The sequence below is a fragment of the Myotis nattereri genome, assembly GCF_964212035.1.
Source record: "Myotis nattereri genome assembly, chromosome: 6".
NCBI classification, from domain to species: Eukaryota; Metazoa; Chordata; class Mammalia; order Chiroptera; family Vespertilionidae; genus Myotis; species Myotis nattereri.
In genome coordinates this window covers 59,126,527-59,267,976 of record NC_138081.1, presented here as the reverse complement: position 1 = coordinate 59,267,976, position 141,450 = coordinate 59,126,527, and the positions used below count along the sequence as shown (strand labels likewise).

The following is a 141,450-nucleotide window of genomic DNA, read 5'->3' as shown; positions in this document are numbered from 1 at the left end:
TTGAAGCAGCAAATATAACTTTGAAGAGGGTGAGAATACCAGAAGTGGAAGATTGCTGTTCTTTTTGAGGAGAGCAAAGAAAACCAAAGCTTAAGGGGCCATTGATAAAAGTTGAGATTACTCCAAAAGGAATGTGACTGGTACCTAAAAAGATACATATCTTTTATATATCTTTTTTTTTTTTACTTTATAAAATGAGTATCTAACTAATTTATACTTTTACATTCATAAATAGTTGTATCTTTAGGTTTAAATATTTACTTCTGAAACATACAGAGCTAAGTTCTTCTGGAGCTCAAAGGGTTGTCATAAATGGATTCCAGCCAGGATACTGTGCTTGTGAATCCTGATGGGACAGGCCCACGCTATTTTATATGGTGAACTATAAGAAATATCTGGTGCATGGTATGTGGAAGGATGCAGGGAGTAACACTGGTTAGTAATCTACCCAAGGTGAAGCCCAAGGCAGGTTACAAAATTTCCTTTTGCTTAGAGTCCCAGAGCCCTTGAAGAAAGCTTTGGGGACTGACAGGTAGGTCCCTGTGATATTGACATTAGCACAAAGAGGGGAGATGAAATCCAGCCAACCTCTGTGGAGGAAGGAGGTGGGTATTAATGCATCAGGAAGGAAAACAATTCACCGCATAGCAAGAGAGAGATTCTAGTTGATCACCAGAAAAAAGGATATTATTTCAGTCCATTTATTTTTTCTGTTGTTCAGATTCAGTGACTATTACTTATCTGTTCTCCAGTTCACTGCTTCTATCCTGTCATCTCCACTCTACAATTTAGCACATCCAGTGATTTTTATTTTTATTTTTGGTTATTGTAGTTTTCAGTTTTCTATTTTCCATTTGGTTCTTCCTTAATTTCTGTTTATTTGCTGAGATTTTTATGTATTTCCTTCAGGGGAATTCATAATTGCTTGTTGAAGCATTTTTTATGATGGATACTTGAAAATCCTTGTCAGATAAGTCCATCTGATTCATCTTGGTGTTGGTGTCATTTCATTGCCTTTTTTCATTCAAGTTGTGATTTTCCCGGCTCTTAGTGTGACAGGTGATTTTGTTGTATCCTGGACAATTGGGCTGTTGTGTTAGGAAATTCTGGGGTCTGTTTAAATCTTCTGTTTTAGCAACAGTCACTCTGTTTATGTTTAGCATGCAGGTCCTGATCTACTTGTAGGCCATGGTTCCAATGACAATTATTTTTTATCTTTAAATTCTTTATTAGTTAAGGAATTATAAATGTGTCCTCATCCCCCCCCCCATTAATCCCCCATCCTCCCCCCCCCCCCCATGCGCTCATCCCCCTGTTGTCCATGTCCATTGGTTTGGCTTATATGCATGCATACAAGTCCTTTGGTTGATCTCTTCCCCTTACCCCCACCCTCCAATGACAATTTAATTTTCAGTCTTTGCAGTACTGTTTTGGTCTACTTTGTTCTTCTAGAGCCACTAGGGCTCCCACTGATCCCTGATGTTGAAACCTGTGCGGTCGAAAGGCATTTTCCTAGACCAAGCTTTTGTGCCTCTGTGTTGGAAAAGGAAGTCTGCTGACAAGCATGGAGAGTAGTCCCTCAGGGCCACTTGTCAGAGGAGCTTCTGCTCTGTTCCCCTTGCCAGTGCCCTTGGTCTGCCTGGAGTTTTTGGTAGGATTTCCATTTGCTCCAGAGGGAAAAGAGCCCGCCTGGTACATCTTCTGCGACTAGGTTTGGGTTTGGGAGACATGGGGTCTAGGATGCCTTCTGTTGCTGGGTAGGAAGGATCATAAGATACCCGGCGACTGTGTCATCCCTCTGGTCTTGGGTCCCTAGCCAATCTGCCTTTCCCTTTTCAGAGCCCTCCTATGGTTGCCTCTTTCACTATTTCCAGGGTTTATAGTTGTGCTTACCTAGCAGGAACAAGGAGAGACAAATCTGTGCATCTTGCCTAGACCAGAAGCCCACTAGAAAGGACATTTTTAAAGACAGGATTATCATTTAAATACTCTCTTGCCAATCGTTGAGTGGGACTTGGAACATTCATTGAACAGATATTATTGAACTTACTATGTGCCAGGAAGTGGCCTGGAAATAGGGAAATGAACAAGATAGATTTGGTGCCTGCCCTCAAAAAGGGGACTTTTCAGAGGCACGAGGAATCGTTTAGTAGTGTTATATTGTAGGCCGAAAGGGGATAAAAAAGAGAACAGTGTATCACATTTCTGTCTTTCATTGTGCGGTCAGCACAACAAAGATCAGGAACACATTGTGGCTGGAGATGCAAAGAAATGTGCCAACACAGGACAATAGTGAAAGCAGTAACCCAGAAAGCACTACCAAGGAACAGAACCCTAGAATGTTTACCAAAGAAGAGCATGAGCCACATGAGTTAGCTAAGGGAACGGACTTGGGAGTCCCAGTCCTGACAGTGGGTAGAGGCTCAAGCCAATTCTCCTCTCCTCCCAGGACCACATTGGACATACATATAGGGGATGTATAATTATCCCAAGGGTTGTTTGGACAATAACAGGATACATAAACATGACAACTGAAGCTGTGTTTCACATAACCAATAAGAATCAGGATTGGGACGAAAATATTATCTGTGATTTTGATTTATAGGACTAATTTATCTACAACACACTTTGCTACAGTGATGCTGAACCTGCAAAACAAACTTGAGGCAGCCATAAAGTAAGCAGTGAACTCAGAGTGGTGTAAGATGCTCAAATTCTTTAGACTTTGGTTTCTGCAGGGTTTCCCAAGGACTTGGAACACAGGCACCGCTACTTGGCTCAGCAGGCAACTTGGAAGAGGTTTGAATAAAAATTAGTGCATTGTGGGGAAATTGTCTGGTTCAAGTTATAATATCTGTGTATATGCATGAGGGCATCTATGATATAATCACCATCTCATAGAAATACGCAGGAGGTTGTTTCAAAGGTTTATGGCTGATGCCTATCATCTACTGAACTCGAATAGTTTCCATGCTAATTGGGAAAATCAGAGCATTTCTATAAATGCAAGAACACTTCTAGCATCCTCAAATATTTTAACATTTCTGAAGTGAGTCAATTCAATAAGAAGTTCTAGAGTCTAGGGATTTAATCTAGACCCTCTTTACTCCAGTATCTTTCCAATTTGATATTTAGATTATATTTAATATAATTTTCATTGCATTTCAATAAAATTTGTACCCTTCCTCAGTCTATGTACTTGTTCTAGTATATTTGTCTCCATTTGGAAAATTTTTTGTCTCTACTACTTCTTTAATTATAACTATCCGTTTTTTCTACAAAGGACTTATTTACATATAGCCATTCCACATTTAAATTGTCAATGTATTAAAATTTTATTTACTACAATATTAAGAATTAATTTTAAAAAACATTTTAATCTTAAAAATTACTGAAACGAAACAATCTTATTGAAAAAATACAACACAACAGAGCACATAATATAACAAGCCAAATTTTCAGAGTTAAAGAGTTCAATATATGCTTTTTCAAAGCATCAGCAAAGCTTTCCCCTACTTTAGGTCCTTTGTAGTGTTGTTGGAAATAAGTCAAGGTAATAACTTGCCCGCTATACTCCCATTTTGAAGATACAAGGCTGAAAGCATCAAGAGGCAGCAAGAAGAGCAAAGACCAAGTCTCTTGGAGCCCATTCTCCCAGTGCAGATGGTCATCTGTAGTAGACCGCATGGCCACTAGCTATCATTTAAAAACTCACTATTTTGACTCCTTAATCAGGGTGAGAGAGCTCTGGATGCTAAGAGAAAGGGGATTCTATATGAAGAACCAAATTTGCAGCAGAGGAACAAAAATGATTGGATGGAGAAAAAGATAAGTTGACCCTTTCAAACAGAGAAGAAGGAAGGAAGGGAAGGGAAGGGAATTTTAAAAATAAAATAAAATGATTAACAAACTATGGGATGTCACCTGATTTTTCACAAAATCATGTGATTCACTTTTAAAAAATAAGTCAACACCCAAGGACAGCCTACTGAATATGGCAGGTAAGTATTTTTTCATAATTTGACATAACTGGACAGTGGTGAGGATTTTTTAATATAAAACCCTAACACTGTGGCTACCTATACCAACAGGTTTGGTACCCAACCACTCCCATCACTAGGCATGGAGAGGACTGAATATGGAATAAAAAGCATTAAAATTAAACCTCCAGTTCATATTCTAAGGTAAGGATTCATATGGTCCCAAAATGAGTAAGAAAAGGCATTAAGACAATTCCACTGCACTATTTTTTTCTTTTTGACAATAAACACCCACATGGGACCTGTACAAAAATGCTGGAACAGAAACAGAATGGAATAAAGAATGTACATTATAGATGAAGAGCACACCTTGGAAAAACAAAAATTTACATAATTGTTTTGATTCTCAAGGAGATTAAAGAAAAAATGAACTCCATAATACAAGAAAAGACAATGTCAAATAACCCTAACTCTTTCTCTAACCTTCCATAAATCTTTACTGAAACAAATAAACAAAGCACTTTAATAATTTTTTCCTCATCTTCAAAAGATAAATAAAAATAAATGATCTAATTATGTAGGAAATAATAGTGATACACAATGAGCCCATTTAAACAAACTAAGCACAAATAACTGGTAATTATGGTTAGAGAGCAAAATAAATCTTATAATTATTGAAAGAGAATCTTAGTGTGTAATAATTTAACTATAGGATAAAATTCTCAGAGCATGCAAACAAAAATTTGAAGTTGAGGAAAATGAAAAACAATATTAGTACCTTATTTTACTTCTCTGTCATAGGGTATGCTCAGTAGACATGTTAATTTTGTGATGAGGTTTTACGGTGTTTTTATTTTTAAATAAGAATAAAGACATTGCCGAAACCGGTTTGGCTCAGTGGATAGAGCATCGGCTTGCGGACTGAAAGGTCCCAGGTTCAATTCCAGTCAAGGGCATGTGCCTTGGTTGCGGGCACATCCCCAGTGGGAGATGTGCAGGAGGCAGCTGATTGATGTTTCTCTCTCATCGATGTTTCTGACTATCTCCCTTCCTCTCTGTGGAAAATCAATAAAATATATTTTTTAAAAAAGAATAAAGACATTTGCATTTTCTTAAAACTAAGTTCTGATGGTGCAAGAAATGGGCTGTTAAATTAGCCTCATTATAGAACCTCAGCTATGGAAGAGATCTCTGAGGCTACCTATGAAAGTATCCAATGGCTGAAACCGGTTTGGCTCAGTGGATAGAGCGTCGGCCTGTGGACTGAAAGGTCCCAGGTTCGATTCCGGTCAAGGGCATGTACCTGGGTTGCGGGCACATCCCCAGTAGGGAATGTTCAGGAGGCAGCTGATCGATGTTTCTCTCTCATCGATGTTTCTAACTCTCTATCTCTCTCCCTTCCTCTCTGTAAAAAATCAATAAAATATATTTTTAAAAAAAGTATCCAATGATCTAACAAATTCTATTGTTTTATTTCAGACTCTGATCAAAATGATGCCATTCAGTTGAGCCACATGTGTACATTCCACCCTCAACACCAGACAGCTTAATAATGGTTTATTAAACAACTAAGTACACTTGCATTACTCTCAGTGAGAGGCTCAGTGGACACACCTTTGGGATGCTCTTTGCTCTTGGTGCATCTTTGTTTTGCTATTCAAAAGCAGCCTAAGAAGGATTTTTGTGTTGGGGTGAGGGGGAAGGAGAAAACTTTTGTATTTTATGCAGCCTGTCAGTGCATGGATTTTTTTTAAAAAATATATTTCATTGATTTTTTAAAGAGAGGAAGGGAGAGGGACAGAGTCAGAAACATCGATGAGAGAGAAGCATCGATCAGTTGCCTCCTGCACACCCCACACTGGGGATGTGCCCGCAACCAAGGCACATGCCCTTGACTGGAATCGAACCCGGGACTCTTCAGTCCCCAGGCCGACGCTCCATCCAGTGAGCTAAACCGGCCCGGGCAGTGCATGGATTTTTATGTGTTTTGTTGAATATACTTTAAAAGAGGAGCACTAGGGAATTTAATGATTCTGTGACATATAAATAAAAAGAGACATTAAAGAAGGTGTTGAGTAGGTAGCAAGAAAGTACATAGGAGGGTGCAAGTGGAGGACCACAACGTGAAGAACATCTTGTTTTCATGACCTGAAGAAAATTCCAAATACCTAGATGCAAAGTCTAGGTATTTGGTTCTTGAGATAATCCTTACATGTAGAATTTTTGTCCTGGTCCTGATTTGGCAAAGTGCCAGTTCATGGACCTCTAGGGCTTGTAAAATGGTCACTTAAAATGAGATTTTTATTCTTGTTATAAGACGTCATAATTACGTTTATTCTATTATTTTCTAAATATATTATTTTATATATTTGAATCAACCATTATATATCTTTTCTGATTCGTTTTGTCATAGATGATAACCTTAAAAATACAGAAAACTGACATCAGAGCCATTGGCAGGATTACAGTTCAGAAGTGCTGACATCTAGTGGCTGTTGCTCTTCTTTGATAAGTCTGAGCCAAGCAGTCTTTTCTGCAGGCTCTATCATAAGGGGTTTAAAAAGTACCGACTTCAAAACTTAAGGTAATTTTATTTCTCTTAATAAAACTCTATGCATTTCAAATACTATGGTTAATAAAAATTATTCTGAACCTTGAAATAAAACACAAATATTCACTTTTTTTCCTGCACGTATGCTATTTATAAGCATAGGGCTTTCCCATCAAAACATCCTGCTATATGCAATAATTTTCAAGAGGAGCAGGAAAGAAAGGTGAGAAATTCTAGGATACAGGAAAGGATTTTAAGTTTTCTTCAGAAAAGGCTCAAGAAAATTTATAGGAGTACAAAAATATGCAGCACTCAACTAAGTGAAATTCACAATATCCAATCCAAGATAACAGGAATGTAAAAAAGCAGGAAAATGGGAACTATAAGAAGAAAAATCAATAAATTCAAACCAATTTAGAACAGATACAGAGGTTATAACTAGCAGAAAAGGACAGTAAAAAATAGGTTAACTATATTATATGTGCTCAACATTTAAGTAGAAACATGGAAAATATTTTAAAAATCCACATAGAATTTCTAGAGATGAAAACTATAATGTCTGAAATGAAAAAAAAAATACTGGAATGGAATAACAGCTTATTAGACATTGCAGAAGAAAAGTTTGGTGAATTTGAATACATAGCAATAGAAGTCATCCACAATGAAACCCAAAGAGTAAAAAGAATTAACAACAAAAAAAGAAAATGAAACAAAAAAGTGAAAAGAGAATCAGTAAACTTTGAGAAACAACCCAAACATACATTAATAGGTGAGTGGCTAAACAAATTATGGTCTACTCATACAAGGGAATATACTCAGCAATACATAGGAATAAAGTATTGATATACACAACAACATGGATGAATCTCAATACAAGAGGCTTTTAAAGAAGTGAGATAACAAAAGGATACATACTGTATGATTCTACTTATTCAAAATTCTAAAAAATCCAAGTCAATCTATAGTGACTGAAAGCCGATCAGTAGTTGCCTGGGAGATAGAGTGAGGATGGGGACCAATGGGCAGGAGGAAAGATTACAAACTTTCTGGAGTGATGGATATGTTCACCTTTGTGATTTTGTTGATAGTTTCATGGGTGCATACAAATGTCAAAAGTTAGCAAATTGTTCTCACTCATTCATGGATAATAGAGACCATTATAAACTTTTGAACAATAATAGATACAGAGGCAGAGCTGCCTCAAACAGATTGTCAAACTGCAGCGGGAAGGCCGGGGAGGGTTGGGGAGCAGGAGGTAGGGGGGTAAGAGATCAACTAAAGGACTTGTATGCATGCATATAAGCATAACCAATGGACATAAGACACTGGGGGATAGGGGAGGCTAGGGGACTGTCTAGGGCGGGGGGATAAAATGGACACATATGTAATACTCTTTGTAATATTTTAAGCAATAAAAAAATTAGCAAATTGTACACTTTAAATATGTATTGTTTATTATATGTTAATTATACCTCAATTAGAAAAAAATTCTGACCCATGGTGGTAATTACTAGTAAATAAGATTTATTATTAAGAACACACACACACACACACACACACACACAAGGTAAGAGATAACTCAGAACTCATTTCCTAATTATTTTACTACATTTTATTATAATCTGTGTCCTTGAGGTTATTTACATCTATCACATCTGTCTGGTGGCAGTATTATATGACAGTGTGCTGTTTTGAATCCCTTCACAGTTCCACATTCACTGACATCATGCTGGTAGTTTGAAATAGGTCATGGTGGAATATTTACATCACAGAAATTGGCAAATATGTACTGTAAATCATGGCCACTCTCCCTGAACCACGACCTCCCCCCACTCCCCCAAGAGCCTTTATTAGCTGGTTGGAGAGACAGGTCTAAAACCAGGTGTTCTATTCCTAAATCCAGTGATCCTTTCCAACTCACCAGTATAACTAGAAGCCGCTCAGAGACACACTGGGGAAAGGGAGACTGAAGCAGAGAACAAAAGGACCCTTTGCAAGCATGTCACACTCGTAAGAGGCATGCGGCCCACAGGCTGAGAGTTTGACATGTTTGGGCCACTTCTCACCTTCCTTTCCAGCTCCTTTTCACCTGATGAAGGAACAGATCTGCTCTCCAAGAGCAGTGCTTGACAAAAAAAAAAAAAAAAAAAAAAGGAAAGAAAGAATGTATTATGGTAGAACTTCAGCGATCACTAGAAATGACTTTTTTTTTTTTTTTAGTGAGGGTTCTTCTCATCACCTCTCTATAACATATGAGTATGCTAACTGTATTTCTGCCCTAAATCAGGCATGTCATTTGAAGATCAAATTTATGCATTTCCATGGTTTATGAATATGATGAGAAGAATATTTGAAATCTGGATTTTACCAGAAAATCCACATAAGCTGAATTTGTCAGTCTTCGCCAGTCTGTGGCTACAGAGGGAGTCAAGTAAGTGATTGATCACATTTCAACATTTCTGTCTTCATCTATCACAGGACCCCCAACCTCCCTCTAAATTCCCAGGGCATGTTTTGTAAGGAAGCCCTTCCTTCAGTGCTCTGAACTTCTAGTCACCTGGTTAATGTGCTGCCTGAGAAGAGAAGCCCCTGAAAGTTATGCCTGCCCTTGCTGCCTTATCTGATAGAATGATGAATCTGTTGAGGGTGCCATTTCTCATTGCTTTCAGAGTTGCCAAATCTGGAGGTGCCGAAGCAGCTCTACATTTTCTGAAGCTATTGTTGGAGAAGTCAAGTCATGCTGTACTGTGAGAAGACATGTAGAGAATGCCCCTCTTTCTCGCTTATACCAAGCTGTGTCCCTTGGCTTCCAGAGTGCCATTTAAAGTGTCCCTTGTAATTCATCTCGTAACTTCTCTTTATAGAGGGTTCCAGTGGGAATTAATGGAGTTCAGCCACAGAGCATACTGTCTTCTCCATCTTTGGCTTCAGGTGAGTGGTTGGGGGAGTGTGAAGCTATGGGAGACGGCAGGGGAGAAAGGAAAAGAAGAATGTTAAAAGTCAGGCTCGACATATCTAAATGCTGGTGTTGATTCAGTAGGGGCCCACTACATCCAATCGTATGAGTAACCTCCCGTTTTCCCTATGGTGGTAAAAATGGTGTTTGTTATTTAAATTCTCTGACCTTATTCTCATCACAGAAATGTAATGTCTGGGCAGAACATATAAAGGTGGTGTTTGGATGCCTAAGGAAATTAAAAGATATTAAATCAGATCACATTGCCCAATACCTTAGCTTTCTTTCTTTTCTTTTTTAAATTTGACAAATGATCATTCTCATTCTATCACTATTTTTGTGGGATAAACATTGAAGAGTATGTATTTGAAAGGCAGGGAGAAGTACAAAATAAATCACCCTTTCCTTTTTTTTTTTTTTTTTTTAGATAACTTTAGCCTTAACCGAGGTATAGATACTTGCCTGTGAAACAAGTTTAATAAAAAGAGAAAAATGAGGCACTGAGGGTTAAATGTCTGAACTTCACAAAGTCCCTAAAGGCAGAAATGAACTAAGGATCTGTGTCTCTTGGCTCCTAAATCAGCAAACCCTCTGTGTTGGCTTCTTAACTTATCACCTTCTTTTATATCTTCAAATTATAAAGTGCAATCTGCTGCCTAGTGTTATGGAGAAATATCTTTGCGTTACACTTTGATATAGTGACAGCAGCCCATGCAGTGGCTGATGATTTTCACATTCAAAGCCTTTCTGTGACAGATATTAGGGAAATTAGGAAAGCCTTGCAGGATGGTAGAGAATCTTTTGATAAATCATAAACCTCTAGGAATGCAGTTTTGTTAGAGTGTGTGTTTATATCTCATTATTTTCCAGAGGCAGAAACCTGACAAATACATAGAAATTTAAAACTCTAGAGGCTTAACACCATACTTTAAATTCTAAAGCTACAGAAACGATTGAATTGATTTTGTTCAGGCAGGGGGTTTGTAGGGCTCCGTTCTAATATTAGATAAATCAGTTCACTCATCTCTAGCTGACCTATTTGTTCATCCATCCAAGTCATTACCCTAATCTCTCTATAGCTCCTGTGTTCTGAGGTAATTAGCACATATGGGATCCATTTGTAGCAGGCAGTGTCACCTCCTTGACAATAAGCTTAATCTAACTACATATATTTATGAAAAACTTCCTCCCCTAAGAGGAGCAACTGATTGACTAAATGGAAATGAGTAAGGCATACCTTGCAGTCATTGTCAGACAAGTGCAGAACCCTCTTCATGCCTGTGAGGAGTGCAAATCTGGTAGCTCTTATCTGTCCACACCAGGGTTACTGTAGAAAACTATTATCTCACTATCAGTAGCATGCGTTAGGTGCCTGTGGATTTGAATCAACTTGAATTGAATTCAGATAAAAGGGCAAGGACCTTATCTGGTTGCACTGTTGTATGGACCTGCTTGCCTGCTTCTGCACTTGAAAGTGCTGTTTCTAGACTTAAGTCTGAATGCCTTTCCATGTCGATTTTATTGTATCCCAGTCCTTCCCTTCGACCTCAGTTTGACTTTTCTTTTCCCTGAGAGTGATTCCTAGACATTTGTCTTTGGATTTGAAGACGTTTACCATGCCTCTGCTTAGGCTCTATGGATGGATGCTAGGTTGACCTCTGCAGTTGGCCTCTGAACAGCGTCTGTGTGTTTGCTCTAGCCATTTGCTACACAGTAACAGATGCCTTTCTGTAGGAGCAAACTATCCACAGTACGGGTGATAAGGGAATGTGAGGCCCCGCATATCGCTGTCCATGGTACTGAATCGCCATTGCTCTGAAACACCCTGTGGTGACACTTCACTTTGCTCTCCATACGAACTGATGGTCTTGGCCTCTGAGGTCCACTTGGCCATGCATTGGACAAGAACACTATTTTAAGTTTCAAGCATGTCCAGGGGGATGCTACGTGGGGGAACTAAAATAGTGAACTGGGCTTGCTTCAGCCACCTGCGTTTATTTTTGTTTGGCCGAAAGCTGCTTAAAAAACACACACAAAGGCCATAGATTGAAAGAAAATTTTAAGTGTGGATACAACTTTATACCTTTTTTTACAAATTATTTTTTCCTGATTCCCTCTATTTTACCCAACTCTTTAACTTTCCATCAATGCACTCTGATAGTTTCATATACATAATTATCATTGTAGTTCTTTGCATAAGATTTTTATATTTTTGAATTGTCACAGAGACAGAGAAAATCTTAGGGGATTTTGATTTTAAATAAGTTTGCCCCAGAGAGTTTTGGAACGCTGATAAATAATCCTGTAATTGATGGAAGGTGATTTTAAAGGTTAATTAAAGTTGTTGAGAAAGATGAATGGATTAGAATCCAGATATTTATAAACTCTATTTTAGATAAAGATGATTACAAAGAGGAAGAAGTTATATAAATAGAGAAAATAAAGTTTTCATTTCAGGTAAACAAGTTTGGCCATAGAATGAAACTGGGTTATGGATGCTTGGGGGTTCCTTATATATGGGGGTTGGCAAAGTAGGTTTACAGTTGTTTGTATGGAAAGTAATGCAATATTTAATAAATAATAATACAAGAATAAACTGCTTTATTTACTCACAGCTGAAAACCTACTTTCCTAACTCTTGTATAATCCCTCTTTGTGTCTGGAAAACTCCACAACAAAAAGTTTTAAAAGTTATTTTAAATAGTTAGAAACAAAATAAAAGGCTTGTGAATGAAATTACACTATTAAAATAATAAAATACCAGGTGCATATTAAAAATTACTTCTAGGCTTTTTTATGTAAACATGCTTATACTATATGTAAATGGGTCATAGTAACAGAGCTATAAAGGGCACAGGGAATTCTATCTAGCCTGACCAAATCCTACTCTACCAATTCACAAGTTTTGTGTCTTTTTGCATTATTTTTAAAATAGCAACATTAATACTTAATTCAAGTTGGGATTATATTTTTGCTAAACCCTTTAAAAAATATAGAGACATGTAAAGTATAAATTGCTACATGTGACCTTAACTTTTCTTCTTTCAATATAACGTCCCTCATCAGAGGTGACACCATTGTCATATTTTTAATGGGTATTATCCTTATAGACTTTAAAAAATGAATTAATATTGATGTGTAAATTTATAAACATATCGTTTTATTACACATATATACATTATCATATTGTATGTTTTTCTGCCAAATGAATGTTAAACTGAACTGTATTTGAGAAATTATAATAGTCATTAAATATAAGTTTACTCTTCCACTTAAGATACCTATTCATCTTAGGACTAAGTTTGTTGTCTCTTTATTCTAGTGAAAAGCTTCTGAGCCTTCCTGGTGTAGAAAATAAAAAAAGGTGAAATTTCAAAGATAAAAGAAGATATTTATGGCCTATTATTACCGCAGTCCAGGTAGGTATGATAATTTGTTGACCTGTGGCTCTAAAATACCTGGCAGTAGTGATTTAGAAATACTTCTCTAATTTTCCCAGATCTCTGGTATTGAGTGACAATTAGACTTCCAGTCATGGTGGAATCTGCTCTGGTCTTGTAATTACAGCCTCACATGCAGATTCTGACAACTTTGCTCTGGGTCATCCATGAATTGATAGCTGCCTGTAAGTTACTCTCTTTTATTTTTATTGAGCAGATGATTACTGCAATTATAGCATACTAGAGGCCCAATGCACCAAATTCGTGCAAGGGGCTTGGATCTTGCAGCCCCAGCTTCCTCTGGAAGGACATCTGGAAGGTTGTTCGGCTGTCCGGTCTAATTAGCATATTACACTTTTATTATTATAGATAAGGGATAGCAGGGATATAAACAATCATCTAATTTGCTTAACAAGGGTGATAGCAAAAACCCACCTCATGTTATAATGTTCAATATCTTAAAACATTACCTGCTTCCTTAAAACCCAGATTTGCCCCCTTGAATTAGCTGTTTTCTTCCTGCCCCCTTCCAGTATTTTTGAGATGTAATTGACACATAACATTGTTTAAATTTAAGGTATACAATGTGTTGATTTGATACATTTATAAATTGCAAAATGAATACCACTATAGTATTAGCCACCAACTCCATCAATCACATAGTTCCCACTTAAAAATGGTTAGGGTGGTAAATTTAAAAATATTACCTTTACATATGTTATTTTGCACATATTCAAGTATATCTACATAATAAATTCCAAGTTAAATTGCTAGGTCAAACACATATACATTTGAATTTTGATAGATACTGTCCAACTGTCCTCCAAGTGAGTTATACCAATCAACATTATCTTCAGCACTATAGGAAAGTTTCATTTAAACCTATTCCAATCAGTTTTTACACTTATCACTCCACTGAAATTGCACATATCAAGGACATTACATGACCTCTGTATTGCCAAATCCAAGAGTCAATTTTTAGTCTTCTTGGTTCCAATTCTCAGGAGCACCTTAAATACATTCCTCAGTTGGCTTCAGACCTACCAACTCTCACTGCTTTGCTAGATCCATCTACACTTTGCTATTTGTAAATGTTGTCATTCCCTAAGGGGTCTCATCCAGTTAATGGTTTTAATATTATCCATTGCTGATGAGATATGTAATGTAATGATATGAGAAATATAATATGTCTAGTCCTGACCTCTTTTCTCAATGCCAGACTTAATAGATCCAACCTTCTACTTGACATTTCCTCTTAGATGTCTAATAAGTATTTCCAACTTAAAAGACTCTTGATTCCTCCCTGCCCCAACCAGCTCTTCCTCCAGTGTCCTCCATATCAATAAATGGCAACTCCAATCACCCAGTAAATCAGGACAAAATCCTTAGCTCTAAATCTCAGACTCTTGACTGCTCTCTTTCTTTCAAACCTCTCATCCTATCCACCAGCAAATTCTCAAAAACCAGTATATCTCCCCATCTTCACTGAAACAATCCTGGTTTAATCTTCTACCATCCCTCTACAGAACCATTGCTATAACCTCCTAACCGACCTCTTACCTCGCACTTTTGTGCCTTCTACAGTTTGCTCTCTACTTAGTAGCTGGGGAAGTACTTTAAAAAAATATACATTGGATTACATCGTTTTATTGGCTTTAATTCATTTGGTGGCTCATCAAACTACAGCCTACCTACCCCAATATTTCTTTGACCTTATTTTTTAGTACTTCCCCCAAGCTCACTTTACTCAAATTAAATAGCTTTGTGCTATTCCTCTAACACCCCACGCTCGTTTTCACTTCATGACTTTTGTACTTGTGGTTCCTTCTTCCTTTCCCCCCAGCACTTTAAAATAACATATTTATTTAAATATTCATATTTTAAGTGTTCTCTACTTCAACATAAACCCATGAAGACCAAGATATTGCCTCTTTTGCTTACTGCTATATCCTCAATACCTAGAACAGCACCTGGAATGGAATAGATACACAACAAATATGTGTTCAGTGAATTAAAATGTGCATGCATGTCTTAACATGTTTTTTTCCATGTATTTTACCTCTTGCCCATCTCCACCACAGCTCTTACTTGTTATTTCTTATAGATGAGGACAGGGCTTTATATTTCTCAGTACCTCTTTGTGCATGAAACAGGGCTCTGTACTTGTTCCATCCGTTGAACACACGATGAAAGTGGGATTAGGAGAAACAGAGAAGTGTCAGAAGGACAAAAGGCTATTTCTTTTAGTTTTACACTCTGATGATAGCTTGCAAAATTGTGCAAAGCTAAAATCAACCCAATTGTAAAAAGATGTTCAGAATAGAATAGCTGTGCAGCTGCCCTCAGCCCAAGTGCCAGTCTAGTGGCACTTTTCTGAGCATCGTTGGCCATGTGGGTCTCTCAGAGAGAATCAAACTTCTTCCCACCCTCAATACTCCTGGAAACAATTTCTTTCAGAAATGAGGTGATCCGGGCAATATAATCCTCTAACAGGAAGCTCTTTTAGGCATCAGTGGGTCTAAGCACAGGAGTGTAGATGGTCCCCTCCCACCCCCACTATTCCTCAGCAGTCCAGTTTAGAATACCCACTTTCCCTTTTGTCTGCTGTCTGCCCCCATTCCCACCAAACTTCTCTCAACAATGACCCAGGAAGTGTAACTGGATCTAATATGTTGAAATTTAGAAAGAGAGAACAAAAAGCCTAAATTCTGTATAGATTATTTAGGAGGATGAAAATGAATCACTCCTCTCCAACTGAGTTAGTGCTCAGTTAAGAAAGTACCATTAAGCATCGAAGGTTTTCTACATTCTGCTTCTAAATCTGTATACAGTACTTGCATTCTCGGGTATCCATATTTTAGGTAATTGTACATTTCTAAAAAATAGATCCAACCATCTTTATTGTTTTGTGTTTGTGGGTTTATTTGTTTGTTTGCCCAGATTGCCATACCAAGTCAGACCCTGCCTTTGTGAATGCTATAGGCATACTCAGTCACAGATTTAATTTGAAGAACCAGTGCCCAAAATGTTGAAATGTAGGCGTTAAACTGGAACTGTGGGATTAAGTAGGAAGCAGCTTGCAAGAGCACAGAAGTCAATGGTTAATTCGGTAGAACTGAAATTGAATAAGGACTTTGGAGCTGAGATATGTGTGCAGGTACAATAAAGCGATAAGGAAACTGCTCCTCTCTTGATAACATGAAAGCTACCACCTCCAAGGCTCAAAGTAGGGAGGCTGACCAAGTATTCTTGACCCTTCCCCAAATGGCCAATTTGGGTTAAGAGAGGGTGAGGAGGCACCGTCTTCCATGGTGGCTATTGTGGAGGGTAGAAGGGAAAGTATCTCTGTTAGTTCAGGTTACCTTTTCCCTAAAAGCAACAAGTGCTAAGATATTCTATTAATAGAGAATTTCTGGGAGTATGGTAGTGCTAAAATGAGGAAGGATTCAAACAAAAGAAGCCAAAAATTTAACAGAACATTTTGGAAGAATAGATATAAAGGATGTGCCAAATAAGGATGTTATTTCCCAGGCAGACTTTAGGAGTTGAATAAGTCCACATTCTCTATATTAGCCAAATTAATTTGCATCTCTTGGCTCCTACATTTTGGGGAACTGTACCATAGCCCATGCACATGGCTCCTAAGAGAGCAGCCTATTTAAATAGTTTGACCCTGCACCCTGGACTAAGAATGGGCCATCAAGATAAGCTGTAAAATATGAGACCATGTTTCCCACCATGAAATACAGAATGGAATAAGTGAAATAATACTTACTTGTTGATACTGTAATTATCCCCACTTTGAAAATGATGAAAATGGAGGCTTCTAGGGGTTAAGGAAGTTTTTTCTTTTCTTTTTAAATCTGCCTGCTTTAAAAAAAAATATTTGTTTTTATTGATTTCAGAGAGGAAGAGAGAGAGAGAGAGAGAGAGAGAGAGAGAGAGAGAGAGAGAGAAAATGAGAGAGAGACCTAAATGATGAGAGAGAATCATTAATTGGCTGCCTCCTGCACACCCCACACCTGGGTTTGACTGGGATGTGCCCTGACTGGGAATCGAATCGAACCATGACCCTCTGGTTTATAGGTCGACCCTTAACCACTGAGCCACACCAGCTGGGCAAGGGAGTTTTTCAAGGCACAAGGTTAGTAGGAATGGACCCAGGAATTCTAATGCTGGTTTGTTTTCCTCTAAGACAAATCCTGGGTGCAGTAGGGCTTAATAAATATAGGCAATTATTAAAATAAGACTGAAAAGGTTGTTTGAGGACAGACCGTGTCAAGCTTTAAATAACATCCTTAGGAGTTTAGACTTTAAAGTATGAAGAATGCAGACAGCTGCATAGATTGTGAGGTGGGAAGTGAAATGTCTCAAGTTGTTTAGAACTTCAACAGAAACCATAGAGAGTTCTAATGGTGTCTCCCCTCTTGGGGTCCATGAACCATCCTGTTGTATTGATAAATTCTTTATGTAACAGAAGCTAGCTGAAGTCAAATTTCCATTGGTTGCAACTGAAAAAGTCTTGATTAATAAACCTGAGTTTGCTGACAAAGAAACTTGAAATCAGACCGTTTGAATGAATCCCAGTTTTCTGGTGTCAGTATTAGAACTAGAATGCCCATGTCTTCAATCCCTAGTCCTAAACCACTCTATCCTGGGAAATTTGACCTTTTACTTTTTCACTGCACTCATTGTCTTGAACAAAAGGTGAACAAATCAATTCACGGGTGGTTGACGGTGATTTTATGTAAATCAAACCCACACTGTTTTGATGTGGGAAACCAGGACTCAGATGAAAGATGCATTTATTAAATGTATTTAGCATAAGATCATCCCATACTCCAGACTCTGCCTTGATAAGACTCTCCGGACTCTAATGATTGGGGCTAGAGACACAGCATGTGCATATATGTAGAGAAAAACAAAATAATATGTGTTCATCAGTAAGCCCACTGCACCAAAGTGGACGAAAGACAGACTCCAATGTACACTGTGCTAAATTTGAATGTCTCAGACCTAGCTTTATGAGCAATAGATGACTTAATTTAAAATAATTGCCTTTCTCCATGAAAATTTGTTGAAAAGTTTTAACAATTTTTGAACAAGCTTTTCTCCCTTAAAAGAACTTACTCCTGACTACCATTACTTTTGGAGTCATTTTTAACTCTTACCCATCTAGAATCTAGATTCTGCATCCTGTCAATCCATAGTACTCACATCTATTATTTTTTCTTCACTCCCACCACAATACTGTGTTTTGTTTCCACTCACCTGGATAGTGACCTCGTCACGCATTTAGTTGTTGCCACTCTCTTGTTCTACCATTTCATTATGCTCCTCACTGCTTGTGGAACTGGCTTCAAGCTCCTAAGCAGGGATTCAAGGCTAACTGAAATCTGTCTAACACATGTTAGTTAGCCTTAATTATACAATCTATAGTAATAATAGAGGAATATTATTATTATTGTCCGGGACTCCATCACAGTAATGACCGAACAGCAGGCTGCATGGGGCAACAAGGCTGGCAGTATGGTTAGTGAGGGATGACCAAACAACTGAACAGCGGGCTGCATGGGGCAACCAGGCCGGCGGGAGGAGGGGGCAGTTAGGGGCAACCAGGCCAGCAGGGGGGCAGTTAGGGGCAACCAGGCCAGCAGGGGGGCAGTTGGGGGTGACCAGGTTGGCAGGAGGCAGTAAGGAGTGACTAGGCTGGTGGCGGGGGGCAGTTAGGGACAACCAGGCCAGCAGGAGTGGGGGGCAGCTGGGGGCGACCCGGTTGGTGGGGGGGCAGTTGGGGGCAACCAGGCCGGCAGGCAGGTGAGCAGTTAGGAGCCAGTGGTCCTGGATTGTGAGAGGGATGTCCAGCTGCCGGTTTAGGCCCTATCCTGGCAGTCGGACATCCCCCGAGGGGTACCAGATTAGAGAGGTGGCAGGATGGGCTGAGGGGGCCTCCTTACGCCCCCCCCCCCCCCTGCACGAATTTCATGTACTGGGCCTCTAGTTATTCATAAGCCTCAGCTAAATCAGCTATGAATGCGCAAATATCAACTGTTATTATTTGCTATTAATCAGTTGTCCTGCTTGTTTCTATTCACCATGTGTTAACTTGACCTCCTTTCATGCATGAAATTTTCCTTGATTCTATTTCCTCCCTACAATACAGTGATGACACTCTCCCTCATATCCCCAGGGTTTTTGGCACAACTTGAAGGACTTTCCACACCTTTCTATGTATTGCTAACATATTGGTACATGTCTTCACTTTCTTTCCTAAAGTTGAACTCCTTGAGAGTAAAAAAAGTCTTTTTTATTGTCCTTCTACCCTGCACCTTTTACATAAATATTTGTTTGCATTGAATTTGGGACTAAGTCAATGATGATAGAATGAACTCACCATTATCTTTTATCTAACCCAAGTTGAATGTTTAAAAAAGGCAGAATTTTACTGAAATGGGGAAAAAACCCTCCATTAATCCATGTGGGTGAATATGAACCTGGCTAACACTGCTTACAATTAAATGATAAGGGGGGTATTTTCTTTTCTTGGATATAACCAGTGCCAAAATGTAAGAGAGAAACAAAGAACTAGGACTTTCACAGCTTCTTCCTCAGAGAGGCAAAGTTTTTCCTGCAATGAATGGGCACAGGTATGTTGATAATGTATGTTGGTTGATCCAGAGGAAGAAAGTTTGTCTTACTTGCCCATCCAGGCTATGTAGGGGCAGATGGTGACTGGCACAGGTGTTCCTTGCTGTGCCATCCTAAATCAGTTCCAATCTGCAGCCACCAGTCACTCGTGCCAGTGGTGCAACAGGCTCAGTGTAGACTTCCTAACCAGCTGGTTCAGATGAGACCTAACCAACCAGTCTGGCAACAAGGTGGAGAGGTTACAGCTTCCAAGGAATGTCAAATGCTATGGGACAATCTGGGCCATGCCCAACCCATTGCAATCTGGTTTCAACTAGAAATGCTCCAACCTTTCTTGGCCTTCCAGTACCACTCATAAAGTCAAGTTGCCCACTGCTGGACAGAAGCTAGCACCTCAGTCCCTGTTATCACCACCACTACCTAGGCCAGTGGTTCTCAACCTTCCTAATGCCGCCACCCTTTAATACAGTTCCTCATGTTGTGGTGACCCCCAGTTTCATTGTTACAAATTGGACATAATTAAAGCATAGTGATTAATCACAAAAGCAATATGTAATTATATATGTGTTTTCCGATGGTCTTAGGCGACCCCTGTGAAAGGGTCGTTCCACTCCCAAAGGGGTCGCGACCCACAGGTTGAGAGCCGCTGACCTAGGCTGTTGCTTCAAATCGCTTCCAATGTCCTGTGCACACCAAGCCTAAAGTTTGTGTGCAGGGGCAGGAGTCCCCAATAGCCTCCAAGGTGGGCTTCACTCCCCATCCTGGTCATTGTTCGCCACAGGAGCAGAGGATGCTGGAAGAATGTTACAGAATGCTACTGCAGATTGTCATTTATAAATTCTGCCACATGATGTCTCTGAAATTGCTCTGCTCCAAGGTATATGAAGCTGCAGTACTACTATATTCTGCGTTTGCATTTCTTTGACATTATTATTCTTTAGACTCGACATAGGAAAATTGTATAATATTTCAACAGTTTATGTATTTGAAAAACAAATGTACCCAAACCGAGATGATGGTTTTTATTTTAAACAGGAAAGTGATAGAATTGAAGGTCAAGGCAGCGGCTCGCGTACAACTTTGGAGAAGCAGAGCAGCGGGCGCGGTGACACCCCGAAAGTCTCTCCAGGAAGTTGGGGCATGCCCAGGCACGGCATTGCTTTCCGCACACACCGCCCGGGTTTCTGCGGGGCCAGAGTGAGGAGTCACCCGCGCACCCAGCGTGGCTCCGCCCGGGTCGAGTCGCCCGGCTCGGAACTACGATTCCCAGAAGGCTGTGCGAGTCGAGGAGGGAAGGGCCGAGGCGGCCGGAAGAGCACTAGAGGCGACGGTGCTGGGTGTTCCCTCGGTGGTCTGTCCGGCTGCCCCCACGGTCCGGACGGAGAACGCGGCCCCGCGTAGTCCTCTCAGTCCCGGGCGCTGGCCGGGGCAAGCCGGCGCCTCCGCCCGCAGGACGGGGCGGGGCGGGATGTAGGGCGCGGGGCACGGAGGCCGCCGGAGCGGCAGGAGGAGCGCGGAGGGCGCCCCGAGGATGGAGAGAGCGATGGAGCAACTCAACCGCCTGACTCGCTCGCTGCGCCGCGCTCGCACCGTGGAGCTGCCCGACGGTGAGCGGGGCAGCGCGGCTGGGAGCGGGGGGCGGCCGGGGCGGGAGCGGGGGCGGAGCGCGGGCCTGGAGAGGTCGGTGGGAAACTCCCCGAAAGCTGACAAAACGCCCACGTTTGCTTTCTGAGCTGGGAGGGGCCGGACTGGGACCCCCGAGCGCCGGGCGCCCGCCGCGGCAGGTGGGGTTTGCGGGAAGCGCTGGGCTGTGCGGGTCCTACAGGTGGAGGAAGCAGAAGAGACCGGATCTCCAAGCGGATGGCGGGGACCCGGGTCCCAGAAACATTAGGCGGTGGTCATCTCACTGCCGCTGCCGGCTGGGGAGGCAGGGATGCTCCCCGGACAGTGCTGTTGACTTGAGGCTGCGAGGGCGGTTTGGCAGCCTTGACTGTTTGAAAGCGTGGAGCACTGTTGTATTTTGACAAAAGATAAATAAGGTGGCACATGCCAAACTTGTACTCTTAAAATACTCTATGTACTAGTAGACATATTTACACTTTTCTTTAATATGCCTTTCCGTTTTCATTCTTTTTTTTAAGTTTTTGTTTTTAATATATTTTATTGATTTTTTACAGAGAGGAAGGGAGAGGGGTAGAGAGTTAGAAACATCGATGAGTGAGAAACATCGATGCATCGATCAGCTGCCTCCTGCACACCTCCTACTGGGGATGTGCCCGCAACCAAGGTACATGCCCTTGATCAGAATCAACCTGGGACCCTTCAGTCCAAAGGCCCACGCTCTATCCACTGAGCCAGACCGGTTAGGGCCGTTTCATTTTTTATTCGTCACACATAGGTGGGGGCTGGGGAGCTTCTACAAAGAAATAAGGCGTGATCCCTGCAGTTTAGGAATTTTAGAGAGAGTGGAAGGGAGAGGGAGAAGAACGGGGAGGAGGAGAGGGAGGGAGAGGAGAGAGAGAGAGAGAGAGAGAGAGAGAGAGAGAGAGAAAGAAAGAAAAACATGGATGTGAAAGAGACACATCCATTGGTTGCCTCCCGTGAGGCCCGACCGGGGCCAGGGATCGAGCCTGTAAACCAGGTACGTGCCCTTGACCAGAATGGAACCCTGGACCCTTCATACTGTGGACTGATGCTCTATCCACGAGCAAAACTGGCGAGGGTGGTGTTAACGTTTTAAGGGCTAAATGGGAGTTGTCAGAGTTACTTCTTTGTAAATAACTCGCTGAAACTTACATAAGTATAATATGGCATCATTGATGTTTTCTTTTGGATCATGTTTGTGTGAATTTTTTTCTATAAAAGATATAAATGAAGATGTGAATAATTAAAAGTAATAAGTAAAAGTAAAATTTTAATACTGTTTCATAAAAGCTTCTAAAATATTTCCTTTTGGTATAATATTGGCAAGAAGCAAGCATGTATGTTTAATGTATTTAAACTTATTTAGCATATATAGCTTTAAAATCCATATATACTTACTAGAGGTCCGGTGCACGGAAATTCATGCACTAGCGGGGTGGGTGGCCTCAGCCCGGCCTGCGCCCTCTCACAGTCCTGGACACCTGAGGGGATGTCTGCTTGATTAGCCCTGCTCTCCAGGCCTAAGTCAGCAGTCAGACATCCCTCTCGAAGTCCAGGAGCCCTGGCTCCCTGCTTGCTGCTCCTTACCCTAGGTCCGTGGTCGGCAAACTGCGAGCCACATGCGGCTCTTTGGCCCCTTGAGTGTGGCTCTTCCACAGAATACCACTTGTGGACGCGCGTACAGTGCTATTGAAACTTTGTGGCCCATGCGCAGAAGTCGGTTTTTGACCTGGGCGAGTCTATTTTGAAGAAGTACTGTTGATATTTGGCTCTGTTGACCAATGAGTTTGCCGACCACTGCCCTAGGCTGGCTGCTCCTTAGCATTGCCTCGGAGGGTGGGAGAGGCCCCTGCCACCGCACTGCGTTCCCCCTGCTTCTGGCACTCTGCTTCTGGTTGAGCAGAGCTCCCCCTGTGGGAGCGCACTGACCACCAGGGGGCAGCTCCTGCATTGAGCATCCGCCCCCTGGTGGTCAGTGCATGCCATAGTGACCAGTGTTCTGCAGTCTGGTCGATTTGCATATTACCCTTTTAGTATAAGGGCTAGAGGCCCGTTGCACGAAAAGATTCGTGCAATAGGCCTTCCCTTCCCCTGGCTGCCGGCACCGGTTTTCCTCCGGCACCCGGGACCCAGGCCTTCGCTCTGGCCGGAGCTGCCTTCAGTCTTCGCTGCCCCGGCTGGAGCCGCCTTCAGTCTTTGCTCCACCGCTTCACACCTATGTATGCAAATTAACCGCCATCGTTGTTGGTGGTTAATTTGCATATCTCGCTGATTAGCCGATGGGAGGCGTAGCAAAAGTATGGTCAATTACCATGTTTGTCTCTTATTAGGTAGGATAAGTTTCCCCAAAGTACATGTAAGTATGATAAAGCATGAAGTCAATAAACACCTCTTTGGAACTAAAAGAAATTTTAGTTGTTAAAGCTACAGAAATTGTTAGGGCCGTAATTTTTCCCCTCAGATCTAGAAGCTAAGAAGTTTTGTGGTGATGTAGAGGGAATGAGCATTAGAGAGGATAAGAAATTATGTATTGCAAATTTTGCAATACCTGTGGTATTCTTCACTAACCTTAACTTTTTACCTCTTCTCCTCACTTTTTATGTGGAGTTAAGAAAATTTTAAGATAGTTTTAGGTATTACCCTTTGGATAAAGTCTGAGATAAATGAATTCTTTTCTGTTTTGTTTTGTTTTACTCAGATAATGAAACTGCTGTTTATACATTAATGCCAATGGTTATGGCTGATCAACACAGGTGAGTTCCTATTTTACAAATTTATACTTTTTGAGAGGTATAAATTTGTCTAAATGTCGTGTACTAGTATACACACATGTACGTATGCACATGTGCATGCACACACACAGTTTGTTCATAGATGTTGTCCTGGGACAAGTTATTTAACCTGTTATAATTTTCTTTATGTGAATTAAGAAAAAAGATTTTCTGAGATTCTATGGTAAGAGATTTTCTAAATGAATAGTCAGATATTAAGTCAGGTATTTGGTTGGTCATATAAGGTACAGTTATCTGACTGTGGAATGAGGTGTTTACACTTGCAGCAGACAGCTCTGCTATGGTTAGCCATTAGGTAATTTGGTGTAGTGAGAAGAAAGTGAAGGAAAACTATATTTTGAAACAAGTTTTTTGCTTTAAACCTCCTATCTGATATTATTAAAATGTGTTTTTTGTCTTTGATTTTCTTATTTGGACAGAATTAATATAGATGGGCTCAGGTTTCTGCAAGGGGAGCAGCCAGCCCTACTCTCTTTATTTCTCAGTATTCTAGGGGAGCCCGGCCAGTGTCACTCAGTGGTTCAGTGTTGACCTATAAACCAGGAGGTCACGGTTAGATTTGATCATGCCCTGGACTCCATCCCCAGTAGGGGGAATGCAGGGGGCAGCTGTTAGATGATTCTCCATCATTGATGTTTCTCTCTCCCTCTCCTTTCCTCTCTGAAATCAATAAAAACATATATATACACATATATATGTATATATATACATATATATGTACATATATATATATATATTCTGAAAAGGAAGTTCTGTTTCTTAAAAAAAACATTCTAAGGGGAGCTGAGGACTACTTGGATAGCCTCAGAGCAGATTACACAGAGTGCAGACAAGGAAACATTCAGCAATAGTTTATATGTCAGAGCAGATGGTTTTTGGATGCCATGCTACACTTAGAAAACAGTGCCCATTTTTTTGGTTTATGTGGGATAGAATTTTTAAAATATATTGATAAGAGTAACTAAAGAGCTATTAACTCTAGATCTTTGTTTTTTAAAACTTTTTAAAAACGTATCAACTCTTTTAATATTCTTTTGTGTAGATCTGTTTCCGAACTACTATCAAATTCAAAGTTTGATGTTAATTATGCATTTGGACGTGTGAAAAGAAGCTTGCTTCACATTGCAGCAAAGTAAGATTAAAGCTATTTTGAATTGAACTCTGGTCTAGAGTAATGATCAGTAGTAGCAGGATTTGAATCAGTGTTGACCCAGGGTAGTTATGGAGAGAAATGAGTACAGACATCTGAATGGTTCTTTATATGTTAAGGGCATAGTGTGCTACGCTTACATTCTTTACCTAAATATATTGTTATCCTCGGGATTGGACTCTAGTCTCACATCCACTGCCTTCGCTTGTTCCAGATCAAAGCAAAGTGTGTTAGGCACTGGGTTGTCTTTTTTAGAAATACCTTAGACTCTCATTCATCGAAATTTTTCTTTTATCCAACCAATGAGATTTTATATGCTAACTACACATGGTCATTGGCCTTATACAGAGGTGGGCAAAAACAGGTATTCAGTTGTGAGTACATGAAACAGAGTTTATTCTTGTGTTATTATTTATTAGTTATTGTATTATTTTCCATAGGAACAACTGTAAACCTACTTTTGCCCCATCCTGTATTTTAAAGTAGAGGATATTTATTATTTGTGACAGAAGTCATCTTTTAGGTTAATATGGACCTCAAAAATAATGTGTTTAAAGCTTTTTGTTCTTAATTAAGCTATATCAACTTGGCTGTGTTGAATGTATCTGATCTATTTTTAATATTGTTTTAGTTGTGGATCTGTGGAATGCTTGGTTCTGCTATTAAAGAAAGGAGCAAATCCTAACTATCAAGATATTTCAGGCTGTACACCACTTCATTTGGCAGCTAGAAATGGGTAAGTATTTTGTTTTCTTAAGTAGATTAAGTTGTATTATTTTTATTCAAGACACTCTACATTGATTTGATTTTTCCCCCCCGTTTTGGTCTTGGTAAGAGGGTCTTGGGTCATTATATCCAATTGTTAAATAACTATCATATTTAAATATTTATGAATTTGTTTACCGATATTTTTCTTCTTGAAAATATATTTGTTGAAGTTAATTTTTACTTGGTTTATAGCAGTGGTTCTCAACCTTCCTAATGCCGCAACCCTTTAATACAGTTCCCCATGTTGTGGTGACCCCCAATTTCATTGTTACAAATTGAACATAAAGCATAGTGATTAATCACAAAAACAATATGTAATTATATATGTGTTTTCTGATGGCCTTAGGCAACCCCCTGTGAAAGGGTCGTTCCACCCCCAAAGGAGTCGCGACCCACAGGTTGAGAACCGCTGGTTTATAGTGACATTTTATTTTCTGAAAGGAAAAATTTTTGCCTTTATTGTTTTGATATCCTTTTTCCTGCTAATCTCTTGTCACAATTTATTCCATGTTGTATTTTCCAAATTGCTTATTTAGTTAATTTTATTTATGGAATTAAATGCAGATTAAATGTTGTGGTTTTTTTTCCATTGATTTTAGAGCGAGAGAGGAAGGGAGCGAGAGACAGAGACACAGAGAGAGAAACAATGATTTTTTGTTCCACTTATTTATGCATCTATTGGTGGTTGTTTTTTTTTTATATATATATTTTATTGATTTTTTACAGAGAGGAAGAGAGAGAGAGAGAGTCAGAAACATCGATGAGAGAGAAACATCGATCAGCCGCCTCCTGCACATCCCCCACCGGGGATGTGCCCGCAACCCAGGTACATGCCCTTGACCGGAATCGAACCTGGGACCTTTCAGTCCGCAGGCCGACGCTCTATCCACTGAGCCAAACCGGTTTCGGCTATTGGTTGTTTCTTGTATGTACCCTGCCTGTAGATCAAACCTGCATCTTTGGCGTATCCAGTTGATGTTCTAACCAACTGAGCTACCTGGCCAGGGCCAGAGTAAATATTATTATATCCAGTTTATTCATAGTAACTATTTGAGAATGAGCTATACTAGATAGAGTAAGCTTTGTTTTTTATTTTATTTTTAAGGATGAAGTTTTTTTGTTTCTTCAAAATATTTTTATTGATTTTTAGAGAGAGTGGAAGGAAGAGGAAGAGAGAGAAAAATGTTGATGTAAGAGCCGCACATCGAACGTTGCCTCCTTCATGAGCCCAGTTCATGGGACCATGCCCAACGAACTGAGCACACTGGTCAGGGCATGGAGTAAGCTTTCTTGATTACTCCTGTCAGTGCCAAAACTGCTTTTCATTTTAGTTACAACAAAATGATTCTTTAATAAATAATGTGCTTGCTGGCCCTCTTTTAAATTTTTAATTAAATCAGCATTTTTCCATTATGAAAGTATTATTTCCAAAATGTGAATATAATTTTTGCCTTTTCCTGGTAACTCTGGTCATCATTATGAACATCATTATGTTATTGTGTATTGTTTTTAAATCCTACTATACTTTTTATGGGTTTCTCCCCTTTTTTGTAAAAAATTTTAGATGTCACATCTCTGTCTGCATCTACCACTATTTTTTACTTCTTAAAATTCTGTTGGACTGAGAAACCAGGCAAAAATGATAGGAATTATGTTCAAAATGAAAATAAGTAGTTTTTGATTGTGAGTTGGAGGACCTTATAAACATTTTTCTAATGCTATAAAACTTCTTTATGAAAGTATATTTCTATGTGTCTCTTCTTTTGTTTACTCTTGAAAATATTTTTGTTTTCTGTTTTGAACTGGGATTCTAGGTAGGGATATGGGGCTAAAATTGTCTACTGCATCAATCTGAGACAAATTTTTACATACAAGGATTAAAGTGAAACCCAAAGAACAAGAACTTCAGGGATGTCGAGGTTGGAGTGGAAAAGGCATGTAGTCCTTTGACTCTACCTGGTCTTCCCCATTTTCTGATTTGGAACATGAACTAGTTTAGGGAACAGCTTATTGTTTTTTTAATACTTGGCTACATTAGGTATGTTGTAGGAGGGCACCCCCTAAATCGTTGAGTAGATTATTTAATATTTACTTGCTGAATTAATCTCAGGTCTAGATACCTTATCCCTAGTTCTAGTAGGATAACAATAAAGGTCTGTGAAAAAGTTACATATAGGAAATATCTCAGTACTCTGTCTCAACAATTGTAAATGAAAGGACAGATTGGTGCACAGCAGGGCCAAAATTGTAGTAGGAAGACTTAGTCATTTAGGAGACTGTTACTTCCCCCCCCATCTTTGTTGAGGTATAATTGACAAAATAACAAGATATTTAAAGTATACATTGTAATGATTTGATATATCTCTACATTGTGAAAGAATTCCTTCCATCTAGTTAATTAACACATTCATTCACCATCATCTCACAACTCATAATTTATCTTTCTTTTTTGCGGAGGGGTGAGAACATTTAAGTTGGAGACCATTACATTTTTTAAAAAATATGTTTTTATTAATTTCAGAGAGGAAGGGAGATTGAGAGAGAGAGAGAGAGAGAAACATCAGTGATGAGAGAGAATCATCCATCAGCTTTCTCCTGCAAGCCCCCTTCTAGGTGTCAAGCCCGCAATCTGGGCATGTACCCTGACCGGGAATTGAACGGGTGACCTCTTGTTTCATGGGTTGACACTCAACCACTGAGCCACACTTGCTGGCGAGACCATTACATTTTTTAAAAAATATATTTTTATTGATTTTAGAAAGGGAAGAGGGATAGAGAGATAGAAACATCAGTGATGAGAGAGAATCATTGATCGGCTGCCTCCTGCACGCCCCCTAGTGGGGGTCAAGCCTGCAACCCGGGCATGTATCCTTGACCAGAATCGAACCCTGGACCCTTCAATCCGCAGGCTGATACTCTGTCCACTGAGCCAAACTAGCTAGGGTGAGATCATTACATTTTAAAGAGGAAGAAATATGAGAGATACTGCATTATTCATATGGCAGGTCAGTGAGGAGAAAAGGAATAAGAAGAGTTCATAACCCTGACATAACATTGATTTGGATGCCTTTCGTACTTAACTTTTTTTTTTATTATTTATTAAAAATTTCTCTATGACCTCTGCTTCAATCTATACAAATTTGAACTCATAAAGAAATTATAGCACCCTGGCTGGCTTGGTTCAGTGGATAGAGCGTCAGCCTGCGGACTGAGGGGTCCCGGGTTTGATTCCGGCTAAGGGCACATGTCTGGGTTGCAGGCTCCATCCCCAGTGGGGGGTGTGCAGGAGGCAGCCAATCAATGATTCTCTCTCATCATTGATGTTTCTATCTCTCGCTCCTTCTCCCTTCCTCTCTGAAATCAATAAAGAAATATATTTTTAAAAAAAGAAATTATAGCAAAAAGCTATGTCTGAAAACATAAGGAGCTGCAGGAATTAACAAGTACTCAGGTTGCTTAGCAAACATTCATTGAGCACCTCTTAAGTTGTACAATCGAACTGTGACTTCCTGGTTCATAGCTCGACACTCAGCTACTGAGTCAGGGCAGCTTGGTTCTTTTCTTATAAAAGATTTGTTCAGCCAATAAAATTTGTAGCTGTTGATTTGTAAGATTAATAATAATCTATAAAGTTTTATTGAGAATGACTAGCTATGCTTAGTATTGAGTTGATTAAAGAAATATGATATAATACATGGCATGAAGAAATTTATGATCTAATTGAGTAGTGATATATACACATGTATATTGTATGTACTAAATACTCTGTATGCCATATACTATCTATGTGAAGACTGTACTCATTTATTAATACTATATATACATAGTATAGTATATATCATATAGTACACATACACTGTTATGTATTTTTATGCATATAATTATTTATTCAACTAGATAATAAACTTTTATGCTATGGACTATATCATATTTCCTTAATCAAAGCATATATATATATATATATACACACACACACACACACACACACACACACACATATACACAACATATGAAATGGATATTATATATACACATATGTGTGTATCACTTTATTTCCAAAGCATGAATTTTCATTTTATTATTTAATGAAGGGGACATTGAGATGAATACTGAATAGTAACTAGTAATGAATCAGGCTAAGATGAATCATTGTGAGCAAAACAAAATGAGTAGGCAGTTCAAAAGGGGCAAAGGACTTGAATAGGCATTTCTCCAAAGATATACAGATGGCTACTAAGCACATGAAAAGGTACTCACTGTCACTAATCATTAGGGAAATGCAAAACAAAACTATAATGAGTTATCATCACACTTATTAGTATGACTATCAAAGAAAAACAACAAAACAAAGCAGAAAGTAACAAGTTCTGATGAGGATGTGGAGAAATTGGAACTCTGTCCACTGTTGGTGGGAATGTAAAATGGTACAGGTGCTCTGAAAAACATTTTGGTGGTTCCACAAAAAATTAGAAATACCATATAATCCAACAATCCCACTTCTGGATATATGTACCCAATAACATTGAAAGCAGGGTCTTGAAGAAATATTTCAGTACCCATGTTCATAGCTGTTCACAATAACTAAAATGTAAACAACCTAAATATGTATCCCTTGACAGATGAACAGATAAGGAAAATGTGGTATGTACATATTTTAGAATATTATTCAGTCTTAAAAAGGAAGGAAATTATGACATATGCTAAAACGTGGATAAATCTCGTGGACATTATGCTAAGTGAAATTAGGCCAGTCACAAAGAGACAAACACCTGTCTGATTCCATTTTTATGAGGGACTTATATAAGCCCAAATTTTTGAGACAGAAAGTACCATGGTGGTTGCGAGGGGAGAGGAGATGGGGAGTTATTGTTTAATGGATTTCAGTTTTCAAGATGAAAAGAGTTCTCAAGTTTTCAAGATGAAAAGAGGATGGTGATGGTTGCACAATATGAATGTACTTAATACCACTGAACTGTATACTTAAAAATGGTTAATATGCTATATTTTATGTTATGTGTATTTTACTACAATAAAAACGAAAAACAATGAAGTAGGGGGATGCATATACATGTATTTTATTAATTTTGTGCTTATGTTTTTATAATTCATGTTAGTATTAACTTTTAATATTTATAATCATGAATGTAGGATACAACATTGAGACATGCTTTTGCTATCTATATTCATTCCTCTTTCATTAGGCTTACGTTATACTAGAGGCCTGGTACACGAAATTCATGCACGGGGGGCGGGTGTCCTTCAGCCCAGCGCACCCTCTCCAATCTGGGACATCCCTCTCACAATCCAGGACTGTTGGCTCCCAACCACTTGCCTGCCTGCCTTCCTCATTGCCCCTAACCGCTTCTGCCTGCCAGCCTGATCACCCCCTAACCACTCCCCTGCCAGCCTGATAGATGCCTAACCGCTCCCTTGCCAGCCCAGTCGCCCTCAACTGCCCTCCCCTGCCGGCCCAGTTCCCCCCAACTTCCCTCCCCTGCCGGCCATCTTGTGGCTGTGGGCGCTGCCATCTTTGAGGGTGGGACAGTCAATTAGCATATTCCCTCCTTATTGGCTGTGTGTGCCACCGTCTTTGCAATGGTGTGAGGGTCAATTAGCATATACCCTCTTTATTAGAAAGGATTGCTAATGAAAATTACTATTTCAGATATTCAGTCAACACTAGAAATTTCTCAGCATTTTGAATGATGACTGTCCCAATGACATGAAAATCTTATTGTGCCTTTTATTTATCCTGTTATCTTTGAGTCATAAAAACAATTTTGTATATTATTTCAAATGTTATAGTGTTTATTTAAATATTGAAGATATGGATTGATACTTAAATATTAACTACACTCAACTAATGTTGAGTGTAGTTAATATTTTAGCATAATAATTGTTACTTGTTGGTATTTCTAGTATCAGTTATTTGTGACTTTCTTTCTTTTTAGGCAGAAGAAATGCATGAGTAAATTATTAGAATACAGTGCTGATGTCAACATTTGTAATAATGAAGGCCTTACAGCAGTAAGTGCTAAGAATTTCTTGAGATTTTTTAAATGCTTTTTAGAAATATCATTGAAGGTGATAGTAATGCAAAGTGCAGTACAAGTGTTTTTGCAAGTTACTTCTTTGTGATAATTAAGAAGATGCAGAATGATTTGAGATATAGTTCTCAGCTATATTTATTAAGAGAAGATATAGTCCACCATATTTCTTCTTTTTTCTCCTGTTTGAGTATATGCCTTTTCATTTGTTTTGAAGTCTTATTCCCCTAACTTTTGTCATCCATTTTCAATGACTTTCAGTGGCCCCTACTGGAGATTGAGCCTGAAACTTGGGCATGTGCCCTGACTAGAAATTGAACTATGACCTCCTGGTTCATAGGTTGATGCTTAACCATTGAGCCACATAGGCCAGGCGGTTGTTATACTTTGATCCACATAGATATTATAGAGAGATGGTATAGGATATTTGAAGAGATTGCTGAAATAAATTTTTATTTTTTTTAAATACATTCCATTGAGTCTCCACAGAGAGGAAAGGAGAGAGACAGAGAGCCAGAAACATCGATGAGAGAGAAACATCGACCAGCCGCCTCCTGCACACTCCCCACTGGGGACGTGCCCGCAACCAAGGCACACGCCCTTGACCGGAATCGAACCTAGGACCCTTCAGTCCGCAGGCCGACGCTCCATCCACTGAGCCAAACCGGCCTCGGCTGAAATAAAAAATTTTAATCAAATTCTCATTATTTAATGAAGCATTATTCATTTTATAAGTAGAGATAAAATAGAATTTTGTGATTATTGAGAAATTGTTTTAAAATCATGATAGAAGATGTTAAGTTTTACTTATTAAATTTTACCTCCCTATTTGTGAGGTGATAGAGATATTAACTAACTGGAAGGTGGGAATCCTTTTACAATGTATATGAAATCATCACACTGTATACTTTAAATATTTTATAATTTTATTTGTTAATTATATCTCAATAAAGCTTAATGATGTGCTAGGTATCACAGAGGGTTATAAAACTATCTGTCCTTAGAGCACTGTCTAATATAGGTAAGATAAGGTGTCCAATATTCCCATAATGTTTATCGCATTAGTTTTTATCTGCTAATTTCTTCCACTCCTAAACTTTAAAGGAAGTAGAGTAGGACATTTTTAAACATCAATTTTTTTTAAAAATATTTTTTATTAATTTCAGAGAAGAAGGGAGAGGGAGAGATAGAAATATCAATGATGAAAGAGAATCATTGAGCAGCTGCCTCCTGCAGGCCCCTTACTGGGGATTGAGCCCACAACCTGGGCATGTGCCCTGACCAGGAATTGAACCGGTGACCTCTTGGTTCCTGGGTTGATGCTCAACTGCTGAGCCACACCCGGCTGGGCTAAACATCAAATTTTAATCTAAAAACTATTCATGTGTTTATTTAAAGGGTCATTTGATTATACCAGGCTGTTATAGAAAAAGTCTCTATTCTTTTTCTGCCTGGGATCAACCTCGGTGCTCTCTCCTGTGGGTGTGGTATGTCTCCTTTTCTTGGATACTATTCTGGCTGCCAAGCATGTTCCTGCCTTGTCCCAGACCACCATGGTGGAATTAATTCAACAGTTGGGTTCATTGACCTCATTGGAAGCTGGGATGGTGGAAATGTGCTGCTACAGAATTGAGTACTTGTCCCCAAACATGCAGGGGAGTAAAGCCAAGCACTGCTGAGATGACGGAACCTTCAGTAGGGAGCCAAGAGCCCCAGGATTGTTTCTACAAAAGGAGACAGTCGTTGACTGCATGCTTTCTAGGTTGGTCAACCTCACAAAAGACTCATGTTTCTTCATTTGTTCTTTCAAAGGACAATACTTAACTATATGCTAGGCAGGCACTTTGCTGGTGTGGGGATAGAGTTGTGAATATTTCTGATTCAGACCTTGTCATCTCCAAACACGAAAGTCAGCAGGTGTTGGTGACGCATTGTAATGTCAACATAGGAGGAGAGCTATGGAAGAAATGGAGGGGGATCCATCCTTACCTAGGAGCATGTGAGCTGAGGCCAAGGGACAATTAAACAGTGGAGTGTTAAAAGTGGTGGCTAAAAGAGTGTTAAAAGAGTTCTAGCTCTGTGGAATAGATTGGTGAAGGCTTGGAAATGAAAGAGAGCATGATACATTAGAGCAGCCGTGGGCAAACTACGGCCCGCAGGCCGGATCCGGCCCGTTTGCAATGAATAAAACTAAAAAAAAAAAAAAAGACCGTACCCTTTTATGTAACGATGTTTACTTTGAATTTATATTAGTTCACACAAACACTCCATCCATGCTTTTGTTCCGGCCCTCTGATCCAGTTTAAGAACCCATTGTGGCCCTGGAGTCAAAAAGTTTGCCGACCCCTGCATTAGAGCAATGAGCTTAATGTGGTATTCAGATACCCCTGGAGCTTCATGAATACTTCCAAAGGCTTGTGGCATGTATGTTTAAGGATATCACTTTACAGATCTTCCGTTTCTGTGTTTCTATGTGCTCTTAAATGATCTGCTCAAGAGCATCCCCTGGTAGAGTGCCAGCCCTTTCCACTTTTACCTTAAAAATAATTCTCCCACCACTTGTTTTGAGTAGAATACATTTTATACTCACCCATCCTGTATATTGCCAAGATACATTGTCAAGGCTGGGGTGGGGCTAGGAGTAAACAAACAAAAAAAGCCAACTCAAAATATTGGTGTCTGCAAAGGCTCTATCATTCATCACTCTTAGGCTTTTTCCTGTCTTATATATGTATTGCTGTTACTGGTGAAGTATTTAGACTTGAGTTGCTTTATTCTGAATTCAGCACAATTACAAAAATGATGCAATAGTAGTCTTGGAATATTTGCTTGGTTTGTCATCAATACCATCCCACAACTACTATCAAAGAATTCATTGCCTCTAAGGCAGCGGTTCTCAACCTGTGGGTCACGACCCCTTTGGTGGTCGAACGACCCCTGTGGGGTCGCCTAAGACCATCCTGCATATCAGATATTTCATTACAATTCATAACAGTAACAACATGACAGTTATGAAGTAGCAACGAGAATAATTTTATGGTTGGGTCATAACATGAGGAACTGTATTTAAAGGGCCAGGAGGTTGAGAACCACTGCTCTAAGGTAAAGTTCAGTGAGAAGCAAAAGAACGCCAGTAGGAAATGCTGAAGTCAGTGGTGACTCTTTTCACCCAACTGGCAGTCATGGTGACTTTTTATCTATCTATTTTATTCATACTTATATCTATCTATATTTACCTATATTAGGAAGTGGAGGAAATGGGCAGTGACTGCTAATGGGTACAGGTTTTCTTTTTGGGGAAATGAAAGTATTCTAAAATTGATGGTGGTGGTGATCACACAACTCTGAATATACTACAAGTCTAGAGGTTGTTTACTTAAATAGGTGAATTGTATGGGATTATGCCTCAAGTAAATACACATATACCTTATGACACCCTTGTCCCCCCAAAATAAAACATTCTCTTGATCTTCAAACCTCCAAAATTCTCATTCCATAGTGAGCTCCTCTCAACTATTTTTAATGGATTTAAACATTTTGTTTTCCCTGTATCTGAATGACATGCTACTATTGCTACCTTTTGAATTTTTCAGTTTTAGGCTTCACTTAATTGATTTTCTGAACAATAAGATTATTGCTCTCTTTTTCAGGCTCCCTCCCATATCCCTTCATGTACAAGCACATTCCCTCAGACCCTTACAATAGAGTCACAATTTTTGTTATGTCATTTTTCAATGTTTTAGTTTTTGATTGTGTAAAACCTATTCATAGTTAGGTTAAGTTGTTTTCTATTGTTACTTTTCTGTTTTATAAAGCATTTCATTTTTCATGTAGTTAAAAATTGCATTTAAAAAATTGATGTAATTATAGATTCATATGCAGTTGTAAGATACAGAAAACCCCCCTGTATATTTTGCCCAGTTTCTCATTGATCACATTTTACAGAACCATAGTATAATATAATATCATGACCAGGGTATTGGCATGGGTACAGTCTTACTCATTTCCTGTTTTACTTGCTTACTTGTACCCAGTTTTACCTGTGTGTATGTATGTACATATATTAAGTTTTATACAGTTTTATTACCTGTGTAGATCCATGGGTCCACTACTGTAGTCAACATCCTGAACATTTCCAATTCCACAAAGATGCCTTGTGTTGCTCTTCTTTTCTAATCACACCTTTCTCCCCCTTAACTCCCATGCCTAACCCCTGGCAACCACTAATCTATTTTTCTTTTCTGAAATGTTGTTTCAAGAATATAGACATGGAATCATAATGTGTGGAACTTTTTGGGATTGGCTTTTGTATACTCATCATATTCCTTGGAGATTGATTTAGATTTTTGTGTGTATCAATAGTTTGTTCTTTTATATTACTGACTAGTATTCCTTGGTGTAGATATACCACTGTTTGTTTAATCATTCACCTCTTGAAGGACAACTGGGTCATTTCCTGTTTGGAGCTATTGCAAGTAATGCTGCCATAAGCATAAACATTAGTGTATAGGTTTTTGGGGTGAACATACATTTTCATTTCTCTGGAATAAATGCCCAGGAATGCAGTTGCTGGGTTGTATGGCATTTTCATGTTTAGTTTTCAAATGCACTGCCTTACTTTTCCAGAGTGACTGTATCGTTTACCACCCACCAGGAATCTAGTTTTTCAGCATCCTCACTAGCATTTGATATTGTTAATGTTTTTTTTTAAATTTTAACAATTATGATAGGTACTAGAGGCCCAGTGCATGAATTCGTGCACCAGTGGGGTCCCTTGGCCTGGCCTGCGGGATTGGGCCGAAACCGCCTCTCCAACATCCCCCAAGGGGTCCCAGATGGTGAGGGGGTACAGGCCAGGTGGAGGGACCCCACCGGTGCACGATTGGGGTTGGGGAGGGATGCGGGAGGTTGGCCAGCGGGGAGGGACCACAGAAGGGCTCCAGGGCGTGTCCGGCCCGCCTAGCTCAGTCCTGTTTGGCCGGACCCCAGCAGCAAGCTAACCTACCAGTTGGAGCATCTGCCCCCTGGTGGTCAGTGCACGTCATAGCAAGCAGTTGAGTGGCCTCAGCATATAATTAGCACATTATGCTTTGATTGGTTGAACGGCTGACTGAATGACCGGACATTTAACATATTAGGCTTTAATTATTTAGGACTAGAGGCCCAGTGCACAAAAATTTGTGCACTTGGGGGGAAGGGGGAGGGTTCCTCAGTTCGGCCTGTGCCGTCTCGCAGTCTGGGACCCCTCGGGAGATAACGACCTGCTGGCTTAGGCCTGCTCCCAGGTGGCAGAGGGCAGGCCCAATCCCTAGGTGCAGCCCCTGGTCGGGCTCAGAGCAGGGCTAATTGGGGAGTTGGGGCGCCGCCCCTGTCATGCACAGAGCAGGGTGGATCGGGAGGTTGCGATGCCACCCTCAGTCACGATCAGGGTAGGGCTGATTGGGGGGCTGGGGCACCGCCCCCTGTCACACTCAAGGCAGGGTCAATGGGGAGGTTGCGGTGCCACCCCCTGTCACGCACAGAGCAGGGCCAATCAAGGGGTTGGGGCTCCGTACCCTGTCACGCACAGAGCAGGGTCGATCAGGGGGTTGGGGAGCTCCCCCTTGTCACGTACAGAGCAGGGTCCATCAGGGGGTTGGGGAGCTCCCCCTGTCACGCACAGAGCAGGGCCAATTGGGGTTGGGGAGCTCCCCCCTATCACTCACAGAGTAGGGCTGATAGGGGAGTTGGGGCACCACCTCCTGTCACACACAGAGCAGGGCCGATCAGGGGGTTGGGGCGCCGCCCCCTGTCACACACAGAGCCGCAGGGCAATCAGGGAGTTTGGGCGCTGACCCCTGTCATGCTGATCCCGGTGCCGGGAGGGATCCCGGTGCCGGGAGGCCTCGCGGCTCCGCTGATCCTGGTGCTGGGAGGCATATTACCCTTTTACTATATAGGGTAGAGGCCTGGTGCATGGGTGGGGGCCGGCTGGTTTGCCCTGAAGGGTGTCCTGGATCAGGGTGGGGGTCCCCACTGGGGTGCCTGGCCAGCCTGGGTGAGGGGATGATGGCTGTTTGCAGCTGGTCACACACCCTTCAGGGTGGGGGTCCCCACTGGGGTGCCTGGCCAGTCTGGGTGAGGGGCTGAGGGCTGAAGCTCCCAACCGCTCCTTTTTTTCTTTTTTCTTTTTATTCTGGGCCAGCTTTAGCTCTGAGGCTCCAGCTCTTAGGCCTCCGCTGCTGAAAGCAGGTATCTGGTTTGTTTCGGTTCTATAATGAAACAATGTATAACTCCAGCTCTGAGATCCCAGCTCGCTGAAAGCAGGTTTCTGGAGTTTTGTTTAGCTTCTATATTTGTTACAATGTTTCAAACTGCAGGCTCAGAGGCCGGCAAGGCAGGTTTCCTCCGTTACTGAAGCAAGCAAGCCTCATGTTAGTTTCAAGCTGCCTGGCTGCTGGCCGCCATCTTGGCTGGCAGTTAATTTGCATATCGCCCTGATTAGCCAATAGGAAGGGTAGTGGTTGTATGTTAATTACCATATTTCTCTTTTATTAGATAGGACAATTATATCTCTTGTAGTTTTACTTTGCTTTTGCCTAATTGCTGATATTGTTGAACATCTTTTTTATATGCGTTTTTTACCATTTGTGCGTTTTTTACCATTTGTTCATCCTCTTATATGAAATGATAATTCATGTCATTTGTCCATTTTCTAATTGGATTTGTAAAAAATTATATTGATTGCTTTTTAGAGAGAGAGAGAGAGAGAGAGAGAGAGAGAGAGAGAGAGAGAGAGGAAGAAACAATGCTTTGTTGTTCTACTTAATTATACATTCATTGGTTGATTCTTGTATGTGCCCTCACCAGGAATAGAATACAAAACCTTGGAGTATGGAGTAGATGCTCTAACCAACTGAAGTAAAGAATATGGCACCCACTTTGTTAATTACTTTTTAATTTATGTTTGCTTCTGCGGAAGGAAAATTATTCAGTACCTTTTCTATAGAGAAAACCTATTCATAGAGTTCGGGATCATCTAAGAAGCAGACTATTTGGTGATCCTAAGACTAAACTTAATTACTTTGAACCATGAAGTGCTTGATTTTGAAATACATGGTGATGTAACCTATATCTTGATGCATATTTTTCCCCCTGTAAAAATATAGAAAAACATATATAGGCTTAAATTTTAATTTTAGTCTTTAGTGTGTATTATGCTCACAGTTGGGAAGTAATAGCATCTATCTGCTGTTTTTATGTGAAACACTCCTGCATAAATGCTAAGTAACTAACTGACTGCACAGATACACTGGCTGGCTGTGAATGGGCGGACAGAGCTACTCCATGACCTTGTACAGCACGTCAGTGACGTCGATGTTGAGGACGCAATGGGGCAGACAGCGCTGCATGTGGCCTGCCAGAATGGTCACAAGACGGTAAATTCAGCTGTGAGAACTTTAAGTTGCATGTGTTTACTTTTGAAAACTTTGAATCATGAAAAGTTTCTCACTGTGCATACATAATTGGAACCATGAAGCATCATAGCAAAATCTTGTTATAACATTTTCTGCATCATACAGACTTTTGGTTAATATATTTTATGTGGAAAAAGGAATAGAAAATAGTCCTTTAAAATCTGTTTACAATATTTATAATTTGGATTTTAACTTCATTTCTGATTCACAGATTTTTAAATAGCTGAATGTATTAAAAATTTAAATGTAGTATGTTCATATATAATTTTAACAATTATGTTTTGTTCTCAGTTTTACCAACTAAGTTTTTCATATTTTCTTTTATTTTTTATTACTCAGCCTCAATGATTGGGATTAGATATAAAGAAAGTCAATACTGACATTTCTTAAATCATTTAACTTGGGTTATCATATTTGTCTACTATCTCAGAATATGATGCAAGCACTAGAATGACAGTTGTTTTCTTTCAGACTTTAGGTTTCTAAAATCATGCATTTGTTTTATAGCAATAGTTTTCTGTTAATTCTATGTACAAACATTTGGCTTTTAAAATTCCTAATAGTTTTCTCTCATTAGGAGACTTTGCTGCCTTATATAAAGGTTGTTAGCTTACGATTATAAATGAATATTTGCTTTGCTATAATTTCCTGGTTACTTTCCTGTTGTTTCCTCCCCAACCCCCGCCACACACACACACACACACACACACACACACACACACACACACACACATGCATTTACTATTATTGACAATAGAATGTTGCTTATTTACTTGCTAACCGTAAAAATAACAACAAAGACCAACCCTATACAACTTTAAAGCTACAAAATTTGCTTGTTTATATTTATTTTTTTGTATATTCTTTGAGTCTTATCTTTTTGTGGGAGAATTCTTAGTGGAGTCATTGGTTTCCTTCTCTGCAAACACTTTTTTCCTAACCTGGTTCAGGATATAGGATCCTACGTTTTAGATGTTTTATGTATGACTTCAGTTCACAGAATATTTCACTTCTTTAAGATTGTGAGGCCAAGGTTGACATTGTCTTATTTAAGAGTTAGATAAAAGGAGGGATGTAGGATTCTTTTGATTACATGGAATTTTTCTGAACATCATTGTTCGTTTTTAATTTTTTTGTCTTTTATTATCTGAAAAGTAACCCAGTATTTTCAAGGAACATTTCTTCTCATTGTCTCAGAGTCCACACTATTAAATTTAAAAAAATATTTTGTATGATAAAAAATGATCTGAAATATTCTACTCTTGAGTGGCCTAGTGTCTGTCTGTCTGTCTCTCTCTCTCTCTCTCTCTCTCTCTCTCTCTCTCTCTCTCTGTTTTCTATACTGGACTGTACTTTATTTTTTTTGAAATTTATCTTTATAACAGGTAAGTGGAGTGTCATGTACTAAGATTGCAAATCCTACCTGTTGTTCAGGAACTTGTGTAGGAAAAAACTGGAATTCAGATTAGGAATGATCTACAAAATCTCATTTTAGCTTCCTTGAATCAGTGAAGAAGCAAGAATTGCATAGAAAATCTTATTTCAAAACGTGCATTACAGGCTGCATTAGAAATTTAGAATTGCCTTCTGAAGTTATTGAAAGGTAGGTAGTATAAGTATAATATATTCCATATGGTTTGAACTTAAAGCAGGTGTGGTAAAGTAAGGGAGAATTCCTCATAGCCAAATGCCTTTGAAGAATTATATTCTCAGAAGATTTATAGGGAGCCTGACTTTACTGTGGTGATGAGTTTTACAGGGTGAGATTTTGCAGATATAGTAGAGGAGGAAGTGTACAAAAAACCATGTTGACTGGTGGTTGATTGTATTAGTGAGTGAGATTCCATTCTGTCATAGTTGATCAATTGTAGTTATCTGGAAGGATCATATACAGATAATATTTAAAACTGTTTTTGGAATCATTGTATTCATCTTTAATCCTTCTTCAATTAGGGCAAGAAAGGATCTTGAAAAATTAGCGTACCTTCTAGCCTCCAGGCTGAATTGTATTTCTAAAAATCTGTGTTGACAGTTGTACTAATATTACCTGTGTCTCATAATTACTCATGTATTTCTGGTCTGTGTTCACAGTTCCATGGATAAGCATATCCTTTTATCTAGAGCTGAATATGATTTATTGGGTTATAAGATATGATAAGTTATTACTGGATAGGGATTATTGATTTTTTAAACTCTGTGTATCTTTCCATAAGTTGACTACTGAGTCTAAAATGCTTTGTCAGGTATCACAATTGGGACTTATTTTAGTGGCAAGTGAAAATGGCTTTTTTATTGTCTCAAAGTAGCCAGTTCTTACATCAAATCATTAACAGGTATTCAACACTGGTGTCCATGTAGATACAGGTTCAAGATTTCAGTTTATGTTTAAGCTGAAAAGCTTGCATATTGATTATGTATTTTTTATAAAATGAAATAGGAAACTTTAGAGGGGGAAAGAAACTCTATTTTAAAACATTTTTAAAAGCATATAATTTCTTTCAAATTATAGAAACAGCTATGACAAAGAAGTCCTCTGAAGTTTCAATCTAATCTCATTTTAGAGTAAATCTCAAAGGGGCATGATAAGATTTAACTGGCTGAGAGTGCTAAAGCTTTGTAGAATTTGTAATTGAAGACTACATTTTTGCTGTCAGGCTAAGAATTACTGATTTACATTACTTTTTTAAAGTTAAAAGATTTGGTATATTCATTTTTGTCATAACTAAGAAATCGAGTAATCTTTGCTATGATTTCAAATAGATGCATCAATTTCATTAGCAGTAAAGGTCTCATCATCCTCTTGTTGGAAAGAAGTGGTTTCGGCAGTTGAAGAGTACCTTCTGATCTTTTATTTGTCGTTGCAACATAACAGTACTAAATTTTAAACTACTTCTATTCCTGTTTATAAGTGATCAGGTCAAAGAAATGATCATAACAATTTCTGAATAATGCAATTATCTATAACTTTCCTTAGGTAAATTGTTTATTAGCTATATGATACTAAAATTATGGTTTGTTTTTTGATACTGATTTTGACATATCATTTCAGAGTTTGATTACTCAGCTGGCTTATTATATATAGTCTTTGGCAACTCTTTGTTCCCATGCCTTATGTAGCTCCTAAGGTATATTCTGTTTACTGATCACATCATTAAGAAAAGCATTGTGAACACGTTGGAAAACACTTAAGAGCACTAATAGTTTTGGTACTATTACTGTCATTATTAATATGGATGATGGGATTCTTCAAGCAAAGTATAGAGAGCACTATCTGGGTCCTTAATTGACTTAGCTTGTGCAAAAAGCTATTGTGTTTTTTGAGTTTTAATCTCATTGTTAGAAAGAGTAGTGAAGCCTCATATTATTCTACATGGTGTATAATTGACTCCAATTTATTTGGCCATAAGTTGAATGAATATTTTGGTAATTTTTTCTTTGTTATTAATTAAATTTATTAATGTGTTGAGTTGCCACAAATAGTTGCTTACTGATTTCTGGAATACTTTGGATTTAGAAACCCTAGAAAACTTTCAGATGGTTCATTCTCAATTTATATGTTAGAGTACACAGCAGGATTAGTTTATAAACGAATTTCAATTTATTTGTACAATAAATGTTACTTTTATCAGAATAAATTTTATATTTCTAAATTTATATAGCTGAGTCTGAAGCTTCACAAACTTAAAACAGTAGCTGAATCCTGCTTAGATTTAAGCTATTTTGACACAACTTTCTTAGGTCAGTTGTTAATTAGCTGTATGATACTAATTATGGGATTATAGACTATCTTTGATAGAACTGACTGCATTTTTTGCTGAAATTGTAGGCTTGTTAAGGAACAGTGCTCACCTATGTTCAGTCAGCTCTCTTTCTATCTTAAGCCAGCTCCCAAGCTTTTCATGCAGAGATTATAGACCACGCTTAATTGAAAGCTTTGCAAAAACATTAATTGGATCTGCCTTTAGGCATAAAGGTAGATACTCCAACATTTCTTTCTTTCTTTTTTTTTGTATTTTTAGGTTTAGAGTAATTTTTTTTATTTTAATGTTAGAATTCTACTTTATCACTTCTAGGCAATGTGAGTAAATAATAAAAAGTTCTCTTTACTCTGTTTTTTCTCACAGAACTGGATAATAATTGATTTTTTTCTAGATGTTACATAAGAGTTCAAAGTTTCTATAGTTTTATGTGAACAGATTTCTAGAGAAGATTTATATAAACCAGCCACTGATTAGTGAGTTGGCCGTTTTTCTTAGTGCTTAACTTATTTGTGCATTGCTATTAAGTCATTTCATCAGAATATTCTTCTAATGTTCAGAATTTTTAAAATGTAATTAAATTTATTGGAGTGACATTAGTTAATAATCACAATTCTTTTTAATAGAAGATAAAACAAAGATGCTTGCTTTTTTGTTGTTTGGTCTTTTAGCAAATGATAGTACCATAATAGATTTTACTTGTAGTTTTAATATTGAATATCTATTCCTTTTTATTTTGATTAGTGTTGTTTAGAGTGTTGACATTGATAAAGTAGAGCTGCTTTGGATTTCTTTGTAATTTATCAGTGTATTGGGCACAGGTGGTCTTTGTTAGTCACTGCCTTCAATTAAATGACTTTTGTGATTGACCCAAACATTAGCTTTAAACATTAGTTTTCAGCTCAGGATATTGTTTTATCACTTGAAAGGTCATGAATTCTGTTGAAAATGTGTTGTTTCTGCTTAAGAATTTCGTGAGACCATATGAAAATCCCCTTTCAGTGCTTTCCTTTCAGGGTTCTTTCCCAGCACTCTCTTATTCTGTGAGGAAGAAGACCCCTCCATAGTAGATTACCTAGGAATCAGAATAATTGTTTTTGTTTTTTAAGGGGAGGAGGGGGACTTAAAGTTTTGAATTACTTTAAAAGCATATTCTGGTGATCTAAATTAGTCACATAAAATGATTTCACTGTAGTGCTTAAAATGTGTTGTGATAACTTGAAAAATATAGGTATTCAGCTACAGTCACAAATATTTATGTCGATATACTTTTACGTGTTTACAGTTATTAAATTGTAAGCTGCTGAGCTTAATTTTTTGCAAGTAAATGAAAAGGCATAAAATTTTGAAAACAGAACTTACGAACATTGTAAATCACAATTATTTTTTTAATTAATGGCTTATATTCCGTTAAACAGACACAGTACAATTTTTTACAGAAATATTTGTGTATAAGGGTTTAGGAGTGAGAAATTTTTTTTTTTTAATATATTTTATTGATTTTTTTACAGAGAGGAAGGGAGAGAGAGATAGAGAGTTAGAAACATCGATGGGAGAGAAACATCGATCAGCCGCCTCCTGCACATCTCCTACTGGGGATGTGCCCGCAACCCAGGTACATGCCCTTGACCGGAATCGAACCTGGGACCCTTCAGTCCGCAGGCCGACGCTCTATCCACTGAGCCAAACCGGTTTCGGCAGGAGTGAGAAATTTTTTTTTTTTTAAATATATTTTATTGATTTTTAACAGAGAGGAAGGGAGAGAGAGAGAGAGAGTCAGAAACATTGATGAGAGAGAAACATCGATCAGTCGCCTCCTGCACATCCCCCACCGGGGATGCGCCCGCAACCCAGGTACATGCCCTTGACCGGAATCGAACCTGGGACCCTTCAGTCCGCAGGCCGACGCTCTATCCACTGAGCCAAACCGGTTTTGGCAGGAGTGAGAAATTTGATAAAATAAATTTAAATCTGTCATTTGAATTCTATTCATTTCTCTGGATAGGTTTTTATCACCATCTAGCAGAGTACATATTTTGTTTATTTCATTTGTCTCTTGGTCTTCCTTTTCCACTAGAATGCAAACTTCATAAAGGCAGAGATTTTTGTCCTTTTTATTCATTGCTTGTCACTCCAGCATCTAGAGTTGTACCTAGTACATAATAGACATTGAAATTTTTGTTGAAAGGTGGAATGTACTAGTCAAATGCAGTACCATTTTGACCTTTTTTTCCTGCCTTTTTCTTTCCATTTCTGAGTGTCACTTTTTTCTTTTGTACCTTTAAGTGAAATGAATATTTATAGTGCTGATTCTTATAAAAGATCATGTTTGATTTGTTTGTATTGCTGGACATCTTTGCTTTTGAGAATCCCTAGGGGTTTTAGTAGTTGAATCTATAATTTATTCTCTTTGATTATGTTTTTGCCTTATACTTCTATATAGCTTAAAATTTTTAAGTAGTAGTGTTTCTTCAAATGCTTTTATGTATTTATTTAATAAATAGTTTCATCTACCTGAGTTTTACTAGTTACGAAGTTATTTTATCCTTTGTGTATATAGACTGGAAAATTTTTTTTAAACTGTGATTTAGGTCCTGGCCATGGGCATTGCTCAGTGGTTAGAACATTGGCCCATGCACCGAAGGGTTTGAGGTTCAATTCCTGGTCTCAAGGGCACGTACCTGGATTGCAGCTTTGCCAGTTGATGTGTCTCTCTCACATCAATGTCTCTCTCTCTCTCTCTCTCTCTCTCTCTCTCTCTCTCTCTCTCTCTTTCTTCCCCCTATCCCCCTTTAACTCTCTCTAAAAAAACCAGTGGAAAAAATATCCTCGTATGAGGATTAACAAAAAAACAGTGATTTAGGGTCTTTGTGACTTTCTTGCTCCTTGTCCCATTAAGCCATTTAATTGATAATTGAATTCTGCATTAGACTTTCTTCTCCTATTTCAGAGCTTTTACAAAAAGAAATCTGTAAACTTTTAATCACAAATATTGATGACTTTTCACTCATTTCAGTGCTGCAAGGTGATTTTTTTTTATTCATTAAAGTTTCTTTTCTTTTTTTTCTTTATTCATTAAGGTATTACATATGTGTCCTTATGCCCCGATTGTGCCCCCCCTCAGCTCCCCCGCCCCCCCCCTCCCCCCGCTCATGTCTTCATCCCCTGGTGTCTGTGTCCATTGGTTAGACTTATATGCATGCATACAGGTCCTTTGGTTGATCTCTCCCCCTTACCCCCATGGCCCCCTACCTTTCCTCTGAGGTTTGATGGTCTTATCGATGCTTCTCTGACTCTGAATCTGTTTTTGTTCATCAGTTTATGTTGTTCATTATATTCCACAAATGAGTGAGATCATGTGGTATTTATCTTTCTCTGACTGGCTTATTTCACTTAGCATAATGCTCTCCAGTTCTATCCATGCTATTGCAAATGGTAAGATTTCCTTCTTTTTTACCGCAGTGTAGTATTCCATTGTGTAGATGTACCACAGTTTTTAATCCACTCATCTGCTGATGGGCACTTAGGCTGTTTCCAAATCTTAGCTATTGTAAATTGTGCTGCTATGAACATAACGGTACATATATCATTTCTGATTGGTGTTTCTGTTTTCTTGGAATACATTCCTAGAAGTGGGATTACTGGTTTTTCTACTTCTTCAATTGCCAGTGATAATTTCTTTCACACCATTAGCAATATTAGCACTCTTGATGGCCTCTTTATGTTTTAAAATTGTGCTAATCACCCATTTCACTAGCAACAGAAGCAAATAAGACAACACAAAAAAACAAAACCCCAAAAACCAAAATCCACAAAAATATTCATAGCATTATTTCCTGAGATGTTAGTGCTAAACTGACTCATACTTGTGCATTCTCTCCTTTGTAGCCTGAGAGAAGCTTTTCAACAACCAAGACACCCCCATCTCTCACCCCTTGAACAACTTGGTTGAGAACCAAATTGTTTAAGATGGGAGCCACTCGAAAACCCAGGTTTGACTAATGTTAGTCTAATGGCTAAGTTGTTAAGCTCTACAATATAAATAAAAATAGAGAAATATTATAAAAAGAATATGGTTTTAGCATCATTTAAAAAGTAAACACCAATAGATGGCTAGGCAGTTATCCAGTAGGGAATTATTAGGTCATCTATGATTAATGTAGCTTATGAAGATATGCCAAATTAGTTATAATATATTTAGTAATCTGAATTCAGAAAAATTAGAACTTCTGCTTTTTGGTAAATAGCATAATGGTTATGAACCTGGGCTTAGGTTTTAATTCCTGCTTCCCTATTTATTTGTGTGTTGGGTACACATTATTTGACCCCTTTGAGACTCAGTTTCCTGCTTGCAAAAGTGGAGAGAATATTGACTTCCTCACAGGATCTATTAAATGAAATGATAACCTTAATCAATGAGGAAATTAAAAAAAAAATGAAATTATAAATGCTTATTAGTAGTGTCCAGGCACATGTTAAGGTGATTAATATTATTATATCATTAATTAGTCTTAACATAATTTTTATGGAATCATAATTTGTTTTATTAATAATTACTTTATTTCAGCTTCTCTCTGGATTGCTAGGTTTTAATTGCATATTATATGTATTTGATATGTTTGCTTTCATCTCTTCTGAGCTTTTTGAGAGTTTATTGTCTGTAACTTCTATCATAGTAAAACAGTATTATGGCTATCCATCACCCATTTTGGGGATTATACAGAGAACTTCTAGGTCAAAAATAAAAAAGGGATAAACCATGATCAAAAGGCTTAAATAGGCCTTATCTTATAAAATGACCCAAGTGCTTATTTTTTTTCTCTTTGAAAGCGGTACTAAACCACTGTGCCCAGTTTAAAGGAATTCTATAGCTGATTATAAAATTTTATGTAATATTTCTATTATATTACATAGATTATATGGATTTTAGAATTTCTCTTGGCATAGAAGTAAATTCAAAGAGCAAGATGTGAATAGTAGATTTTAAAATTTTTTATCAAAACCTTTGTAATAATAATAGTCCATTAAATCATCAATCTTCTTTGTCAAGTCATGATCACCAGGCAACAATATTCAACTCTTTCACCTTTTCTTACGATATCTATTTCCAAAGAACATGCTTCCTCTGGTCTTTCTCAATTCATGACTTTTAAATATCTCTGGATCAATTCTTGTTATGGTGCATGAGGGTTTAGCTCATTTAAATCCTCTTCCCATGCCCTCTTTTCCCCAATTTCTAAAATTAATTATATCACAGATTTTGCTTAGACAATATTAGTTATATATATAGTTCGGTAAATGTTGTTTATTGCTGAGTCAAGTAGTGAACTATAACAACATTTTCTACCTAGGGGACTATTTTTCTTAAAATTGACTTTGCTCAATTTTCTTTTTATTAATCAATAATTCTTCCTATATACTTCTACAAAAATATGAGCTGAGAGGTATCTCAGGACTGTTTTCTACAAAGACAGATTCATTAGATAATATCAGTTTTATTCTTCTTCTCTAAACCTGGAAATTGCTTATTCTCTCCTGTGTTTGATCTCCAGTACTCTGGATTCCACATCTTACTATATTTTAGTGTAGTCCCTTGTTTTGGAGGAGAATATGCTCCAGTAGCTTCTTGAGAAAGGTACATTGAAGGTAAATTTTTTTGAAATCTAACTAGTATATAGGTGAACATATTTTGTGTGTGTGTGTTTTAATTTAAAATTGTGTATTTGAATGATAGTGTGGCTAGCTAAAGAATTCTATGTTGGAAGTCATTTAACTTGCAATTTTCAAGGCATTTTATCTTTTAGATTCCAGTGTTGCTGTTAATGCCAGTCTGATTTCTCATTATCTCTGGAATCAAATTTCCTCAGTATTGTGAAATTTCACTTTGATGGAACCTTTTGAAAGCCTTTTAATTTATTAGACTGGGTACTTGGTGAGCCTTCTTTGTGTGTTTCTTTTGATTGATTTTAGAGAGAGAGGAAGGGAGAGGAAGAGAGAAACATTGATGTGAGATAGACACATTGATTGATTGCCTCCTGCATGCACCCCAACCAGGCAGGGATGGAACCTACAACTCAGGTACTTGTCCTTGACCGGGAATTGAAGCCGAGACCCTTTGGTGTGCAGGCTCTAACCACTGAACACACCGGCCAGAGCTATAGTCTTATTATTTTACTACCATTGCACTAGGTTTTAGAGCAGCACGAAAGATGAACATGTGTGTTCAACCCAGAAGTAACATTATACAGTCTAATTCCAAAAACTTTCAAGTTTTTTGTGCATTTTTTTTTTTTTGCAGGAGAAATTCAAATGAGGATTATAGGAATATAACCAGACTCTGTTTTTTAAGGTTTTCAGGCGAGCCTTGCCCAATCCCTAATCAAAAGATATGTATTCTTAAGATTTTATATTAGCTTACTTTTTGTTAATATTAGTCAGATGATTGCACAAGAAAAGCTTAGAGGACAGAGTACATTTGAATGGTGATCAGAAAAACCGAGTCAGTATTGGCTGCTGTTAACAACAAAAAACTTAGCTTTTTAACATTTTGTACTTTACCAGTTATGCTCTTTGACTTTGAGAGATTTATAGCTCTGGTACCTATTTTTAAAAATATGTTTTTATTGATTTTTAGAGAGAGAGGAAGAAAGAGGGAGAGGAAGATAGAAATATCAATGAGAGAGAAACATCTATTGGCTGCCTCCTGCATGCCCCTATTGGGGATCAAGCCCGCAACCCAGGCATGTGCCCTGACCAGGAGTCGAACTGGTGACCTCTTGGTGCGGGGGTCGATGCTCAACCATTGAGCCAAACCGGCTGGGCTGGTACCTATGTTTTTCTTTTTAGAGGCAAAAAAACCATGTTTTTTAAATTCAAATATTTAGAGCAGCACTGTTCAATTTACTAGCCATATATGGCTGTTTAAAATAAAATTAAAATTTAGTTCCTCAGTTATATTAGCCAAATTTAAAGTCCTTGGTAGCTACATGTGTCAGTTGTTTAGAGCTTTCCCAGGTTAGCACAGTTTATATTGCATTGACAATTCCACATATATTGTATAGTGCCTGAGAGACCCAGAGAGCTTATCAAAAATTGAATTTGTTCAGCCATCGTAATTGTCATGTTCCTACTCGTTCTTTAAAGCTTCAAGTTGCGGCAAGAACTTTTCTTATATGGGTTTAAATTGTGATAATTGTGTCTTTGTTTGACTTTTCTGGTCTACTTTTAATTGTTTTGTTTTTTTCCTCCCTAGACAGTGCAATGCTTGCTAGACAGTGGTGCTGATATTAACAGGCCAAATGTATCAGGAGCCACTCCATTGTACTTTGCTTGCAGGTATGAGATTTTATATTTCCAGATACTGTCATTAAAGAATGTCGTGTATTTACTATATTTCCAAACACAAACATTCCTGTATATTTTCTAAGGCTCTCTTGTTTTTTTCATTAATACTATGCTGTCTTTTAAGATGAAGTATATAGCATTATGGTTGTTACTTAACCGCATGAGGAAAAATATTTTCTATTATATTGCCAGTGTTTTTATATGGTGTAAGTGGAGCTTTTGATATCTTTGATTATTCAATTTTATATTGATTACTTATTAACTAATGAGAAAAGACATAATCCACTAATTTTCCTAGTTGTCTTTATTAAGTTCCAGGTCAATTCCAATGGGATAAGCTATTAAAGTATGTCTTGGTCCACAGTTCTGTATTTGCTTTCTCTGGATTTGTAAATTAAAAAAAATTTCTTTTGAATCATTATTGTTAGATATTAAATTCTGCACTAGTTATTTTTGTACTATGTCTTGGTTCATTTTCTTAAAGCACTTATTTTGTTCATTGATTCATTTATATAATTAGCAAACATTTAGTTAGCACTCGCTATTTGCCATCCATTAGTATAGCATTAGTGATACAGTAATAAATATACCTCAGTCCTTATGGAGGTAGCAATATAATAATTATACACATACACCTTTCCCCCCCATGCACACACACACACACACAAACACACGCACGCACACAATGTTATATTAATGTAGTTAGCAGTTAGGAACAGTTCACAATGCACTAGTGATTCTTCTCTTTGGTTTAGATTATATGAATTATAATATTTATTTAGGCTCTTAAATTCAAATATAGAAGCTCTCCAAAAAGCTCTTCTTTTCTTTATTTTTTGTTTTTGTTTTATAACATTTTATTGGAGATTTATTTTAGGCTGAAAGACCTGCTTTTCTTCTTGTTTAGCTTCTCTTTAGGATTTCTGATGTTACTTTGATCAGACTGATTCAAATCATCATCGAACAACTTTGAATTATAATACAAGGACTTTGGATCTCTAGACTAGATCTTATCTGAATTTAGTTATTTTCTAAAATTATACTTAAGAAAACCAGTTACTTCCATAGTATCTTGAGTTTATGAATAATATCATTGTTTGATTTCGTGAAATCATATTCTATCTTGAGGGGTTGTTTCTAGATAAGACCTTTCTTTGAAGGTTCAGATTTGAAATGTCCACTTGCCTGATTTACACCATCATTTGAAAGTTTCATAAAATGTCAAATGTCACCATGTCCAAAATACAGGTTTCTGATTTTCCTTTTCAAACCTCCTCCAGTTTTTCTAATCTCAGTCATTGGAACCCATATCCTTTCAGTTTAAACCAGAAACTAGGTCATCGTTTTTTTGTTTTTTAAAAAATATATTTTATTGATTTTTTACAGAGAGGAAGGGAGAGGGATAGAGAGTTAGAAACATCGATGAGAGAGAAGCATCAATCAGCTGCCTCCTGCACACTCCCCACTGGGGATGTGCCACAACCAAGGTACATGCCCTTGACCAGAATCGAACCCGGGACCTTTCAGTCCACAGGCTGACGCTCCATCCACTGAGCCAAACCAGTCAGGGCAGGTCATTGTTTTTTATATCTTTCTTTCTCTGACCCTCCACTTGACATTAGTCAGTTCTATAAATTCCACCTCCAGAATATATTCTGAATCTCTTTATTCCAACTCACTGAAACGACTTTGGTTAGAGTTGTTACCTCTTATCTAGAGTGCTGCAGTAGTCTCATAAGTGGTTTTTCTGATTCTTCTTTCTCTTCCACTGTTCTTTCCTCAGTTGCCAAAGTGATCTTTAAAAAATGAATTAGTCTTGTCACTTTGTGTTTAAACCCTGTATTTAAAACTTTTCAGTGCCTCTTTGTTATATTTCAAATAAAATCTAATCTGCATTCACCCGTGAGACCTGCGTGGTCTGACCCCTACTTGGCTCACTCTGCTTTGGTTGCATTGGTTCTCTTTGAGTTCCCCAAACACAGCTGACTCTTTCCAGCAGGCTATTCTACATGCTATTTGTTTTGCCTGAAAAGGTCTTCCCTAGGCTTCTTTTTTCCCTTTTTTAAATATTTTTTATTGATTTCAGAGAGGAAGGAAGAGGGAGAGATAGAAACATCAATGATGAGAGAGACTCATTGATTGGCTGCCTCCTGCATGCCCCCCTCTGGGGATCGAGCCCGCAACCGGGCATGTGCCCTTGACAGGAATCGAGTCTGGGACCCTGAGTCCACAGGCTGACACTCTGTCTACCGAGCCAAACCAGCTGGGGCTCCTAGGCTTCCTATATGGCTGACTCCTTCATGTCACTGCTTAACTGTTACTTTGTAGAAAGGCAATTCCTCACCAATCCAAGTAAGCCTCTCCCCAAATTTTCTATCATATATATGGCGTATTTGCTTGTTTACAGTGTATCTCCCCTACTAGACTGAAAGCTCAGTGAAAGCAAGAATTTTGCCTATTTTATTCACCACTTTATGGTCAATGTGTAGTACAGTGCTTTCTGCTGAAATGCTTAGTAAATGTCTGGAATGAATCACTATAGTTACATGTCTGAAAAATATCTTATATAGAACAATGCCATGTATAATAGTAAAATATAAGCATACTAGAGGCCCGGTGCATAGATTTGTGCAATGGTGGGTCTTTTCACCTGGCCAGTGGGGATTGGGCTGAAACCTACTCTCCAACATCCCCTGAGGGCGTTTCAAATTGCGAGAGGGCAGTTCTCGAGTGATGCATCCCACAGCACCCCAGAATTGGGCTCCCTCCTTTCTGGTTCCGGGGTGGGTCACTCGAGAACCACTGCTGCCAAGTCACTGCAATTCAGCAGCTCCCATATTGAGTGTCTGCCCCCTGGTGGTCAATATGCATCACTGCTACCAGTCAGACAGTTGGACGGTCACTTAGCCTTTTATATATATAGATAGATTAGTATTGTACAGAACTGGACTATTTATTTAGTTAGTCTAAGCATAGGGATATGGTTAAAGAATTTTTTAGAAGTACTTTCTGCTAGTATTCTCAAGTTTTATTTATTTATTTTTATTCATTGATTTGAGAGAGAGAGAGATTTATTGTTCCACTTATTTATGTATTGGTTGCTGACCGGAGAATGAACCTGCAACGTTGGTGTATCAGGATGATGTTCTACCCAACTGAGCTACCCTGTCAGGGCCCCATCATTAAGTTGTTTTTGTTTTTTTAATTCTTACCCAAGGATGTGTTTTTATTGATATTTTAGAGAGAGAGGAAGGTGGGGGGGGGGGAGGAGAGAGAGAGAGAGAGAGAAACATCAATGTGAGAGAGAAATATCAATTGGTTGCCTCCCGTATGTGTCTCTACCAGAGATTGTGCCCTAGGTATGTGCCCTTACCAGGAATCGAACCCATGACCTTTTGCTGTATGGGATGATGCTCCAACCAACTGAGCCACCTGGGGAGGGCATCACTAAGTTTTTTTTTTTTGTTGTTAATCCTTACCCAAGGATATTTTTCCATTGATTTTTTAGAGAGGGGTAGAGACAGAAAAACATCGATGTGAGAGAAACACATAGATTGGTTGTCTCCTGCATGTGCCCTGGTGCAGGGGATCAAGCCTGCAAACAAGCCTTGACCAGAATAGAACTTGAGACCCTTCAGTCTGCAGGCCAATGTTCTAATTACTGAGCAAACCAGCTAGGGTGGCATCACTAAGTTTTAACCTAGCAAACATTGGATCTCTTTGAACAAAGATTTTTAAGCAAAACTGGTTAGAGTTGAGAAGGAAGTGACTGGAAGAAACCAAAGCATAGTCTTCAGTAGCAGTTACTTATCCCAAAATATTATGATTTATTATAGGTAATATGTCTCAAGTTCAATACTCATATTTAATAGGTCATTTTCTTACCTACATAGTGAAAGTATGACTTAACATTGAGAAATGTTTTCCTGATTGTTGACGATGTAGTTCAGATCTTCCTCTCAATTCTTAAAAATTCTTAATCCTCGTTGATTCATATTAACTGTCCATAATTCATAGAGAAAGACTTTAAATTAAAACAATTATATTTTTAACTTGTTTCTTTTTCTGTACAGTCATGGTCAGAGAGACACAGCACAGATTCTTCTATTACGAGGAGCCAAATACCTGCCAGATAAAAATGGAGTAACCCCTCTGGATTTGTGTGTACAAGTATGTTGTTAATATATATTCTTAGCCCCTTATTTTATAATAGAAGGAAACTGATAAAATAACGTTTTTTCTCAAATGAGAGTGTGGGTACAAAGATTTTTATTCTGTAAAGAATATGCTCTTGAAGAGGAACAGTGATATAAGAAATATATATTGGTCTTTATGACACATGAGCTTCTAAGACCCTTGGGTTCTCTAGAATGTAAGAATGTCTTTTTTTTATATTAATGAGATGACTGGTGGCTGAAAGCCCTTAGATAGCTTCAGGATGTGGGCTGGTTGCCAGAGGAGCCAATCATGGGATTAGAGGGCAGCTTCTTCTCCTGTTCCTGGGGAGGGGAGAGGACCTGGAGCTTGAAATCAGTCACTGATGATCAATAATTTAATCAATCATGCCTATATAATGGAACTTTCCTAAACACCCTAAACAGTGGGGTTCTCAGAGAGTTTCTGGGCTGGTGACTATGTTAAAGTGCTGGGAGGATGACATGCCCAGAGAGGGCATGGAAGCTCTGCTCCTTCCCACATACCTTGCCCTATGAATCTCTTCTATTTGGCTACTCCTGAGTTGTACTCTATATAATGAACAGGTAATAGTAAAGTGTTTCCCTGGATTCTGTGAGCTCTTCTAGCAAATTATCAAACTCAAAGAGGAGTTGAGGAACTTCTGGCTTACAGCTGTTTAGTCAGAGTGTAGGTGGTCTGGACTTGTGATTGACCGACTTCTGAAGTGTGAACCAAGCTCCTTATCTGGGTTGTCTATACATTATCCTTTAGGAACTTTGTTTTTAAAGCTAGATAATTTTAAATATATTTTTTAGGGTGGATATGGAGAGACCTGTGAAGTATTAATTCAGTATCACCCTAGGCTTTTCCAGACAATTATTCAAATGACACAGAATGAAGATCTCCGAGAAAACATGGTAATGTAATTGTGCTAGTAGCCTGTAAATGAACAAGCTTTATGCATGCTTAACATATATGGCAATTTACAAATGTGTTTCTTAATCATATTATTATAAATATTTATAATGTTATTTATAAATAATGTATATTACAAATATATGAATAATGTAATTATGTATATATTATAATAATTTATTATAATGAATATTTTAATATTTGTAATAAATTTATCTTCATTATAGGATAAGTATGAATTATATAATAATTAATAAACTTTGTGCTAATATTTGGCCCTATGAATCTTCTTTCCTCTGGGTCTTTGGTTTCTCCTAAAGATAACTAGAATATTCCCCATAGTTAGAGGAAAATAATCTAAGGAATATCATGTTATGATTGGTAATCACTACTTTACTGAGCTCTGTATTTAGAATAGCTCTACTCTTTGAAAAATTGCAGCATTTATATTGCTTTTAAAATTTAGAATTAAATTTCTATAAATAAACTTGGTGATTTCTGTTCTGTTTCTATTTTTTTATTGCTTTCTTGGTGATTTTGAGCAAAGATTTTAGGTCATCTTATCTCTATATTAGCTTTTGAATTTATGCAAGGCAAAATAACTGTAAAGGACTTGATTTCAGCTAATTGGCTTGGGGATACTTATTAAACTAATAGGTACTTAATTTCTTGATAAAGTTTATATAATTGCATTTTTTTTATTTGTAAAAAATTTAGTTACGGCAAGTTCTAGAACATTTGTCTCAGCAAAGTGAAAGCCAGTACCTAAAGATTTTAACAAGCCTTGCTGAGGTTGCCACAACAAATGGTCATAAACTGCTTAGGTAAGTGTTTCAAAATATAAACAGATCAATAGTAACAATATCTGTCAGCTTTTAGGCATTTCTGGGAATAGTTTATTTTGTTGGATGCCTTTTGTCAGTGGTAAGATGTCCTAAAAATTTCCTGACACATCCTCGTGTGTTTTGTTTTAAAGAACCAGGGCAATCAACTTTTACTAAGGAGACTTTAGTTTCCATAAAGAGGTAAAACTAGGGACTTAAGTGGATTTGGACATATGTGTCTAGAATTTTACAACATGATTGCTTAGAACAGTCATGTAAGTAAAATGTGCAGTAAGAAGAATCAAGAAAGCAATTGAGGAATCTTGATAACTAATATGTAAAACTGGGTAAACGCTAGTGTTTAACCTCTCTGTGCTCCCTAATGATTCCTTATAAAATTTTCTCCTTGAACTCTCCCCCTTTCCAGTCCTTTATTCCTTCCAAAAATTATGTGGTTCTCAGTCCATGGAGTTAATGCCTTTATAGTATTTGCATTTATATATATTACATTTTCCTGCAACTACACTTCTTTGTATGTGGTTAGCTACTCCAATTAGGAATAAACAGCCATTTAGAAATGGTTAATGTGTTATTTTGTAGCTTACAAATTTAGTCCACTTCTAATTTGGATCATTTCCACTTTGTAATAGTCTTTTCACTTCTATTCTTAATACATTAATAGTCTTAATAGGTCATGGTCTTCTCTGACCTCGGTTAGTTGCAACCAGACTTCTTCCTCCCAGCTACATTTTGCTTCTATAAGTCAGCTACATTTTGAAATCCATTATGTTACCCTTTTCTTCTGTCTTTCTTCACACTTTCCATATACTTCAGACCAGAATCACATTCTCTACTATTTACTCAAAAGGATCTTTGCTAGGTCACCTTCTTGTGTTATTTCAGCCGTTAAGTGTTTCTTCAGTACTTTCATTCAGTATACCAGTTGATAATTTTTAAAATCTATTTTTACCTCTGAGACTACTTTAGACTCTGTAAGAGTCATTGAATTCCAGCTTGACATAATGCTCTCTTTTTATTTAGTCATTTCCATTAATCCATTTATTGGATAAGGACTTCCTAAGATTCAGGCATACTAAATAAAAGCATTTACACCAGACTCAGGCGTAAATCCAGACATCACCATTTACTGTGATCTCAGCAAGTAACTTTTCATAGTTTCCCAATCATCTACCCATTCGTCTAATACTTAATTTTTTTCAAAATATGTTTTTATTGATTTTAGAGAGAGAGGAAGGGAGAGGGAGAGAGAGATACATCAATGAAAGAAACATCAATCATGTCCTAACTGGTTTGGCTCAATGGATAGAGCGTCAGCCTGCGGACTGAAGGGTCCCGGGTTCGATTCCAGTCAAGGGCATGTACCTTGGTTATGGGCACATCCCCAGTAGGGGGTGGGTGTGCAGGAGGCAGCTGATCGGTGTTTCTCTGTCATTGATGTTTCTAACTCTTTGTCCCTCTCCCTTCCTCTCTGTAAAAAATCAATAAAATATATTTAAAAAAAAAAAAAGAAACATCAATCATCTCTCTCCTGCACACCCCCCTACTGGGGATGGAGCCCAAAACCCAGGCATGTGCTCTGACCAGGAATTGAACCAGTGACCTCTAGTGCATGGATGATGCTCAACCAACTGAGCCACACTAGCCAGGGCCATCTAATACTTATTTTTCAGTGCCTACTATCTACCAGACCATCTTCTAGGTGCTCGTGAAAAATACAGACAAGATCTCTCCCTATGTTTAATTTACAGTCCAATCAGGATTTTATTTCCTTTTTGGAAAATGATAGCAAATGTCTTAATGAATTGTTGTAAGAATGAAATAATAAGGTGCTTTGAAGTGCCAGGCACATATAGAGGAGATGACGGTGATAATAGTCTTGATGATATAAATGGAAAATGCTAGAGATAATGATGATTGTTTTAAATACCCCCATAATACCTTTAACCTGTTTTCCTACATTAGAAAATTTATTTGTTTTTTTCTATCTAAATCTTTGTCCCATTTCTTCTTCAGTAATCAGAAAACATTTATGTTTTTATGTATATATGTATGTTTCTATTTTAAGTTCATCTTTACAACTTATTAAGTAGGTACTAAGCTAAGGAACATTCACATGCATTGTTTTACTTAAACCTCATAGTAACCTTCTAATTTAGATGTTGTTATCTCTGTGTTACCTATAAGAAAATTGTGAAGTTCAGTGATATGCCAAGCGAATACATAGAAGATGCAGGATTCATACCCTTGCTTATAAAAAGCAGATTCTAGATTTCAATCTAGCTCTTAAAAGCAACAAGGTTAGTGAAACAGGGGAAGCGGGGTAGGAAAAAGCGATCCATTGCCAGTACAAGTTTTAAAGCTACTTTGCTAAACTGTACTGTCTGTACTTACAATACTACTCTTAAAATGCTTTATAGAATATGTCATGGCTTTTGTTGGGATCATTAGTGAATTGCTACTGTTTTGAGTACACTAGTCTTCCTTCTGTGTTTCTCCTTTATTCTCCTATCACTACCACACTCACAACACTTATTATCTACACCAAGCAGTTCTGCAACACCAGCTGGATGTCCTACAATGGATTTATTATTATTTTTAAATATGTGTTTATTGATTTTTAGAGAAGAAGGGAGAGGGATGGAGAGATAAGAACATTGATGAGAGAGAAACATCATCTATTGGCTGCCTCCTGCATGCCCTCTGCTGGCATTAAGCCTGCATGTGCCCTGACTGGGAATCAAACTGGTGACCTCTTGGTTTCTGGGTTGACACCCAACCACAAAGCCACACTAACGGGGCTGGATATCCTACAATTTAAATCAATTTTGACACTATCTACCTGGAGATAGCATCAGTTCCCACAGGTTAAGGGCTCAGTCCCACAAAGCTCCCCTCCCCCACTTAAGATGTTAATCCCAAGTAGTAGGTCCCCATAACTTCTGTTTGACTTGACTGCAAAGCTGAGGTTCTGATGACCTACCCCCCTGGGATTGGATTATTTCCTAGAACAGCTCACAAATTCAAGGAAACACATTTGCTAATTTATTAAAGGCTATGAGAAAGGATAGAGATGAATAGCTAGATAAAGAGATACTTAGGGCAAGGTCTAGGAGAGTCCTGAGCACAGGAGCTTCTGTCCCCATGGAGTTGGATTACATCATCCTTCTGGTACATGGATGTGTTCACCAACCTGGATGCTTCTTAAACTCCATATGTTTTGGCTTTTTATGGAGGCTTTGTCACATAGGCATGTGAAACATTAACATCACATCCAGCCCCTCTCTTCTCTCTGGAGGATGGGTTTGGGGTGAGGGGGGCTGAAAATTCTAATCATGGCTTGGCCTTTCTCGTGACCAGCTTCCGTTCTATCCCACAGCCCACCAAGAGTCACCTCAGTAGAACAACAGACAGTGCTCTCACCCAGGAAATGCCAAGAGATTTAGGGTTTCTGTGTTAGGAATTGACATCAAAGACCAACTATTAGAACAAAAGATGCTCCTAGTGCCCCAACCACTTAGGAAATTATAAGTGTTTTAGGAACTCCCCAGGAACTGGGGGCAGAGACCAATAGATATATTTACTATTATCTCACAGCTACCAAGGTAGATTCTTAAGAGAATCTTAAATACAAATTATTTCCCCCTTCCAATTTATGTTTAATAATGTTTAAAATTAAAAAAATTTAAATTACAATTGATATTTAATATTATATTATGTTTAATGGTGTTTTTGCAGTTTGCCTTTCATTTATTCATTTGTGAATCATTTTGTGTTTCTTAACCCCAAGGTGATGTAATTTTGGCCATTTACTTTAATAGAAATTTTAATTAAGAAAATAAATATATATTAATTAGTGATAATTGAGATGTTATTTAGCGCACTTTTGAAAAATGAATAGCCTTTTGTCTAACTGATTCTAGGAGTATTTGATAAAGATAATAAATATTTCCTGAGGGCCTTTTCACACATATTTTGTTTCATTAAATGAGTTATCTTCCTATATATTTGTGATTGAGGTAACGATAGTTAACAGTGTGTAAATGAACAGAGAAATCACAACCTTTGCTAAGTAAGACACTGACTGGAGGTGTACTCTCATAAAAACCGAAGGTAGTAGGTAGTGCTTTAAATTAGGAAACTAATTTTGAAACTTTTATATTGAGACCTGGTGGCTTGAAAAGAAATTATTTTATGATCAACTGAGAAGAGTATGGTGAAGTTTGGGTTTTATAATTTTTTTGTATCATACAAAAGAGATATTTCACTGGTTGGAAAGTGAAAAAATAGCATTTTTTTTAGACCAACCAATTAGCTTGGAAGAAGTTTAAACTAGGTAAAGTAATATAAAATTATTAGGCTATATTAATAGTTGATAATTTTAAGATTCTATTGTAAGAAAATACTTCTTACCTTAAGATAACTCCAGATTAGGTACTTAAAACAAATATTTATATATTTTATGCTTTGACCATTGGTTATATTCTGGTGACTTAAAAATTAATAATTTGTTTATATGCAATTGAAGTAATATATATTTGGTATCTTCCTGTTAAAACATTCTGTTCTCTGTTAAGACAGGAAAGGAATTTTACTGGTTAAATTATGAAACAGATGGCCAATTCATGAAAATGTTTTAAAATTCTAATCATGGCTTGGCCTGATTTTAAAATGTAATTTGTTTTATTCCATCTAATCTTTTCATATTTTAATTTTTTTTTAGCCTGTCTAGTAATTATGATGCTCAAATGAAGAGCCTTTTAAGGATTGTGAGGATATTTTGTCATGTCTTTCGAATTGGTCCTTCCTCTCCCAGTAATGGAATCGATATGGGCTACAACGGGAATAAAACACCAAGAAGCCAGGTGTTCAAGGTCAGAAAAGTATATGACGTTGTTATGAAGATAGACGTAAAAGAGATGAATTTGACAAAGCATGCTTTCATTAATCAGAAACCTCATACACAGGACGTAAGTTTGGTTCATACCTGTATCACTTTTTAAGTTAGGACACACCTTCCTCCTTTCATCTCTGTTTAATCAACAGCAAGTCTTAATTGGTGAGCTTTTATATTTTTCTTACAAGTAAACTTTTAATTCCTTTAGTGTTTTATTCTAAGGGTAAAGATATTTAATGTTAAACATGACCAAATCTAATTTTTAATCTTTTAAGGTGGCATATGCAGCCATTATGTTTTTTAAAAAATATTACTTATTCAGAAGGAAAGAAACTGTTGAGTTTTTATTTAGATTTTATTATGTGTGTATATGTTTTCAAAGTAAATTTACTTTCAGTTACTGGGTACCAACAGTTAATTCCTGGGATCACTTCAAGGAAGAATCATTGAGATATGTATTTTGTTAAACATCTTGTGTTGCTTCAGTTGCTCCTGTTATAGAAGCACATTTATGGATGGAATCCTTGGAAGAATGATTCCATATAAAACCCAAGGCAGTGTTGCTACTCGTGTTAAATGATAATTTTATGAAGTAAACAAAAGGAACATGGCTGCAATTGCTATTATTAATGCTTTTTTATGGCATATTTTCAGGTAACTCAGATTTTGGATAAATGTGTAATTTAATAACTTTCCATGTTATTTTTTTTTAGTTATTTTATCTTAGGAAATTTTCATAGTATAAAATTTGCTTTTGGGTTCATAAAGACATATTTTTTTCAACAGTGTGTTGAGTGTAAATATAGGTTCTTTATCCAAAAACTGATATACCGCTTTTATGTGCCACTTTCTCCAAAACGAGTTATGATTGACAGCTTCACTGTCTGTAAAAATCTGAAGTTAAATTAATGAGTTCTGCTAAATGATCCTTACATGGAAAATTTTGGCAGACACAAATAAATGGTTTGTAAGCATTTTGACACTAGTAGATTCCTTAAAACTTAGAATAGGTCTGATAGCCTTTAGGAAGGTATGTATAAGTATCTCTGCATCTATTTGTCTGCTTCAGGAGCTAGAGAGATCTATCTCTCTCTTCCTTGCCTCTCTTTTTTTAAATTAGTATTAGAAAGAGATCTCACTTTTTTTCTCTTCTTTTTTCTTTCCCTATTGTGCCACCTCCTGGAAGAAGGAAGTTATACATCTTATTGTAATTCAAATTTTGGCTTTTCACATACCACCACTTCCTTGAATATTAGTGATAATTTATTGTCTGTGTAAAAATCTAATCTAAATTATTGGTTCATTGTTTTTCCAATGCTGCTTTGAGTTTTACTGCTGAAGCATTCACTTTAAATGAAATTGTTCTTAATGTGCTCATGCTGTTAGTTACTGAATCTACCCCTGATTTTATTTTCTACTCATTCTTGCTACTCATTTACAATTATGAATAGAAAAATCAAATCATGTATAGATATGGTCACCATTATATTCACTATTTTCTGATCTTTTTGGTTAAAATTTGAATTTGCCATCTATTTGCTGATATCAGAAAATAAGTATGTGCTGAATATCCTCTCTGTAGGCATTAAATGCTTGTTAGTTTTTTACCTACCCAGTCAGTACATATATAACTGAGTAGAAAAAGATATTACTGTTTTTCTTTTAGTTTTTTTCCCCATGGAATCCAGACTCTGTATTTTTATTGTATATGTCAGTTATATATATATTTATCTATTTTATTTGTTAGTATTTTTATTTCTTTTTTAAGTCATTATTTTCTGCATTATTGACAACTACTTTTGCCTCTGATCACTTATTTTCTCTTAAATTTTGATCTGCCACTTTGTTAAAACATTTTTATTATAAAACTTAGCTCTCCACTTTAAGAATAAAAATAGAAGTTACTTTGTCATTTATGTATATAAGATCTCTTCATTGTGGGATGATTCAAGTTGTAAATATCTTTAAACATTTGCCGAGTTGCTGTAATGTTAAGTTGGAAATATCATTTTAATTTTTACTACATTTTTCTAAGGTAGCAATTGATCCCCACTTTCTATTTCATTAACTAGGTACCATGTCCCTCTATTAAAATTAACTAACAGGTTTTCCATTAAAATGAATAGGTTTATAGGCCGTGTGTTTTTAGTAGGTGAAATTATTTAACATCCTGTTATTAGTTTTCTCATTTATCTTAGAAGTCCTTTAAATTTGTCTCAACACTTACCTAGTTTTTTAGTTTAAGAGATTTTTACCTAGCGCCATGGACCTCTCGGAGCATCTGTAGGAGGAGGCAGTTCTGGTTTAGAAGAAGGGTGAGCATGGGCCAGAGAGTTTAGGTTCCTCAATCTTGATATGCTATTGTGAATAGTAAGCTGTGACTATTAACAGTATCATAGAAGTATAATTGGGAAAAATTGGAAGCCAAGAAAGATTGAGAAACTTTTAACTATAAAATCTTATCTTTTGAGTTGTGGCATTTGTCATTATCAAGATGAGAATAGTCAGACTAATAAGAATCCAAGATACTATTAATGGACTTAGTAAAGTTAGTATCGCTTTCCTGTCAGATTTGTATCTCACTTTGGCACGTGGATCTTGAAAAATTTCTAATTTTTCTGCAAGTTGGGATTACATATACAAATGTTTTAAAAATTATATATGATTGTCATTATTACTATAGGGAGAATGTAATTCTGTGGTGAAGATCACTTAATAATTTGAAATGAAGCAATATTTCCACAGTGCCAAGAAGCCGGCTCATATTTTCCATAGTCATTAACTCATTTTTCAGTAGCAGTTGATCTGTACAGTGCTTTGTATTTTGTCTAATGTTTTTATCATTATTTATGAGTAGAGAAAGCATCACAGATATGGTTTACTTTTAATTTTTAAAATGTACTATAATCTTTTTGTCTGTGGCTGATACCACAGTTAGAAATTAAAGTTATTTTCACAGTATTCTTTTGTGGTTGAGGAAGGAATTTTCTGCACAAATCTTTAAAGGGATAGCTCCCTAAGTAAAACTACCTCAAGGTTGGGATTTTGTTTTAGTGCATGTGTGAATGAAAAATGAAAAGCTAGTAAAGAGAGAAAAGAAAAGGCCTAAGATGATTTAACTACTCTTTTTCCCTCTTTTTCTTTTAAGTCTACACTGTGTTCCTTTATTGAAAACTTTCTAGTTTTTTTAGTATTCTGGATTATTCAAATTTTGTCTTTCATTTTTGCACATTGTCCGTATTTGAAAATAAGATTGTGATAGGTTCAGGCTCAGTGCTCTCGTCTGCTTGAGCAGCAGGAATCATTTCCTGCCTTAGGCTCATCTCCATCCAATGGTTGATTTTCTAGGTTTTAGCAATTCTCATTTAGAGGCTTATTATTCCTTTTTCCTTTTGTTTCAGACAGTTTTACATCATTACCACCTGTTCTTTCTGTTTTAGAAGTTCATTTTCTGATGTAAAGCTAAATAGTTTTGTTGACATAGTTCTTTTCATCTTTTATAGCAGGTTAAATGTTTTGCTCATGAACTGAAACTATTGACTCAAACGTGAATCATGATTAGAATTAAAAACATTTTCAGTGAAGCCCTAGCCGGGTGGCTCAATTGGTTGGAGAATCATCCTGTACACCAAAAGGTTGTGAGTTTGATTCCTGATCAGGGCATATGCCCAGATTGCAGGTTTGACCCCAGGTCAGGGCAAGTGTAGGAAACAACCCATCGATGTTTCTCTCTATTCTTCTCTTCTTCTCTCCCTCTCAAATCAAGAAACATATCTTCCGGTGAGGATTGAAAGAAAAAAAAAAAGACATTTCAGTGAAGGTATTATGTCAGTATTTGTGGCAGCCAGTTCTTTTGCCTCTTGTTTAAGCAGCTCAGGGACACTGAGTCTTCCAGCTGCAGTCTGTGCCTAATCATGGAAAGGCTCTTTGTGGGGAAGGGGGTGCTCATTTCAGCCTCAAAAAGGGTATAATTAGTTTCGCCTTTTGCTTACCTGTTTACCAAGTGCCTACTAATTAAATGCTTGCTGAATGAGTGAATTAGGTTTTTGTTAATGGTAGTGGATGTTTTATTTTATTTTGTGTTCTGCTTTTTGGTTTAACATTTAAAGTGGAGACTTAAGGGTGATTTAATTGTTTGTAAATTCAATAAGTGAAATACTTTCAAAAAGAGAATGTTATGGAAACCTGGAGGAAGGCTAAAGATGTAGCAGAGGGATTTGTTAGATAATAACTGGAAATAATTTTCTGGCAGAACAGGTTCTTTAAACATTTTCTAAGGTTTCAAATATGATTGCATAATCTCTTCCCATAGTGGTCTTTAAAAGTAATATCATTTATTTTAGTTGAAGTATTGTAAGGGTGTGTCTTTCCAAAATACATGATTTGGTTTACAGCATTCTGTGGTCATATAAGAATGAAAAAATAAAATTATGATAAACATTTTGCAATGTATACATGTATCAAATCATCACATTTTATACCTTAAAGTTATACAATATTTATGCCAATTATATCTCTATAACCTTTATAGTGGTTCTCAACCTTCTTAATGCCGCGACCCTTTAATATAGTTCTTCATGTTGTGGTGACCCCCAACCATAAAATTATTTTTGTTGCTACTTCATAACTGTAATTTTGCTACTGTTATGAATCGTAATGTAAATATCTGATATGCTATATGTGTTTTCCGATGGCGCGACCCACAGGTTGAGAACTGCTGCGTAAAGGAATGAAAATAAGAACCCATTGGAGTATGCATGTATGCTTTTAAAACTAAATACAAATTTTTAAAAGAAGATTGCTTATATATTTTTTGTTAGGTTTTAGTTTTCCCTTTTTATTCCAAGGAATGCATAAATGCAAATTAAGTTTTCATTATAAATGGAGAAATTGTCATTTATATGACATTCATAACTTTTTGTTACTTGCCTATAGGCATTGCCGTTACATTAACCAGGGAAAATAGTAGTATCTAGAGTAAATTTTCTCTTTGATAATATATGTTTGGCTGGAGCTTCAGAATGATATATATTTTAAAAAACTTCTCTTTTTCTCTTAGCCTCTCGAATTGCTTTGGCACTCATTAGATGAATGGCTAGTTTTAATAGCTACAGAACTGATGAAAAACAAAAAGGACTCAACGGATATCACTTCTATTTTACTAAAACAAAAAGGCCAAGATCAAGATGGTACTTCCATTCCTCCATTTGAACCTCCAGGACCTGGGAGCTATGAAAATCTATCCACTGGTACCAGGGAATCTAAACCAGATGCTCTAGGAGGGAAACAGGAAGCCGGTGCAGACTGTCAGGATGTTATTTCTATGACAGCTAACCGGCTAAGTGCTGTCATTCAAGCTTTTTACATGTGCTGTTCTTGTCAGATGCCTCCAGGGTAAGAGGGTTTCTGCTTTGTTTTTTGTGCAGGTCTCAGCCTATCAATAACCAATCTGGTGGCTGGTCTAGCCCTTGTGGTTCTTATTATGATTGCAAGGCGCCCTTCAGCAATAACCATCAGGAAACTTTGAAAAAAAAAAAAGTTTATTACTTACAAGGTCTGGAAATTACATGGCACACCTGGGGCCACACAGCGAGGTCACAGGGAGAAAGCGAGAGCAAGAGCATGGCCCACTAGAGAGCTAGTGCAAAAGCGGTATGGGTATGGGCCTGGTGTCTGCTTTTTGGGGGGTCCAAGGTGGGGGTTTTCTGGTGCTCAGTCTTTATTGGTGAATTTAAAACATAAGAGTGGGAATTTAAAGTGTGGGAAGAGAAAAAAACAAGTGGCCTAAATGGTCAGTTATCCAAGTCAACCAAGATCTCTAAAACAAAGGAGCCTCAATGTGGGGAGGTGGCCTGGCTCTTATCTAGTTGGGTGGCTGGCAATGTGTTTATTAAAGATAGCCATCTTTGAAGTATGTGCCTCTTTGAAGCAGAAGCCTTGGCAACCAAAACTTAAGTCAGGCGCCTGCATTACAAAACGGGAAACCCAACTGTCAAGGCTTACATGGCATGCTTATTACTTCTCTGATAGATGAAGAAATGCTATGGTTTTTTATTTTATTTTTTGTAATTTCAGTAAAAACAGCTGGTAATTTGTTGATTTTAAGTTCTATTCTGATCTAGTTTTAGGATATTCATACCAATCTAGAATTATTTGATAGGCATTCTATAAGTTATTAGCATGAGGAATGCTGAATACCACTTTGTATAGGATCACTTTATTATGTATTTGAAATGTATAGACCAGAGATGCTTATTAACACTTCAAGGTTTCAAAAAAGTCACTTGTTTATATGCTAATGAAAATTTTATGTTTTTTCATTTTATAGATTGGGTAGACATGCCTCAATTTCTTAATTTGTAAAGACGATCCAAACCCAATTTTTGTCTAGAAGCCAGTCCAGTTCAATACATAGTTTTCAAATTTGCTGTATCATCAACTTTTGTCTGTGTGTTCTGATTTGTTTTTTTACTCCCCACAGAATGACTTCACCCCGTTTCATTGAATTTGTCTGCAAACACGATGAAGTCTTAAAATGCTTTGTTAACAGGTAAGGCTTTCTTGGACTCATGGACTGCACTGGTAGCCTTTTCTTTCTTTACTTATGTTTTCATCTCTACAGAAAAAATGTTACTTCTGTTAAACTATTAAAATAATGTTCAGTGGCAAGTGAAAGTATTGTAGGTGTGTTGCTCTTCTGTTTCAATATCCATATATCTGAATCTGCATTTCACTTAATGCTAGTCATAGTTTCTGTTCATTTAAACAAAATGTATTTTTCTTTCAGAAATCCCAAAATTATATTTGACCACTTTCACTTTCTCCTTGAATGTCCTGAGTTGATGTCAAGATTTATGCATATCATAAAAGCACAGGTATAAATTTCTCTTAATCTTGTTTTTAATCTGTTTAATGAAAATTGACTTTCTAAATTTGAGTACTGTTTAGTGGAGTAATTATTATACGTGAGACCTCCTGCTATAAAGGATTAAAATTACCGTATTCTTTACTTTAATATATGAAATTACATTAGTATGTTTGTTTAGTATGAGGAGTAATTTTTCTTCAAGAAATGTGTATTGAGGTCCTATGTGCAAAGCGTGAGCCCTATAAAGCTCATGGTCCTTGAGAAAAAGATTTTATCCCCAAATACTTTGGGAAATGTGCCCTGTTGGAGATTTATGAAGTTTATCAGCATCATATTAAAGGCTTTGAGAAGCCCTCTACTGAAAAGAGTGATCTAACTTTGTTAATCCTCCAAATTTATTTGACCTGATAACCTTTCCCCTGCCAGGGTTCATTCCACATATCTCACGTTTCATGTAATGTGTTAGAAAAAGCTTGTTTTACTGCTTAACAGCTCATGTGACTTTGGGTACAGCTCCAGCCTCCTTGAGTCTTGGTTTCTTCATCTGTAAAATAGAGATAAACCTCATAAAACTATTAAGAGTATTAAATAGTGACTGGCATATATGTTCAATTAATGGTAGTTGTTTTGGAGGTAGAAGACATGTATCCTTTCTCCTAGAGGATCTTAATTGAGTCTAGCAGAGGAGATAATAAATGTACCTATATGATAGTAATTACAGTATCACCTGGTTTTCAGGCATTTAAGGGATGAAACACTTGCTTCTGCCTGCTATAATCCAGAGGAAGTTCAAAGAGGAGATGGTTTTTAAAGTGGACCTTGAAAAACATGCAAAATTTGAAGAGAATAAATGGGGAAGATGAACATTCTAGTTAAGATATGGACATGTAGGTGGGAGAAGCAGAAAATTTGTGTAGGTGAGGAATGAGATACAATTCTGGAAAGGCAGATTTAGGTCATCCTTTGTTAAACCTCGACTGCTATATTAAATAATCTTTGTTTGCTAGGGTGGCAGGAGCCAGTGATAGCTTTGCCTTAAGACAGTGATGGCGAACCTATGACACGCGTGGCAGAGGTGACATGTGAACTCATTTTTTTGGTTGATTTTTCTTTGTTAAATGGCATTTAAATATATAAAATAAATATCAAAAATATAAATTTTTGTTTTACTATGGTTGCAAATATCAAAAAATTTCTATATGTGATACGGCACCAGAGTTAAGTTAGGGTTTTTCAAAATGCTGACACGCCGAGCTCAAAAGATTCACCATCACTGCCTTAGGAGAATGACATGACCCTGGCAAAATTTTAGGAAACATTTTGTCAGAAGTGTAGGATAGACTGCAGGCTGTGGTTTGGTTAGTAGTCATAGGATAAGTACTACAGGTGTGTTTAAATGTCTTTAGGGACACTGATTCTTTCAGGACTTAAAGAAAGCTAAGAACTAAATCTGACAAAATTATACAGATGTCTATTAGTATCCTTTGACATCTGTTTAATAATGAATGGTAATGTAAAAGAGAAGGTAGTAATAATAACTTACATTTATTGAATGCTAACTTCAGGCCAGGTACCATACATTTTTTTACGTGGGTTATTTTATTTTTATAACAATCATGTGAGATGGGTACTCTTAACTAAAAAGAGGTTAAGTACATTAAGTTATTCAGCACCAAGTGGGAGAACCAGAATTTAAAAGTCTGTCTGGTTCTTAAGTTCATTTCCTTAACCTATATTGTGTGACTCCATTCTAGGGCAAATGAGATTATGGGTGAAAGAAACTTAGTTTTGAAAGAGGTAGTGTGCTATTTTTTAATATTGTCTTTGCTTTTCACTTCCTTTATCCCTTCCCTTTCTGAACAATTCAGTCAAAAAGCATCTGCATCAGCTATCCACCTTACCCACCTCTTTGACTCACAGAGTATTTTGTTGCCTGACCAGAGTGAGGAAGGTGCCCTCAAACATTGTGGTGTTCCTCTTATGGTGTTTGGAGCTTGGGCGTGGTAAGGAGGGTGTCTGTGTAGAAGAGGGCCTCAGCATGGAGTATGTGAGTTGCAGTGGCGTATGGAGAATGTCCAGTGTGGAGGGTGGTGACAGTGGCTCAGTAGTTTGACAAAGCCCAAGTGGGGTACAGGGCATGCATGCAGTGAACAAACGGTTCATGTAAGCTATATACAGGTTGTTCAAATAAGTAAGTATAGTGAATATAGTGGGAGCTTTGTTTCTCATTGTTGGAGAAAGGAGTTTCAAAATGGAGGAAAATAGAGTGAACCATGTGCCTTTGGAGTGGAATTGGAGATGGCAGTGTGAGCTTACAATTTTTAATGTAGATAGATAGATATAGCTAACCCAGCACCCAGTTCTTGGTCTCTGAATACTGTTCTTAATGAATCAGGACTCATTGGAGAAATGGCTAATTCCAGGGCTGGGTCAGTGAAAGTACAGATGAGCTTGCAACATCTTATGTGCAAGAAAATTTTTTAAAGAATTATGACTCAGAATTAATAATGACTCAGAACCAGCTCGAATGTACTCCACGGTCCAAATCTGGAACAATCTGGCCATCAAAATAAATACTGATGGCAAAATATTATAAATACAACCAACTCATGAGTCTGTATTGAAAAAATTAATGAATACATGGAAAGTTTGATGATGTGAGGGATATATATATATTTTTAAATATATTTTATTGATTTTATTACAGAGAGGAAGGGAGAGGGATAGAGAGCCAGAAACATCGATGAGAGAGAAACATCGATCAGCTGCCTCCTGCACACTCCCCACTGGGAATGTGCCCGCAACCAAGGTACATGCCCTTGACTGGAATTGAACCCGGGACCCTTCAGTCCGCAGACCGACGCTCCATCCACTGAGCCAAACCGGCCAGGGCGTGAGGAATATTTTTACTGTCTCAAAGTATGTCCCCATGGAATACTTACAAATTACAAAGATTTAAAAAAGGCCTTTATCACCCAGGCTGGGTGGCTCAGTTGATTGGAGTGTCATCCTGTACACCAAAAGGTTGTGGATTTAATTCCCGGTCAGGACACATACCTAGATTGCGGATTCGATCCCTAGTTGGAGTGAATATGGGAGGCAGCCAATCAATGTCTCTCTGTCTCTGTCTCTGTCTGTCTCTCTCTCTCTCTGTATCTATCTCCCTAAAATTAATAAACATGTCCTCAGATGAGGATTAAAATAAAAATAAACAAACAAAAAAAACTTTACAGTGGGCACATTTGGCAGTGACCAAAGCAGAACGATCAGTGTGCCAGCTGACTTGGCGCACAGAGAAGAACATGGCATCACTTCTTTAATATTCCTGCCAAAGGTGCACACCCTGCATTTAATCATGAGAAAACATCAGACATACTAACAAAATAAGTGACCTGCAATCTTTAAAAGTATTGAGGTCATGAAAATTAAGTAAACGATGAAACTACCAGAATGAAACAGGACTAAATAAAATTCTTGAGGTATTGCACTATAACGGACATTATTAGGAAAAGAACAAAACTTGAATTAGGTCTAAGGATTAGATACACTGTAGTAATGTGTCTGTTAATTTTCTGATTTTGACAGTTTTCTGGTATGTAGAAGAATTCTCTTGTTTGTGAGAAATGCACACTGAAGTTTTTAGACTTGACTGGACATCATGTTGGCAGCTTACTCTCACAACAGGAAAAAGAAATACTTTGTATTCTACTGTACTTAGAAATTTTATGTAACTTGGAGGCTGTCCCAAAACACAGTTAAAAACAAAAAGGATCTCTGCTAAGGGATTGACTTCTTGTTCTGTTGGTGGTTTTCAGGTGGCTTGTAGTTAAAGGGAGAAACATTTTGTATTGCTGTACAAATGCTAATAAGAGGAACCTCTGTAATCAGTCCTGTTTTGTGAATTATTTTATGGGAATGCAGGTACTGAGAAAGTTTACATACAAAAATCTGCCCTTTGGCTTTGTAGGTATGTGTATATGTATGTGGATGCTTTGATCTTACAGATATCTTATTAAATAGCTTTTAAAGGTAGAACTTTATATTTTTTTATGTTCCATTTGAATTACTTTAAAAAATTGTCATTTGCTTTTATTTCTTGGTTCACATTTTATAGATAAAAGGTATAATTTAATATTTAATATCTTATAATGGCAAGGACAGTTAACATAATTTTAAATCTTATTAACAATAATTTTAACATTATTATGAGTGATAATAAGAACAACACCTCTCTGAGCATTTTGGGTGTTAAGTATTTCTACAAGTTAACCTCTGGATACTGCATTTTTTCTTCTGTGAAATGGGGACAGTAAGAGTCCCTTTGCCTCATAGTGTTGTGAGGATTACATGTCAAAATACATCTAAAGTGCTTAAAACTTATAGGTGCTTTAATAAATGTTAGCTAATCTATGATTATAATTATTATTATGCCTTATATATGCATTATTTCACTTAATCCTCACAATTATCACCTAAGGTATTATTTCCCCGATTTTACAGGTGGGAAAACTAAAGTTCTTAGAGGATTCTTAATTTCTTTACATTCTTAATGCACTCTAGTTTATTGTACTTCACTATTTAGAACTTAGTATATATGTATTGTTCTAATGCTAGTTTCATTTCTTTAACTATATTAAACGATTTTAGCAAAGAATTTGGGATTTTTATAGCTCTTATGTTACCTGCAGTGTTGGCACATGCTGGCTACTCAGCAGTACTTTCTGAGTAATCATAAAAAAATTGCAAATCACATGCAGTTGCATATCTGGCAAATGAACAAAAGGTAGAGACTTCCTTTACTGTTTAAGAAGTCATATTCTTTAATTTTTAGGGTGGAGGAAGGGAAGGAAGAAGGAAAGAAGGGGGTTACAAATTCTTTTTTGGTTGCTGCATGTATTCAGAGGTTATAGTAGAAATAAGAATAAAGTTAGCTGTAACAGATTATTTTCATGAAAAATTAAATGGAACATGTGACATAATTTTTCTGGATGTGAAAATTCATTTTTTATAAGCCTTGTTGTGTTTAAAAGAAAATGAGAGTAAATATAATTACTTATATGACATTAAGTCCTTAGATATAACCTAATTTGTCAAGTCTTTTCTGTTGAAAAGGCAAGGCATTTTTAAAAATTTATTTTTAAATATATTTTTATTGATTTCAGGGAGGAAGGGAGAGGGAGAGAGAGAGATAGAAACATCAATGATGAGAGAGAATCATTGATTGGCTGCCTCCTGCACTCCCCCTACTGGGGATGGAGCCCACAACCTTGAGCATGTGCCCTGACTGGGAATTGAACCATGATCTCTTGGTCCATAGGTCCATGCTCAACCACAGAGCCACACCAGCTGGGCAAAAATGCAAGGAATTTTAACACCCTTTAGATAGTCAAAGTATTTCAGCCATGCTCTGCCTTTTTGTAAATAGTTGTTGAAATGTCAGGACGTTATCTAGAACTACTTGGTATAAATAAAGGTCTAAGGATGATTACTTGTAGCAAGGGTATTTAGCATGCTAGTTAAGTAAATTTAATAGGTGACTGAAACACTAACATATTTTACTGTTATTTGTTGGGGCAGCCATTTAAAGATCGCTGTGAATGGTTTTATGAACATTTGCATTCAGGACAAGCAGATTCAGACATGGTGCATAGACCAGTGAGTGAGAATGACATCCTGCTGGTTCACAGAGGTATGCTAACAAAAGAAATGCTGTGCATGTGAGGCCCCAAACACTAGCTATTGTAAATTTTAATATGTACAATTAACCAGTGCTGCATATTTAGATTCCATTTTTAGGAGTAGCTGTGAAGTCGTGTCAAAAGCAAATTGTGCAAAGCTAAAGCAAGGAATTGCTGTACGGTTCCATGGAGAAGAAGGCATGGTGGGTATAAACATAAGTGATGAAGATCAATGTATATAAAAGATTAAAATACACTTGAATAAAATTTAATATTTAATTGGTAATTGAAGAAATTTAATATGCTTTTAATTTTATTGTTTACAAAAAACTTCCCCATCTTATATATTTATGTTGATACTTAATTTTATTTTCTTGAACTTAGGGTCAAGGCGTTGTGCGTGAATGGTTTGATATTCTGTCTAATGAGATAGTCAATCCTGATTATGCATTGTTTACCCAGTCAGCTGATGGTAAGTTGTACAGCCTCCATGACTCTTTCTGTGACTTGTCACATTCCAAACTACTTCAGTGTATTTTATTCTTTGATTCCCGTAGTAGCCCTATAATATAGGTTGGGTATTCCCATTTCATAGAAAAGAAAACTAAAATTCAGAGTTTTTGTCTATGTTGGCACAATTAATGAATTGGAAACTGACTCAGTCTAGCAGGCTTTCCTCCCAGCGGTTCTCAACCTGTGGGTCGTGAACAATGAAAATACATCCTGCATATCAGATATTTACATGACGATTCATAACAGTAGCAAAATTACAGTTATGAAGTAGCAACGAAAATAATTTTATGGTTGGGGGTCACCACAACATGAGGAACTGTATTAAAGGGTCGCGGCATTAGGAAGGTTGAGAACCACTGCAACAGTTGATTCTCCAATGCTTGTCTTAAGTACTAGTGCTGCCCCCAAGAAACTTCATTAGCTCTTTATAAACTAGAACTAAATTTATTCACTTTAAGGATTGTCCTTTAGTCTACTTTTCTTGAGTTTAAATTTCCTTTAGTGAAATAGTGATAGTAGATGATGTGAAAATAATACAAGTACTTATTTGGAAAAATTAAAATTTGCTAATCCTATTTAAGTTTCCAAGCCTCAAAATTTATTGGTTATAACAAACAAAGTCTGGAAATCATGATATCAAATCTTAACTTACAGTTTACTTATGTATACTAACTTAATTTTCAGTCTTTTTAAAATGTCAAGACCTGACAACTAAGAAATTATTATTTAACCATTTAATACAGATAAAAAACTCTGTTTGTTGAAATGGTACTTGTGACACAGAACTGAATTTGACATTGTAGGCTAAATGGAAATGATTAGTGTACTGCCTCATTTGTGTGAGGTATAATTAAGAGTTTTGTAACTTCATAGACACATATCCAAGTGAAGGTAGGATTTCAGTTTTTAAATGTTATGTACAGTTGCTTTTTTCCCCTAAAAACTTTTTCTTTTCCATTGTTTAAATTTTTTTTTATAAGGGTAGAGTGCTTCATTACTTGTAGTTCCAGATTGCATCCAACCAAATGAGTAGCACATCTTCTTTGAATAAGAAGAATGACTCTAAGAGAGGCAAGTGGAGGAGGGCTGCAGTGGTGCTAGGCAGCTGTAGATATCAAGCTGTGTGATGGGCTCCTCAGATATACTTGGTGTATTTGAAATTATTTATAAACTAGAAGCCTGGTACACGAAATTGTGCATGGGTAAGGTCCCTAGGCCCGTCCGGCGATCAGGGCTGATCTGTGGGATGACTGGCAGGGTGATTGGGGCCCCCCTGTTTGCACCTACCTTGGCTGGCCTGGTGCTGCCCACTCACCGACCCCACCCCACACTGCCACCGCTGCCAGTTGCCTCCCTCTGTGGGACAACTGGCTGGGTGATCAGTGGGCCCCCGATTGTACCCGCCTTGGCTGGCCTGGGGCCTGTGGTCTGGGGGCCTGCGTTGAATGTCTGCCCCCTGGTGGTCAGTGCGCTTCATAGCGACTGATCGTTCTGCCGTTCAGTCGATTTGCATATTAAGCTTTTATTATATAGGGTTATATAGGATATAGGACTGCCTGCTTTAACTCTGTTTCCTTTGATTGTTTGCTATGAGATGAATTTGTTGAATTTGACAAGACTAATGTGGCATTAAATTTCATTATTTAGGCCTAATCTTTGATGTAAGATTTAGCATTAAAACATTGTATTTTATTTTTATTTTTTAAAATATATTTTTATTGATTCCAGAGAGGAAGGGAGAAGGAGAGAGAGAGTTAGAAACATCAGTGATGAGAGAGAATCATTGTTTGGCTGCCTCCTGCATGCCCCACACTGGGAATTGAGCCCATAACTCTGGCATGTGCCCCGACTGGGAATTGAACCTTGACCTCCTGGTTCATAGGTTGATGCTCAACCACTGAGTCACACTAGCCAGGCTAAAACATTGTATTTTAGATGCATTTCTTTTCTTTATAGCCCTTTATTCTGAGTCTTGTATACCGTTCCATACCTGAAAAACAGATTTGGTGTGAAATCATTAGTCGAGGTACTTCCTCATACTACAAATTTATAGTAGAGCATATATTGAAGCACATAGACTATAAAAATTGTGATTTGTCCTTTTTGTAAGCCATATGAGTGTTCTTTTCGGGTTCATAGTATGAACAGATTAAAATCTAAATGAAATTGTTCTTATGTATAGTTGACAAGAAGGGAATTACATTTAAGAATTGAAATTTCCTAAATGTGGGAAATGTTTGAATAGACCTAATCTCTATAATAATGTCTTTAAAACTTGCTTTCTAATTAAATTAAGATACTTAACATTAGACAAGTAATATGCTATAGTGGCCAAGAGTTTGGCCTTTGGTGTTAGGCTCTGCTCCTTTTTATGCTACTACGGGAATCAAAGGATAAATTGTATAATACAATTTTTCTGAAGCAATGAAAATAACTGGGAGTATCACAGTTACTTTTATTTTGAACTTAAAACATAACAGAATTTATATTATGTTTTAACTAGCTTTCAAGTTAAAAACTATTATTTGTTTCCTGAATATTTCCCCCCATTTTTTTCTTTCGATTTCTCTTCTATTCTTTTTAATAACCCAGACTTCCCAGAAAGTACTTAGAGAAGGAATTGTACGGACCAAGGGGGAGAAAGTTCAGTTCATCAAAAATCTTTACTGGTTCATCAATAACCCTAAGCATTCACTCTTTTAATACATAAAAAACGTTTGTGATTATTCTCAGAATATTGTATTTTTTGAAATTATGGCTATGTTTATCCTTAAAGTGTTTCTTCATCCCACAGAACTTTGCCTTGACTTTTAATACCCAGTCTTACATTATGATTCTCTAAAGGTATTTAAAAGTAGATGATTAGCTTCATGTGGCTCTTTTAAATCATTCAGCCATAAGCTTCCAAATTTGTACCTTATATCTCAGTAAATTGGTCATGGCAATTTAGTCCAATGCCAACTCTGATAAATCAAAGACCAACGAAGCACAAAGGGAATTATTGCCAAAGTACTATGTATACTAAATGACCAAACTTTTCACTCTCTAGTACTTTCTCATTGTTTCTTTATTTTCCTTTGATGCAGTTTCATTAATTTTATCCATTATTTATTTTAGGTAGCACAAGCTCAATAAATACTTGTTGAATGATAAGAGGATTTATAATCCAAGTTAGTGATTATAACAGAAAAACAGGGAAGAAGGGTTACTTAAAGTTGAGGTCTTGGTATTAGGTTTTTTCATTGCACTAGATATTTTTGAGGCGTTTTTTTATTGTGACAAAATTTACCATTTTAATAATCTTGAAGTGTTATAATTCATTGGCACTATGTGCATTCATATTGTTGTGTATCTGTCACCACTGTCTTATTTCCAGATCTTTTTCATATAGGTGGAGTCATATACTCCATTGCTCTAGATTTTGACAGTAATGGGTAACTATTGCCCTTGCCATTTTTACTTTTATACCTCAGAGATACTTATTTAACCTTGATTATTTGCCATGAGGATGAATTGGTTGACTTGTGGACTTTTGGTGATTTTCTGAGAATTGTTAAAAGGCATCAAGTTCATTGATTAGTAGTTCTATTACTTAAGAATAGTTAGTTATTTTCTTACAGAGCTGTGTTCCTTAAGGAGCAAAAAGTAGTAAATACCTACTGCACTGGGCCTGAATGAGACAATGTCTGCCTTAATTCACAGCCTAGCAGTTATTTATCCACACTGTCCAGGGAACTGTGAGTGTGTGTGTGTATGTATGTGATCTTTTAATATATTATTTCCAGGATCTCTCTGACACATCTTCCAATTAAAATACTTAAAAGTGCAGTTTAAAAGTACTTTAAAATTTTTCTCTCTGCACAAAGATGTACTGTGATATACATGTGTGAATTAATGTCTTTTGTACTTCTAGTTTCACTGCCTGTTATATATTTCACAAAGAACATTCCTGTGGAAATTAATACATAACTTTAGCTTTGCTGAACTTTTGTATGAACAAATTTATCTATATTAAAATGAAGTCTCTTCTGCATATAGATTCTTTAAAATACATTATTTTGTATTTATTTTAATAGGAACAACTTTTCAGCCTAATAGCAACTCCTATGTAAATCCTGATCACCTGAACTATTTCCGTTTTGCTGGACAGATCTTGGGATTAGCTTTGAACCATAGGCAGCTGGTCAACATTTACTTCACAAGATCGTTCTATAAGCACATTCTTGGTATGGCTCTAATTTATTTATTTAAAGTGTTTTTTTTTCTTTTTAAATATATTTTATTGATTTTTTACAGAGAGGAAGGGAGAGGGATAGATAGTTAGAAACATCGATGAGAGAGAAACATCGATCGGCTGCCTCCTGCACACCCCCCACTGGGGATGTGCCCACAACCCAGGTACATGCCCTTGATCAGAATCGAACCTGGGACCCTTCAGTCCGCAGACCGATGCTCTATCCACTGAGCCAAACCAGTTAGGGCTAAAGTGTTTTTCCTATAAGTAAATATAGGAAATATTTACTTAAAGACTATAAATCAATATAGTCTTTAAGTAAATATAATTTGATAAGTGATGCCATTTTGAATGAGAACATTTTTATTTTGCTTAGAGACTATCTGTGTATGTAAGGCATTTAAATGAGGGCCTGAGGGAAAGAAAAAAACACCTACATTTTTTTTTTTTTCATTTCAGTGTATGTATTTTTATACTAAGAATGTATTTTGACATGAATATACTTAAGAGAATTGGCACTTTTTGAAGTTTATAATAATTTCCTGAATAGTGCTTTTAAAGAAAGATTACATTGTAAAAATGTGGAAGAAACTAAGCTTAAATTAAGCCTCAAATTCAAGAATTAGCATCCATTTAAATGATGCTGTGAATTTGATTATATTTTGCAGTTTTACATAGTATCTGTAGAGGGCAGTATTTTACCATTAAACAGATAAGGACAGGCAGAAACATGTAGAATATAACTGCTGTATGTTTATATTTTTAGGTATTCCTGTAAATTACCAAGATGTGGCATCTATTGATCCAGAATATGCCAAGAATTTGCAGTGGATTTTAGATAATGATATTAGTGATCTGGGTCTAGAACTGACTTTTTCTGTTGAGACTGATGTGTTTGGAGCAATGGAAGAGGTACCTTTGAAACCTGGGGGTGGAAGTATTCTGGTGACACAAAATAACAAAGTAAGTATTTGAATTTTTACCTTAGCCACTGTTTGTAACTTGGTCCTGATATTCTAAAGTCTCCTGGCTAATTATTGTAAAGTCTCCTGGTATTAGCAAAAAATTTTTTTACTGTTAGAGTTAATAACATTTTATAGAAGAAAAATATTTTAATTAACCAAACTTATGGTTAAATAAGACTAAAACCTTTTTTCTTTCCTTTTTCCTTTCCTGTAGTTGAGTTATAATTTAAGACAGCTTTAGAATCACCTACCTACAAAAATAATGTTTATCAAACCATTTTTTAGACTAGCAATTTAGTAAAATATCATTTTTTTTTTTATTTAAAAACCAAAAGACTTGGCCATGTTTTAGCTAAACTCAGCCTCAGTTTTCCATCCTGTGAAATCGGGATACCTACCCCCATAGAGAATTGTTACTAACATTTTGTAAACCTAAAAGCACATTACAAAAGTTAGTTGTTATTGGATAGTTTTCTATAAAAAATAGGCTTAAAAGTTTCAGATATACACAGGAAATTGGAGACTTATATTATGCTATATAATTTTCCTTTTTGAAACTTAGATACTGTTCATATAAAAAACATGAAGTTTAATTTTGGAAAATAAAATCAGGAGCTGAGTTTTCAATATTTATACTTAAATTTTTTTATTTACCCTCTCATTTTACACATGAGGATACTGAAGCCTAAAGCTGGGGCTAAAACCCAGGTCTCCTGTCTCCTAGTTTCAAGTCTAATATTCTTCATACTATTTGCAAAATGAATCATGTTAAGGAGGAACTTCTTGACTTTTAATATAATGAGTCATATGAAGCTCTAGAAACTGAAAATAGTAAAGTGCTTAAATTAGTTTTTAAAATCTATATGAACTTGCTAGTGGATGAAAAATTTTTTTTAATCCTTCTAATTATTAGATTGTTCACCTTGCAGTGAATTTGTTCCTTTATTTTACAGTGGAGACATACTCTCAATTACAGGAGATGAAGTCATAGAATCTTTATTATAATCAAGTGATTGCTTTTCATGAGAGAATCTCAAACATGATTCCTACCTGTGAATATCGTATCTGATGATGAGTGTATTTGTCTCTCCTCTCAGATATATTTTATATGACAAAGTAGAAAGATCCATTAACAATTGCATGATAGATAGCTGTATTTATAACTTGTTTCTCCTAACAGCTTCCCTTCCACTATGACTGATTTTTGTTTAGATTCATATTTTATTAATTCTTTTACATTTGTGTTTTTTGTGGAACTCTAGAAAGAAGGAAGATATTCAAAAAATAATAGCAAATGAGAATATACTCACACTGAAGGTATACCCTTTATCTTGATTCTACTCTGAGGCTGGAATACTATTATAATATTAAAGAGCTTGAAACTTTTGTTTCTGAGTTTAGTACATTTTTACTTAACTATATTAACTAATTGGTTGATTACAGGCTAAACTTTTTCAATAATTAGTTTGGTAATAGAGCTAAAAGCAGGATCTCAATCATTAATATTTAAATTCTCAGCTTTCAATTTTGGGATATAAACATTTTTCACAATAAATTGAGCCTCTGATATTACCTACAATAAGAGTCAAGTATAATTTTATATCTAAATGTTGATGCTTAAACACTTAATGCTTATTCAATAAACAACCTGATTAATTTTTAAATATTAAAAATCTTTAGAAACATACCTATAGCTTAAATTGACCACTCACTTTAAAATTGTTCAAGTATTCAATTTACAAATAAAATTTTCAAAGCATGTTTTTTGCAGGTATTATTCTTTAACATACATTTCTGTCATGAACCTTTGTGTCACTTTAGGGTCAGCCTTTTATCTACTTACCTTTATAGGTAAAAAGTTATAATTGTCATGTTCATCTTCAAAATTTATAATCATATTGAAGCTAAATGACTTGTCAAGCTTGTTAGTAAGAGAAAGTCTGTGTAAGCTGATCTCCACATGGGGGAGTCATTTATTCCTAAGTTTTATTGAAAGGCTTTGGTAAGTATAGAGTAAAACCAAACAGATGAAAATACCCTTTTTTGAAAAGCAGTAAATTAAAAAATACAATTAATGTAAGGCAAAATAATATATCCCAGTTCCACATTGGAACTATAATGCTCTTTGAAATTTATTTTGTATCTGTTTTGTTTTAAATTCTAGAGGGTAAAAACAAAGAACCTTGTTTTCCCGTTTGAAAATGGCTGAATATTTACATTTAAATAGTATTTTTATTTTAGTTTTGCTTTTACTTTTTTTAACTTTCACTTTTAAATTCTTGATGAAAAGCTGAAATTGTAGAACCATGAAATCTGGAATTAAAAGTGACATTTTGGCCCAAACCTTAAGTTTTAGCTGTTAGAACTGAATATGACCAGTAAGGGTCAAGTATAATTTTATATCTAATTGATGATGCTTAATACTTATTCAATAAACAGCCTGATTAATTTTTAAATATTAAAAATCTTTACAAACATACCTGTAGCTTAAATTGATCTAGCTGTTAGAACTGAAGAGTAAGCTACTTGGGTTTTAAATGTTAAGAACACTTTTACAATACTAATCCTCAAGTTCATTCTGGCTAGAAGGGGAAAACATGGGGGTGGGATGGGACAGGATGTCAGGGAATGGAGGAGGTGCCATTGGAGTTGGATTACAGAGGAGAACCATTAAGTGGTCAGAATGGGAGTAAGGAAGGGGAGAAGGAAGTATTCTAGGCTTAAAAGAAGGCACAGAGTTGACCTAGCATGTGTTTGGGGAACCACAGATAGGTGAGAGTTGTACATCGTAGCTTAGATTGCAAAGTAAGTGAGTGGAAAAAGATTAGCTGAGGGAGGTAGAAAGGGCCAAATTCTGAAAGACTTTAATTCACAATCAGAAATTTGAACATTATTCTAAAGGCTGTGTGATGATTGAAGATGCTATAGTGGGGAGTCACATGATCGAATAAACTCAGTTTGGCGTGTGAGGAATGGATTGAAATAGGCTAGTACAGATCAGCTGGTAGATTGTTGTGGCAGTGGTCTGTGGAGCATGCATGTGGGATTTTATGCCAGTGCCAGTGAGGATGGGGAAAAAGATAGCTTTCAAAGATATAGAATTTATGAAACTTAGTAATTGTTTGGGAAGGTGAAAAGAGAACAACTCAAAGACGACTACTGCTTTGGTGGATTGGCCCCCAGAATGACTGTTGTTGTTGCTGTCCTCCTCTTCATCAATCTCATTACCATCAGTGTTGCTTTCTGGTGATAATAGGTACTGCTTATTGAATACTTGGTATATATTTCATGTATTTAAGATGTGTTCTTCGTGCATTTGCACTAGAGGCCCAGTGCACGAAAATTCGTGCACTCTGGGGGGTCCCTCAGCCCTGCCTGTGCCCTCTCGCAGTCTGGTCCTTAGGGCAGTGGTTCTCAACCTTCCTAATGTCACAACGCTTTAATATAGTTCCTCATGTTGTGGTGACCCCAACCATAAAATTATTTTTGTTGCTACTTCATAACTGTAATTTTGCTAGTTATGAATTATAATGTAAATATCTGATATGCAGGATGTATTTTCATTGTTACAAATTGAACATAATTAAAGCATAGTGATTAATCACAAAAACAATACGTAATTATATATGTGTTTTCTGATGGTCTTAGGCGACCCCTGTGAAAGGGTCATTCGACCCCCAAAGGGGTCGCGACCCACATGTTGGTGACCCACAGATTGAGAACTGCTGCCTTAGGGGATGTAGCAGGCCTAATACGCAGTCTGGCCTCCCTCTGCGGGAGGCGACCAGCGGGCCAATCGGGCTGGTGCTGGCTGGTGAGGGGCCAGTCCCGCCCCCCATCTCCCCACTGCCACTGGTCACCACCCCCCCCCGATCGCCGTCCACTCCCTCTGCTCACTGGCACCCGCCTTTGCTGGCCTGGCACCGCCCACTAGCCAGCCCTGCCCCCTGCCGTCCGATTGTTCCACCGTTTGGTCGATTTGCATATTAGGCTTTTATTATATAGGATAATAGCTTTTTGAGATAGTTATTTCTATTTATTGAATGTGGAAACAGCTTTAATATTAAAAGCATCTGACATTTATCAGGTGCTTATGTGTTAGGCACTGTTCAAAGTACTTTATGTATATTAACTTAAATAGTCCTGTGAGGTGTAGATATCCTTTTCTGCAGGTCAGGAGACTGAAGGGTAAAGGGCGTAAGTAGCTTTCCTCCAGATCACGTGGTTAATAAGTGTTGGAGCTAGGATTTGAACCCAGGCAGTCTATAAATTTCAAGCCTGAGCTTGTAACTATGACATTACTGTTAATGTAAGAAACATTCAAACTTGTGAAGAATTTTTGTGAGTTTATTTGAGCCAAACTGTTGACATCAGGAAGCAGAATCTCAGCAGATTGAGATAATGCTCTGGAGAATGGCAGTTTTGCACCTTGTTTTATACATTACAGTCAAAAGAGGTGATGTAAGTGGGTTACGTGAAATCTATTGGTGATAGGTTAGGGAGGTGGGAGTAAGCAAAGCAGAAAGGGGTGGACCTCTGGGATTGGATAAAAAGTAAAATGATAGACACATACTTTTTTTATTTAGGTGGGTGCAGGATAGTTAACACTTGACAACTCAATAACAATGAGGGGACTTGTAGTCTCCAGAGCGGTGTCTGTACTTTGAGGGGTTCGGAAAAAGGAAAATTACTTTGACATTCCAATGATGTTACCATGGATGCAAAAAGACAATAGACAGGCTCAGTTAAGGTAAAGATTGGCCTTTGTCAGGGAAGATACCAGCCTAGTACATGAATGCCCACCATAAATTGCTTTTTAGTTAAAAAATTTTTAATTTCAGACCATCCTTTGTGGTTACTTTAAGTCTCTTGAGTTTGTAAGGCCGCCACGCAGGCCTTCCCTGAGCTAGTCAGGTTAGCATGTGGCCCCTTTTTATCCACACTATATATTTCTTTAGATGTTAAATACCTGTCTAAGGCAGCTGTGGGCAAACTACGGCCCACGGGCCGGATCCGGCCCGTTTGAAATGAATAAAACTAAAAAAAAAAAAAAAAAAAGACCGTACCCTTTTATGTAATGACTAGGGGCTCGGTGCACGAAATTCGTGCACTGGGTGTGTGTGTGTGTGTGTGTGTGTGTGTGTGTGTGTGTGGAGAGTGTCCCTCAGCCCAGCCTGCCCCCTCTCACATACTGGGAGCCCTCAGGCGTTGACCCCCATCACCCTCCGATCGCCTGATCAGCCCCTTGCCCAGGCCTGACGCCTCCGCCAGAGGTGTCAGGCTTGGACAGGGGACCCCCATCTCCCCCCGATCACTGGCTCTGACCCCCGCCCAGGCCTGAGGCCTCTGGCCCAGGAATCATGCCTGGGCAGGGGACCCCCATCTCCCTCTGATCGCTTGCTCCACCCCCCGCCCAAGCCTGACACCTCTGACCCAGGCTTCAGGCCTGGGCAAGGGGACCATCATATCCCCCCAATCCCCGGCTCCGCCCCCCACCCAGGCTTGATGCCTCGGCCAGAGGAGTTGACCCTCATCACCCTCCGATCACCAATCACCGGATCGGCCCCTTGACCAGGTCTGAGGCCTCCGGCAGAGGTGTCAGGCCTCGGCAGGGGACCCCCAGCTCCCCGCAGTTGCAGGCTCCGCCCCTGCCGAGGCCTAATGCCTCTGGCCTAGGCGTCCGGCCCGGGCAGCGGGGACCTGCAGTGGCAGCGGGGGGCGCCACAATCGTGGGCTTTGCTTTAGGCCCAGGCAAGTGACCCCTAGCTCCTGGGACTGCCAGCTTCGACCGTGCCCAGCTCCCATCGCTGGCTCCACCCCTACTTCCTGCTATCACTGGCCAGGGCGGCAAAGGCGCCTGATTCTCCGATCATGGCTGGGGGGCAGGGCAAAGGCGGCCCTGGGGCCGCCTTTGCCCTGCCCCCCAGCTCTTAGCTCCCCCCTGGGTTTCCGATCACTGTCAGTGGCAGGGGGCTTCTTCCTGCTTTTCCTTTCGCCTCCCTGCATTGTGCCTACATATGCAAATTAGCCGCCATCTTGTTGGCAGTTAACTGCCAATCTTAGTTGGCAGTTAATTTGCATATAGCCCTGATTAGCCAATGAAAACTGTATCACCGTATGCCAATTACCATTTTTCTCTTTTATTAGTGTAGATGTTTACTTTGAATTTTTATTAGTTCCACAAACACTCCATCCATGCTTTTGTTCCGGCCCTCCGGTCCAGTTTAAGAACCCGTTGTGCCCCTCGAGTCAAAAGATTGCCCACCCCTGGACTCTAAGGGCTCAGAATTAGTAAGTGGTGAGCCCTCAATTTAAATCAAGTTCTGTATGATTGTACAACTGCTAGCGTCTCCCTTACTAAGTTAGTGAATATGAACAAAGTTGCAAATAAAATTTAGTATGTTTTCCTCCACTTATTTTCATATGGTTAATACCTTGTATTTTATTGCCAGTTTCACTTGATTTATTTCACACACAGACACATTTGATGCACACATAAAATACAGGTTTGTGCATATAGATTATTGACTTAAAGTGGATTCCTTATTTTCATCTTCAGAAAAGTATACTATGAGAAATCATTTTACTATTCAAAACTTTTAAAACAGTTTGAGTCTGAAGTTCTCCATATTGAATATTTGTGTGTATTATTTGATTGGATTTTAAATTATCTTTAGTATTTTCCTGTTTACAAGAAGAACATATGTTCCCTTGCTTTTTAGTTAGTATATTCTAAAATTTTACCAACTCTATGAAACGGTAACCTGAGGAATCACTATTTTCAATGACTAAACTTTTTTCAGGTAAACTGAAGTAATAGGATTTTTACCAGACTATCAATCTTTGTAACTAATATGTGACCTTAAAAATAAGAATATACTGGTAAAGAAAAAATGATTGAAAAATATTACAGTGCCTCTCATTTTCTTTTACCTACTTATTCTTACCTGGTATTCTTTTGAGTTCTAGGTGGAGAAGTTTTTAGTGAGAACTCTTACATACCAGAGCAATACTAATCAATTGGAGAAGCCCAGGAAGGAAGCTTTTATTACCAAGGGATTTATATTCAAACAGTTATTTGAATTATGAGAATAATAATAATGGCATTGAAACTGTTAATTGCAAAAAAAATTATTATTCCAGACACTTTTACAAGTATGGCCAAATTTATCGGTCTACTTAGAAGTAACATCTTGGTTTCACTATTAAAATTAATTTTTATTTATATAAATATGGTTTATTTAAATATTTTCCTAGGAATAGTAGAAAAGATTTTCAAGAAGAAAAATAGCTTTAAAAATATTTTAAGTTTCAACATCACTATCGCCCCTAATAAAAAGACATAATTTAGGTCCAAAGCCTGAAAAGAAGTTAGATTTTAAAAAACATTTCTGAAGGGTGATATTATTCATTCCACACATTCAGAAGACTAGGAGATTATTAAAACAAAATGTTTCTGTAACTAGACCTATAACTTAACTGGAACTTAAGGTCAGATGTTGCATCTCCTTAATCTTAGTGGTATTTTTCCCTTTGCAGTTACTTTTTTCTTAGCTATGTTGTATCCGTTATCAGGCTCAGAGGTTAAGCTAGAAAAAAGTTGTTAGGGCTTTTTGTTGTTCTTATCTCCATGCTGAAGCTTTCTAAGTTGAAAACTTTCTGTATGTTAACATAACTATTTTAGTACAGCACTAACTCAGATTCTTGTATATAGTTAATTTTTCGAGTTATATCTATGGCATCTGGCATTACTTTATGCCCTCAAAGAATTAGCAAAAAACTCACGTGGGAGCAAATATGCCATCTGTTGGGGATAAAAGTTTACCTGCCCCTCCAAGTTATATCATCTCTTTTAATACCTTAGAAAAAATGAGATATCAGGTTTGGTATATATTTAATGTTTGATCATGCAACTCTTTTTTCTTTTTAAAAATATTTTTATTGATTTCAGAGAGGAAGGGAGAGAGAGAGAGAAATAGAAACATCAATGATGAAAGAGAATCATTGATCGGCTGCCTCTTGTACACCCTCTACTGGGGATTGAGCTCGCAACCAGTGCATGTGCCCTGATCAGGAATCGAACCATGACCTCCTGGTTCATAGGTTGACGCTCAACCACTGAGCCATGCCGGCCGAGCTGATCATGCAACTCTTTATGCCACTATTTTGTAGACTGATTATCATCTGTGTGTCCACTGTTTCTTTAAGGCATATGGGTATTTGATGTAGTTATGAGGGGATAAAGTGTGGAGGTGCATCACTTGGCTGCCTTCATATGTAGTGGGAATGCAGCCAGTGTGTTTCTGTAGCACAGTATGAGCAGTCAAAATGTTAGTGCATAATAATAGTGGATGTTCATAGTAATAATTGTGTCATCAAGAAAATGTTAATGGTGTTACTCTATTTGAAGATGTGCTATTTAAGGAGGCAGAACAACTATTTTAGAAGCAGTTGGATTTAGATTTTTTTCTGTTTTCTGTAGATTTTAACTGTTAAACACAATTATCTTTCAACTACCTGGAAAACTTATTTTACTATACCCAGGAGGATATGTGATGGCTAGGATTTCATTATTTTATGGAGAAATAATTTAGACCAAGATTCATTTTTCAGACCAAGTTCACATTTTTTATTTATTTTTTAATCCTCACCCAAGGACATGTATGTATGTATGTATGTATGTATGTATGTATTTATTTATAGAGAAAGGAAGGGAGAGAGAGAAATATTGATCAGTTGCCTTCCATATGTGCCTGACTGGATGGATGCTCCAGCCAACTGACCCACCTGGCCAGGATTTTTTTATTTGTTTGTTTTCACATTTAAATTACCTTAATATGGAGACTAGTATCTGAAGGAGCTGATGTTCACATATTGATATTTAATAACTATGAACCAGAGTTATAGAAATAAATGTATTGGGTGAAATAAAAGGTAACATGTGAGCAAAGATTAGTATACTTCTGAAAACAAATTTCTAAAAATAAAATGTATGGGGAAACAATAAGAATTAATTGATAAATAAGAGATGTGTACTATTCTGATAAATATGGACTAAAATGGCAAATTAAAATAAGTGTACTTGAGCAATTCACAAATCTTTTACTTTCAAGCTTCATAATTTAGTAAGGTCTTGAGCAGTAACTATTGAGTAGTACTACTTTGATTGTAAAAACAAAACCTCTTGAATAAAAGCTATTCTTGTTAAGGAAAGATGAGATCTTATATAAAATCTTAAACATATAATTAATGAATGAATGGAGTAGAAAAATTGTAGTGTCCAATAAGCAGTTTTAGAGCATTCATAAATATTGAGATAATCATGTGCTGATGCTGAATTCACTGCTGGTTATCACTTAGAAGTGTGTTATTATATATTATTTCTTGATTGAACCCTGAAATTTAGTTCTGTGTTTCTATTTGATTGTTTGATACATGTTTCTGTCTTCCTCTAGTAACTGTCTGTAATTTGTAGTAACTGATTAATTCCTATATAGTGGGAAAAGCCTTTGGGAGGTAGGGAGTGGGATTGGGGGTAAGAATGGATTAAATGGCAGCTTTAGCACCTTTCCCTGTGCCAGAAAGTAGAAGCCAGGTGGGGTCTGGAGAGAGCTGTGAGGAATTCACTGACACTTCTGTAGCTCTGAGATAAACAGAGAATTCATAGCCAGTATATACTAGTAACTTGCTGACTCAGTGCCTGTGATTTTTTTTGGGGCTGAGCATCATGTTAGTGCCCCCCCCAAATAAATAAATAATAAAGGGTTGGTCCCAAAATAGGTTTTCTCCCCTTTGTGTTTAGAGTATTTGTTCCTGGGAAGTGAGGATTATATACAATATACTAGGGGCCCGGTGCACAAAATTCGTGCACGGGGGTGGGGGTGGGGAGCGGTCATTCCCTCAGCCCAACCTGCACCCTCTCCAATCTGGGAGCCCTCAGGGGAGCCCTCTCCAATCCTGGAGTTTCTGTCTGTCTTTGCAATCATATGAGCGAATTGTCTGAGACCCCAACCCAGTTTGGTTTGGTGCTCACAGAATAATAAAGGTCTTTTTTTCTTCTTTGCTCCATTGGTGGAGATTTCCTAGAAGTTGCAGGATATCTTCCTTTTAATTTTTCCTTGACACTCTGACTTTATTTATGTCTCCCACCTTTGCTTTCCCTTCATCCCCCACCGCAACAGTAACTTGCTCCTGGCTCACTTTGCTCTAGTGCAGTGGTTCTCAACCTTCTGGCCCTTTAAATACAGTTCCTCATGTTGTGACCCAACCATAAAATTATTTTCGTTGCTACTTCATAACTGTAATGTTGCTACTGTTATGAATCATAATGTAAAAAATATCTGATATGCAGGATGGTCTTAGGCGACCCCTGTGAAAGGGTCATTCGACCGCCAAAGGGGTCGCGACCCATAGGTTGAGAACCACTGCTCTAGTGTCTAGGAGATCCTGCAACACGTATGCCACCAGAACTACAATTCCCAGCATTCCTGGTGCTCCCCACGCTCTGGGCTTCCGCTTCCTGTCCAGGGGCTGCCACCAGAACTACGATTCCCAGAATTCCTGGTGCTCCCTGCACTTTTGGTTTCTGCTTCCAGTCCAGAGGCTGCAGAAACCAAAAGGACTGGGAACTCCAGCCACCCCCAGGTCAGGCTGACAGGACCGGACACTCCAGTGGTGTTCCTGGGACTCCAGCTGCTCGGTGCCGGCACGCATGCGCGCTGGCCATAGGCTTGGGGCGGGTGGGGTCCCGGGGAGGCCTGCCGCGTCACCCTGGCTACACAGCGGGCATCCCGCCCCAACCCCGGCCGCTCTGCGCAGGCCTGCCATCTTTGTTGGGTTAATTTGCATACTCCTGATTGGCTGTGGGTGTCGTGGAGGGATGGTCAGTTTATATATTTATCTATTATTAGTATAGATTACTTTTTACTCACAAGGCCACATTGTATTCCATTGTGTAAATGTGCCACAGCTTTTTTATCCACTTATCTACTGATGGGCACTTGGGCTATTTCTAGATTTTAGCTATTGTAAATAATGCTGCTATGAACATAGGGGTGCATCTATTCTTTTTGCTTGGTGTTCAGGGATTCTTAGGATATATTCCCAGAAGTGGGACCACTGATCTTGATAGCGCTGTTGTTACAGACAGGGTGTGAGAAAACAGTTTAGTGAATGGTAGGGTGCTGGTTTACTGAGGTGTATGAATATTGGTGCCAACTTAATTCTAAATCTTTACCTCTTTTTTTAAAAAATATATTTTATTGATTTTTCACAGAGAAGAAGGGAGAGGGACAGAGTTAGAAACATCAATGAGAGAGATCGATCAGCTGCCTCCTGCAGGCTCCCCACTGGGGATGTGCCCGCAACCCAGGCACATGCCCTTGACCAGATCGAACCTGGGACCCCTCAGTTCGCAGGCCGACGCTCTATCCACTGAGCCAAACCGGTTCGGCTAAATCTTTGCCTCTTAAATGAGAAGTGACTATATCAAAATTATCTTAAGTATGTGGAATTAAAAAAAAAAGTCATCATGAAAACTATCTTTTTTAATAGGAGGAGTATGTCCAGCTTGTTACAGAACTTCGAATGACAAGAGCCATTCAGCCTCAGATCAATGCTTTTCTCCAAGGCTTTCACATGTTCATTCCACCTTCCCTCATACAGCTGTTTGATGAATTTGAGTTGGTAAGGAAAAACATCAGCTCCTGTATTGCAGCACAACAATACAAAACTCCAGTTGATGTAACTGGAGTACTGAGGTGCATGGGAGAACGTATAAGACACATGGTTTAGTATTCATGTTTAGAGATTTGTTACAACATTTGTGATTGTGCTTCTCTTAAGCTTAATAACCATATTAGCAATTCCTTAATGTGAAATGGAATGCAGTGGTGATAAAAATGGAATATTGTTTCCGAAGTACTGTACATGGAAGAAGCTGAGGGTCAGTCGTCCCAAAAGCAAAATTCCATATTTCTGAATTTTTTTTTTGGTCATCTGTGATAAAAAAGAATACCAATACAAACCTCTCGTACTTCCAAAGAGAAGACTTGATTAAGTTTTTTCTTGTTATATTTGGGTTTTCTTTTCAGCTTATTTCATCATATATATAATTTTATAATTTTCCATTTCAAAACTCTGTGAAAGTCACTCTTTTTGCTAGCCCCCATTCTCTAATGAATGTTTTATTATATTTAATTTGTCTGCCTTTTACTGTGATCCAGTGGGATTTCTGCTGTTATATGATTTATGTCTGCATTTTCCCTTATTTCCTTTTTCTCTTTTATTTTTGGTAATAAATTGTTTCCAAACTCTCTAAGTTTCTAACTCCTTAATAAAACCCAGTATTGTAAATAGAGTATCATTTTTAAAAAGTATAATTTGGAAAATTAAATTTTAGGTCAATGGAAAGTATCCTTTGGTTTTATTCTGTTTCATAAAATTAGTTTTACCCTATGCCCTTCATTTTAATATATGAATAAGTGCAATGGTGTATACCTTTAATTTTACACATATACCAGTATTCTCAATTTTTTTTCACTCATGGTGTATCTTAGTAAAGTAGTGGACAGAATTTGCTAATTAATTTTGAAGTCCCTTGTGATTTAGTTTCATTAAATATCAGTTTTGAGGCCCAGGCCAGGTAGCTCAGTTGTTAGAGCATTGTCCTGATAACGCCAAGGTTGGATCCCCAACAAATCCATTTCTCAAATCAAAAAAAAAAAAAGAAAAAACACAAAAAATCCAGTTTTGAATTTTTTTGGTTCTGTTTTGAGGTTTAGGATTAATGGTTTTGTTTAGTATAGACTTGTCTAGTTTTAGCATAACCATAAAAATTACTTTTAGCATTTAAAAATGGAGGAGTACTTATGAACTGTTAAACAGGGAATTACATTATTTCTTGGACCTATGGTGTAAAAAACCAATAGCAACAACATAAACCATTGACAAAAACTTTGCCTCATAATTTACTGATACTTATAAATTCTGTGAAACTTATTGAATTACAGTATACATAGAGAAAAATACATGCATTATAAATGTATAGTTTGATACATTTTCGTAAGCTGACTACACCCATGAAAACAGCACCCAGATTAAGAAATTGACAGATCCTAGTGCCCCAGATGCCCCTTTCATGTCCCCTTTCACTAACTATCCCCAGTCATGGGCAACCACTCTCCTAACTTATAATATCATAGGTTAGGTTGCCCGTGTTTTAATTTAATATAAATGAAATAATCACCTAGAATATATCTGACCTCTTTGGCTGGGCTTTTTGTTTGTGAGAGTTATACTGTCGTTGCATGCAGTGTAATTTGTTCATTTTCATTGCTGTATGGTAGGTATTTCATTGTGTCAGGATACTGTTTTATCTTTTCTCCTCTTAAACATTTGGTAAGTACTTTTTAGTTTTAGACTATTTGAAATAGTGCTGGTACATACATTCTAGTACATGTCTTTAGGAGAAATATGCATGCAATCTCTGTGTTATATACCTTGGAGTAGAATTGCTGCCATATATGGTGGGTATTTATTACATTACAATAGATACTAGCAAATAGTTTTCCAAAGTGGTGTGTCAGTTTACGCTCTCACCACCAGGTCTGGAAGTTCTGGGTGTTCCCATTCTTCACAGGCATTTGATAACTTGATTTTGCATTTTTACCATTTTGGTGGATTGGTAGTGGTATTTCATCATGATATTAATTTGCATTTCCCTAATGATCAATGAAGTTGAGTGTGTTCGATATGTTTATTAGCTGTTTGTGTACTCTGGTTTTGAAATGTTAAAGTAATTTGTCCATTTTTTCTATTGTGTTTTCTATTTTCTTTGTTACTGATCCCTAGGATTCTTTATATCCTATCTAATAAAAGAGAAACATGGTAATTAGCGTACGTCCGCTACCCTTCCCATTGGCTAATCAGGTTGATATGCAAATTAACTGCCAGCCAAGATGGCGGCCGGCAGCCAGGCAGCTTGAAACTAACATGAGGCTTGCTTGTTTCAGTGACGGAGGAAACCAACGTTCCCCGTCTGCCTTGCCAGCCTCTGAGCTTGCAGTTTGAAACATTGTTACAAATATAGAAGCTAAACAAAACCCCAGAAACCTGCTTTCAGTGAGCCGGGATCTCAGAGCTCTGTGTGTGACAGAGTGCGGCGTCCCAACCCTCCCCACGGGCCCTGCTCTGTGTGTGACGGGGTAGAGCCATAACCTCCCCATTGGCCCTGCCCTGAGTGTGGCAGTGGCGGCACCCCAACCCCCTGATCCGCCCTGCTCTGTGTGTGACAGGGGGCGGTGCCCCAACTCCCCTATCTGCCCTACTCTGTGAGTGACAGGGGGGAGCTCCCCAAACCCCTGATTGACCCTGCTCTGTGCATGACAGGGTGCGGAGCCCCAACCCCCCTGATGGGCACTGCTCTGTGCGTGACAGGGGGCAGCGCCCCTACCCCGATTGGCCATGCTCTCTGCGTGACGGGGGTGGTGCCGCAACCTCCCCATCGATCCTGCCTTGAGTGTGACGGGGAGGTGCCCCAACCCCCAATCGGCCCTACCCTGAGCATGACTGAGGGTGGCATCGCAACCTCCCAATTGCCCTGCTCTGTGCATGACAGGGGGCGGTGCCCCAACTCCCCAATCGGCCCTGCTCTGAGCCCGACCAGGGGCTGCACCTAGGGATTGGGCCTGCCCTCTGCCACCCAGGAGCAGGCCTAAGCCAGCAGGTCATTATCTCCTGAGGGGTCCCAGACTGCGAGAGGGCACAGGCCAGGCTGAGGGGCCCCCCCTGCCTCCCGAGTGCACAAATTTTTGTGCACCAGGCCTCTAGTATATATATATATTTTAATGTATATTTTATTGATTTTTTACAGAGAGGAAGGGAGAGGGATAGAGAGCTAGAAACATCGATGAGAGAGAAGCATCGACCAGCTGCCTCCTGCACACCCCCTACTGGGGATATGCCCGCAACCAAGGTACATGCCCTTGACCAGAATCGAACCTGGGACCCTTCAGTCCTGAGGCCGACGCTCTATCCACTGAACCACCCGGCCAGAGCTATATATTCTTTATAGGAGTCTTTGTTAGAAATATGTATTCCACTCTGGCGTCTTAGTTAATAAAGTTTTTAGTTTAGCACAGTTTAGTTTACCTTTTTTATTTATTTTTAAATGAATGGAGCTTCTTGTGTTCTTTTGAGAAATTGTTTCTTATTCCAAGATCATGAAGGTATTTTCCTATAATTTCTTCTAAAAACTTTATTCCTTTGTCTTTCACATTTAGATCTGCTACTGATAAATTTTCAGTTGTGCTTATGTTAGAAGTTAGGTTAGGATTCCTGGTGTGTTTTAGACTCTGGCCTCAAAACTAAGTTGAACTGATTTAGATGGTAAGATTATTTGGGAAGTACAGTGTTAAATAGGATAATAAAGATCTTTCATTCTCTTCATAAAAAGTTATAACATGATTTTCATGAAATAGCTCAAAATCTTAAGATAATAAAGCCTCAGTCATTTTTATTCATAATTATTGGCAATGAAAGCTTACTTAATATTATTAAAAGCTTACTTTAGCTTAGAAGGAAAGAAGATTAAGCTCATATTTAAGACGTGTAAAATTCATTCTCCCTCCCTTTGACAGGTCTGTTTCAAGGTCCTGCCACAAAACCCAATTTCCCCAGATGGTTTAAATAAAGGAGCATTAACAAAGGGACCATTATAGAGGTGCAGGCAGTGTTAAGAATAAATAAGATTTGGTGAGACATCCAGAGACTAGCAGCAGTGGAAAGTCTTTATCACCTCTGGAATTGAAGAGACAGGTGGGGGAGTTATTGTAAGAAGCCCTGTGATGAGGAGACATGGCTACTGGAAAGAGGTGCTAAAGCGGCGAGGGAGCGGAAAGTGCTCTCACTTCCAGGCCTCTGCCTGTTCTGTGGCAGAACCCAACCTGAAGCCAGCAGACAAGAGAGCTAGTGTGCCAGGATCAGCCTCCTAGGGCACAGAACAGTGCAGAGAAAAGTGGAGACTCTATTTGTGGCTGGTAAATGGATACTAACAGAACACCTCTATTTAGTCAAAGTATATATTTTTTAATATTTTTATTGATTTCAGAGGGGAAGGAAGAGGGAGAGAGAGATAGAAACATCCATGATGAGAATCATGCGTTGGCTGCCTCCTACAGTCCCCCACTGGGGACCGAGCCCACAAACCTGGGCATGTGCCTTTGACCGGAATCAAACCCGGGACCCTTTGGTCTGCAGGCTGATGCTCTATCACTGGCTAGGGCTAGTCAAATTATTTTATAATACCATCACAAGGAGAACATAACTAGCAGTTCTCAAACAAAAGGTCTTAGGACCTCCTTATGACAAAAGCCTTTTTGTTTGAGTTATATTAATTGATGTTTATTGTATTTGAAGTTAAAACAGAAATGTAAAATAATTTATTAATTCATATAAAAATAATTTATTGCCTATTAACAAAAAATTTTAAAATTGAAAACTATTTTCCAGAATGAAACAAAAATAATGGGAAGAGTGGCATTATTTTATATTTTTGCAAGTTTAATGTCTGGCTTAATAGAAGACAATGGGTACTCATATCTGCATCTGCACATTATCTGCTATGTATGATATGTTGTTTGGTTGAACTGTATGGAGAAAATCTAGCCTTAAATAAGTTGGAAAAGAGAGAACCTTGCAGACTCCTTGAATAGATCTCAGAAACACCCAAGAGTTCTCAGACACCACCTTATACTAACTTTCATTAACCTTCAAAGTACACTCTGTACTAGTCTGGTATATATTACGAGTAGTTGCTGTAGGAAACGTGATTTTGAACCACATTGCATTGATGTCTCTGTAATAACACATCCTGCTATTCCAGCTTGTCCGGGGTTTAGTTAAGTGTAGGCTGGTTATTGCCTCACCTGTCTCTGTAAATAAGCCCAACTGTGATTCAGAGGTGTGGACAAGCTCTTTTTCATGTTTTCTTTTCTCTTGGAAAACATAATGGTAAATACTTTTGCCATTCTTCATTACATTTTTTAGTTATTTGATTGCTATTTTGTTTATTTGACGGTCTTTCTGGGAAAAAGGAGGCTACCAAAGTCATTAGGAAATTGTATTTTTTTCTCACCTTGGGGAAAGTTGACATTAAAGGTCTGAATTATTCCAGAATAGTTCTGCAAAGGCCTGAATCTTTTTTTTAAAATACATTTTTATTTTATTACTTTCCTTTTCCTAATGATTAGGATTTCTGATGATGTTTTCCTTTGCTTAATCCAGGATTTATTCAGGTGTTTGTTGTTGTTACTTTCATATTGAGAAAATGGTTCTTTATATAATTTAACAAATTCCTAAAATAAAAATAACCATAAAGATAATGTTCATAAAAGTATTGCACATATAAGCTGTTGCTGCATAAGTGTTTATCTATAAACAAAGTATTGTCTCCTTATGTTTTAATTAAGTTGTATCAATGTAGAAACATCTGCACAGCTCACATATTTGAGATCATTGGTATCAAGGGTTCTCTCCCATGTAGTACTTGTTATTGATGACATGCAGACACTGTCACAAAAATAAATCGCTTTTACATGGAATTAGTTTCTAATTAAGGCAAACCTACTCTTTAAATGTAATAGGTTTGTGTGTTTTTCCCCCCCAAAGAAGAATAATGAAATATTTTTCTTCTTCCCCAAAGGAGCTACTGCTTTCTGGCATGCCAGAAATTGATGTGAGTGATTGGATAAAAAATACAGAATACACAAGTGGCTATGAAAGACAAGATCCAGTTATTCAGGTAAAATTTCTCTAGAGCTTAAAATGAAGTTAAGTTTTACCATTTGATTTTGTAAGCTTTTCAGCACTATTGGATGAAAATCTACATTAATTAACGAAGTAAAGTTTTCCCCTAAATTCTTCTTATGGGAATTGCATATGAAAGCTTGGTATGAAATAATTTTTGATAAATGAGTTCCTTAGAATCAAATGTGCTTTATGAATGCTGCATACTTCTTGGTATTAAGTCTACGATTGCTCTGAAATGTGAGCTAAGTTTTTTGTTCTCATTTTGTCAGTGGTTCTGGGAAGTTGTGGAAGATATTACTCCAGAGGAGAGAGTTCTTCTCCTGCAGTTTGTTACTGGCAGGTAGGAAGTGTTTTTATGATAATGGGAAAGTAATTTAATGTATTCTATTTCTAATGGCTTGGAGATAAACAACCAACATGAATTATTACTCTGAATTGTCAGTTTTTTACCTCCCTTTCCACTTTTATGATATTAAACAAAGATTTATTTAAGCATTTAAAATAAAACATATATAGTAGTGGTCAATAAATGTCTGTTTAAAATTCTGCAGATTGGTCAATAGTAGTAGCCAGATTTTTAATATTTGTGTGTGCTGGGCAACACACACACACACACACACACACACACACACACACACACGTGCACACCACAACACATATAATACCCATACACAGCGGTTTTTCTCCAATTCTTATAAAACTTTACTTTAAATGTTAAGATCCATGTCCTAAGAATAATTATGATACCACACTTTGAGAAGTCTTCTTTTGCAACCAGTGAAATATCATAGATTAGAAAACTTCTTTTAAGTTATATTTCTGAAAGATGTAAAAAAGGTTCGATTTTCATTCTTTATAACATAGAATTTTATCTGTTTCCTTCTATTTATTAAAATATAGTTCAGTTGTTCTGTTACAAATGTGCATAGTTCTCCTGGGAAAGTTGGCACACAGAAAATTAGAAGAATAAAAAAAAAAATCACACTCTGCCAGCAGTAACTACTATAAACAATTTGATGTATTTACCTTTTTTCTCTGCCTTATTATTTATTTACTAGAGGCCCGGTGCATGAAATTTGTGCAGGGGGGTGGTGTCCTCAGCCCAGCCTGCACCTTCTCACAATCTGGGACTGCTGGCTCCTAACCACTCGCCTCTCTGCCTGCCTGATTGCCCCTAACCGTTTCTGCCTGCCAGTCTGATCGCCCCCTAACCGCTCCCCTGCTGGCCTAATTAATGCCTGACTGCTCCCCTGCCAGCCCAATTGCCCCCAACTGCCCTCCCCTGCCGGCCTGATGGCCCCCAACTGCCCTCCCCTGCTGGCCCAATAGCCCCCAACTGCCCTCCCCTGGCGGCCTGATCACCCCCAACTGTGAGGGTGGCCATATTGTGACAACGTGGGGAGTGGCCATCTTATGATGACGTGGGGGCGGCCATCTTTTGGCAGCCATCTTGTGATGACATGAGGGCGCAAGGGCCACCTAGGCTTTTATTAGTATAGATTTTTTAAGTGACTGGGAATCTAGCCCACAGTCTTTTGTTATATGGAACGATGCCCCAACCAACTGTGCTACCCAGCCAGCGTTATTTTTTGCTTTTTTAAAAACATAATTTTGAGTGTGTATCTATATAAAATATATGTATGTAATTTAAGATTCACTGTTGTCTTATTTTTTAAAAATATGTTTTTATTGATTTCAGAGAGAGGAAGGGAGAGGGGGAGAGAGACAGAAACATCAATGATGAGATAGAATCTTGGATTGACCACCTCACATATGCCCCGTACTGGGGATCAAGCCCACCACCCAGGCATGTGTCCTGACCGGAATCAAACCATGATCTCCTGGTTCTTGAGTCAGTGCTCAACCATTGAGCAACACTGGCCAGGTACACTATTGTCTTATTTTTAAACTAGTATATAAGCATTATAAAATTTTAGAAAATGGAGAATATAGCTAGAACAAAATGAAAATCCTATTAAGTAATTCTACCACATAGATAAGGCTATTAACATTTTACTTTATTTTCTTAGTCTTTTAACTATATGATTAGGAAAATAGTTGGAGTCCCACCATATGTCTAATTTTAAAGAATAAAATAAAACATAAATATTCAGATTGTAGACTAAAGCTATGAAAGAAAACCTTGTTAAGTTTTTGGGGTTTTGCTTTTTTGGTGACTTCTTCATGCCAAGAAATACCCTGTGATTGCGTAACTTAATGAAAATAATTTAATAAAAATTACATTTTCTGTGTAGGAAGGTTAGGCAATTCAAATTTTAAAAAGTCACTCTAAGCTCAATCACTGGAGATAATCACTGTTAACATTGTCGTTATTCTTCCAGAATGTTTCTCACATATATAAATTTTTGCTTTTTAAGACATTGTCCCAGTTTTATAACTTGAATTTTGCAATATATCACTAAAAATTATTCCATTTATAGATATAATTTTTAAATGGCTGCCTAACTCTTCAATTTATGGACCTCCTTTAATTGATATTGTCCTTTATTGCCAAATTTCCTCATTTATGAATAAGGTGCAGAAATAAGGAATTTTTGTGCTACATACTTGGTGGGCCAAAATCCTACATTATTTATATAGGATAAATTCTTAGAAGGGAAATTTTTATATAGAAAGTACATTCATTTTTATAACCTTGATACATATTGCTCATTTATCCTTCAGAAAGATACCAGTTTTCAGATTAGCAGGGAATGAGAGAGGGCCTATTCCTTTTATTCTAACAAAATTATAAAATCTTTGGCTTTTTTTAAAGCTTACTTTTCAAAATTTAGGTATATGAAGACATTAGCTTAATTACCCTGATAATGAAATACTGTTACAATTTGTGTAAGAATAAGTGTCAAGGCTCTTTTTCTCATCTTGTCCTGATACAGTGTTATGCTTGTTTTTTAAATTCTGCCTCTATAGGAAATTGAGAACAGTTTGGTTTTTTTTGATCCCTTTTCATTTTTGGTTGCCTTTGTTAATTTTTTTAGGCAAAGGTTAATATGCATAGATTAACTTAAGTTGAATTTTATTTCAGTTGACAGACATATTCATGTCTTCTTCAGATATTCTTTTGCCCTAAGTAGGAATTGCTCATGCATTAGCATTTTATTAGTAAGACCCACGCATACTTTTAATATTCACTTAGACCTCGAAGGGAAGCTCAGGCATTTCATCAGGAAAACATTTAATAGCAACCAAACTGCTTCCCAGCTAGAAAAGAAAATGGCTGTTTTCAGAGATTCATATATCGTGATTGCTAATTTTTTCCCCTGGGAGTACATGCATATCCATAATTTCCATTTGGTTCATTTTTAACAGTTTTTATAGTGTGTGTGCTAAAAAATACATAACATTTACCAGTTTTAAATGTGTTTTTATTTGATTTTTAGAGAGAGAGGAAAGGAGAGGGCTAAAGAGAGAAATATTGATGAGAGAGCAACATCATCCATTGGCTGCCTCCTACATGCCCCCTACTGGGGATCGAGCCTGCAGCCTGGGTATGTGCCCTGACTGGAATCCAGCCAGTGACCTCTTGGTTTATGGGTTGATGCTCAACCACTGAGCAACACTGTCAGGCTTGCATTTTTAAGTGTACACTTCTGTGACATTAGGTACATTTACATTGTGCAACCATCACCACCATCCATCTCCCAAATTTTTATCTTCCTCAGTTAATAGTGTACCCAATGAACACTAACTGTCCATTCCTACTCTCCTTGCCCCTGACAACCACCGTTCTCCTATCTGTCATTATGGATTTGAATCTTCTAGGTACCTCATCTAAGTGGAACCATACATTGTTTGTCTTTTTGTGACTGGCTTATTTCACTTACCATAATGTCCTCAAGGTTCATCTGTATTAGCAAATGTCAGAGTTTCCTTTTGAAGACTAAATAATATTTCATTGTGTATATATACCACATTTTGCTTATCTTTTCACCCATGGAGGTCACTTGGGTTGCATCCACATTTTGGCTCTTGTGAATGATATTGCCGTGAACATGGATGTTCAAATATCTCATTGATTCTCTGCTTTCAGTTCTTTTGGATATATACTGTAATTCTATGTTTCATTTTTTTAGAACCTGCCAGGCTGTTTTCCACAGTGGCTGCACCATTTTACATTCTCACCAATAATGCCTAAGGGTTTTAATTTCTGCATGTCCTTTCCAATACTTGGTCTTTTCTTTTTTCTTTTTTTTGAGGTAGGGGTTGGTGGTTTTTGTTTTATTAATAGTCATCCTAATGTGTATGAAGAAGTTACCTCATTGTGGTTTTGATTTCATTTCCCTAATGGCAAATGATTTGATTAAGCGTCTTTTTCATCTGCTTATAGGCCATTTATGTATCTTCTTTGGAGAACTGTCTATTCAAGTCCTTTCCTTATTTTTAATTGGTTTTTGTTGCTGTTTTGTATATTTTTTGGATGCCAATTCCTTATGACTTATGGTTTGAAAATATTTTCACCTATTTTGTGTTACCTTTTTACTCTATTCCTGGTATCCTTTGGCATATAAGTTTTTAACTTTGATGAAGTCCAATTTATGTACTTGTCTTTTGTTGCCTGTGCTTTTGGTGTCACATCCAAGCAGTCATTAGCAAACGCAGTGTCATGAAGCTTTCTCCCTATATTTTCTTATAAATATTTTGTAATTTTAGCTCTGAAGTTTAGGTCTTTGATTCATTTTGAGTTAATTTTTGTAAGCGGTGTTAAATAAGGGTCCAACTTCATTTTTTTGTGGTAGATTAAAACTGGTTAGTTTTCTCAGCACAGTTTATTGAAAAGACTGACTCTTTCCCATTGAATATTCTTAGCACACTTGTTGAAAATCATTTGGCCATATATGTGAAGTCTTATTTTGGGGTTCTCTATTTTATTTCATTGGTTTATATCATCTGTCGTTATGCCAATTCCACACTGTTTTGATTATTGTAGCTTTGTAGTTTAAGTTTTGAAATCAGGAAGTGTAAGCCCTCTGACTTTGTTCTTCTTTTTCAAGCTGTTTTGGTTATTCAAGTTTCAACAGTGTTTTTAAATGAACTGAATTATGGTTTGTACTATGAATCATGTTAGAAAACATTTTTAATATTAGTCTACTGTCTTTGAGTATGCATTGACACCTATATGTTAAATGCTTACCATCATTCTAATTTATCCAAAAAGCACTAGAACATCTCATTTTAAAAACAAAAAAGTTTATTCCAGGATCAGTTTGTTTAATCATGATATGTGTGTGTGTGTGTGTGTGTGTATTTATATATTTATATATATATAAAGGCTAATTTGAAATACTAATTTTCTTTCAAATGTAAACAATAGAATTTGAGAAGTTGTAATTACATCCTCTACAGCCATGTACACAAGATTGAATTTTCTGGTTGTGGTTATACATATTGTGTTAGCCTTCCTGTGGTTTGACTATGTTAGGTGACATTAAAAAACAACATCTGATATTGTGAATCTTTGGAAAGAGAAATGTGAAGAATTTTATAGTATTTCCACTGTGAAAAACAAAACAAAATCCTTTTGACCCCAGATACTTTTCAAATGGGAAATTATTTGGATTATATGTAAGATCCTCTGTTGCTTTAATTAATTAAGCAAACATTTATTTATTCAGCAGATACTTAGTGAATGTCTACTAGATGCCAATCATTTTGCTAACCCCAGGGATACAAATACAAATATAACATACTTGGGCCCTCAAATCAGTCCCAGTTTAGTAGAGACACACATGAAATAAAATAATTGTACGTGCAGTATTGTAACTGGACAACCAAGGGGTCCGGGCTGCCTGTCACTACTTCAGCCAGTTAAGCAGAGACAGGGTTGAATCACATATGAGCGTTCATTACAATAATGCCGGCAGTATGGGAGAGCAACAGGCCATCCACAAAAATCTGTTCTGTACCCTACCATAAGCCAGCTGCTTATATTGGGTAGAAGGATAAGATTACGTGGGAAGTAGGAATTACAGGTATAGGAAAGTGGGCATGGGATAATCAGTACAGGTTACAAGTCACGTGGGCTGCGGGGGAGTTACTGGGTGCCCTGGGACCAGATTACAGGTAATAGGGGGCTGGGGGGTTGTAAAGAGCAAATGCCTCCAGGACTAGGTGCCATGAGGTTGTAAATCTTTCCCTAATGATAGGCAGTTCTCACTAGGAGGACAGACTGCATTCCAATGGTATGTCCCAACGTGTACAACTCTCAGCCAGGTTAGAATGTGCTTTCTCTAATCAGAACAGAACCATCATGGTTAATAGAGCATGATTAATGTTTGTTATAATTGTAGCTGATCCCCACTATATTCTGTTTCTGCCCCTAACAGTATGCTAAATGAATAGTAGAGCTATGTGCTGTGGCTAATTGAAAGCATAGTACAGCTTATAGAAATGTGGAGGGGTGTCTCCATGGAAGTTGGATAACTGGCCACATGGTGACTTTTAGTAATAAGTTGGAGTGCTGCAGATTCAAAAGGATTATTTTGTTGGTGACCTAGAGTTGAATACATTCTTACCCTAACTTAGGAAATATATCTATAATAAAGATTTTCCTTTGATGATTGCAACATATTAAGATATGAACTGTTAGTTCCAGGGTCCCACATGGTGGATTTGCTAATATCATGGGTGGAAGTGGATTGCAAAACTTTACAATCGCTGCTGTGCCATATACTCCAAATCTTCTACCGACTTCAAGCACATGGTATGTTAAATTTTTTTATTTAAATGCATTTTGAAGTTTTGATTAATTTTGAGTGATCAAAAAAGTCTAAGTACTGCATTGCTACAAGAAGAGGAAATAAATCTCAACAGTGATCTCTATCAGCATTTTGGAATCACTGACAAATAAATAGCTACATAGTTCCTTGCTTGCCCCTTTTTTGGTAAGGAATATGTTTGAGGGAACTATAATTTAAGTGAATATTGTTCAACCAGCATTAAAGTTAAGTTGTTATAGTGTCACTAAATTACACCATCATTTCAAATTAAATTGTTCTTGCTTATTTTTGGCTGAAAAGAACTTATTTTCTTCCACTACATTTGCAGACTAATGAAAACTACAATGCAGCAGGGGTTTTTTTTTTGCTTTTGTTTTTATCTTTTAAATACTACTTCAGGGTTTTCCAATTTGAATGCAAATTTGAGAGGGTGGTTTTATGTTAATTTTCATAGTTTTCATTGCTAGACAAAACAATTAGAAATTTTATAGTTTTTCTATTTAATGGTGGTATATTTTACTTTTAAAGCATCAACATGCTCAAGTTACCTGAATACCCAAGTAAAGAAATACTCAAGGACAGACTTCTTGTGGCACTGCATTGTGGCAGCTATGGCTACACAATGGCATAGTGGAGTCTGGAAAGCTCATCTGACTGCTGATGCACAGTCCGAGTGGCAGAAGTAATTTAGGAAATGTCAACAGGAAAGCAGCTTCAAGGCAGTTCATGGGCAGGGCTGTTTAAAATTCATCAAGGATCAGGTTTTCTCCCCTGCCCCTTTTCCCTTTTATGTTTTCTCAGTTTGTGATACACTTAGAAAATAGAAAATCACAGTAGCCTTTATTTTAAAGAATGCTAACTGAAAGTAGTAGAAACTGTCCTTATATTTCTTTTATCTTATTCAAGATTGTATTAAGGCAAAATCTTGTTCTACATTCCACCTCTGCTATGTAGCTGTCTTGTTTAAAGGATGTTTTCTCTTTACCTTTCTGTATATTAAAATATAGTAGGACATCCAACTTGGTATGTCCTATCGCATGTAAAGTGCCATTTATATTTTGAAAAACTATTGTATAGAATGGATTAATTGAAATTGTGTATAAAGCCACAAATATGTATTTTCCCATATTGAATCTATATTGCAATGATGTTTTCTAGCTTTTTAATATTTTACTATGTAATGTAAAGTTTAGACTGATGTGACTAACAAACAGCTGATGAAATGATATCTAATTTATATATTAAAGTTTATACTATATTGTATGAATTATTTGCACTTTTCAATGGTCAGTTTTCCATATATATTGTGGTCTCATAGTTTTTATTATGCCTTAATTTATATTTTAGGTAAACCTAAAATATAATATTTTATCATTTTTTATTTTATCAGTGAATTCTGATGACACACTTAAATAATCTGATGTGCAGATTACAATTTAAATATGTAAGTTTTTCTTAAATTTGCTTTTTATGATTAAAATGTTGAGTTCCAGTGAATATGCCTAATGTAGAGTGTTAGTTTTTAAATTTTAGGGTGATCTAATCAGTTTTTATTTTGAAAAGACACACTTGAGGAGTTACAGCATACCTTTTAGGAGGAAGTAGGAACATGCACATAGTTAGAAGTGCTAATGGAGGGATTTGTAATGCTTAGGACTTTGCATCTGGAAACCAAAAGTAGACTCTCCAATAGCATATCCGTGGATATACATACCTGTGCATATTTCCTCATGAGCAGCCGGTATATTTGTCACTGACAAATATTGGCAATGCATATGTCAATACAGACAAATATTTATTATGTATATATGTATATAGACATATACATTGAAAGCTTTGCTAATTTATAAAGTTTCTCTGATATGCGCTTTTTGGTCCTTTTTTGTTATTGTGGTTTTTTATATTAAAAAATCTCAATAGATGACATTAAAAATTAGGAATTATTTAAAAATTATTAGCTCTAAAATTAAGAGTCATATGCTTTATAATAAATGAAGCTAATAATTTTTAAATTTTGGTTTTCAAAATTTATTTGTAAAAGTGGTCATTGACTTCTATCTTTTCAAGTAAGTAACTGAGTTTAATATTACATTGCTAATTTTTCATGTTTACAAACATTAATTTGTTTTATTTTTTTGTTTTATGTTACAAACATTGTTTTCTTTTTTATTGACTGTATTGGGATGACCCTGGTTAACAAAATTACACAGGTTTCAGGTGCACAATTCTATACCACTGTATTGTGTGTTCACCACCCCAAGTCAAGTCTCCATCATCACCATTTATACCCCCCCATATCCTCCTCCACCTCCCCTCCCCCGCAATCACCATACTGTTTTACATGTCAATGAGTTTTTCCTTATTTTTTTCTGTTTTGCTCAATCCCTCCACTATCCCCCAGCCAACAACCCCTTTCCTGACAGATGTCAGCCTGCTCTCTATCTATGAGTCTGTCTCTAAATTTGTTTATAATTATGCAATCCATTGGCTTTGTCAGATTGGTCCTTTTGCAACTATTTATGTACAAGAGATAACAAAACATTAAAAATGTCATGGTATTTTATCCATGAATATGAATATTTTCATGTAAACCTAGAAAATTTAGGGTTTATTCTTTCATATTGTCTTTATTTTTAAACTATAAGAATGTAGTTAATATGAAAATATTTTACATGGATTAAAAATATTATTTAACCTGGAGGCAGCAAGTCTTTGCATTTATTCCACAATTTCTTCTGTGAGTAGATGGATATGTTGAGTGGAAGGTCACATAGAAAAATGATTAGAAATTCCTTTCCCTTTGGATAAAAGAAGATTACATAATAGGAAAATGACTTTTTAAGTCTTAGAATATTTGGTAGTTCCATATAAGGAGGAAAACAGAAACATAGAATTCTAAAGTAAAACAAATGTAAGTCAAGGGAGCATATAATAGGAAACATTAATGAAAACTTCCGGGTGAAAGTTTAGTCATTCAGTTAGTTTGAGTGGATAGTGCCCATGTAGTTAATAAAATCCAGCTTCTAATTCATCAAAAAAGCCAAAATGTAATATAGTCTAAGGAAATCCAGCTTTAAAACAGTATGTTGAATACAGCCTATTCCGTGTGGGAGTGAAAGTTTTAAAGTGTAGGTCACAAGTTGGAGGGCCAACCGATGATTCCCTGTTTGAGAAAGTAATGGAGATGACTTAACCACCAGGTGACCTTAGAACTGGACCTGGGCAATCCTCACTTCCTTCCCTGTCCTTGGAATGTATGTTCTACCTACCATTCCCACAGTGGAGCCATTTTCAAGGACATAGCCTGAGAGAGAAATGTGTTGAGACCATCTGTAAGGTATATGTGACTGAGCCCAGTTAAGGCCTCTGTATAAACTTAGAATTTGACAGGTGGGGCAAGAATCTACTTGTCTTGGCCTGGTCAGGTAGCTTAGTTGGTTAGAGTGTCATCCCAATACACCAGGGTTGTAGGTTTGATCCCTAGTCAGGGCACATGTAAGAAGCAACCAATGAATGGGTAAATAAGCGGAACAACAAATTGATTCAAAATAATCTATACTAATAGAAGGAAAATATACTAATTAGACTGGGTTGACCGGACATCTTCTGGACAGTTAGGGGATGACTGGGCTGGTAGGGGGCAGTTAGGGGGCAACCAGGCCAGCAGAGGAGTAATTAGGGGGGGACCAGTCCAGCAGGGGGGCAGTTTGGTGGCGGCCAGGCCGGCAGGGGGACAGTTATGGGGCGACCAGGCCAGAAGGGGGTCAGTTTGGTGGCGGCCAGGCCGGCAGGGGTCAGTTTGGGGGTGCCAGGCTGGCAGGGGTCAGTTTGCAGGTGGCCAGGCCAGCAGGGGGGCAGTTAGGGATTGGCCAGGCTGGCAGGGGGCCAGTTAGCGGTAGCCAGGCCAGCAGGGGACCAGTTAGGAGGTGATCAGGCCAGGAAGCAGAGATGGGGGCAATCAGGCAGGCGAGCAGTTAGGAGCCAGCAGTCCTGGATTGCAAGAGGGATGTCCGACTGCCGGTTTAGTCAGGTCTAAACTGGCAGTCGGACATCCCGTGAGAGGTCCCAGATTGGAGAGGGTGCAGGCCAGGCTAAGGGACACCCCCCTGCTGTGCACGAATTTCATGCACTAGGCCTCTAGTCTATATAAATTTTATATATATATAAAGAGTCAGGGTCCATTGCATCCAAAATGACCGAAGGCTCGACCTAACGCCCAGGCAGCAGGCTCAGGTGGGTGGGGACTTGTGGCAGCTTGGACGGGGCCAGGGGAGGCGGGACCGGCACTCACACTCACAACGGCACACACGCACAGACACACACAGCGCCCACCAGCTCACAGCCTTTTAACCCTTTATTTTCTCCTTCCCAGCTCGCTCTTGGAGCCTCTCTGAGAATGAGGCCCCAGGAGAGACTGGGATGGAGAGATGGAAACAAAACAGACTGGGCCTGAAGAGAGGGTGGGCAGAGGGTGGAGCTGCCCCCACTGGCCCTGCCCCCTCCCAGCCAGGATAGAGGAAGAGAGAGAGAGGGAGGCAGGGAGGCCTGGAGGACTGCTGAGAAAAACAGAGACAGAGACTGGGAGAGACTGGGATAGAGAGATGGAAACAAAACAGACGGGACCTGAAGAGGCCTGGATGGAAGGGAGGCCTGTGCGGGCCAGGAACTGAAATGTTTCACCAACCCCTCCCCAACTCACGGTGGTGCTCAGAAGTGAGCAGGGGAGCCAAAGCCACAGGCAGGGATGGAGAAGGGTGCCCTCCCTCTGGAGACTCCCAAAGGTGTCTCAAGTCCCTCTTCCTCTCCGCACCATGGCGGCAGTGAGTCCTGGGTCGCCGCGGTGCCCGTGGCACAGGCCTCTCCGTGGGGGCACCAGGAGAGACAGTGCCTGGCACTCACACTCACACTCACACACAGCGCTCAGCAGCTCACACCCTTTTCTCCCTTTCTTTCCCTCCCTCCCAGCTTGCTCTCGGAGCCTCTCAGAATGAGGCCCCAGGGTGGGCAGAAGGTGGAGCTGTCCCCACTGGCCCTATCTCCTCCCAGCCGGGAAAGAGGAAGAGGGAGAGAGGGAGGCAGGGAGGCCTGGAGGACTGCTAAGAAACAAAGAGAGACAGAGACTGGGAGAGACTGGGATAGAGAGATGGACACCAAATAGCAATATTAAAATATTTCCTCTAATTCCCTTTTAATGTGCATGGATTTCGTGCACCAGGCCACTAGTAAAATAATAATAGAAAAAGATCTACTCATCTTGCTGCTGTCCAAGACAAGCCTCAGAACTACTAGGTGCTTGTTAAAACTGCCACCTACCACTTGAGTGATCTGCCTTTTTTTTTTCTCTATTCTTGCCCTCTGAGTATGTGGGCTGGTTTCAGATTTTACTGGGGAAGCTTCCAAGGTTGTGTACCAGCATTCCCACTCACATGTGTTTTATTAGTCATGCCAATTCTAAAACTTTAATGAGTTATCAACATTTAAAAGAATCTGGAGAGTTCATGCAGAAGTCCAGGGTTTTGGCCTTTGAGAAATCAGACAATCTAACAGCATTGAGCACAGACTCCTGGAAGGCATTGCTAGGAGCCTGGGCTTGAGTGAAAGCTGCTGCTTTCAGTGACTGAATTTGCTCTCCAGTTTGCTGTTTTTTCATCCCAGCCTGCTTCACTAATAGATGTTACCTTTCTGGCCATTGACAGCATTGGAGTTTGCTTTTAAATATCAATGTTGACCAGCCCTAGCGGTTTGGCTCAGTGGATAGAGCGTCGCCCTGAAGATTGAAGGGTCCCAGGTTCAATTCTGGTCGAAGGCACATTCCCAGCTTGTGGGCTCAGTCCCCATTGGGGGGCATGCAGGAGTCAGCCGATCAATGATTCTCTCTTATCACTGATGTTTCTATCTCTCTCCCTCTTCTTTACTCTCTGAATTCAGTAAAAATAAATTTTAAAAAATCTATGTTGACCAAAAATGTTCCCCTGAAGTGTTAATTGGTACAAATACTTTGGAAGGCAATTTGGCAATATTGTATTTAAAAATGTACACACACTCTTTGGCTCAACAATTCCACTTCTAAGGATTTATTTTACAACATATTTGTTCATGTACATAAAGATATTTGTACAAGAATATCACTGAAGCCTTGTTGGTCAGGGAAAACTAAACAATTTAAATGTCTATCAGGAACGGGTTGCCGATAAATTGTTACATCCATGCAATAGAATATTAATTAGTATTTATAAAAAATGACATGGAGCTATACATACTGACATGTCAATATTTCTAAGGTATGTTAAGTGAAATAAGGTGTGCAGAAGAGTGGTTAGTGTGTAAATACAATATATGTAAGGTTAAACTCAAGAAAAAATTGGGGTCAAAGGACTGTTTTTAAATCTAGGAAAACAAAGTGGGATAACCATTTTTCACTACATAATCATTTTTTCCCCGTTTGTCTAAATCATAAGCCTGTATTATTTTGTATATAATATATATATAAACACCCAATGTCTTTAATCAAGGGAAACAAGAATCAGTAATAGCTACTATTGAATCTATAAAAGGCTGATAAGCAATATTTTCATAATTGCAGAACTTATTTTAGGGTGGTTAATTTAAAATCAGTTCCTTAAACTCTTCTTTTAAAAAAATGTATTTTATTGATTTTTTTGCAGAGAGGAAGGGAGAGAGACAGAGAGAAACATCGATGGAGAGAAATATCGATCAGCTGCCTCCTGCGCACCTCCCACTGGGGATGTGCCCACAACCAAGGCACATGCCCTTGACCGGAATCGAACCTGGGACCCTTCAGTCTGCAGGCTGACGCTCTATCCACTGAGCCAAACTGGTTACGGCAGTTCCTTAAATTCTTTTGCAAACAGTGAAAAAAGGAATGCTCCCTTGCCCACGAAGCTCTACTATATTTCCACATTGTGTGATAATTAGCACTGTTAATGTCTCCTAAAATTCTATGAATTAGAGATTTACTTGAATTTGCACTTTCTCGCCAATTCCCCCTCTGCCCCCCAATAACAAAAGTACTTTTTTAATAGGGGAAAATTTGGTACACATGGATTTGTGTACTAACTAGAAAAAAGCAATAAGTTATAATTCTACTCCCTAGCCATTGTCTTTCCTTCTAGTCTTTCTCAATGCACTTTTTTCCATAGTTCAGTTCATAAAGAACATAGCATTTAGTATCTCCCTTATTTATTCAACATTATCTTTTAAACATTTCCTGTCATTATAGCTTATTTATAAATATTTTTTAAAAAGTGGCATAGTCTATTTGATTGTATGTATGCATCATAAGTTACATGACCATATTTCTAAAATATTTAACACATACCTGGTATTCCTAATATGTTTGCTTTTATAAATAATAAGTGGTCTCTTAACACTAGTGATAGTCTAGGAGTGGTAACGTTTTCTGGGTTATTTGTCGAATTGTTCATAAGTTGCTCCATGGTTGTGGAATTACTGTTGTAGGAAGGCTCAAGGAAGGGCTGTTGGAACACAGAACCCTTTTTGGTAGATGGGACCGAGTAGGCTTGTTCCAGCAGCACAATTAGGGATGTGTGCCCTATCAGAGTGTAAAAGAGTTAGAAAGGGTGGTAGAAGGGTGTTTAGATAATTGCTTATTTTCAGTCTTTATCCCAAGAACAGGGGAGAAAATTAATCTTTTATATGACATAGCCTCATTCTCAGAACCCAGAGCTCAAGCATTTGTTATTACATTATAGAGGCCCAGTGCATGAATTTGTGCACGGGGGGGTGGGGGGACTGCAGGAGATTGGCCGGCAGGCCCCGATCTAGTTATGTAGATGTGCTGAGGTAGCGGCAAGCAAAGACCACAGACAGAGCACCCCAAAACAGCCTGAACACCAGCTACGGCTACGCTCTGAGGTGGAAATACAGCTCCACTTTGCTGCCATGCTGGGGCTGCCTCACTCTCCCCAAGGGTGGAGTTGCTGACAGACAGACAGTTCGTCTCTCCTACCTCAACTGCACATTTTCTCGGGGCTCTGCCCCCAAGCATGACAGGAAGCTGACTTCGGCCAATGGTGGTACACCACCATAGGAGTGCTAGCCAATCAGCTCTTGGGAGCCCAGAAAGGCGTGGGGCCAAGCTAGAAGTGGCTGAGGCGGGGCAGAAGAGCGAGCGGTGTGGTGCGGTGGCAGAGATGGTGGTGGTGCTTACTTTATGTCTTTGCAGATAGGCTGCTGCCTTGCCCCTTTTGCCCCCTCTGAGCTGCTACTCTGTCTTGATCAGTATCAGGGTCACTCTCCTTCTACAGACTTCCCAGACCCAGATTCTCCGGTGAGCCTTAGCTGGGGGGATGGAAGGGGGGGGGGTCTGGCCTGGGGGACGGGACTGTGGGAGGTTGGCTGGCCACCAGGGGAAGGGACCATGGGCGGTTGGCTGTGGGAGTGCACTGACCACCAAGGGCCAGCTCCTGCGTTGAGTGTCGCTCCCTGGTGGTCAGTGTGCTCATAGTGACCGGTTGTTCTGGTTGTTCAGTCATAAGGGTCGCTTAGGCTTTTATAGATATAGTTTAGCTACATCGAGGGTCATTTATGCTCTTATCAGTTAAACTAGAAACCCCGAGACTCCATTTATTGTTTCCCAAAAGTGGATTTATGAGCTTTGGAGTGCAATCTTTTAGCTCATTGGACAATGTAAATATAACAGCTGTCTTTGAATGGGTAGGTATTTAGCTAATATTATAATTTTGCTTGCTTTTACCACAATTTAGGCGTATCAATATAAATCGGTCATGATTTTTTTTTTCATGTGAAACACGCTTCTTGTTCTTGTGCACTTCCACAGTTGTTAGTCAACAAAATTTTACTTTTAAGGTTAACAATAGTAACAGAAATCCCAATTTTACATTTTGGTTGAAGCTATTGTAATGTGGAAAAATTTCTGTTAAAATGTCCTTTGTGAAATTCTTAGGCCTTACTTTATGGTTACCTGCTTATTGCTCCAATGCAATTTGGCACAGATTTGTTTAATTTATTATAATCAGTCCTTTCATCTCATAGGTCAGAAAATTGGAGTCCAGTGAGGTGGTATATGGCTTAAGGTTTCAGGGCTCCTTAACCAAACTGGAATTTAGAAAATAGATGGTCTAATTCTTAGTCCACAAGGGTTTTCTTGACTCCATGCTGTCTCTTTATGACATAACTGCATTATAAAAAGACTCTTTTAGGAAAACACCTGCAGCCTATTAACAGTCATGTATGATAAGCCTTTTGGGAAACTATAACTTAATAAGCTAATAGTTAAGAGTGATTAATAGGACTATATTTCTTCTTTCCCACTGTGCAACAATAAGCTAGGGTGGGTATTTTACCATCTTAAAATGAAAAAGAACAGATGTATTGTCAGATCATAGATCATGGACAATCATTAACTTTTATTATCTTTATAAAAATGTTAAATTTTAAGCATACTTGGTGCTTGCTTGGAAATATGTTGTGCATCTAATGTTGCAAAACCATTAAAACCATAAGCAATATAATGACTAGTGCCATATACTTGTGTACCTACTCTTTCTATTGCCCTTGACTGAATTATGTTATTATTCTCTTAAATGTCTCGTTGAATGCAATGGAGGGGAAGTATTCCTGTGTGGTGCTGAATATACATTTAGTGGAGAAAACTTCAAATCAAGTCAACAAATTCCCTTAAATGCCTTGTATGTATTCAACACTGGTTTAGGGATTGTGACCCACACGCTACCCTCAAAGGAAATAAAATTCAGTTGGGCAGATGGGAGGCATATTTGAAACAGGTTTTAAAATTGTGCAGCACAGCATATGATTAAATTTAAAAGCCAGCTACAGAAATGTATTAGTGTGGGGGAAAGAAGATTTTAATAGAAACAGTATCCAAAACTGCTTCCAATATTTGACCTAATTGAATCATTAAATTGCCCTCTGTATTTCAAGACTAATAAATTGATTAACCTGTTGATTGAACAAATAACTGAAAAGGTTAAAAATGATAAGTTCACTGTTAAATAAGGCTCATGTGTGTCAGTCATTGAGTTTTCAAATTTTTAATGAGTGAATTATTAGCTTGCTTAATTCTAAGTTCTGGTCATTCCTTGAGAATTCTGATCTGGGAATTTCTATTTGGAGACTGTTCATATACCAACCATATTTGAGGGAGGCTCTCCATTTCTCTCAGAATAGTGGCAATATCTGGTTCTTTTTGAAAATCTTATAGTAGGAGTGGGTAGGAGTGCTTAAGGTGGTGTCTGTACAGTGTTCTCATATGGTATATTTAGGAATAGATGACCAGAGCAAAATGGATTTTCTTATTCAAATTCCAAAATTCTACATGCAGTGGCCTGCTTGACATCTTCACTTGGATGGTTATTAACAATCTCAACCCTTAAACGTGTCCAGAGAGGATATCTTGTTTCCTCATTGTCCCCCTGCCATCTGTCACCCTATCCCAATTTCTTGTCTCAGTAAATGGAGACCACCACCCACCTTCATGTTCTAAGATACAAACCAATAAGTCAATTCTTTATTCTTCCCTTTCTCTCATGTTCTACATCCAGGCCATTTCCAACTCTTGCTGAGTATATCTGTCGCATATATCTTAGTCAACTTCTGTTGTTCTGACCAAGCTGCCATCCTTAAACTGCAGTGGTTTAACACAAAAGAAGGCAGTAGAGCATCATGGTTGGAATACAGACTTAGAGTTAGACTGCATGGATTTGAATTCCAGTGTTCCCACTATTAGCTGTTGTCAGGAGTAGGAAGTGAAATAAGGAAAGAAAGAAAGCCAATACACGGGTGTCCTATGAATTGATCCACTGTGGGCACCTGGAACTCAAGTCCACCAGGAACTTTAGAAGAGCTGGCATCTCAGAACTGTCCACCAAAAGAGTGAAAGACGAGAGCATTTATCCTTTACACCATTGATCAAAGCTTGCCCCAGGAATGGCAACTTCCCTGTACTTCCAGATATGCATGCTTGAGTGCCTAGCTAGTTTCTGAAGACATCATGACTGACATCAGAGAAGCCCAGGTCCAGAGAGCAAGAAATAAGAGATACAACTGAAGAAAACACTACCAGATTATACTGGTCACTCTCTATTGCATAATTGCACTATCTGGTGTATTTTGGGGCCTGATTCTTATGACTGTAGTTTCTACTGGCCCTAAATTCTACACTCAAGCACAAATAGTGATTTATGTGTTTTGTGATATTTTCCTCTGAGCTTTTACCCTTTGGTAGTTTATCTGTGGGAATTCTTTGAGAATTGATTTTAAGGTTTTAACCCCTTTGGGGTGGGGTTGCTTCTGATTCTGCCAGGCATCTAAGTGTACTACCAATCAAGAATTATTTACCATACTCTTAACCTAGTTTGTTACCACTCTAGTACTGTAAATTTATACCAGAAACCCAAATGAAGGTCTGTTTTTTGGTTTTGAATTCTTAGGAGAGATTTTCCCCCCACATCTACTAGCACTAGGGACTGAGAAAATAGTTTTTTCTTATTATTTCTAATGTACAAAGTGAACCTGTGAGTAGTGAGGTCTCCAATTAGACTTTCACCTCGTGACCCTATGAAAATCAAAGATCTAGGTAATCAGGATCAGTGAATATCAGAGTAAAAACTGACTTCAGGGTTCAGCTCGTCTCTCTGGGTACTTAAAGAAATTTTTAAAAATTGATTTCAGAGAGAGGATGAGAGAGAGAAGGAGAGGGAGAGGGAGGGAAGGAGGGAGAGAGAAAGAGAGAGAGAGAGAGAGAGAAAGAGAGAGAGAGAGAGAGAACAGTTGCTTTCCATTTCCACTTGTGACCTGATGGGGTATTGAACCCCCAACCTGGGTATGTGTCCTGACCGGGAATCAAACCTGCCACCTTTTGGTGCATAGGACTATGCTCCGACCAACTGAGCCACACTGGCCAGGGCTGTCTGGGTAATTTTTATGTAATTATAGGTACATCTGCTTTCCTCCCTGACTTTGCAGCTTATTAACATGTTTAAAGAAGTCTTCCCCGCACACCCCTTAATTTTATACAGCAATTTTGGGTATTTTCAATGGGAAGGTCAGTCAGACTATCTAGGCCAGGGGTGGGCAAACTTTTTGACTCGAGGGCCACAATGGGTTCTTAAACTGGACCGGAGGGCCGGAACAAAAGCATGGATGGAGTGTTTGTGTGAACTAATATAAATTCAAAGTAAACATCATTACATAAAAGGGTACGGTCTTTTCTTTTTTCAGTTTTATTCATTTCAAACGGGCCGGATCCGGCCCGCGGGCCGTAGTTTGCCCACGGCTGATCTAGGCTATAATACTGCCTGAAATGGAAATATTCATTACTACTTTTAAGTCAGAAAAAATAGTAAAATTTCTAACAATTCTGGAAGTCTCCAAATTTATCATTATTGCTACACAATAATCAGAGCACATGTTGGAGAATCAGTTTACCTAGGTTGGAATTTTGGTTCTAACATTTACTAGCTGTGTGGACACAGGTAAGTTTATGAACCTCCTGTTGCCTCAGTTCTCTCATCAGAAAAACAGTACTTGTTTCATAGGGTTGTGATGAAAATTTATTAAATTAATATACATAAAGCACTTAGAATGGTGGAAAATATTAATAGCTTAATACATATTAGCTATTATTATTGCTGTTATTCTTTCAAACTTAACTTCTAGCCAACTTACTCTTTCTATTGCCCTTGACTGAATTATGTTATTATTCTCTTAACGCTCTCCTCGAACTGTTAGTAAGAGGAAGTCTTTCTCAAAGAATACTTGTTCCATCACTTAGGGAGAATTTTCAGCCCTGTTGTCCACCATACTCTGCTCATTGTTGCTGCCCCCCTATCTGCTCTGTTTTCTTATCTAAAGTGTGGTAGGGTTCATTGTGGGGTGGTGGTGGGGCTCTTCTGACAGTGCTACTCAACTCAGGAGCAGGACATTCAACACTGCTGTCCCTCCCTATTCCACCAACCCTTGTAATCCTGACACTAGAGCAATAACAAGCTTCAATAATGAGACTTACAGCAGTGGGAAGACCTTAAAAATCTGAAACCATCAAATCTACGTTTGAGTCTCAGTTCTGCAAATTATAAATAATGTGAATGATGCTTCCATCTCTACTGACCTCTCAGTGTTGTTGTGATAATTAAACAACATAAAGTATTTAAAGATCTTGCTAACTACAAAGCCCCACATTGGTATGGGCATTATTAAGAGTTTGGGAACCCTTGTTTAAAAGGTAATAGGTAAGCCCTGGCCGGTGTTGCTCAGTGGTAGAGCGTGGGTCCACCCACGGAAGGGTGGTGGGTTGATTTCCAGTCAAGGGAACTTACCTGGGTTGCAGTTCATTCCCAGGCTCTCTCAAACCGTGCTGGGGCCCAGTAGATATGTCTCTCTCACATCGATGTTTCTCTCACTCTTCCACTCCCTCTAAAAAGCAATGGAAAAAATATCCTCAGGATTAACAACAACAAAAAAAACAGATGGGAGGTGATTAAAAAGAACAATGAACTTTTATTTACAATTGGAGGAGTCAAGCACATTGTTGATCAATGCTTGTGAGGACAGTGGGTTATGTAACATGAAGCCCAGTGGATGTAACATCATTAAACATGAATTGACATCACCACACACAACAGTGTGCTTCCCCCACCAGACCAAATGCAGTGATCACCAACTTATGCACGAGAGGCCAGAGTGTGTGGGTCGGCACAGAGTTCAGCTGAATGTACTTATTCCTCTAAGTACTTGTGACACACTGTGTCAAGGTTCAGCAGCTGAGTTTCATACAGGGCAGTGTGATTCATTGGGATTATTAGGATCCTCCTGGAGTGACTTCCCTGAGTTGATTGCCTTTGACAGATCAGTTTGCTTAGATTAAAAAGCAATTGCTGCTGTCTAGTCAAATTTAAACACTTTGGCTAGAAGAAGCTGAACTCTAACTCGGTCCAGTCTATAGAAACACCTTGATGTGAAAATTACATCGCATGTAGTGAAGGGAAAACTGAGTTAGCAATACTCCGGGGTATGGTTTTGTAATAACGTGAAGGAGCGTAGGTGCCAAACAAAAGTGACCGCAGGCACATGTGAGGGAGGGAAGAATATACTGCTTTTAAAAGCAACTTTATCTGTGCCCAGTGCACTGCTAAGTCACTAACAATGTTTGAAGTCCCACTTGGTTCCATATTCATACAACACTGACCACCACTGGAACTGGAGTACACAGGAGTTGTCTTCTGAGCTGGACAATGGCAAGTGTTTGGGAATGTACTAGTAGGTATCCCCTCCCCCATTTCAGAATGGGCCCAGGCATTTAATAGAAGAAACAACAGCATCAAGGGTACTGAAATATAAGTATGCTAAATTTTAAATAATCTTAAAAGAAAGGGAATATCTGACTTAAGTGAAATTTAAGCCTAATGCCTGAAATTACATTCCCAGCCTGCATGAATGAGCTGTAGATAAAATGGAGGTTGAGGTGACATTAAGCTGACATGCAATCTATCTCTGGTGGATCAGCAAACAGAGTATTGAAACTAGTTTGAGTAAGAGGAAAGTCTAATACATACCCTCCCTTTCATTCTAGCTTCCTTTTCTATTTAGGCTCCTAGGTCTTTTTGAACCTGGAAGTTGACTGGGTTGTTTCAAGTGGAGATGAGAAGCCTGCCGTCATGGGCTCCTCTCTTCTTTCTCAGGATATAAGCCCTCTGAAGGTATAACCCTTACAGGGACATAAGCTACAGAAGGCAGTGGTTATAGAGTTTTAATTTTAATGAATTTATAGTGAATGTCTTCTCAAGAAGCATTGTTACCATGTCCATCTATTAGTGTATTTGTTAAGTTGTACAATTATCATGATGATCTAAGTTTAGACCATTTTCATCACCCAAATGAAACCCCCACATCTCTCCCTCTTGGAAAGGATGTGTTCCAGGAGGTTGAGAGACTGGACATGAGCCTGCCTTTCCCAAACTAAATCTCTATTTTTTTTTGTCCGTTTGCAGAAATAAGAACTTTTTAAATTGGAAAACTGCTGTACACATGGGCAGGGAGGGAGGGGGCTCCCCCTCTTGGTGAGGATGGGGGGGGGGTGGTAGGGGAAGTGGACCTGGTGGCCGACTGGCGGCATAGATGTACTTGGCCAAGCACCCGAGGTGGGAAGCAGGGCCTGTTCTCCTGATGCTGAGGCACCACGTGGCTGGCCCAGGGAAGAACCGAACCAGAACAGGTCCTCGGTGACTACCGTGACCTCCGTGACAGTGACAGTGACGGCCGCCACCCAACACTTTTGCTGGGCCTCGGGGAGGCAGCATGGCGCATGGGAAGACCCGCCGCACCGGGAAGGCAGCCAAGGAGGTGACCATGTGGCTGAGGCCACTGATGACGAAGTAGCAGAACCAGAACCATGCCTAGCCTAGGGGGTGGCCACACCCATACGCCGCCTGCCGGGAGCCGCTCTGGGCGCAGTCGGGGTGCAGGTGGAGGAGGGCGGGCTCCAGCCACGCGCATCGCAGCGCCGCTCCGGACCCGTCCTCGCTGCTGCTGCTGCTGCGGGTGCTGTAAGCCGGGGCTCCCTGCCTGCAGCGACCCTGGGTCCCGCCGGCTGCACGCTGGGACTGGCTGCCCTGCCTTGCTGCCCTCAGGGGCTCGGGGTCCTGCATCCTCTGCGCGGGGACCCCGCCCCCCACGCCTGAGAAGATCTCGCGGGAGCGCCTGGCCCCACGGGAACTGCACGTGCTCAGCGCTCGCTGTGTCAGGATGTGGTCGGCACCCCGACCTCCTCCGGGCCCTCTGGTCCGCCTCCTGGTCCGGGCCGGCCCCATGGACAGCTGCCGGCCGGTTCCCGCCTCCGCGGCGGCCTCAGCATCGTCTGGGCGCTGCCCACCATGCCAGTCGGGATGCCGCGCTGTCCCTAAGGCTCTGTGTGTGGGCGTCCTGGGTCCCAGGCTGGACTTCCCCCGGAGGAGTGTGGTGTGAGGGGCTTCTTTGACGAATACCACCACTGCAGCCTTTCAGAAGAGGTAGTGAGTGACACCCACCGTCAGCACGTCAAGGTGGGAGTCAAGCTGGGCACAGGGTCGGGCTTTCCCATTCCCCCAGGCTCCGGGTGGTCGGTATTGATGCGGCCACGCAGAGTCACTCTTCAGTGCACCTGGCAGAGAACACCGGCCACTGCTGAAAGGCTCAGGGCGGCAGCCCAAGTTACTGATGAAGCTGGTGGAGTTGAAGGTGCTCAAGAGGTCAGGTAGGCACAATCACTTGTTGAGTGTGGAGTTCCTGAGGATGGTCTGCCCGGACCCGGGGCCACTCCTCGTCACTCCTAGCCAGCTCTTTCCTGAGTTCCATGGGGTGGTGTGTGTGGCGTTTTAGGAAGGAGGTTCTGGAGCTCAACTGTAAGACCTGTGAGGTCCTGACAGAGGTCTTCCAGAGGCTGCAGTTCAAGGTCATGTATTTGGAGCAGAGGAACCTGACAGAAGTTGGTGTCTCAGCTCTCTTTGGCGTGATGGAGTAGAGTCCCCCCCTTCTCCCCCACATCTCCTTCAACAGGCGCTTCGGCACTGTGGGCCAGTAGGTCGCTGCCCAAGTCTAGGCAGGAACACATGTCAAATGATAGTGCAGGTGTCCTAAAGCCAGCTCCAGGAGGACAGAAACCTCAGTGAATTCGAAACTCATGAAGCAGAAGGGCTTGCTTGATCTTCATTTTCAGTATATGAATACGGACAGTGGAAACAGGGCCTCAGATCCTTGTGACCTTTTGGGTTTTAAGCAGGAGGTGTCAGAAAAGTTACCATAGGGATAGCTGGCTGGTGGCAGCCAGGTGTTCATAGTGAGGTTGCTTTGTGATCTTTCCATGTTCACTGTGAAGCAGAATTCACCAAGCATTGGATTATTCACCCACGAATAGGGAATGTGAGTTTGAATTAGGTTATGGTGGGACAGGTTAGTTTTACCCTACTGATGATGTGCTGTTGCCATGGTAATCCTGCTCAGTACAAGAGCAAACATCCTGTCACTTTAAATAATCACAATTCTGGAATTCACTTTAACTTCAGAGAAGTGTTCTGAGCTTCACACTTATGAATTCTGTTTTGTTAATGCTATTGGAATGAAAAGTTTAGCAAACTTAACTACAGTCATCTTTAGATATTCAGAATTTTGTTCCTAGAAGGATTTTGGAGATTATCTGGCCTGGGGATTAAACAGCAGCTACTCAGTGCCAATCAATTATTGCCAGAATGGAAGGAGGGCTCAGTGATGCTGGATCTTCCAACTTAAAAATAAGCCAGAAATTTGGATACTTATGGAAAATCTTCAAAAATTTAAATGGCAGCAGTGAATTAAACACTCTTAAAACTCTGTTAAGGTCCGGGTCCCTGCTCTTTTAGTTTATTTGCATTCTGCTTTGTCCTCAGCATTCTGTGGATTGGCGATGTTGAAGAATTTAGTTAAAAACATTCTAGGAGTTTGTAGGTCTTGCTAGATCTTAAGACTGACACAGACAAGAAAAATGTTATTAGCTTCAGTCTTTTCATAATAAATATTGGCTGTTTGGAACCAGATGGGTATTAAGAAGTCATGTCAGTGAACCTTCTTCCCTCCTCAAGCGTTCATGCTTGATTAACTGGTCATTTATAAAGTTGGATTTTTAAAGACACTTTATGTTAGCCCTGGGAGTTGTCCCTTCTGCTCAGATAGAACTTGATGAAATGTTTTAAAATCAAGTTTTCCTATTCAGCTCAAGTTTTAAGGATTGGTATCTTTTGGAAGTGAGGCTCTCATAAAGAAGCATCCTGGGAAATTTGACAGTCAAGGTGAAGGCCTGGGAAACCTGCCCAGGGAGAATCCAGCACCATCACTCAAAGCAGCACTCTCAAAATATTCAAATCTATAGTTGGGAGGTACTAAAGATACATTTTTTTTTTTATAAATCGTATATCTCATTAACCTTTTTAATTTTTTATATATATATATATTTTATTATTTTTTTTTAAAATATATTTTATTGATTTTTTACAGAGAGGAAGGGAAAGAGATAGAGAGTTAGAAACATCGATGAGAGAGAAACATCGATCAGCCGCCTCCTGCACATCCCCCACTGGGGATGTGCCTGCAACCCAGGTACATGCCCTTGACCGGAATCGAACCTGGGACCTTTCAGTCCGCAGGCCGACGCTCTATCCACTGAGCCAAACCGGTTTTGGCATATTTTATTAATTTTTTACAGAGAGGGATAGAGAGTTAGAAACATCGATGAGAGAGAAACATCGATCAGCTGCCTCCTACACACCTCCCACTGCAGATGTGCCTGCAATCAAGGTACATGCCCTTGACCAGAATCAAACCTGGGACCTTTCAGTCTGCAGGCCGATGCTCTATCCACTGAGCCAAACCGGTTAGGGCCTAAAGATACATTTTAAAAAATTGAGAATGGGTGCCATTTTGGGGGAAGCTAGAGATAGGATATTTCTTGTGATCTTTTTCTCCTTGGCTGACTTGGAGATTTTATTTTTCTGTTCACAAAAAGAGCTAATCAAACATTCCGCTCCCTGAAATACAGTACTTTGAGCTCTTTCCAGATGACTGCCACGGTCCTTAGTTTCCTGATACCTTTCTGATGATTTCCTTCCTGAGAAACTATCTCATGGCAGAAGAATGAAGCCTCTGATTGCATCCTGATTTTCTGCTGTGTGGTTGGTCAATCTTTTTCAGCTATCAGGAAGAGGCAAGGTGAAGTAGGCTCCTGACACTTCTCTTTTCTACCTATAAACCAGCGGTTCTCAACCTGTGGGTCGCGACCCCTTTGGAGGTCGAACGACCCTTTCACAGGGGTCGCCTAAGACCATCCTGCATATCAGATATTTACATTACGATTCATAACAGTAGCAACATTACAGTTATGAAGTAGCAACGAAAATCATTTTATGGTTGGGTCACAACATGAGGAACTGTATTTAAAGGGCCAGAAGGTTGAGAACCAGAAGCTTTTGGACCAACAGAACTGGATGTTTAAATATGTTTTGACAAATAAGGCAATTCTCTTAAAATGGGACTAAATGATAAAAATGAGAATCTTGAACATTCAGCCCAAGAGAATGTCTGATGCTGGAGAACTGTAATAAATGCTGTATAAGAGTATCTCTTCTGAAAGATGGAAGAGCTTTTGTGTGACTTCTGTTTTTTTACTCCATTTAGGTAATATAGATTTTTCCCCCTTTCATGAATAGCAATTGAAGTGTACTTTTTATATATGACTAGGTGGCTATGAGATGCTTCTGAAAATTAGCCACTAGAAAGTGCATTTCATGTGTGAAGCAACATTTTGGCAGATGGATTTAGTTTAAAATGGAGACTGTCCTTAACTGGCTTTCAGGGTCACAAATTAATTCCACGTGGAACCCCACCAAATGGCATTAAATGGAGCATGGTGTAAATGCTTGAAATGTACATCACACTTGCTGAGATGGCTGGCCTTTCTGATAAAAAGTGAGTCCAGAGGCATATGGTGGTGTTGTTTATGTAAAATTCATTGTTAAATTGCAGCGTATAGAAAAATAATGACCTCTTTTGCTGCCATTCTTCCCAGGAGCATATTATTGTCTGCTCTCCTGTCAAAATTATGTTATATAATGATGATAATTTTAAAAAGAAGCTTCATAGTTTTTTCAAACGTCCCATTCCCAGTTGGTTGCTCTTCAAGAATGTGACTTATGACCCCTACTTTGGGATGCTGCTGTTTCTTTCTCACGCATATAGGTAATATCGGGTCAAAGGGTAAAGGAGGAGGGTGTATGTTTTTCAGATGCTGATTTCCCATTTACCACTTGCTTTTATTTATAAAAAAGAGCAGGCTGTATTTATTTCTCTCCTAAAAGTAATTTATTCAATTTCGGCTGGCTTTCTAGTTTTGAACAATATTTATGTATTATTTTAAAGGTATTCTAAGACAGTATACATAACAGTGACTTAAGTCTATCACGATCATTCTGTTTGAAATATTCTGAATGTGAAGTTGAAGAGGGAATAGTGATTTGATCCACATATCTTATCTATTCAGGCCAAGATGCATAGGCTAGTGGGAAAGAGATGCTGGTATCCATTCATCTCCCTGCTCTCTGCAAAACTCCCCCCTCCCCCCTTTCCTTTGTGCATTTATCAGATCCTGCTTATCCTTCAAGCATCTTGGTACAGGTAGAATTAATTACGTGTCCTACAAACTCTTTACATTGATGCAGGATGAAAAGCTTCTTTCATGTAATGTTTCTTTAAATATGGGAAGTTTTAAGTGGACCACCTTGGGACCACGCTTTCAATAACATGTTGAAAACATTTTCCCCAAATTGCTACTGTCAGAGAACCTACGCCTGCATTAAAGGCGGCAGTACAAAGCATTATGTCAATGGAAAATAAACGGAACTTTATTGAAATTACTGTATTGTTCACTGACAAAAAAGGAGACTATAATTTTGAAGGCCTCTCCTAGTCACTGAACTGCCATTTGGCTGAATTGTCCTGGTCGACTATGAGAGGATCTCTGCCCATAAAATGAAATTTCTTTGTTGCTTATAGTTATAAGTTTTTGTTCTTTCATAATAAATCCAGCTCAAAGACATTTCTTTCCTGTAAATTTGTCTCCACTGAAGTGCTCGTAAACAGTCTCTGCTCCCATTACCGGTGGTGGACCATGTTCAGGCATCTTGTAGAGTAAGCATATGCACTAAGAATCAATATGTGTTTTACTAGCACAAAGAGACTCATTGGATTGATTTTTTTTCTTTTTACCTTTATGGGCACTTGCTATAAAAAGGTAAATTAAAAAGTTAACCATCTGCTACCTTTTCATTTAAAATCTTTTATTTGATTACTCTTTTCAGGTAATCAGTGCTTTCTATTTTGCTATTATGCTGGTTCGAGAATGAAGGTGGTTTTAATTTATAGTTTTTATTTATCTAACAGTATCGTCAGAGTCACAGTCTTTATGCATCCCATTAGTAGTCTGGAAAATATTTCTTACTACATCGAACCAGAACAAAATTCAATTTAGAAATATAATTTCCTGCCATGGAGACACTTGATAACAGGGGGGAGATTAATGGAGCCCAGTGACAGAAACTTGATTTAAAGCAGGAGATTAATACTGCTTTATCAGCCTACACTGCAAGTGAATTGGCTCCGAGAGGAAAAAAATCTGTTTGAAGTTGCTGAGTTGTCGGCTTGTTGGGTGAAAAAAGGTCTCTGGACATTTATTTTGTTATTGCTGAGTATTTGCTGCACGCTTGTCTACTTGACAACATAGGAACAAACGTGCATACAACACCAGACTTGCTTATTTTACAGTAGTAACATGTTTCTTATTATTCCTTTTGATCCCACAGGAAGCTTGAATGCTGTTGAGGTCAGCTTCTGACTTAAGGGGATTACACTCAGTAAATCATGTCAAAATTAACGAATAGAATTGCGCTGACACTCCAGTTTGGTTGGATTTAAGTAGAATGTTTAAATGGTATTTTTAATTGCAAAGCTCCTGCACCCAAATCCTTTTATAAATACGTTTTTCTATCCTTTACAGAAGTTATTAATTTCCTTTCCTACCTATAGAAGTATGAATCTTCTAGAAGAATTTAAAGCAAATTTGAAGATTTGTGGGTTGAAATGCCCACGAGATTTGTTCTGAAACAAAATATGGAGCTTATTGAATGGTTAGGATGAATACCAAAGGAAGTGGGTCTCAATTTTGATATTTAAAAATTTTTTATTCTGACTAAATTAAAGTATTCAAATTGATAGAATTAAATTTTTTGAACTGGTGCTTAAGCTATATTAATTTTTAAACTTGTATTTGCCTACTAAATCTCTCCTGGGGGATAAAAAGAAATAGGATAAATTCCTCACTCAGTAGCTTCACAAAAATAACTATGTTTTATAAAAGCTTGAATTTTTAAATTAATAGCGTACAGACAAATTACCTTATAATCAAGGGAAATGCTTAACAACTTTTATTTGTGTTTACTAACTTTGAAGTCTTGGAGAAGTAAACTGAAAAAATTTGCATTATTTTTATTAAGTTCTTTGATAGAAAGATTATTTTGCTAGAGGTCAGAATATCTAGGTTGTAGGTTAAGGTCTTTTAACAACTTTTTGTTTCTGTGGATATTTTTAAACCACTATTTGTTTTCAAGAGATCTAAATAGTAATAATAATAATGTCTACCTTACTATATCACCAGGTTATTGAGAATATCAAATGGGGTAATTTATGCAAAATGCTTGGGCATATAAAGGGCTGTAGGAGTATAAGCAATTTTACTTAAAACAAGATTAGTATGTATAGTCTATTTTAAATATGTTGTACTTATCATTTTATTGTAGGAAGATGTACCATTTAACATCTACCTTTATTTTATGTTGATATAACTGAAACCATCAGTATTTCTTAGACCGACCCACTAAAGATTGTTTAAATGTTTTTAAATATATAGAGAGTAATGGTATCTAGTGCACTTCTCTTTAGAACTAAACACATGGACTAAAGAAGTATAAGAAATTTAGGGCCAAATTTGTTTGCACATGGTGGGCTCTCAATACATTAAAAAAAAAGAATGATAATGAATGATAGTAAAAATGGTCAGCCTAGTGGATGTGAGTTCCAAGGGCTCTGAGCCAGGGTCTTTGCATGGCTTTTGGTCACCTATGTGGTCTCTTTTGCCTTCATTAGCTTGTGGACTCTTTGGTGCTTGAAAATGTTACATATGCCTGCAAGGGATATTAGACCCTGTTACAACTCTTTTCCTGGCTGAAAACACACAAAGAACTCCCAGGTCAAAGGATCTAAACATTTACTCAGAGAAGAAAGAGTTGCTTTCAGGAATTTAAAATAATTTTCAAGCCTTAAGAAGTTAGCAGAGAGAACAACCTAAAAAAGTTTTTAATTTCAATGAACATGCATTCGCTTTTATTCCTTCTTGTTTCACTTATCCAGTGGGACCTTCAGTGAATATGCCCCTTTGACCTTTCCCCAGTCATCAAATTACCTTCATCCTGCTTTTTCTCCTTTGCACTTCCTTTCCCAAATGGCCTTTCTTTGGTGCTGCAGTTTAAATTATGCAGTGCCCACTTCAGACATTGTCACTTGGATTGGTTTTAATCCCTTCCATTCTGATTTTGATGGGACAATAGTGCTGACCTCTTGGGAGCCGTTTGGGTTTTGTCTGGGTTTCATGACATCCCAAATTTACAAACAATTTATTTTCCATCCTTGGGAACAAAGTATTGGAGATCTTTCTTCTCTCTCTTTCTCTCTCCCTCCCTCACCCTTCTTTTAGCTTCCTCTTCTCTGTACTGAGAATGACATTTGGGAGCAGGAAAGCCAGATATGAAGACTACTGACTGAGACAGTTTAGCTGCTATTATGAGTCCGGGTTGGCAATCAGGAGACACAGACAGGCTTTAATCTAATATTACCCTTAATTTATAAAAGTAGATTTTTATTGAGTTCAGAGAGGAAGAGAGATGTAAAGATAGAAACATCAATGATGAGAATCATTGATTGGCCACCTCCACCACAACCCTTACTGGGAATTGAGCCCACAACTGGGGCATATGCCCCCGACTTAGTGGAATCAAACCCAGGACCCCCTCAGTCCGCTGGTTGAGGCTCTATCCACTAAGCCAAAGCAGCCAAACCTTACTGAGCTTTCTGGGAGGAAACCTGGTAGGAGACAACAAGGTGATACAGTGTCATCAACTCTTGAGGAGGCCCAGCAGCTATCTCAGTATAGCATTTTTTGCCCCCTCAACCATGCAGGGTCAAGGTGTGAAAGCCAAGGTGTGTGGGGTCACCTTGTCACAGAGAGGCCACAGTCCCCTTCCCCACAAATCTCATGTATGGTTTTCATCAAGCCTGAAACCTGCATGTCAACTCGCAGATCCCCCAAAGCAGGTTTTTGTTTCACACAATACAGAAGGAGAGACAACTGTTCTCCATTTATCTTAATTCTACTGTTTCCAAGGAAACAGGGCAGTGGTAGCTGAGGTCATTCTCAGGCAGGCCTGCCTCAGCCAGATCTGATATTAACTCTTTATTCGCGCTCACACATGCTGCTGTAGAAATGGCAGCATCACTGTGCAACGCAAATGCTAAGCTTCATTGTGCTACCAGAGTGTTTAATTTCAACATTTACCTAGTGTATATTTTCTAGGGCAATAATTAGAAAGAAAAAAACCTCTAGATATTCATCAGTCCATCCACCCACCACCCATCCATCCATCCATCTAATGTCCACATTTATTGAATGTACACTCATGTACCTGAGGCATTTTAGATACCGAGGATGCAAAAATGGACAGGACACAGATCTGCCCACTGAACAGGTTAGAAGCAGGGGTGGGGACAGTCTCTATTTGGGCTACTACAGCACAAATCTCCAAGTTCCATATAGAACAGAGTGCTATGGGAGCACAGAGAAGAGAACAAGTCCCTTTTGCCAGTATTTTGTGTCTTTTAGACCTTGTTTAGCCTTTCCTTATAAGCAGGTCCATATAGAATTGTAACTGATGTTCATAATGATTACTCTGAAATGTAAGATCATAAAGTGCCCTATGAATCACTGAAAAAAAGACTTTGGAGTAACCAGTATTTTATTATATTCTAGACCACAAATATTAAGATTATGTTAGTATTCCTCCCAGCACATTAACACAGCATCGTGTGTCTTTGAAGTGAATGATAAAGGTTTGTTGAATTAAGTTTAAATAATATCTCTTAGGTGCATTTCACGATATTAAAGACATTAAGTAATGGGAAAATAAATAAGAGCGCTTCAGATTGGAGCTTATGCTTCCCAAGAGTCCATCCCTGTGAGAGAGAGGGAGGGAGGGAGAGAGAGAGAATGAGAATGAATTACCCAAAACACATTAGATACTCCATTAACTATAATTTTGTGATAGGGATGTCACATCCCTACCCTTGAAACAGATGTCAAGGGGCATGAATGCCACCTTCAGATACAGTTCTAAGCGGAGGAAGCCATGGATTTGATCCAGCCATTCTGATTTTACCTAAGGTATTTGTTTGTAATATTTACATATTTTTTTCTTCATTATCTGAGCAGAAAACTAATTCATGAATCCTTTGCCTATTTGAGGGAGAAAACAATTTGAATAGCTGAGAATGTATTCAACATTCAGATTTACTTTCAACAAACAATTTCTGTGTACCTACTGTATGCCAGATACTTCTATATAAATTATCTAATTTGATTCTCACTATAAGCTTTATTTTATAATTTTTTACTCTCAATAGAGAAAATTAAGTTCTGAGAAGTTAAATAACTTGGCTGAGTCACATAGTTGGAAAATGGCAGAGTTGGAATTTGAGCCCTTGTCTTTTGAGTCAAAGGGTAATGTTCTATTCATTATAACACTACCAACTATAAGTTGGGAAGGAAAAACAAGAAAAATTTTATGGGAACTATTTAGAAATCAGAAGGCAAGAAGATGTAAAGATAAGCTGTAAAGTCACAGTAGTGTCTTTTTAGTGTCTTTTTGGATCTTTGGATTATCTCATTGAGGAAGCATACACACCCAGGACCATTTGCCTACTTCTGAACTATATTATTTTGAGAGAGAAAGAAGCTTTTCCTAATTAACATAGAAACTTATCTTAAAAAACTTCTCTCCCACTCTGTACAACCTTGGCAGGAAACTGGAGATTTATTTATGCAGGTTTATTTATACTAACAACATGGAGAAAGTGAATACTTACATACTGACAGTTGTGACTCCACTCTCCCTCCACTTCTCCCCCTGGTCCCAGCATGCAGAGTCAGGCTGCACCTATTGGCAGGAGACTGAAAGAGTCTTCTCTGAAAAGTTTGACCAGTCCAGGAGAAAAGATCTTTATCTATTGACATTGAGTGCTTGCCAATGAAATAGCTTAGACCAGTGGTCGGCAAACTCATTAGTCAACAGAGCCAAATATAACAGTACAACAATTGAAATTTCTTTTGAGAGCCAAATTTTTTAAACTTAAACTATATAGGTAGGTACATTGTTATTAACTTAATTAGGGTACTCCTAAGGCTTAGGAAGAGCCACCCTCAAGGGGCCAAAGAGCCGCTTGTGGCTCGCGAGCCGCAGTTTGCTGACCACGGGCCTTAGACTGATGACTGCACAAAAGAACCATGTTGCTAAGCTTCGCCCATGCACATCTGTCTTCTAATAAACTTGTTAGAGGCAGATAACCTGGGATATTCAGACATTTTAGAAAAACATTCGATAAGGCAGGCAGAGATGGAAACAACCTAAAAATAGCACCTGGGGAGGGGTTGGAATGGGTTGGTGTGGGGATAGGCACTGGGAAGGCAATAGGAAGAAGAAAATCTGACCAAAGAAGGTCATTAATATAGTTAGGGGGATGAAGAAAGATATTGCAGCCATAGACAAAACGAGTGTCTATGAAAAAGTAACATTCAGAAAACAAGAAGAGATCTAGAAAAATAAGAAAACAGAAGAAATAAAAATTCAGTGGACATTTGGGAATATAAAGTTAAGAAATCAGCCAGAATGTAGACCAAAAAGTAATTAAAACAATTTTCCAGTATTGAAGGACAAGAGTTTTCAGAATCAAAGAGACCATGAACTTGTCAGATTGTAAACAGATCCAACCGATTTGGGAAACAGTTTGGTGTTGCCTGTTCAGTAGAAACAAAATTGAAACAGGCTCATAGACAGAGGGGAGCGGGGTTGGCGGACTGGGAGAAAGAGGTGAAGGAATTAACAAATACATAGTGGTAATTGCAAAATAGCCTTGGGGATGTAAAGTACAGCATAGGGAATAGAGTAAATAATAATATAGTAAGTATGTGTGGTGCCAGTTGGGTACTGGAAATACGGGGTTGGGCACTTAGTAAAGTCTATATTTTAACCACTATACACCCAAAACTAATACAAAATAAGAGTAAACTGTAATTGAAAAATAAAAAATGAAATACATTTCATTAAAAAATAGTAGGCATACATTAGGGGTAGTGTTTTTATAATAAGACTGATAGCCCCATCTAACCATTAAAAATGTGCATGTAAAAAGGGGACATATGTAATATACTTTCAGCAATAAAGAATTATAAAAAAAAGTGCACGTGTAACTTTGTTAAAAATAAGACTAACATTTTAAAGAAAGGTGTCCATTCTTTTTAAATTTTTATTTATTGATTTTTAGGGAGAGAGGGGAACATCGATTTGTTGTTCCACTTATTTAGGCATTCATTGGTTAATTTTTGCATGTGCCCTGACTGGGGATCTAACCTGCAACCGTGGTGTATGGGGACGATGCTACCCAGCCAGAACCATACCAGTTTCTTTTCATAATAATAGCAGCAACTGTTTACTGTGGACTTCCTATCTGCTAAGCATGAAAATAAGTTTTTTCAGACATTATTTTTAATTTTATTATTTTTATTTATTTCTTTTATTTCTAATTTTAACATGAACCCTGCCAGTAAGCTATTATCATCACCATTTACAGAGAAGAAAACTACCCTTCAAGAGCAATTAAATGACTTTGCCAGCACCTTGTCTCCATCTGCAAAGTCCACCATCTGTGCTGTAGACCTGCCTTTACTTCTCTGAGGTAGTCAGTTCCCCAGGACCTGTCTGGGAGTAAGTGTATTCCTGACTTTGTTCCTGGGAATATAGCACACATGGCTTTACTCTGTGACATACATTCATGATGGTGGCAGCAATAACAGGAAGTTCTGAATTTGATCACAAGAAGTGACAACTTTGTTCTCTTCTAACAACTGGAGGCATTTAGAGGGCTTGTCTGCTGCCATTGAAAGAGAGAGAGCCCTCGGATGCCAGGGGCCTTTCCACTAGAAACATGCTGAGCAGAATTGGGAAGGTGGATGGCAAATGTCAACATGTGGATGAAATATGGCTCTTAATTCTCTCTTTTTTTGTGAGCTAGTTGTAGACAGGTAGGTTCTGTAGAGGAAACTTCTAAGTAAACTAGAACTGACAGATAATAAACAATCTCTAGGGCTGTAGCAACAGAAATCGATGCATTTCAGGCCCCACATAAGAGAAAATAGTCAAGATGTTTCACATCTTTTTAGAGTGATAAATGCAATTTACACAGTAAGCAAGAAGCCATGATTGGGAATAGATAGTGTAAGATCCCATCTAGGACATGGAGAAGAGGTGTCTATGGGGTGGTGTTGCCTACCTTAGGAACTGACAGCATAATCAGCTCTGAAAGTTATAAAAAAAAAACTTGTGACTATAAGCTAAAGAGACAGGAAGGGCTTAAGTTCTGTGTTTGAGCTACATTATCTTGTAATGGTGATAGGGCTCAGCCTGGACAGTGTAGCTGATTGCATCTGTTTTAAGAGGTGCTGCCTCACTCCTCTGAGAGAAGTGGAACCAAACAATGGTCAGGTTTACAGATATACAAAGACATTTCATGCAAGTAGAAGCAAGATGAGCCTGTATGTTTCCAGAGAGCTTTCCCCAAGCCACTGCCAAGTCTTGCACAATTTGCTACAGTTAGTCTGAATGGCACACTCCATTGATGAGCCCTTGTGGGGCACAGAATGAACTCATTGAGTTTTGTGATATCTGCTATCAAATAGCCTTCATGCATCTCCCAACCTGCAATGTTTAAACATAACAGGGCCAAGGGATTTGAGGGAGATATTCCCCCTTCTCCCTCCTAAGACCCTACTTTATTTTTATTTTTTAAATTTCATTTTATTGTTTACAGTATTACAGATAGTAGTACATATGTCTCCTTTTTATCCCCCATTGACCTTCCCCCGGCCTCTCCTACCCCCCGGCACATGCCCTCACCACCCCCGCCCCCAGTGTCTTGTGTCCATTGGTTATGCTTATATGCATGCATACAAGTCCTTCGGTTGCTTGATGTCGAGGGCATAGCTTCCCTCTCCTGAAGAGGGAGCTTTACAAAGAGGCAACAAGGTCTTGTTCTGTGGGCTGAGCCTGGCCTTTGGCGTTGCCAGAGTAGAAAGGTTCTGAGGTGGGTGTTGACCCAGCGTCTCTACTCTCTCAGTGGCCACTCTGTGACACTGGGCAAGTTACCCAGCTCCTCTGAAAGTAGGTACATCTGTTGCAAAACAAGGATGACGTTATTCCCTGCTTTAGAGTGAAGCTATGAGCATTTAGTGGGGTAATGCATATGGAGCATGCAGCAGAGCCTACACATAATCAGCACTCAATGAACGTCAGCTTTATAAAGTTGCTTCATTACTCTTAGCTTCCTTTCCTAACTCCTAGAATGGAGGCAATAAAACCTCCCCATGGAGTTGTTTGTGGAATTAGAACTAGTGTCGGTTGAGAGTCTGGCTCAGGATGAGTCCTTGATGAACAGTGGCCTCTTTCTCTTAGACCTGCAGACCCCAGCAGAGGATGGAGTTGCAGAGGGTTCCGCTGTGTGAGGGCTGATCTCAGGAGACATGGAAACCGAATGGAGATTAGTTAGGTTAATAAGATGTGCTCTCTTTTTACTCTCTTTACCTCATTCAATTAGGCTGTTGGAGCTGATGCACCCCCTGGCTCGCCAGGTGCCAGGTAGAGGCTTCATCCCTGGCAGTGACTTGTCAGGCAGGCTGTGGCTTGTTTCCTGGGTTCCAGGCCCATGCACTCCCCTCATATATCTCCCTTTCCTGTTTAATGGTTACTAGCTAGAGAAAGAACTCTAAAAAAAGTCTAAAGGAAGTGTCTCTTCTCTTTTTTACCCACTCATTTCTCTTTTATAGCTCCCCAAAGATTAAGAATTTATGACATAATCCAGTGATCCAGGTAACACACACACTTGTGTGTGTGTGTGTGTGTGTGTGTGTGTGTTAAAGTCAGCCTAAAATGTAAAGACTTAGCACATCGGCAGCCATTTTATTATCTTTGTTTCTTTTCTTTTTTTTTTTTTATAATTAAATCTTTATTGTTCAGATTATTACATTTGTTCCTCTTTTTTCCCCCCATAACTCCCCTCCTCCCAGTTCCCGCCCCACCCTCCGCCCTCACTCCCCACCCACTGTCCTCATCCATAGGTGCATGATTTTTGTCCAGTCTCTTCCCGCATCTCCCACACCCCTTTCCCCCCCAAGAATAGTCAGTCCATTTCCTTTCTATGTCCCTGATTCTATTATAATCACCAGTTCATTCTGTTCATCGGATTATTTATTCACTTGATTCTTAGATTCACTTGTTGATAGATGCATATTTGTTGTTCATAATTTGTATCTTTACCTTTTTCTTCCTCTTCCTCTTCTTAAAGGATACCTTTCAGCATTTCATATAATCCTGGTTTGGTGGTGATGAACTCCTTTAGCTTTTCCTTATCTGTGAAGCTCTTTATCTGACCTTCAATTCTGAATGATAGCTTTGCTGGATACAGTAATCTTGGTTGTAGGTTCTTGGTATTCATCACTTTGAATATTTCTTGCCACTCCCTTCTGGCCTGCAAAGTTTCTGTTGAGAAATCAGCTGACAGTCGTATGGGTATTCCCTTGTAGGTAACTGAGTTTCTTTCTCTTGCTGTTTTTAAGATTCTCTCTTTGTCTTTTGCTCTTGGCATTTTAATTATGATGTGTCTTGGTGTGGTCCTCTTTGGATTCCTTTTGTTTGGGGTTCTCCGCACTTCTTGGACCTGTAAGTCCATTTCTTTCACCAGGTGGGGGAAGTTTTCTGTCATTATTTCTTCAAATAGGTTTTCAATATCTTGCTCTCTCTCATCTTCTGGCACCCCTATAATTCTGATGTTGGTACGCTTGAAGCTGTCCCAGAGCCTCCTTACACTATCCTCGCATTTTTGGATTCTTTTTTCATTTTGCTTTTCCAGTTGGGTGTTTTTTGCTTCCTTGCATTTCAAATCATTGACTTGATTCTTGCGCTCCTCTGGTCTGCTGTCGGGAGTCTGTATAATATTCTTTATTTCAGTCAGTGTATGCTTAATTTCTAGTTGGTTCCCCAATATAAGATCGAGGGTCTCATTAGTTTTCTTGTAGATCTCATTAAGTTTATCGGCAGCTTCTAAACAGTTCTTGAGAGACCTTAAAAGTGTGGTTCTGAACTCTAGATCTTCCATTGACAATTTTGTCCTGTTTCTTTGTCTCCGCATTTTGTTATGCTTCCTTGGTGCACCCCCTAGTGGCCTTTGTTCGTGGTTTTATAGTTAAATCTTGATTGTTGTAGCTAATTCCAGGGAGGGTTTGACCTCCAGGCCAAGTGGCTATGAGAATCAGTTGTGTCAGCAGTGAGAGAACTTCTGTCCTCTAGGGAGGTGCTAATCTGGCGTTTGCCTGAGGCTATCCGGCAAATGGCTCTGTGCAGGGCTTGGGCGGGGCGGGTCGCACAGGATCAATAGGGTGGGCCGGAGAGAGCAGTGATGGCGGCTCTCAGTCCTGTCCCCAGGGGCTCTGCCTCTCTGAGTCCCAGCACCCGCTGCAAAGCTCGGAGAGAAAGCTGCACTCGCTCTGACCGAAGCCAGGCAGTCCCGCTTCTCCCGTTTGAGTCTGGGTCCCTAAAGACTCGCCCAGATCTGGAGCTCAGAGTCTGTGACTCCCTCCTGATTGAAAACGCCAACCACGCCCTCCGCCGCCAGCCCGCTCCGCGCACTCCGCACCTCAGAATTTGACTTCAGCACTGCTCCTCCTCTGAGTGTCCGTATGCGTTTCTCTTTCCTCCTAGTTGTAGGACTTCCACTCAGCCAGCGTTCCAGTGGTTCTGGGTGATGTACGTTCTGTCTTTTAGTTTCACTTTTGAAGTAGTTGTTCAAAGCAGCAAACTCCGGCATTAACCTATGCCACCATCTTGGTTCTCCCTCTTTCTGTTTCTGATCAGCACCCATGATCATCTTGGGTGGGACGGTTGGTTTCATCTCAGCCTGGTGGCTTCTGGCTTCAGTGCACCTGAGGCTTATAGCTCTTCCACAAGGGTTCTAGAGAACCAAGCAGAAGCTGCATTGCCTTCCAATACCCAGGCTCAGGAGCAGGACTAGGTTCATAATGTGTGGGGCCCAGTGAGAAATGAAAATGTGGGTCCCTTGTTCAAAAATTCGCAGGAATTTCAGGATTGAAACAGAAGAGCATGGAATCTTTCTAAGCATAGGCCCTCTATGGCTTCATAGGTCCCTCGACCGTGAAAGCCACATAATGCTACTCTCACCATATGCTATTGGTGAACCAGTCACTATGGTCGACCAGGCTCAAACAGAGGGAACACAGAACCCACCTTTTAAGGACAGTAGTATCAGACACTTTGCAGATGTGTGTTAAAATCCTCACATCCAGATTCCTCTGATTCCTTCTTTCTTTGACTTTTCTGTGCTCTGCTGATTGTTCTCTTCATTCTTGCTGCATATATATTACCTCTTCCTTATATTAAGATCCTTAGAACTATTTGCAGATATTTTTCTAATTTTTATTTGTGGTTAGTCAAATTTAGATTTTAAATAAAATGTCTTTAACAATTCTATGGAAATATGACTTGTACATTTACCTGACAAAATGCTTCTGGCCCACCTGAATGGCATGTCCGTTTTCTACCTTTCATTGAGCTCTCTGCTCTGTAGTCAGCTACCTCTGGGTTGTATTTCTTTGTATTCAGCATCTACCAGGGCAGATGAATTCCTTGACAAGGAAGAATAACTTCTTGGTTAGGGTTCAAGTTAAAAAGAAAAAATATATATCTTCCATCACCATCCCAAAACACACACACACTACCCTCCTCCCCCTTCTCACCCCTTTTTGCACATCGGTATGAATAGCGCCCTCTGATTGGGTACATTGAACATCTACTTTATCCTCATTGTAATGTGGTCTCATCAAGATTTTCCAATGATTGTCTTCTTCTCAATTAAGTTTCTTAATTCCTAAAAATTAATTATATATTAACTAGCTTGTTTATGTCACTTTAAGTTTATATAGCACTACTCAGATATTATTTATTATTCAGTTTTACTGAAAAATAATTGACATATAGCACTGTATAAGTTTAAGGCATACAACATAAATAGTTAGATCCTATATAATAAAAGCCCAATATGCTAAGTGTCCGGTCATCCAGTTGGCTGTTCAATTGAAGTGTAATATGCTAATGATATGCTACGGCAGCTCAACCGCTCACTATGATGTGCCCTTACCACTAGGGGGCAGTCGACCAGTCGGCCAGTTGCTGTGAAGACGCTCCAACTGGTAGGTTAGCTTGCTGCTGGGGTCCTGCCGATCGGGACTGAGTGAGATGGGCTGGGTACGCCCTGGAGCCCTCCCGCGTCCCTCCTCAGCCCTGATCATGCACCAGTAGGGTCCCTCGGCCTGGCTTGCGCTCTCTTGCAGTTCGGGCTGAGGGACCCCCCCCCCCCCGAGTGCACGAATTTCATGCACCGGACCTCTAGTTCATACATATTGTGAAATGATTACCATAATAGGTTCATCTTGTCATATAGATACAATAAAATGAAAAGAAAGTAAAAAAAGGAAAAATTTAAGATACTTATTAGATATTAACTAGCTTGTTTATGTCACATTAAGTTTGCACATCACTTTTAGTTTTATCATCCCCAATTGGAACCTCACAAGAGACATCCATAGTATTTGTCTCTATTGATAGTTGAGAAAATGTTCAAAATATAAGTGCCTTTTTTCAGGTCACATAGCTCTTAAGACATGGAGTTGGAAACTAGACACAGGTCTTCTAACTCCAAATGCTTACTATGCATTTGCATCACATTACACTGTCTCCTATTGAATTTCAGACTCCACTGAGTTGAGTGCTCAGTGAACAATAAAAAGTTATATATAGTCAGTTTTCATTATTTATGTCAACAACAAAGCTTAGTGGTGCTAGCAATGGTAAATCACAGATAATTGCCCAAATGTTTCAAGGCCTTGCTTGAACATTTTTTTCCCTTAATTTCTTGAATAGATAATATATGAGCATGATTAAAAATTCAAGTTTTCACCCATCCTTGATCCTATAATGTACACACGTAACTATACTTTATCCCTTAAAACACTCACAAATGGTAGTATACCATATCTCACTCCTATTAATGACTACAGAATATTTCATTGTACTGGTATCACTTATTTAACCAGTCCTCAATGGAAGGGTATTTGATTTTTATCTCAGTGTTTTCTATTACAAAAAAGTTACATTTTCATTTCCCTTTATATACTTACTAGAGGCCCGGTGCACAAAAATTTGTGCACTCGGGGGGGTAGGGCGGTCCCTCAGCCCGGCCTGTGCCCTCTCACAGTCTGGGACCCCTCGGGAGATAACGACCTGCTGGCTTAGGCCTGCTCCCGGGTGGCAGAGGGCAGGCCCAATCCCTAGGTGCAGCCTCTGGTCGGGCTCAGAGCAGGGCCGACTGGGGAGTTGGGGCGCCGCCCCTGTCATGCACAGAGCAGGGCGATTGGGAGGTTGTAATGCCACCCTCAGTCACGCTCAGGGTAGGGCCGATTGGGGGGTTGGGGCCCCATCCCCTGTCACACTCAAGGCAGGGTCGATGGGGAGGTTGCGGCGCCACCCCCTGTCATGCACAGAGCAGAGCCAATCAGGGGGTTGGGGCACTGCCCCCTGTCACTCACAGAGCAGGGCCCATCAGGGGGGTTGGGGCTCTGTACCCTGTCACGCACAGAGCAGGGCCCATCAGGGGGTTGGGGCGCCGCCCTCTATCACCCACAGAGCAGGGCCAATCAGGAGGTTGGGGCGCCGCCACTCTCACACTCAGGGCAGGGCCGATGGGGAGGTTATGGCTCTACCCCATCACACACAGAGCAGGGCCCGTGGGGTGGGGAGCGGTTGGGGCGCCACACCCTGTCACACACAGAGCAGGGCCGATCAGGGGGTTGGGGCGCTGCACCCTGTCACACACAGAGCTGCAGGGTGATCAGGGGGTTGGGGAGCTCCCCCCTATCAGGCACAGAGCAGGGCTGATCAGGGGGTTGGGGCGCCTTCCCCTGTCACGAACAGAGCAGGGTGGATAGGGAGGTTGTGGCCCCGCCCCCTGTCACAGAGCCGCAGGGCGATCAGGGGGTTTGGGCGTTGCCCCCTATCATGCTGATCCCGGTGCCAGGAGGCCTCACAGCTCTGCTGATCCCGGTGCTGGGAGGCATATTACCCTTTTCCTATATAGGGTAGAGGCCTGGTGCATGGGTGGGTGCCGGCTGGTTTGCCATGAAGGGTGTCCTGGATCAGGGTGGGGGTCCCCACTGGGGTGCCTGGCCAGCCTGGGTGAGGGGATGATGGCTGTTTGCAGCTGGTCACACACCCTTCAGGGTGGGGGTCCCCACTGGGGTGCCTGGCCAGTCTGGGTGAGGGGCTGAGGGCTGTTTTCAGGCTGGAGGTAACTGAAGCTCCCAACCACTCCTTTTTTCCTTTTTTTTATTTTTTATTCTGGGCCAGCTTTAGCTTTGAGGCTTGGCTCCAGCTCTTAGGCCTCTGCTGCTGAAAGTAGGTTTCTGGCCTTTGCTTACAATGTTGCGATCCGGCTGGCTGTAGCCCGGCGGACTAAAGCAGGTTTCTGGGGTTTTGTTTAGCTTCTATATTTGTTACATAGTTGCTTAGAGTTGCAGCTCAGAGGCACGCAGCGGCAGGCGGGGAACGTTGGAGTCCTCCATCACTGAAGCAAGCAAGCCTCATGTTAGTTTCAAGCTGCCTGGCTGCCCGCCGCCATCTTGGCTGGTAGTTAATTTGCATATTGCCCTGATTAGCCAATGGGAAGGGTAGCGGTCGTACACCAATTACCATGTTTTTCTTTTATTAGATAGGATTTGTATACAAATGAGAGTGTTTTATAGGATGTATTAGGGTTAGAATTATGTACATGTAAATATTCATAGGTATTTAATTTTATTATAAGTGTAATCTATGTGTCAAAATTTTGTATGTTTATATGTTTGGTAGATATTTCCAAATTTCTCTATAAAGAGGTGGTTCTACTTACATTTCCACCAGTATTGTATGAAACTGATTGCTTCACGTAGCCAATATAATACACAATAAAATATTTGTTTTTCTCTAATCTGACAGTTAAAAGCTGGAATCAGAGTATTATTAGAGACTCACTTGCTCTAAGGTTCAATATCTTCTAAAATGTTGGAAAGTCATTTGTATTTCATTTTCTGTGACTTACTGTTTTTGCCCCCCTTTTTTCTTTTGAGTTGTTGATATTTTCTTACTGATTTGTTGGAATTTTTATATGCATTGTAAATATTTTCTCCTGTTTGTTATTTGTAAGCAGGAGAAAGCATTTTCAGAGCAAGTGAAGTACTCTGAGGTATGCAAGAAGAATAGAAAGAACAGTGGGCTTTTTTTCTCCACTATGTTAGTTCTTTTCAAGCAGAAATTAAAAGTTGTAAAATTCCTTATTTTTTATGGTAAACTATTAAAGTAGTGTTAAGACCATCCTAATCTAAGGTTGTGAAAATTTCTCCCATTTTCTTTGAGCAATTATAATGGTTTCATTTTGTATGCTGAAATCCCTTATCCATCCCTACTTTATTTTGTGAAAGATATGAAGTAGATGTATATTTTTCCCCAGGTGGCTACTCAGTTGTTCTGACATCATCATTGGACAATTCATCTTTTACCTACTGATTTAGAAGTATAGTTATATAATATCTTAAATTCCTGTTGGTATTTGAGTCCATTTTAGGACTCTGTTCTGCTCTACTGTTCTGTCTTTTCAGGTGTAATACCTTACTGCTTAATCAGTACACCTTTATAATATTGCTCCTTCTCTGTTGGGCTCCTTCTCATTACTCACCTTCCTCAGAATATTCTTGACTATTATTGCAAGTTTATTATCCATATTAACTTTAGAATTAACTTTTTTCATTCCAAAAATTCCTGTTGATGTCTTTTTTTTTGGATAGTATGAAGTGGATATCTTTAATTTAATATTGAGTTTTACTATTCATCTGAATTTTAAGGTGCATTTCTTGAAATCAACAAAAGTATGAGGACAAGTATTTATATTCTCATTTTATAGAGGAAGCAGATATCTGAGAGATTTCAAACATCCTTATTCCTCAATGTCACAAAAATGACAAGACTTGAAAAGGCTCTAGACTGGTTATTCTCCCTTAGACTCTTGATCTCTGTCATAGAACACTCTGTCTATCCCGTTATGGCAGGGAGAGGCAGGTTCTGTGACCAGGGCGGCACCTGTGGTGGCATGGGATTATGCTACTAGGTATACGGGTTACTAATGCAGATTTTGTAATCAAAGAAAACACGATAATTTCAATAGAAACATCAAA

At 38.6% G+C, this 141,450-nt stretch overlaps 1 protein-coding gene across 2 annotated transcripts; it reads left to right on the top strand.

Annotated features, from left to right (window-relative positions):
* Positions 1 to 21,106: 21,106 nt before the first annotated feature.
* On the top strand, positions 21,107 to 105,663 carry HACE1 (HECT domain and ankyrin repeat containing E3 ubiquitin protein ligase 1; the record flags this gene model as incomplete). Of its 2 annotated transcripts, XM_081093995.1 has the most annotated exons (24): positions 21,107 to 21,182; positions 23,918 to 23,972; positions 25,054 to 25,143; positions 25,793 to 25,897; positions 31,881 to 31,956; positions 39,263 to 39,394; positions 50,444 to 50,526; positions 54,609 to 54,705; positions 55,527 to 55,628; positions 56,344 to 56,450; positions 61,192 to 61,342; positions 66,425 to 66,759; positions 67,847 to 67,915; positions 68,153 to 68,240; positions 73,811 to 73,922; positions 74,017 to 74,114; positions 74,296 to 74,383; positions 78,501 to 78,650; positions 79,425 to 79,621; positions 91,177 to 91,308; positions 97,325 to 97,423; positions 97,701 to 97,771; positions 104,039 to 104,152; positions 104,697 to 105,663. In XM_081093995.1, 24 exons carry the CDS (start codon positions 21,107 to 21,109, stop codon positions 104,797 to 104,799), a joined length of 2,730 nt encoding a protein of 909 aa, XP_080950121.1. In that variant the 3' UTR covers positions 104,800 to 105,663. The 2 variants fall into 2 exon arrangements, with proteins under 2 accessions (XP_080950121.1, XP_080950122.1); XM_081093996.1 differs by lacking the exons at positions 21,107 to 21,182; positions 23,918 to 23,972; positions 25,054 to 25,143; ... (1 more) ...; positions 31,881 to 31,956; positions 50,444 to 50,526 and having other exon boundaries at positions 39,282 to 39,394.
* Positions 105,664 to 141,450: the final 35,787 nt, after the last annotated feature.